Source organism: Chenopodium album, chromosome 17, assembly GCF_948465745.1.
Source record: "Chenopodium album chromosome 17, dcCheAlbu1.1, whole genome shotgun sequence".
Taxonomy (NCBI): domain Eukaryota; kingdom Viridiplantae; phylum Streptophyta; class Magnoliopsida; order Caryophyllales; family Amaranthaceae; genus Chenopodium; species Chenopodium album.
The window spans coordinates 37,817,840-37,960,793 of NC_137850.1; the positions used below are offsets into that span (position 1 = coordinate 37,817,840).

A 142,954-nucleotide genomic window follows, 5' to 3' on the forward strand; every position below is an offset into this window, starting at 1 on the left:
AACTGCTCCCGTATCTGAGTGTGCTAAGACCCAGCCCCCTCCTGGATGGTATAAATTGAACACAGATGCAGCAATCTCAACAGATGGTAATGCTGGTCTTAGCATGGTTGTTCGTGACAGTCAGGGAGATGTGTTGATGTCTGGTGGCAGGCCCCTTGTTGGTGAGAGTAATGCTTGCATTGCAGAAGCTGAAGCAATCCTCTTTGGCACCCAATATGCCTATGATGCTGGTTTCAGAAGACTTGATGTTTCATCAGATTGCCTGCATCTGATAAACCTCCTGCAGCTCAACTCGAGGGAAAATACTCCAACTCAACTGCTAATTAATGACATTCTGCGAGTTGCAAATTCATGTATTAGCTGTAGCTTTTCTTTTCAGCCTAGATCTTGTAATAGAGTGGCACACTCCATTGCAAAACTCTCCCTTTCCTTAACTGGGGAGCAGATTTGGATGGAGGAATGCCCACAAACTTCGTTACCCTTTGTCATTTCTGACAAAGAGACCATTTGATTAATGAATTTACCCTTGCGGTTTGTGTCAAAAAAAAAAGAGTGTATGTAGGTGAAAATCTATGTCATGTTTTCGTTGGGTCAATTTATCAAACTTAATTACGTAGTAATGATGTTTTAAGATGATGGCTAAGTTTGTTGATCTTAATGCACAAGAATAAGGTAATCTAAGTTCATTTAATTATGTTTGAATTTATGTTATGTCAACTTATTTAGTTATACTTGAATTTATTATATTTTCTGAAATGTATCCAAACTTATTTTATTTAAATTTTTTGAACTTATTTTTGTCTAAAATTATATAATCGTAACTAATTTTATCCGAAATCATTTTAAATTGAATTTTCAAAACTTATTTTTCTAGAACACAATTGAAATAAAATAAAACAAACAAACCATAAGAAAAACAGAATCATAACAAGCCAAAATCCCACACGATCCTCTCTTATTCACTAACAAATTCATAAAAATCACCAAAAACACCCCGTAACAACCACGAACTAATTCTCTCATTCGCATAATTCCAATCCTCTCCCTTTCTAACACCCCCCCCCCCTATTGCTTCCACTCCAAAACTTCCTTATTGTTTAATTTTCTTAATCTCAAACTTTGAATTCCATAATTTTGGCATTTTCAACAAGTTTATAAAATTGATTGATTGATTATTCAATTTTCAAAATTCAATAGCATTTGAATAATAATAGTCCATTCCGAAGGCGCCGGCGTAATGATGCTACTCGTAAATTTCCGGAGTTTGTCTTTTCGACAAATAACTTAAAATTCAGACTCCTACTCTTTCACGCTGTATTCCACCACTCCTCCACTTTTCTCTTCCTTCTTCTCTTCTCTTCTTCAGCCGCCATTTTTATGCTTTCTTCGTCTTCTAACCAACTTTTTTCAGGTATTTTTCTTGATTTTCTCGTCTTATTGTTCTCTTTTGGGATGTAGATCGATTTGTAGTTTTTTGATTTTGTGTTACTGATTTTGTTGGGATTTTTCGGTGGAAGTTCAATTCTAGGTTTTTTGTTGGAATTGATTGTGTTTTTGTAGATTGAATCTGTTTTAGTTCATGATTTGTTAGCTCTGTTAGATTTCTGCTTTATTATACTGGTTTTTGTTAGTATTTGCTCATTTTTTGCTTTTGAGATTGAAAAATTGGGGTGATTCAGTTAATTAGTTTGTGTTTTTATGTCATTGTATTGAATCGAGCTTTCGATTTTGTTTTGTAAGTTTCAAGTTTGTGGGAAGTGATTTGATTGCCATTTTGAGGTAGTAGCATTTTGTATAATTTTTTTTTTACCTCTTTGATTTGAAATTTTTTTCTATGAGAATATGATTGATTTTAGTGGCAAAATGGGTGATTGGGTTGTTCACCTAATACACTAGAGTTTAGCTGATTGTCCAATTCTTGCCCGATTTTCGTCTTTTGCTCATGATACTCTCTTTATGATGTAGCTGTGACTTTGAAAGGTTGCATGATTCACTTTTTGTGAAGTGGGGGGTTGAATATATTAATGTGAATGATCTGGAATGCGATTTTAATTGCAGACTAGGAAAGCATAGCACATGTGTTTCTTCCTGAAAAGAAGTGGGGTTTTGAGAAATTTGAGCAAGGAGGTTGATACTTGAGAAATGAAATTTGAACAGAAACAACAAAACTGGGTTTTTTCACCAGCATTCGTGTTCTTCGTTAGTGCTTTCTTGCTCTTTGGTTCGATTGCTTCACTTTATGCATGGCTTGTGTTCAGCCCTTTTGGCCGAACTCCTTATTTAGTGCCCTCCCTTGGCTGCCAAGTAGACAATGAGGGTTCTTGGTCTATTGGTGTTTTCTATGGTGCCTCCCCTTTCTCTCTCCAACCTATTGAAGATGTTAGTATTCTTGTAATTTTAATTAATTATTTATTTTTTTAATTTATTTTTAATAATTCTTGGATGTGTATTGAATATTGGCCTTCTGTGTTCAGAAAAATGTGTGGAAGAATGAGAGTGCAGCTTGGCCTCTGGCCAATCCAGTGATTACCTGTGCATCAGCTTCTGAGTCTGGCTATCCCAGTAACTTTGTTGCGGATCCTTTTCTCTATATCCAAGTAAGCAGTAGCATTAAGAATCCTGATATTTTCGGAATTTTGTTTTTGGGTCTGTTCTTATATTCTTAAAGCTATTTTTTTTTGAAAAAATTATTAGCTCTAATAGATTTTTCTTTGACTTGATTACAATAATTTGTTGTTTCACCAATCAGAATGTGTAAACTGTAAAGTTAGCTTCAGCATGTGAACTATTTGTTGGAGCAGATCCATGTGCAAGATTATACCTCTTTGATAACCTTTCTATATATTTGTGATCAACTGTTCACTGCTTTTATGCTTTGGGACTTTATATTTAAATTCCACCAATATATAATCATTACTTTTCAAGATGGTTACTCCATCGATTGGAATAGGTGTGGTAGAGGTGAAGAGGCTGGGAGAGGGGTAAGTTGGAGTCCACAAGATGGTGCTTCTTGGATGTAATGAACAAATAAGATGAATTTTAGGTATTTGAAATAGTTTAGTAAACATATTGAATAAGATTAAGGCCTTATTCAGTAAAGAGTGTTATGACCAAAGGTGAGCTGAATTAACCTATTTAGAGGGCTCTCTCCATCAATTCACTATTTTGAATGTCCCGGATTATGTACCTTGTTGGGCCGCACGCACACCAAACTCCACATTAGTATGATATTGTTTGCTTAGGGCCTAGCTCGTACATATTTGTTTTTGGACACCTTTTCAAAAGGTCTCATACTAATGGAGTGTGCATACAGTTTTAAAGATGTCTTCTTATCCTTATTCTTTCCATGTGGGACTTGGATTGCCTACCCCAACTATCGTCCTCTCAAGCCAATAACTAGATAAGTCATGGCCTCGCAGGCTCCCCATGATCGAAATCATCTTGCAGCGCCACTATCACCCACGGGACTCGCGACCATCCATATTGTCTGCATCCTTGTATCCTTATAAGTATGAGCACAATCCATTAGTATGAGGTCTTTTGGGAATGAGCCAAAAAAAATCCGTATGGGCTAGGTCCAAAGCGGACAATATCATATTAATGTAGAGTTGTGGTGTGCATGCAGCCCAACACTTTACGCACCTGCTTATTTTATATTATATCATTATATTTTGATTGGAACTTAAAGTGGAGTGCTCTTGACTATTATACAAAATCTTTGTGTTTTACAAAGCCATACCATGCATTTTTTAATTTGATTATTGTTCAAGGTGATTTCGATGTATGGTTCAAAGTTTTTATCATTACCTTTCATTTGGGTATTAGAGACTTTTGTTGATAAACTCTAATTCGCAAAGAATGATATTTTGTTGAACATTTATTATATTGTCATTGATGGACTCATTGTTTTGGCTCTTGTGAGCTATGCCCTCATTTTAGCCTTTCACACCTTTGGCGACCCTGCATGTGATTATATTAGGGATTGATATCAATGATCTAAGGATTTTTTGGAATTGGGAGGGAAGCTATAACCACTTGAGCTATCCCTAATCCTAACTCTCTGGTGTTTGATTAATATGATTCTATGATACTTTGTTTTGATATTAAATCATACTTTTAGTAAACTCTTATCTAGATTGAGGTGCGTGGAAGACCTTTTAACGTCTGGCTAAGGTTGTTGATCAGCAATCAGCATTTTTTTTTGTAGAACTGAGAAAGTTTAGGCTATGGGCTAGTTTAGTGTATAATTTGCGCGTGTAGTTGTGGAGTTTAAATAAAATTAACTTAAAGATGGAACAAAGGATATATATATTGCTCAATTCATTTTCAGTGTCTATTTTATGGATATTGGAAGTGCATATAGAATTATGCTAGAAGCCAATTTGCTTTTGAAAGTTTGGCATTTCAAGTGGCTGAGCTCTTGTTTTGTACTTTTGCATGGTGATTAGTTGCTTTGTATCAGAAAACTTCTTTCACAACTATCCAATCCTTGTCAATTTGTCGAGCTTTTTATGGTTTGCCACCCCTCATTTTTTTTAGACTCATTGGTTGATGATTACCTGCTGGATTAAATGAGATAATCTATTCTGAATATTTGTACTTTCAATCTTAAGATTGTAATGATGAAGTAGATACCACATAGTTATAAACCTGATAAATGCCTTTTTTCTAATTTGATTTAGATGCTTTGAGGATTAATCTTATACTTGAGAATGAATTGTTGGAAATGGTAACCACAACGGTTGCTCTGTGGGAAGGTCTGGAAAATCATGAGAAGATGAGTAACTGGTGATTCTCATTTGTTGTTACTATGTACAACATATACTGAATCGCACATAAATATTTTCCATAGTAAGCTGTAAGCAAGCCATTTACTTTTCCTCTCTCTTCGGGGAATTGTTCGCGGGGGGGGGGGGGGGGGGGGGGAGGGGGGGGTTGGTTGATTCAAGCCTTTTTAGAAAATTAGTTAGACATCTGATTAATTTTATGATGTTTTAAAGCTGATAAGTTATCTGATAATGACTATCATGTATATATGGTACCGAAATATAAGTAATTATCAAGTTGATTAACAAAAAAATAGGTGATCATTTCGGCTTTTAAACAACATAGCTAAAGCACAATTTATTGGCATATAAGGGAAGAAGATGGCAGTTTGATTAATAAACCAAAATTACATAGAGTAAAGGATATTCATGCGTTCAGGGGGTTTGATTCTCTCTCACATGACAATTTCAAAGCTAAAGAAAACCTTCATGGCCTGCTATTTATTGATGTATCCTAATTCTCACTAATTTCCCCTATTTACAGAGTTTTTCCTCTATAAGTAACTAGCTATCTTGTTCTTCAAGCCACTAATAACTAAAGTAACTAAATTGTAATGCTTCTAGTACTACTTAAAGTGCCCCCCTCCCCAAGATTTATGCTTAGCACCTTACAGTCCTGATATAAATTTATAAGTATCAATTACCCTAAACACACGAGCCTGTGAATTCTTAAGTGATATTCATACAACATTGAATGATAAAGTCCATTATATGTATCCAAAATGTGGCTTTTATTAATTTATGTATGATATTGAGGTTATAGTAGTATTAGGTAAATGTGATGCATGAATGCATATTCTTCCATCATTTTACTAAAAGAGGAGGTTAGACCTTGTAGAAAAGACTATGTACACAGCTGCTTGTCAAGTTGTCAGTGACAGGATAAAAGTTTTTCTATCAATCAGATGGAAATATACGGATATGGGCCTATAAAGGGCTCCAGTTTTCTTACTATCTAACTTTGACAGTTATACCTGAATCTGATTTCGTCTTTCTTTGTCTGGAAGTTTCTTTGAATATCCTGGCTAGAATAGCTTTCAACCCTAGAGGCGCCTCAGACTTTCTACCATTTAGTCATTTACCATTTCACATAAACATGATTTCATTTTTTCAAAGATGCTGCCTCTTTCTCTCGCTCTTGGTCTTGCTCCTGTGTGAGTTATAGAAGAGATTAGGCAGTTGTTATTAATGGAATTGTGAATTGTATTTGCTGTGTGTAAAATAAATAATGCAAGTAATGAAAGCAGCTTTTCTTTTAATATTTATTTTGATATAAATCTTCAATGACCTTAAGGCCAGCTTTTATTTTCCTATGATTTAATTCATTTGAATAACTATGTGCTTTGTTATATTATTTACTCCCAATGATATCATTAATATATTGCAAGTTCCTATCCTCATATGCACAATCATTTTGATGAAAGAGCTTGAATGACACTTCTAACATCTTTTAAATTTTTAATGCAGGATGGTGTGTTATACATGTTCTATGAAACCAAAAATTCAGTAACAATGCAAGGAGACATTGGTGTTTCAAGAAGCACTGATAAGGGAGTGACATGGGAACAGTTGGGTACAGCATTGGATGAAAATTGGCATCTTTCTTATCCATATGTTTTTGATTACAATGATCAAGTAAGTGTTTTCTTTTCATCCTGTTTATTAAATTTGTTAGCTGGTACTCTGTATCTCATTTTACTTTTTAGAGTAGCTTTTAGATCTTGCTTTATCTTCATTACCATTACACCCTCACTTCCCCTTCCCCCTCCCATATGGTGTATATATGAAGGAAATTTATGTTGGCAGTGGAATTTAAGAAGTAATTTAGAGTAGAAGTAACAACTCTACTGATAGGAAGGATGATAGTTCATGTAAATTAATCCAATTTAGGGTTGTTGGAATCTGCGAGGGGGCTAGGATTGTAAGATCCTACTACATTGAGGAAATGAACAATAAAATTGATACAAGTAATACAACATGTCATCATGAATAATACACTTGTTTTCCAAGTAAAAAGATTGGTAAAAACACCTACTTGTCGCACATAATATCGATACAGCATTGTTAAACCTCACTTTCCAAGCAACTTTATTCACCTCAGTACCATGTTCCCACCCTAATAGTCTAGTACTGATCTATTTCCTGGAGCATTTTTTCGTTTTATTTATTTATTTATTTATTAAATAAATTTGTAGAACATTTCATATTCTACTATCCAAATCGTGTTTAACTATTTTCATCTGGTTCCTATCAACTTCTTTCTGTTTCTGTTTCAATTGCATTTTCTATGAGCAAGCCTTCTGTTTCTTTTTGTGTTTGGTTTAATTCATTTTATTATATATTTTACTAGATTACCTTGACAACAGTCATCTTTAATTTGAAATCTCTGCTTTGCTTCTCATTGGTTATCTTTGTTGGTGAATCCTAGCTATATAACAAATGTTGCTTTTGTGTTTGAACATAGTTATATCGTATGTGCTTAAGAATGGTATTTTCGAAAATGTTGGTGTAATTTTTTGGGGAACCACTGTCTTGGTGAGCTGTACTTAACTAGCATATGAGCATATTGCTTGTATAGAGAAAGTGAGCCATCTCATTTCAGATATATAAATATGCTCGTGTTTCTGGTTTTATAAGTTTGAAGTGTTTCTTATTACTTTGATGGTAGTTATAAGGAGATTCTATATACCTAGTATTTAAATATGAACTTACCTTGGAAAGAAATAATAGCAATTCATATATAGTTCTTTTGGCAATAGAATAACTCTATAACACATTGTAATTTTGTTTCTCAGATATACATGATGCCGGAGAGTAGTGAGAATGGAGAACTTCGACTTTACCGAGCTATCAGCTTCCCTCTGCAGTGGAAACTGGAGAAAGTCCTTCTGAAGAAACCACTGGTTGATTCCTTTCTTATCAAACATGGTTCCAAGTATTGGATTTTTGGTTCAGATCATAGTGGTTTCGGTGCTGTAAAGAATGGGCGGCTCGAAATATGGTATAGCGATTCACCTCTCGGGCCATGGAAGCCCCACAAGAAAAACCCTATCCACAACCAAGAAAAGAGCTCTGGAGCTCGAAATGGAGGTAGACCTTTTGTATATGATGGTTTTCTCTATCGTGTTGGCCAAGATTGTGGAGAAACATATGGGAAGCGAATTCGCACTTTTAAGGTGGAAATACTTACCGAGGATGACTACAAAGAGGTTGAAGTACCTTCAGGCTTTAAGGAATCCAAAAAGGGCCGCAATGCCTGGAATGGGGTTCGACACCACCACCTTGATGCACAGCAGCTTGGTTCTGGGGAGTGGATTGCAGTTATGGATGGGGACCGTGTGCCTTCGGGTGACTCAGTTGATCGGTTTATTGTTGGCTGTACATCTGTTTTGGCTGTTGCTGCACTTGTTTTGCTGTTAGGTGTGCTTATGGGAGCAGTAAAGTGCTTCGTTCCTCTGAATTGGTGCCCAAATAACTTGAGGAAGAGAAGTGATGCTTTGTCAGGCTGGGAAAGACCAAACACTTTGTCTTCCAAATTTAGACAATTTTCTTTTCGCTTGAATAGAGTACATACATTTCTACGGGTCTGGATAAGACCCAACACCTTCACTGGAAAACTGGTTCTCCTTCTAGCTTTTATAACAGGTGTGGTGTTGATGTGCAATGGGGTCACATACATTTATGGTGGAAACGGCGCAGAGGAGCCTTACCTATTAAATGGTCATTATTCACAATTCACTATGTTGACAATGACATATGAGGCTCGGCTCTGGAATTTGAAGATGTACGTAAAACACTACTCAAGGTGTTCTTCAGTAAGGGAAATTGTTGTGGTCTGGAACAAAGGTAAAGCTCCTGAACCAAGTGAATTTGATTCTGCTGTACCTGTCAGAATTAGGGTAGAAAAATTGAACTCACTCAACAATCGGTTTAATATTGATCCTTTGATCAAGACTCGTGCTATTCTCGAGCTTGATGATGACATCATGATGACTTGTAATGACATAGAGCGTGGTTTTAAAGTATGGCGAGAGCACCCAGATCGGATTGTAGGATTCTATCCACGGCTTGCTGATGGGAACCCTCTTAAATATCGGGCCGAAAAGTATGCTAGAAAGCAGAAAGGATATAACATGATTTTAACAGGGGCAGCTTTCATGGACACCCAGCTTGCTTTTGGTAGGTATTGGAGTGAAGCCGCCAAGGCAGGAAGGCGAGTGGTGGATAAATTTTTTAATTGCGAAGATGTTCTGCTGAATTACTTGTATGCTAATGCAAGCTCATCTGCAACTGTTGAATATGTCAAGCCCGCTTGGGCAATTGATACTTCCAAGTTTTCCGGTGCTGCCATCAGTCGAAACACTGATGTGCATTACCAGAAAAGGAGTGATTGTCTCTCAATGTTTTCTGAGTGGTATGGAAGTTTGTCTAACAGAAAGTCTAAGTTTAACCAGAGAAAGGATGGCTGGGATGTATAGAGTCTGGATTAGTGTACGTCGGGTATGATATGTCCCTTTCTCCCCACATGATGAACAAAATGGAGGGGTAGAGAGGGAAAATTGAAAAAAGAAACCTTTTTTTTTTTATTTTTTTTTTGAGAGAATTCCCCTCACTGTGAATTTTTCGAGGGCTTTTTGGTAGCTTGATAACTTAGCAGGTAAGTGTACATGGATTGTCATTGTTTTGCAATCTTCTGCTTAATATATGTTTAATTTCGATTCATAAAATTTTACTGTATGTGTTTGCAAAACTCAGATTTCTGCGCTTTCTTTACGCTTAGTTGTTGACTTATTGCCTTATTGGTAAGCAATTTTGAAGTACAACATTTAATATTATGCGAGCATCACCATTGTTTGGTCTAGTCTCTAATGCTCGTCTTGATTTTATTGAATTCTCTCATTCCGTATATACGGAGAGTTGTTTACTTGAATAGTTGAGGAAAGAGAGGTTGTTATATACAGCCGGGTGTACCATACACCCATGGGTGTTTTGTTGTCAACCGTTCAAGAAGTGGTAACTGAGAGCAACTATATGTATGTGGTTCAACCGTTCAAGCATTGAGGAATAAGGATGTAGGCTTGAGCGATTTCTATTAAGTTATCTAGGAATGTGGTCAACGAATGTGACTTGATTAATTTCCACGAATTCTTAATTAAGGCGGACTTTCATCAAGTTATTATAAGACGTGTTAAAGCCACCCTAAAAATATTTAAAATTATTTTATATTACAAAAGTCACTATTTTATAACAAAAATTTATCCTTAAAAAATAGAATTTATAATGTATTATACTACATATTAATTATCCCTCAAAAAAAAAAAAAAAATACTACGTATTAATTATATTAGCTTTCAAAACATGTAGTTATTTAGAAATTACACATTAAAATACAATCAATATTATAAATATTAAAAATTACCCTTATGGTGTGTTTGGATTCTAGAATTTCGTTTGAAATTCCCGAATTGGGACAATTATAGTGTTCGGATGTCCAAGAATTTCAAATGAGGAATTTGCCAAATTATACAACTACCAAGTAATAACCCATGAAGGTAAGGATTTCAAATGACAAGGTAAACCATGTCATTTGAAATACTCAAATTCCATAATTCAAATGATGCATTTGAAATGAAATCTATCTTCCCAAACACAACCTTAATGAAATTAAAGTTATCGTAAAAATTGTTAAACTTACCCTTAAATTGATGAAAGCCTACCTTGTTAAAGTGAAGTAAGCCTTTTTTTTTTTTTTTTTTTTTTTTTTTTAAGGGAAAACGTAAGCTTACCTTACACAAGTCTTATTGATTAGTTTCCCTTCTTGGATTTATGTTTTTTAAAAGAAAACATTATTTTGACCACATAAAAACACATGACTAGAGTGCATTTAGGTGCATAGGGTCTATGTGCTTTGCAATTTTGCATACATATAGGAGGGCAGTTTGAGATTCTGTGGTACATTTTCTCTCTTTTAATAGTACAATAGAACATTTTTGTGTAATATTATGCATGTATAATTAATGTAGCATTAAAATATATGTTGTGTGAATAGTACTTTTTATGTACTATTATGCATGTAGTGGTATTTTTTACCACTATATTTTCCACCACCGTTTTTTTCTCAAATTCTCATTATTTACAAAAATGTCATCTTATTTGCAAGTAAAATTACGCCAATACTTTTCCCACATGACTACTCATTTAATTAAAAAAAGAAAAAAAGAAAAACAAAAGCCAGAGTGCTTATCTTTTAGATCCTATACTTAGGTTTAACTCGTTTAAGATGCTTAACAAAATAAAATAATACGAGTGCTTAAATCTTATATATATACCTTAGGGATTTAGGGTAATTTACTAGTTTTCTACAATCAAATAATCCATGGCTATTTCCAACGACGACAACGATAACAACCCAATTCTAATCCCAAACATGGGTGAGCCCTCAAAACCACTTATCAAGGTTTCGATCCCTAACTCTATCACGCTCACATCGAACAACTATCATTCATGGAAGACTCAAGTCGAAGCTTTGCTCATTGGGTACGACTTATACGACAAACATCTCGCTGGAACCATAACCATAGCAAAAGACACCACACTTCTGAACCCTGCTTATAAAACTTGGTTTCGCCAAGATAGGTTAATTTTTGGTGCACTTATTGGTACCATATCATCCAATCTCTTTCCTCTTGTTTCGCAAGCCAAAACTACTCATGAACTATGGAATGTGCTAGCCAAAACCTTTGATAATCCGACACAAACCCGACCTGATCATATTGTTGAAGTTATAGATTTAACTTCATCACCTCCTTCACCGTTGAAAAGAGGCAAAGAGGCAGAATTCAAGCCCAAGAGAATTGTGAGCATTCAATCTTTGCTTCTTTATATTTTTTTTTTATATTTCTGTTAATTTGATAGAATTTAAATTAATTTTATGGGAAAATTTTCATATACTCTAATACTAGCGTAGTTGTGTGCAAGCATCCGAAATAATTCTCATATTCTGCCATATTATATACTCGTATAATAGAAGTTATCAAAACTAACAGTTACTTTCTCTAATTTTAAATTGCACTCTTGTTTTTGTGAGGTTGCATATTTATTTCTTATTAACTTATTATTACCCTAAATGTACTTGAATCACATGGTCAAATTTGATAATTAAATGTTGTTATGTGTTTTTGCTCCTTTGCTTTTGTAAAAAAAAAAAAAAAAAAAAAAAAATGTTGTTATGTGTGACATATATACGATTATGTCTTTGATGTGTTTATTAACTTGTATGTGCTATATGTTTATTCTAGAGTAAGGCCTTTTTTCTTAAAAAAAAAGAAAAAAAAAAAAAAAAGAAAAGAATAAGAGCATCTCCAATAATGGAAAGCTACAATTGGTTGTAGCCCACCTTGTGACATCAATAATTAAAGCTCCTATATTTTCAAGCTACAATATACTACAATGGTTAGTAGCAATCACTTGTAGCTTGCTAGAAAAAAAAAAAAAAATTATTGATGTATATATATATATATATATATGTGTCCTGATCTAAATGGAAGATGCTTAAATTTAGAAAAACAAGCAATACTTCTTGTTTGAGCAGGGCTGCTCATATAAGCAACATTCAACAATTCAATCCAATGGTAAGCTACATGTTTATAATTTTAATTAATTTGCAAGCAGGTCCCTTCTCCATACCATTGGAGATGCTCTAAGACTCCGTTCACTTCACTTTAATTTTTATTTGTTAAACTGAAATTAGTTTTACTGAACTTTTTGCTGATTTCCTATTATTATTTCCATTTTTTTGTTGCAACTTTGGAATATTTTATCTCTCTCAAAAAATACCTCAAAGTTGCAACTAAAAAAATCGGAGGTAGTTTATTTCTTTTTTTTTTTAGTTATCGAATTTTAATGAACTGAACCTAGGGTCTGTTCACTTCAGTTTAATCAATTCAGTTTAGCTCATAATTTCATTCTCTCATAAAATATTCATTTAAACTCTATTCATTTTATTTCAGCTCCAATGATTTCAGTTGAGCTCATCAGTTTAGTAAATGTAAACAGACCCTTATCTTTACAGAACTGAAATTATTTTTACAAACTTGAAATCATTTTCACTTAATTAAACAGGACCTAAATAAGCATAATTATTTCCCAACAACATGTATGTCCTCTATATTTAGTTTTGCTATTATGTATTGTAATTTGTATAACAAACAAAAGATTTTATTTGGTTGACAGAAAATAGAAAGTGTTAGTGAAGGCAGCCAAATGACTAAGAAAGTGGATCGAATTAGCAATTTACAAGATGACATCCTGGTTCACTTGTTATCTTTTGTAGATATGAAGACAGCAGGAAGAAGTAGCCTGCTTTCGAAAAGGTGGAGGCTTGTTTGGACTCACCTTACTGATTTAAATTTCGACCCTGATTTATTCTTGTCAAAAAGAACAGACATTAATAATCATATAGACAGATATATTACATGGGTTAATGAGGTTGTTTCCAGGAATTGTGCCTCGAATTTGAACACATTCAGAATAAAGTTTCCCCTCTATGATACATATGTTGATCAAATTGATAATTGGTTGAAATTTGCCTTAAACAAAAAGGTTCGCGACTTAGAACTGAACTTATCAGATCTTTATGGCAATAATCATTATGGAACTAAATACATAATTCGTAGGGATTTTCGCCCAGTTTATATTGATAATGTTACTGCCCTCAGATCGCTTCACTTGCAAGCATTGGTTGTGGATGTACCCACGTTTGAAAATGTTCTAGCCTATTGTCTCAACCTTGAGCGCCTCACAGTGAGATCATGCTCGTTTTACTACACAATATCTACATTTAATCCTCTTCACAATAGTTCTAGGAATCAAAGACTTGTAATTTCCTCTCTCAAGTTGAAACACTTGGAGTTACATCATTGCAAACCCATTGAATCTTTGGAAATACTTGCTCCAAAACTTACTAGTTTTATATTTTTCCTGGGTTGTAAGAAGATTCAAGTGAAGTATACTAGTGTTCCATCACTTGTTAATGTCACCTTTGAAGCTCCACATTGCTATCACCTTTTGGAAAATTTGAGTCTTATACCAATCTTATCAAATCAACTCCAAATACTCTCAATTCATTGGAATCGGGTTAGCTGCTTTACCTAAAACTACCTCCGTTTCATATTATTTGCAAGTTTTTTGAACTTAAATCATCTTTGTGTTTGTTCTTCTAATTTTGTATGCAGGAAATAATTCGTATTACTTCAGATGTGTTTTATAATTCCCCTGCTAAAGACAACTTTCTCGGTTTGACCTCGTGCATTGAGGCATGCCCCTTGTTGCATACCTTCAAGTTGGTGGTACGTTTTTGGTGACGACTACTGTAGAATTCTCATATGGTCTTGTGGATGGTGCACACTTTTTATTTAAATTATACTTACAAATTTAAGCTGGTTTTGCAGTTGTGGCCTTCTAGACGACAAGCAGTGCCAATGGCAGCTCGAAGGGATGTTCCGATTTATCACGCAATGCAACAACACAATCAACTTAAGGTGTTAGAGCTTGTTGGATTCGATGGAAGTGCATCTCTTGCTGATTTTGCATTTTGTCTTACCGAAACTGCGCCCATGCTTAACAAGATTATTTGTGATCCTCATTGTCCTCAGTCAAGGGCGAATTTACATAAATGGTATGACATTGAATACAATCATAGAATACCTTATGCGAGAGGACAAGCGGAACTGCTTGCCAAGCAAATTCGAGGAGGCATTGATGTGGTGATTCTATGAGTGATCATTTTAAAAATTGTTTTTGTTAGACTTTAGTTTCTTGCTTTTATTAGACTTGTAACCGCTATTCATTTTTATCATACGGTTTTTTAATACGGAGTACTTAATAAGTTCAATAATACTACACGCAAATTAACAAGCTTGTGATTTTTTATTTATTTATTTTTAGCTAAGTTGATCACCTTGGTTGCTATTAGTGGACACTGTAGTAAAAGAGTTACTCTAATTTGGGAATTAGATAATTTCCCAACATTATTTAGGGAAAGGGCTTGTAAAAATCCGTTTTGAAATTGACCGTTTCAAAAAATTAGTACCAACATGAGTTAGGCCCCGTTCACTCCCCCTTATTTTTGCATAACTGAAATTATATTTACTAAAACAAAATTATGTTTGCTGAACTTAAATTATTTTTTTACAGAACTTAAATTTATTTTACTAAATTGAAATTAATTTTGCTGAACAGAAATTTTTTTTACTGATTTTTTTTATTATAATTCTTCTTTAAGAAAACTGAATTTTACTAAAATGAACTGAACTTAATTTTACTGAAGTATATTTTTCTCGCCAAAGTATTAAAAAACCGTATAATTATACTCAATTTCTCCGTATATTTTTCACTTTGTATAATTATACACCATTACTCCGTATTATAAATTTATCACAGCAAAAGAAAATAAAAACGACCCACTTTTGATTTCACTGATCCACATTCATTCATTCTCCCTCTCGGAGTCCTGCTCTCTAATCGTTCGCTACCTGCAATTTTGGCGATCATCCCCTAATCCAACAATTAGGTATTTCTTTTCGATTCTAATCAGGTTTTAATTCGATTCAGTTTTCGATTTTTATGATGAATTCTTCTTATCACGAAGGTTATGATTGGGGCTAAAATTGAACCACTTTTTATTTTCCGATTCAATTCTTCAAACAGCTCAATTGAATCGTTATTTTTGGATCGAATTGATGTTGTTCCTTGTTGTTTGATTATGTATTTGATTTTACTTTTCGTTTTTTTGGGGAAAAGTTTAATTCTAGGGTTTCACCTTCCTTATTCCTTAGAAATAGTTGATTAGTTTTTGTTAGTAAAGTTTTTGGAGTGTTTTTTAATATCTTTTTTTTTTGGGTCCATTTCTTGCTTTCAATCTTGTGTAGTGGGATTTGCGAATAATTATGTTCTGGGAAGTATTTTATTTAATAAGAAATTATAGTTTCATTGAAAGGTTCAGAGGATTGATGATTAATAAAAGCTATGATTTGCTCGTATGTACTTCGTGCTGCTTTATAATCATGATTGTGTTTTGCTGACTGTTTAAGCTTTTGCCCCGACTCAGCTGTTTTTGGCAATCTATTTGATTACATGGTTATATATTTATCGAGGGATTGAGAAGGGCGATATACAAGTATTTGATTACATGGTTATTGACAGAATGACAGTAAAATTGTAGTAGCACGAATTTCTTTTGTCTAGTTACAATTTATGTTTTCTGTACATTGATAAGTGTATCTCTCTGAATCGGCTTGGATGTCTTATTGAGCTGAGTGAACTTAACGAATGGTTGTAGTCCTTTTATCAGATCAAGAGCAAGTGGGTTTTTTAATGGATAAAGGTGTGCCTCCTACCTTATTTGTTAATGATGGCTCATTTATGGAGAAGTTTAAACAGCTTCACCAAGAAAAGGAAAAGGGTGCTGTAGTTGAGGACCGTGGACCAAAAACAAATTTACCTAGGGACTCAACTCCAATTACTGGTAGTAATAAAATTGGATCGGAAACTAAGCATAATACTCAGAGGAAAACTACTTCAGCTGCTTCAGGTGGCAAGCTTGCGTTTAGCTTGAAACAAAAATCAAAACTTGTGGTTCCTTCTGTAAAGTTAAGTGAAGATGACGACGAAGATGATGCTGGGACAGATAATGGATCAGATGGAGTTTCTGCAAAACGGCAGAAATTGGGTCAATCAGAAGCTTCTGTTGTGTCATCCAGAAAATTTGATGTTGGTAATGCCTGTTTGTATACACATATCTCAATCTTAGTTTATACTTAATTCAGTAATTGGGTGCCTTCTATTATTTTTCAATCTGTATGTGATGTTTATCCGTGGCTTTACTAGTATTTACTCTTCAGGCTTTATTGACCCTTACATGTCAAGTGTAGTTTCTCTTAAACTATGTGCATTGCTGCATGGACATTCTATTAATCTTCTGTAGTTGGCTTGACATATAATCAGCAGTTGACAGTAAAGGAGAACCAATAATTTCTGGCAAGTTGTCTATGTACTATAATATATGCACATAATACCCCGGGGAATGGTTGTCCTTGATATTCATAGTTCTAATCAATACATTATAGTACTGTCCAGTTGATATCTTCATATTTTTGTGGTTTTCCTCATAGGGTTCAGGTTTTACAAGAGTTAGTTAGCACATATTGTTACCAAATAAATACTTATCTATTATTGGTTTGAAAGAAGAGGTGACTTAAGGTCTGTGATGTTTTGTTTTTGCAACTAATTTGAGTTAGAAGTTCAAAGATTTTCATGCTTTGCCATGACTTGTGGAAGGTATAGGAATAGAGAGGGTGCATTCAGATAATGTATTGTTTCAACCATTTTTTTCCAACTTTAATATTGCTTTTAGGTCTATTACTTTTCCCCCTTTTTTGATGTGTTGTTCCCTAAGGAAGTCGTGGAAAAGCTTCTCTGTTTGTATAGTGAATACGTAGGACTATTCATTATCAAGTGTGTTGTCTCATGAATGCAGCTTACATCTTATGTCTCTTTCAACCATGGGGAAAGAGATGTTCATTGAACGATTTGGAAATGTGGCAGGCCTGCTACAAGAGTAATTTGCATTGCGTTGTTCATGCCCTTGGTATTAATCAGTTCTTTAAGTGACATGCAGCACCTCCTTCCCCAAGTGATCCTGCAGTGAAGAAAGCTGCTGACAGGCTAGCAAGTTTTGTGGCTAAGAAAGGAAGGCAAATTGAGGATATCACTCGTCAGAAAAATCCTGGAAATACTCCTTTTAGGTACGTAATCTGTCAACTCTTATCTGGTTGAAGCGACTCAAGCCATTCAAGTCTTTAATATAACTTAAGAGAACCCTTCTTGAGTGTGGTCTTTCTTTCTTACTGTTTCCCATCTTAGACATTAAAAAGTTATGCTACACTGGGCCCATTTATGTGTAGTGGACATAGGCAGTTGAATGCACACTCCTCTTAAAATAAGTTTTAAATCCAGGCTGTTCTCTTTGGGTAATGGATGATATTGTTAAATCAGTTACAATATTTATTTGAATAAATCTACACACAATTTTTGAGGCATTATCTTGCCATAGTAACAGTTATGTTTGAAGGCATTAGGGGTATGTGTACGTGTTATGTATGCATTTTGGTATTGTAGTCAGTGTGACAATATACATTCATAATGTTGTAATAGAATAATGTTGCATAGCAATGTAATTGATATCCAGAAGCTGTTGGTCCTTGATAAATTTTAAAAGGAAAGGTACGTTAAGGTCTTTGATTTATTTTTGATGTTTTGTATAATTTATAAGATTTTTGCTGTCTTTATTTGCGTTATGGGGCCTGTTGATGTCTAATTCCTGAATGTTAGCTTCTTTGGCTGAATTTAGATCGTGTATGGGAAGCTGTATATACTTTCCTGCATTGAGATGTGTGGGTTATTGGTTGTCTGGCTCGTACTATCCCTAATCATGTTTGCTTTTCAGATTTCTCTTTGATGAAGCCTGCACTGAATTCAAGTACTATGAGTATCGTATTCAGGAAGAGGAGAAAGCACTAGCTATGAGCAAGGACTTACAGACTACACAAAGTGGTTGGTTCCCAACATTTTTTATTTTATTTATTTTTGGGATAATTAAGAGCATCCTAGAATGTTTTTTTTGAGTGCATAAACTAAGTACTTTTTGGAATTGGGAAGCATAACATTACTATTTCTGATCAAGTAGGATAAGTTACTATTGTTTTTATCATTTTAGTTCTCATCTAGTCATCTGTATCAAATTTCCAATGATCTTTCTGTGCTGTTATGAACTTGAAGGCCTTTGCCTTAACTAGTGATATGTGAATGTGAGCTACACAGTTTGGCGAGGGCATAGGTTCGAGTACTTTGTTTCTGTTTGTGTTGCATAGATGTTTTCTTCAGCATATGCTCTGATATTACTCTGACTTTGGGACTTTCAGTGCTTTCTTTGGGGCACTTGAGTATCTTTGTTTAGAAATAAGTTTGGTCAACAGAGTAAATTGAAGTATGATCTTGTAGCTTAGAAGCGGACTTGGATAGAGAAGTGCATACTGAATATATTGTGCTTCAGGCTGTTTGGTGGGTTGGCCTGATGGAGGGATAGCCGGATAGGGTATGATATTTTTTGAGGGGAAGCTTAGTCATGCAAAGCAGCACTAACTTGAATATGATTTATTTTTGTAAACTTTTTTATTTAGTTTACCTGGAAAAAGATTTGGTATGATTTCATATTGAAGGCTTGTGGTTTTGCTGGGAAGAGGGTTCGTGATGTAGATTGTAGGGTCCATTTTTCACATCCCTGGAATGTCCTTTGATATTTACAATATTTAAATAAATAACCTCTTCAATTTCAGTGCAAGTTATAAGGTGGCATGTGCGTGGTATGCTTACTCATTGACTCTTGTGAAAGCTTTTAGTACGTCTTCTTTTTTTGACACCCACCTGTTATCCTTTTTCCCCTTATTGTTTGAACTTACTCCTTAAAGAACTCATAACTGAAGGAGATGAATTTGAGAAACTTTTGTTACATTGAAGAATTTTTTTTTCCTTAGACATCATGATAGGTATGCTTACATTTTATGTTGGTTATGTGTGATTGCCACTATTGTTTTGAATTTTGGACTTGGATATGAAATTAAAATGCTCCATGGGGTCACTGAAGATTTATGTTACATTTTTATTTAAGCTTCCCTAGTAACATCCTGTAAAAAAATTGAAAATGTTTTTTTTTGGCACTAATGACCAAATCAATTCTCTGCTCACTACCTATGGAAGGCTTTATGCCATGATGTTGCATTATTTGTAAATATGAGAAGATTTTGAATTTTCCATGGTGCTAGTATTTACCCCATGAAAATTGCATCTACAGGTGATAAGATTGCTTCAGCTCCTCGAATGGAAAGTAATCCGCAGTTAAATTATCACACACCTGCTTCTGCTTTGTATGACGTAAATGAAGCCAGTTCTTTTGAGGCTACATCTGCAAGAAGCGGTGAGAATTTGGCCCCTTTTGTTTTTCTGTATGTTTACTATGTTTTTAATAGAAAGTTTGGATGATTATTGCAGTAAGTTGTCTCCAATGATTGTGGTTTTTATGGAGCTACATGATATACTAGCCTTTCTGTGATGCTTTTGCTGGAAATTGTCTTTCCAATATACCCTCCTTTTTGTGGTATTGAATTTTTAAATTATCATGCCTTTTTCTTGTGTCGTGGTTTGGTAGTACCCTTTAATATTCTCGTCAAGTAGTGTCTTTTAATGGATGTATTTATCAAACTTTGTTATCCTTCCTTCCATCAATTACTGATTGTGTTGATTTTTCTTCCTTGTTTCTTGAAACATGCAGTTAGTTAAGGTCCTAGGGTGTACAGGGGTTTGTATCTAGCAATGCCTATGGTTTGATTTTTTCTCGAAATTGACATTATTATGTGCCTTGTCTTCTGTTGTATCCTGATGTGTGAATTTTCATACATGGAATGAATTCAGTTTGCTTATGTCTATGAATATTTCGCTTCTTGATTGAGGATTATAGTATTTATAAGATTTCTATTATGCAGGGGAATCAAGCTCATCAGTTTCTGGATCAGATCCTATAGCGATGATGGAGTATTACATGAAGAAAGCAGCAGCTGAAGAGAAGAAAAGACCACCTAAACAATCACGAGATGAGATGCCTCCTCCAGCTTCCCTTCAAGTTCAAGGTAAATTTTTGGCTGTCTTGAAGAAATTAAGAATTTACAGTTTATTATATTTTTTTTATTTAAATATTTTTTTAATGTATACTATGTATTTTATTATTTTTATATACCTTCTTTACTCCCTCCTAATGTCCACCTTTTTTCGTACACCCACTTACCTTGAGTAAATAGGAGTAAATATGATATTGGTTTTTTAACCCAAAAAAAAAAAAAAAAAAAAAAATAATCTATATGGTTTTAGAGATTAGTTTGATTACTACCTTTTCTTTTCTAGAAATTATTATTATTATTGTTATTGTTATTGTTATTATTATTTTTTTTAAAGAGAATTTTTTTTTTTGAAATAGCCTCACTCTCAAGTCTCAACGATGATCATATTGGTCTTCCTAGACTTGCTTATGGTAGCTTCAATACGTGGGGGTGGCTGTTCTTAATCTTAAGTTTCACTTTGATAGTTGATGCTTGAAATCTCTCCCTCTCTCTTTCTAGCTCCAGCCTGGTTGGGGTTTGGAAATTTGCAAAATTTGCCCTTTTCTGTGATATGTTAGGCTTAAGCAATTTTGGGATGCATCTTCAGTTGAATTCTGTTGCTAATCTTTGAATTTGCCATGGCAGCTGCTGGAAAGAGAGGGCATCACATGGGAGACTACATACCACCAGAAGAGCTAGAGGGTTTTTTGGCTAAATGTAATGATGCAGCTGCACAAAAAGCAGCCAAGGAGGCTGCTGACAAGGCAAAAATTCAAGCTGATAATGTTGGGCATAAGCTTTTGTCAAAAATGGGATGGAAAGAAGGTGTGTTTCCTACTCTATCACTTGCAATATGAAGTCCTGAGGATTATTTTGCTTGCAATTACATTTTACATACTAGTAATTTGATTAATATATTGATTTGAAATGGAATGTCTCATACGGCCAAATTTAAGTGACTGGTTGGTGGTTATGGGCGAGTCAGTGTACATCTGGACCATACCAGAGCTTGCCTTACACTTGATTTCACTCTGAGTGGTATTTGTTGTGTAGACACAATTCATCTGTGCTGACCAGCTTAAAGCTTATATGGTCATAGTCATATGCATGCTATACTTTCACTTATGCTGATCGTCTTTTTTCTGTGCATTTTATGGCTGAAGCATAACCAACATTCGTGCATGTTATTTAAAAGTTGGGACTTTTTTCTAGTAGTAGTAGAGTTTTCTTGGATTATAAATCTTGGGTAACGGAATTAAAGGGACCTTATATGTTAGGGAATGTTGAAGTATTGCATTTACAAACATGTGTCCCACTTTGTTAAGATGAGAGAGTTGAACTTTTTAAGACTCAGAGGTTACTCTACTTATTGCCGTATGGTTTTGGGATAAAACCTCTTTGGATTTGTAAAGTGGACACTCTCTCCTAGTGAAGGTTACCGCCTATGCCCGTATTTAATAGAGACGAATCTAACAAGATCCTACCCGACTATAATTTTCCTTAAAAGCTGTCTTGCTATTGTAGATACCTGATTATTAGTTTTGGACTTGATTACCAACAGAAAACTATTATAATTTGGTGATTAGTGTTCTTACCTTGATTTTTATGTTGCAGGTGAGGGCCTGGGCAGTTCAAGGAAAGGCATTGCTGATCCTATTGCAGCAGGTAATGTAAAGAAAGACCATCTTGGTGTTGGTGCCCAGCAACCTGGTGAGGTGACTCCTGAAGATGATATATACGAGCAGTACAAGAAGCGCATGATGCTAGGATATCGTCACAGACCAAATCCCCTGGTATTGCCCTCTCTATGTTCTGGTGATACTTCATTTATTCATTGTCTTTTGAAAGTCTTTTATCGTAGTATTACTGTGTCGAAGATTATATATGTTAATATTGTCGCTCATATTGTCTGTTTTCATCTTTGTAGAATAACCCGCGCAAAGCATATTACTGAGGAATCATAGCGACCAGCTGTTAAAGGAGATTTACTTCGATTTGGGTTGATTTTAATTTTTTAGCTATTGACAAAAGGCTGTAAAATACAGAGAGAACATGATAGATTTGCTGCAGTGCTTGTCATGTATACATTATACTAGGGTATAGTCTCGAGAGAAGTCTGCCCTAATTCCATTGTGTTTCCTTGAAGGGGGAAAAAAAAAGTATTTTTATCCTTTGTTCTCTATAAAAATTTCTTTTACTAATACATTTGAAAGTGTTTGAATTTACTGGGACTGGCTTGAAGTCTTGACCCCATAAAGGTTTGATTGGAATTCTTTGTTAGCAGGAACCAGTTAGGGTTTTAGGGGTTTCGATTTCAATTTCCAATTAATATACCAAATCAGCTTTCAAACCTTTCATGAAGTTTGTGTTGATAAAACAATGATTATTCTCTCCTTATTATAGTCCTATCTTTCTACTAAGGTCGCAACAAGCATTTTGTTGATTGGAGGTATCATTGCCTCCGGTCCTCCGTTTAAAGAACTCTTGAATCTTATTTATCATCAACTTATCAAATCAACCCATTTTTTGCCTCTGATAAACTACTTTAAATACCATCTTGCCTCTGTCAATTTTCTCTGTCAAGTAAAGGTCAGAAAAATTTCTGATCAACAGTTATTTGTCAATGATCGACAGTATGATACAGCAAACTCAATTTTTTCGGCTTTTGAAATTAAAAGAACTCTTACTTTTATCCAACCCTTGTTCGAAAAGAGTTCAGATTAATTGTGTAATAATAATAAAAAAAAAGTTTAAAGTAATGGACCCAAATTTTTACCCACCAGGAAAAGTAGAGCTAGGAAAAAATGTGATATGTTTAAGGTGGATAAATTGTGCATGAGCCATCTTGAAATTTCAAGTATTATGGTAGAAATCTATACATTTTATATCCTGTCTTAGAGCTCTTGAGCAATAACTGTGATTGCAAGTCATTAACATCACACGTTTATACATAATTAATTTCTCGAAGCTTAAATAACCAGTAAAAAACCCAAGTACTTAGCAGGGTCACACCGGCTTAACAATATGATTATGATTAAGATTAACTCTACCTTCCAGAAAACAAAGTCATAGTAATTTCATTATGAGTGCTTGAATGAGGGGTGCTTGAAACAGAATATTGCGGCATAATCCTTTCAAAGTAAAAGCCAGGTTCTTTAGGTTCAGGCAATTTGCTATCTCCACTTAACATGGCTGTAACAAAAGACATGATTGGCCTATCTTCTGGATGCTGTTGAACGCACAACAAGCCTAAGTGTATCGATCGTTGCATTTCATATTCGTATTTTGGGTTCCAGATTAATGGTTCCACAATGTCCAAAGTCTTGCTGTCTCTGAAAAGCATCCAAGTCTACAAAACATAGACAAAATCAAGTTAAGAATGGTTTTGAACTTATAAAGAAATGTTCCATCAATCAGTTCATTTAAGTAAAAACCAGTTTAATACATTAAAAACCATTTAAGCATAGTTTTTTTGGGCTGTAAAACCATAAAAAGTTCAGTACTGATTTTGATTGAAATGAGTAAAATTTCATTGGGAAGAGCTTCAAAGACTTGTTATAATTAGGTTGTACTTGAATATGATAAACTTGATTTGATAATTGCCGGTGTAAAATAATATTTCCAAAAAAGTTGTACAAAGCCAACAGTCCTGTCTTGATCCTAAAAATGCAAATGGGAAAGAATGCACATTTTGTATGACAAAAGCTTGAAAGACTGTATTCTGTATATTTCACTAGAAACGGTAAGAAAATAAGAAGCGAAAGATTGACTGATCTTACATGTCCAACAAGATTGTGTTGGTGATCCGAATGATTAAAACCTCTATTTCTCTTGCCAGAAAGAATCTCCAGTACCAAAACTCCAAAGCTGTAGACATCAGATTTCACTGAAAATACCCCATCAATAACGTATTCAGGAGGCATATAACCGCTGTCACAAGCAAATGGAAATATTAACAGATGATCAAGAAACCACTACTAGCTTAAAGTGAAATAGTGTAAAGTGAGTTAAGAGTTTTACTATGTTCCAACTACACTAGTAGTCATTGCTTCACAATCGTTTCCATCAAAACTTCTAGCAAGGCCAAAATCTGAAATTTTGGGGTTCATCTCAAAATCAAGTAATACATTGCTTGCCTTAAGATCTCGATGAACAATTCTCAATCTAGAGTCTTCGTGAAGATAAAGTAGACCACGAGCAATCCCCTTGATTATCTCAAAACGCTTTGTCCAATCCAATATGAATTTGCTCGTTTCACCTGCAAATAGACCACCACTTTAAGCATTTCTATACATTGTCCATTGCCAATGATGGCAGCAGTAAACTAAAATGATTTCAAACATGCCTAGGTTTCTTTACAATATATGTCAATGCTTTAATCTAAAGCCTTCAGTTCCAGGAAAAACACTGCCAGTTTTTGGTGTACAAACTAAATTATTCAACATGTAGTAGATGAAAACTTGTAATGAAGTAACAAAATAAGCATTGTTGTGAAGTCTAGAGAGATCCAAACCAAATATGAAGCGGTCCAAGCTTTTATTGGGCATGTATTCATAGATTAAAATCCTTTCTTCTGCTTCAACACAGCATCCGATAAGCCTCACAAGATTGCGATGCTGAAGCCTAGCAATAAATAAGGCCTCATTCTTAAATTCATTCAATCCTTGTCTTGATTTTTTTGAAAGCCTTTTCACTGCTATTTCTTCTCCAGTAACCAACAATCCCTGGGAAAATATTAGACGGGGCAATCAAAATCTGTACACTGAAATTAAAGTAAAACCTGTCTAATTCACACTATCTCAAGAAAACGAAGTAATTAAAGAAGATTTGTATTCCAGTCAATAAGGATGTTTGCCAAACAGATATTGATCATCCATTTTCCTCTTCATGTTAGTATTGGTGTCTGACATTACCTTTTTCTGTACACTTGTACATGTACCTGCACCTTCTTAAACAATTATAGAGCAAAGTAAATAACCGAACTTGATACCTTGTAGACAGGTCCAAAGCCGCCTTCTCCAAGCTTGCTTTTTTGTGAGAAGGAATTGGTAGCTTGCTCTACGACACTGAAGGCAAATATTGGCAGCTCAGACTTCTCTTTGTCTTTGTTGTTGTTGTTGTTGCTACTGTTGTTGTTGCTGTCTTTTTTAACTTTTCTTGTTTCAAAGAATCCTGTGGCCAAAAAAATAAGAAATTAATAAAACTATAAAAAGGAAAAAAAATAATCAAGGGTTTAAGCCTTCAGGAAAGTTTTTTATTTTTTATATTCTACATTGGCATCTACTTATTTTTAGAGAATATGTCAGAGCTTGCTTGTTATGCAACAAAGAATTAATTATCAGTTCAAAATCGCAGTACTGGATGAACTTTCTAAAATCGGTTGTGCTTTATATATGAAGAAACAGCAAAAATTTCACACTGACTTCGTTTCCTCTCCTCCATCCTTTTCTTCCGTAGAACAAAGATCATTGTGCCACATATAAGCAGGACAGCCAACAAACTGGAGCCTATTGCTATCCAAATTACTTTTTTCCGATCACCTACAAAAAGAACAACACAGTCACTTAAAAATTCTGAAATTTACAAGAGATTAACTATTGAAATTCTCAAAATGATACCAAATGTAATGTTTGCAAAAAAATATACGGTATCAGGAACACAGGCAAAATTCTTATCAGAAACAAAATACATATAATCCGTACTATTTAGTTTCAACTGAAAAAGAAAGAAAACAGGTTTAAGAAACAGAACTAGTAACAGGTTCTTACCAGAGTCAGAGGCCGCCCTTACGTAAAGATCTTGTCCAGGGCCATTGAGATCTTTTACATCCATCAAAGCACCAAACCAAAGCAAGCAGCCGCTTTCTTGATCTTTGAGGTTTAAAGATGCATAAGCTGTACAGGAGCAGTTCTGCAAGCATTTAAACTTGCATTCCTTCAGTGTCATTGTTGTATTATACCAAGCAGATCTTGTATCAGGCAGTTTGACATCAGAATACTTTATAAACCCATTGTTAATGCTGCAGTTTAATGGGCCACTACGAACACATCCATCCCTAAACTGCTCCCTATCATACCAATCAATGTGGGACTTTGGCACAAACCCTTTCAGACAGTGACATTGAACAGAAGTTACAAGACTACATATACCAAATTCGCCACAGACTGCATAATGGTCACACTTATCATTTGGTTTTGTATGATATGTTTCCCAAGTATTAGTAACATTATTCCAATTAAGACGCAAAATGTTGCCATTTATATCCAAAGTCCTCCTAGTAGGGACGTCACCCGTTTCATAGGTAAAGTACATCTCTTTGTCATTCAAGAAGAACTCAGCCCTGGTGTCATCTGGTAACAAAGGGGTCCCAGAGAACCAGTAACCATTCCATGGACCATCTCGGAACAGCTCAATAGAAGAATCTTTAAAAACAAATGGCTGAGGATATCCATGGGGATCCATCTGATATGTATAGCTCCCAGGAGAAGGATCCACACTACTTTTCCATGCTGTTAGAAACCGATCAAACCCGGTAACAACATCCCTTCCCAACTTCATTCCAGGCAGCATAGTATCACAAGGATAGTCAAAACTTTGCCATAAAAAATTATCAGGGCTGTCATCATTTCGATCTCTTACAACCAAATTTCCATCATCCAAAATCTGCGCAATTGGGTTCTTTACTGATTTTGTCGTATTAGTAGACCACAAGACTCCTCCTCCTGAACCATTGGAAAGTACGAGAACAGATCTGTTGGTAAGCTGAAGAACACCAGAAGAATCCGATATAGGTGCTTTTCGATTGGCAATCCAAACAACATTCGAAATTGGAATTTTCTTGAACCAAATTCCGAGATATCTCCTTCCATTAGTACCTGAAATAAATCCCAGCTCGAAATTTCCACCAGCAGACACTAATGTTTCAGAGATATTTCCATCTCGAATGGATTGACCAAGAGTAATTGTATCTACAGCAACACAAGTAATGATTAAAGACCCAAGAAACCAGATAAGAACTATACCATGTTTAGTGATCATCTCCCTTTAAATTTAAGTGTGAAACAATGTAAAGCTAATACAGCCTTATAGAACAATTAATTACATGCTTTAATTGATCCACTTAGTTATTCAACCCTTTGAAACTTTGACTGAATATGTTTATTATCAAGCTCATACATATTAAATTCACAAATTTAATCTTTGATAAGTCCTGAAATAATTATTTTTTTCTACAAACTTAAGCGCTTGAATGTTCATCACAACAGACATATATATATAAGATATAAAAGTCAACCGTTTCTTCTGTTACATAATATTTTTAAGCATAGCCATTGGTTGATCGTTGACCCAAAACTATCATATAAGTAGGACCCAAATATGTTTTATATTATGCCGTTCTTTATGCTTTAAAGAACCAATAATAAATAAATTAATAAATAATAGAGTATAAAACATATTCCTGGGCCTCAACCATTAGTTTAAGTTTTTGGTTGAGTTGGTCATTTAATACGGTATCTCTATAGGAGAGTGTAAATCTGGGCATCGAGATTTTATTTTCTTAATTTATTTCATTTTCAAATTCCTTTTCTCACTTCACACCTTCACTCTGGTCATCTAATAATCAAGCTAGACAAAGTCTTACGAAGTACATTCATTATTGTCATTATCTTTCAATGAAAAAGACAATGTAATAGGAAAAATAGCCTCAAAACGTAGACTGAATGATAAGACAATGTACTCCGTAATATGTATGCTCAAAAGTAGGAAGAACTTACAAGATCAGATGAAAACAGGAAGTTGAAAGAATAATATGAAACCGAGGGAGAATTTTTTAATTCCAAATTTGAAAGTATTGTAGATGAGTAGTTGCTTGTACATCATGCAAAATCTTGTTAACTGTAATACCTCTAGTGAAAAAAATTAGATGTGGAATCTAAAATCTGAATTAGGAAAATTATATTATAACTTTTGAAATAAAACAAAAGTATAAATGAATGATTAGTATATTGAAAGTAGATTAAGGGGTATGTCACTGTGTCCTTTAGACTTGATTAAGTCCATAGTATTTTTACACTTGATTGGACCTGATCAACCTCCTAATATATTACTCCGTCCATTTTAGGGTTAGTTATGTATAATTGTTACGAATATGAGAATAGTAAAAGAAGAACAATAACAAAGAACAACAAAAGTTTATGTGGTTCACCATGTAGGAAAGATAAATGTTTGATAGTAGGAACTATGCATACATATTACAGAATATAGGTGGTAGTTAAAACATAAGGCATATACTAACATTTTCTTTTATAAATCTATACTGCTGTTGGTAACTAATAAATTTCATTTAATTTTCTGTTTAAAAATTGTAATTTAGTCTAGAATCATGCCAAATTGCCAACGGATCTTTTTTACCATCACGCCTAATCACCAGTGCAATGTTCAAGAAATTGTTGTTTATAAGAACACGAACAGTAAGACTCAAGCTCAGTTCAATTAAATGTCCTAAAGATGAAATGTAGGTTGTTTAGTTTCAATAAGAAGGCTTATAGCTATAGTTAGTAAGGTTGAGACTTGGGCGTACATGTCCAAGTGTCTGACTCGACCATATTTTAGTAAATTCAATAAAATGAAAGGTCAAAGTGTCATATACATGTATGAGTGTGAAGAATATGACACGAGTATTGGTAATGAAGTATTCAAGTAAGGTACGCTGTAATCAATTTTTCACCAAGTATAACAAAATAAGAATTTAAACTAAGGAGATTATATGGAGGATGTGATGGTGTAACGCTAACATTCCACAAAAATTTGGAGATAGCCGTATGCCTAAGCAACACTTTCAGTGGACATGAAATGACCATTGGTGTGTGTCTGTGTCTTTGGGGGCTTGCATTTTGAGATAAGGAAAAATAAGTCTTACATGTCCAAATGAAATGATATAGAAGATTTCTATTCCATACAATAAGGATATTTGCCAAACATATATTGATCATCCAGTTTCCTCTTCATGTTAATATTGGTGTCTAACAATTTTTTTTGGTTGTACACTTGTATGTGGCTGCACCTTCTTAAACAATTATGGAACAAAGTAAATTACTGAACTTGATACCTTGTAGAGTTGTAGACAGGCCCAAAGCCGCCTTCTCCAAGCTTGCTTTTTTGTGAGAAGGAATTGGTAGCTTGCTCTACCACACTGAAGGCAAATATTGGCAGCTCAGACTTCTCTCTGTCTTTGTCGTTGTTGTTGTTGTTGCTGTCTTGCCTAACTTTTCTTGTTTTAAAGAATCCTGTGACCAAAAGATAAGAAATCAATAAAACAATGTAAGGGAAGAATAATCAAGTGTTCAAGCCTTCAAGGTGGAACTGGAAAGATAAGAAATCCGTACTATTTAGTTTCAACTGAAAAAGAAAGAAAACAGGTTTAAGAAACAGAACTAGTAACAGGTTCTTACCAGAGTCAGAGGCCGCCCTTACGTAAAGATCTTGTCCAGGGCCATTGAGATCTTTTATGTCCATTAAAGCACCAAACTAAAGCAAGCAGCCACTTCCTTGATCTTTGAGGTTTAAAGATGCATAAGCTGTACAAGAGCAGTTCTGCAAGCACTTGTTCTTGCATTCCTTCAAGGTCATGGTTATATTATACCAAGCAGATCTTGTGTCAGGCAGTTTGACATTAGAATACTTTATAAACCCATTGTTAATGCTGCAGTTTGATGGGCCACTGCGAACGCACCCATCCCTAAACTGCTCCCTTTCATACCAATCAGTGTGGGACTTTGGCACATAACCTTTTAGACACTGACATTGAACAGAAGTTACAAGATTACATATACCAAATGCACCACAGACTGCATAATGGTCACACTTATCATTTGGTTTTGTATGATATGTTTCCCAAGTATTAGTAACATTATTCCAAGGAAAAATTGCCGGGAATAATCCGACATTTGACTCATCCGCCCAAAATAATCCCACCTTTCGATTATTTTTAAATAATCCGACCTTTATACCAAATCCACTCCCAATGGTCCTAAGTGACCAGTGACCGGTTAAAAAGGTAATAATTATTTTTTTGGGTTAAAAGTACATGTGTCAACATACAATTTGTCTAAAATTTTAAATTAAACAAAAATTGAAAAAAAAAAAAACAACAGCGCCAGCCAGCCAACCACCACCTACACTAGCCCCAGCCACCACAGATACTCGTTGAATTGCAGCAACCAACAGATCGGAGCTTGCGTCCTTGCCGTCGCTATGGTGGGTAGTTTGGGCGGCCGAAATTGAGGAGAGGAAAGTGAGGGACTGCCTAAATCGTGGCGGGGGAATGCAAGGGAGGTCAAACTCGAGCCACTGAAATTAGGGGAAGGAGACCAGAATCAGAATAGGGGAAGGGGAGATTTGCCGATATCGAAACAGGGATTTTTGAGGGCGGGAACTAGGGTTTTCAGAATAGGGGAATGGGAAGGGGCCGGGAATTGGACGGAGAAGGGGTTTTCGAGGTTGGGGGCTGGTTCTATTGGGTTTTCATGGCGGTGGGATGGAAGTTGGTGGTTCAGAGGAAGGGGTGAGGAGGCGGGGAGGGGGTCTGGGTGGTCGACGCTGCGGGGAAGGGAAGTCCGGTATCTGGCCGGCGGGAACAGACGGCGGTGGTGAGGGTGGCTAGGGTTGGTGGGGGCTTTTTCAAAATAATTGATTAATTTTTTGAAATTTTTTTCTTAAAAAAATTAATCTTTTTTAATTTGTTTTTTTAAAAATTATCGACCAATCGCAAGCCGACACGTAGTAGGTAACTTGTTATAACAAATTAGTTAACCGGTTGGGACCATTGAGAGCGGATTAGGTATAAAGGTCGAATTATTTAAAAAGTGAACTGCTATTTGACGCCCGTAAATTACTCAAAACGCCCGCAAAATTACAACGAAATTACCACTCTACCCTTGAACCACTCTACCCTAAACCATTCTCTTCAACTCCCTTCAAACCAAAAAAACAAAAAACCACCACCACTTTCACCAACACCCAACCCCCTTACCACCACCACCACAAGCACCCAAAAACACCACCGGAGAACCGCCAAGATGCCGAGGACGAAGAACGTCGGACGGTCGAGGGAGGAAGACGGCGTGCCGGAGGAGCAGGTTCGGTTTTTTTTTAACGCTTGACCGAATCGCCCAAAATAGGCGGTTTACCCATGGTCAAACCGCTCAAGATATCCGGTTTGACCATGGTCAAACCGCCCAGTGAAAACGGTTGACCGTGGCCAAACCGGATTCCCTGGGCGGTTTGACCGTGGTCGAAACGGATTTCATGGGCGTTTTGACCATGGTCAAACCGCCCAGGATATCCGGTTTGGCCACGGTCAACCGTTTTCACTGGGCGGTTTGACCATGGTCAAACCGGATATCTTGAGCGGTTTGAGCACTGGAATTTAAATTATTATTTTTTTTTAATTTAAATTTATACTAATAATATATTTGTTTATTAATTGTTTAGATTAATTTTAATATTTGTTTAGTAAAAAAAAAATATTTATTTGAAGTTCACGTTTTATGTATAATTTTAAAAAATATTAATTATATATATTTGTTTAATTTAAGTTCACGTTTTATGTATAAGAAATTAAATAATATGTTCGTATATGTTTAGCTTTATTAATTATATGTTTAGGAAAAAAATGATATTGTATATGTTTGTTTTTTTATATGTGTAGCTTTATTAAATTTATGTTTAGAAATAAAATAATGTATTTGTGTATTTGAATTTTAAAATAATTAGGTGTATGTTTAGATAATCAACTAGTATAGTTTTATATTTTACGTTGAGTTTAATTAATATATTTGGTAAATTTTAGTTTATATATTAATAGCATTATATTTAGGAAATTAGATAAAAAAAAGTAATTGCATTTATATTTCTATATATATTAAATTTATTGAATCGTATACCAATTACATTTATTAATTAAATGACAGCCACGAAACATGAGGAGGTTAAACATCGAGTTCACACATGTCGAAGGATCAGGTCCTCGACATACACGATCTCGAGGTGTTGATGCTTCTGTTAGGAGGGAGAGGGCAGCTTCTCGAGCGGCGGATGATGACATGTACGATTATGATCCTGATCATGACTACATGGAGGATGCCTCGACTTCCGCAGGAGGCGAGCACGAGGAGGCGCCATCAGGGGTTTTCGTCATGCAAGGTAGAGGAGGGAGGTTTGTGGCTTCTAGTAGTGCGAGTACAAGCACTGGCCGTACTCGTAGGTCTCGTGCTGCTCGAGACGCGGATACTACTTGGCTTGTTCAGGAGGCGATGCCGGGGGGTCCAGTTGATGGGAGTCTTATTCCCAGCTACGCGGCTCATATTGCGTCACGTATTTGGGTCGGACAGGATCGTGAGCCGTTGAGGTGCCACTGTAGGATTCAGTGGTGCAAGTCGCTGCAGGAGTGGGAGACAGAGTTGAGTGCTGATTTACGTGAGCGCGTTAGTGTCACTGGACTACGACACTTGCCGTCTATCATGCATTCCCACATTGATTGGCCTCTGATCTCTGCGTTCGTTGAACGGTGGCAGCCGGATACGAACACTTTTCACCTCCCTTTTGGTGAGATGACCATCATGCTACACGACGTCGCTTACATTCTTGGGATCCCCGTTGACGGGGACTTGGTGGACATGGTCAGCGACAGTGCGTCTCTTCAGGCTGATTTTCAGGAGTTGCTGGGGTTGAGTAGGGATGAGCTGTTGGTGAAACCAAGAGCAGTTTGGGAAAACGGTGCTGTTGCGGTGACTACCATTTATGAGCGGTGCAAGTTGTTGGATCGGGTTCCCGACGTTCAGTTCATGGCTTTCTTTGTTACACTCTTCGGTAGCACCTTATTCGTTGACAAGAGTGGTAACCGCCTTCTTCCCTCCTGCATTTTGGAGTTGAAGAAGTCTACTGACGATCTTGACCGTTACTCTTGGGGGTCAGCTGCACTTGCTTTCCTTTATCGTCAGTTGGGTATCGCCTCCCGTGTTGAGTGTAAGGCCATTGGTGGTTGTCTCACGCTTCTCCAGGCATGGATATATGAGTACTTCCCATCCTTTCGGCCATGTCAGGGAGCTTTGGTGGTACAGCCTGGTGAGGCTCGTGCCTCGATGTGGGATACTAGAGCACAGTCCAGGGATGAGCACCGACTCGCATCATTTCGGGCCCGACTTGATCAGATGACTGATGCTGAGGTATGGTTATTGTTTTATTAAATGTGTAATATTGTTTAACGTGTTGTCATGTAACGTAACATTCTTATTGTTATTGCATATGCAGGTTAACTGGCGGCCCTACTCTCTCACCCCTGCGCAGGACGTCCCGAGGACCACTTACATGGGCTGTATACAGTGTCGGGACATCGTCGAGCCGTATAACCCAGACAGGGTCTTACGGCAACTTGGTCACGTGCAGGGGATACCGCTCCCTGGTTTTGTCCCTGACGAGGCGTATAGACCTGCTAATGTCCGGTCGTACAGCGTCACTTTTCGGGGTCAGGTCTTATGGAAGAAGTTCGGTCCTGGGAGCTGCTGTCTCGGCTTGCATGTCCATCCACCTCTACTAGATGAGATTCCCACATGCTCACCTGACTATTTGCCATGGTTTTTTACGTACTCCCATCCTCGGCTTATCTGCGATACTGCGGAACTAGCCCCTCCGGCAGTTCCAGAGAGGACGAACACTGATTACGTAAGTATTTTATGAAGTGCATCATTGTATTATTTTATTATTGTACAAAATATTATACGTTATGATTATTTGCTTTGTATTTTGCAGTGGATGGGTCGTTCCATGCATGTGATTCGGCGATTCATTGCAGACACGGGCGGTGAGGTCACCCCAACAGTGGTTGAGGCCCAGGAGCTTATTGCGGCGTGGGATGCAATGATGAGAATGTAATAGAATTTAATGTAATTTTTAATTATAACTAAAATTGTAATTAAAAACTAATTAAAACTGGAATTTAAATTGCGTTTTTAATTACAAGTAGAATTTCTATTAATATTATGCCATGTTGCTATCCTACTTGCATATCGTTGGTCCCAATCTTGGACGCTAAATTCACGAACGTCATACCAAAATCCGGCTATTGGGGGAACAGGGAAATTAGGAGACATTTGCAACCGCACGTAGTGATAGTTCCCCACCGTTAGTAGTGCAAGCTCCCTACTCGGGCCCGTGGAAGTGGACGGGGCACTCCACGGTAACACAGTGATGCATGGATACACACCTACACCATCAATGCCTGTACCGAATAGCATAATGACAGCGTTGAACAGATTTGCGATCGGGAACAAGTCTTGAAACACTGCCATCCAATGGTCGCCTGTGCACCTACCACCAGTCCACGTGATACGACGAACCTCATTTTCCAATTGATCACCGTAAATGTGAGAGTAGACGTTAGGATGCCTGGTTATCTCATTCGCAATCACAGTCCTGGCCAATATCCATTCCTCCTGGTTACCCCAAAAGAATTCTGCAACACAACGAAATCCGCAGTTGCCATCACCGATAGGGTCTACCCATCCTTCCAAATACGGCAACATGACATTTGGAAACCAATCGACGTACAAAAACTCGTCGATGTTCATCTGATTACCTGTAAATACATCATCAACGCATTAATTACAATTCGCCATTCATTACGTAATGTACAAAAATATTAATAATAATAACAATTTATACCAGGTGGCGTCCTCATGTTTACAGATTCATTTGATATTCCACGACCGGAGTTGGATGTAGAACGACCCCTGCTTCTACCACGACTTCGCCCACGACCACGACCACGACTACGACTGCTCGGAATGTGCTCGAAGACCACTGCTGGCCTTGTGGTCGACCCCTGGTTGTCTCGTTTATCTCAGGTTCTTCGTAATCTCCTTCTTCAGGGTGAAGCTCCGCAAACAACACTCGGTTCACACTCCGCACAAAACCGGGGTCGCGTTGTAGAACCTCATCAACTAGGGATCTAAATTGTGCAGTATCCTGTTCCGACTCATCAGCAAAAGTATGAATGCCTACACCATCCCCAATGACGAGAGTCTTCCAAAAAGGATGGACCTGATCCAAATATAAACCCGTGCCACCCTGAATCGAGGTATATATGGTACAAGCACATGGTAGGCCGTGTGTCATCAACAACGCACAACCACATCGCTCGTACACATCATCAGATAACTCTCTCATCCTGGTCACCTCATGCTTCAGAATTTTGAGACCGTGGAAGGACATATGGCCACTGAGATTGTGCAACGGCATGCCCCTATACTCCACTCCAATTCGTCGTCTGGAGTCCTCCAAATGATGACGAATTCCAATAAGCAGACCCTCTGTGGCGCGGTGCACACGACTGAATATTGAATCCAACGACCCTCTGGAACTACCGAGCCATTGTTTAAGCACAGAATGTTGGCTCTCCACCCTACACGTGTTAACGTTGCCAAAGTGCAACACCTGATTCGTCCATGCCAGGATAAACTTCTCCTTGTGTACAAGCCAAGTTTTTTCCACATAATCCACAACGGTACGCCATGATCTTCCCCAAGTATCCCTCATTTGACGCAACTCAAATTCATACTCAGCCTCAGTTGTTGCATTCATGAGTTTTGACCACCTCCCATTTCTAAATTTCTCAGCTAACACCATATCTTTCTTACACAAATGATATACCTTGGCCAACACATCTTTGTTGATATGCCATCTACATAACAAGTGAGCTATGTCTGGGAATACCTCTTTCACCGCCTTCAACAGTCCCAACTCTCGATCAGTTAGAATCGCAGTAGGAGTCACTTCAAAACCCATATACAGCTTCAATTTCTCCAACACCCACTTGTAACTCTCATAAGACTCTGTCTTCATTAAAGCATACCCGATCAAAAAGTTTTGGTTTGTCGGTGTGACCCCAACAATCTCGAAGAACGCCATGTTGTACCTGTTTGTCTTGTATGTGGAATCCATCCCTATGACATGTGGATAAGTCCGCAACATATTCGCCATCTCTGGATGTGCCATAAAGGCATGGGTGACAACACGTGTGTCGGGGTCAGCAGCTACCCAACTAACGTACTTGTGCTCGTTGGCCAAGTGAAGAAACTGGTTTACGACATCTCTCCCTTCACTATCATCAACCCTTAAACGACTTCTGAAATTATAGATGTGCCTCATGTTAGGGTTCTCATTGGGATACGCATCTTTCACAGCTGCCATTATGTTACTAGGTTTTGCACATGCTGAACTCATTTGTCGAACCAATTGCTTCGCAGCCGGACTTAAACCACTCACTTGTCTATGACCCTCTCGATAAACCATCATAGGGTGGTTGTGCATGCCATGCAAACCAGATACAGGAATTATTTGCCACCCAAGATCATCTACCACACATGTGATCTTGATCCGAAAAGGACATTTGATACCCTTTCTTTTTGTGTTTTTTCGTACAACATTCTCCATATCCCTGTCTTCGGCTGTATTTCTATGGGCACGATCGCACTTCAGATACTTGACCGGCCGACCATCTCGTTGTGTCTTATATGAAGACTTTGTAAGGAAAAAGCCGCAACCAATAGAGATGTTTTGAGCCCATTCAAAGGCCTCTTCAAAAGTTGGGAACATCGTTGACGTTATAAAGACTGCACTGTAGTCAACTCCATCACCCCCATAATCCGGCAATGACGCCTAAACAAAGAAATAACATGAAATTTAGCATAATAACCATGATAATAATGGAAATAAAAAACATAATAATCACAACAATGATCACAACTTAATTCTACTTATCATAAAAATAACAATAATAGTAGTAGAAATAATAACAATAATAATAGAAATAATAATAATAAAAATATTAGAAATAATAATAATAATAATAATAATAATAATAATAATAATAGTAATAATAATAATAATAGAAATAATAATAACAGAAATAATAATAATAATAATAATAGTAATTAAAGTAAAGAGTTTTTTAAAAAAAAAAATACAAAACCGCCCTAGAAAACCGGTTTGACCATGGTCAAAACGCCCAGGAAAAGCGGTTTGACCATGGTCAAAACGCCCAGAAAAAGCGGTTTGACCACGGTAAACCGGTTGTCCTAGGCGGTTTGACCATGGTCAAATCGCTTTTCCTGGGCGTTTTGACCATGGTCAAACCGGTTTTTTCGGGCGGTTTTGTACATTGTCGGCGAGAAAAATTAAAAATTTACCTCACCAAGTGGGTCCGGCGGGGTGGACACCCTGCTTTCCGCCTCCGACATGTAACCGGGTGGCGATAGTGGTGGTGCTGGTGGTGGTGGCGGTGGTGGTGGTGGTGGTGGTGGTGGTGGTAATAGTGGTGGTAGTGGTGTTGGGTGTTGGTGGTGCTGGCGGTGGTGTTGATGCTGGTAACCGTGGCGGTGTTCGGTGGTGGTAGAGTTTACTTTAGCTCGGTTTTGAGAGTTAGAGTTATGAAAGGGATGGAAGATAACAAATAGAGTTGAAGAGGGTAAGAAATAGAGTCAAGGTTAATATCGTAATTATTTTGTAATTTTGCGGGCGTTTTGAGTAATTTGTGGGCGTTAAATAACAACCCCCTTTAAAAATAATCGAAAGGTGGAATTATTTTGGGCGGATGAGCCAAAGGTCGGATTATTCCCGGCAATTTATATCCAATTAAGACGCAAAATGTTGCCATTTATATCCAAAGTCCTCGTAGTAGGGACATCACCCGTTTCATAGGTAAAGTACATCTCTTTGTCATTCAAGAAGAACTCAGCCCTGGTGTCATCTGGTAACAACGCGGTCCCAGAGAACCAGTAACCATTCCACGTACCATCTCGGAACAGCTCAATAGAAGAGTCTTTAAAAACAAATGGCTGTGGGTATCCATGAGGATCCATTTGATATGTATAGCTACCCGGAGAAGGATCCACACTACTTTTCCATACTGTCAGAAACCGATCAAAACCGGTAACAACATCCCTTCCCAACTTCATTCCAGGCAGCATAGTATCACAAGGATAGTCAAAACTTTGCCATAAAAAATTATCAGGGTTGTCATCATTTTTATCTCTTACAACAAAGTTTCCATCATCCAAAATCTGTGCAATTGGATTCTTTACTGACCTTGTTGTATTGGTAGACCACAAGACTCTTCCTCCTGAACCATTGGAAAGTGTAAGAACAGAGTTGTTGGTTTATACAAAACTTTATCATTAATTAGTTGAAATAAAGAAATTACAACAAGCCACAACTAGTACTACTTAAATACAACGGTATAATAATGCTTTTATACAAAGCTTCAGCATTTTGCCTTTAATTAATGTGATAGGCGAAAAACAATTCAATGTTATGATATTTATGATTAATGAACTACAAGCCTTAACTCTTTCAGAAAGAGTTACATTAGATTACTAAATTACTAAAAATAAGTTTAATCCAGTATTTCTACCTCCAATTTAGTTTAAATACAACCTCCAATCTAGTTTGATCCTCCAATTTAGTTTAAATACAACCTCCAATCTACTTTAAATACAATCTCCAATAGTAGATTAGTTTTAGTCTAAAAAACGGAAACTTAAAACAACCTCTTTTTTTTTTCCTTCCAGTGAGTCGTCCCACCTTCCAACTTCTTAGTCTCAGTCTCTATCAAGTCTTCATAGGTCGTCCCCTACCCCTAGTAGGAGGGGGTGGTGGCTGCTGTTGGAAAAAAAAAACATTAAAATTGGAGTAAATACAAAATGTGGGTACTCAACTTTGCTTTGTTGCATGTTGGGTACTAAACTTGGGTACCGCCGGAGAGATAACCTGTAACAACCGGTTACCAAGCATAGAAAGGCTAAAATATTTTTAAAAGCAAAAATCCTTTAGTTACAGGAATGTCAGAGCTAAATAAAGTAGCCGTTACACATTGAAGTTGCAGTCCATTAATATAACAATTTGAACTTGGGAATATTTTCAGCATATTTTGTTTTTTCACCCAAAAAATTAGATCAGGTTCTTCAAAAAGGCAAGTCCACTTCAGTAAATCTGCAAACAGGTAACAAAATTTTTGGTTGTACTTTTGACATAGGGAACAAGATGATAAATTAATTAAATAAGTTGACTGCAGATAATTCCATTTGAATTTCTCGACACTTTAAGAGAGCTCAAGGTGTGAAAATTCATGGTAGCTAAAGAAGATCGAAGCCAATTTGTGAAATTCTTTGTAAATAGTCTGCTCACCCCCCCCCCCCCCAAAAAAAAAAAAAAATTGTTATCATCTCTAGATTGCAGCATTTTTTTGTGATTGTAAAGTTTATCTCTCCAATCTTAATCTACATGTATCCATATATCTTAGACCTTCTGATCTTGTTATTTCAGTTTTCCAGATTGGTGATAGTTTTGATTCTTCATTCAATTGCTCAAATGCTCACCAGACTACTAGAATTACAGATTGGACAGAGGAGAGGAAAGATGAGGTGAGGAGAGGAGACGAGGATACGAGGATTTGATCTTAGCCAACAATATAGCTCTTCTCTATCAAACAACCAAAGATTACTTGCTATCCTTCAGCGAGTTTGCAGTTAAGCCACATTTAATTAATGGCGACCTCTGTTTCTTCTCTTTACTCTAGGTTTTTTTTTAAAGTAATGTTAGTGATGAATTACAAATGATGAAATACAATTGATGAAGTAGCTTTCCTTATTCGTTTAGCTAGCTCTGTTTGGAGAGAAGTGAAGCCTCGGTTGTTGTTCTTCAAATATTTTTTTTTTCAATTTAACTTGTTATTTACCTCTTGTAGCAAGTAAAATTACCGGAAAAGTAAACCTAGGCCGGTTACAGTACCCAACTTGCAACAAAGCAAAGTTGAGTACCCACTTTGCAACAATGGCCAAAGTTCAATACCCACTTTTTATATTTACTCTTAAAATTGTAGCCACCACCATAATAAGATCTGAACCCTTCAAAACTGAATTTCTATTTTTATTTCAGATGTTACACTTTAAAAAAAAAATTAACTATTTGACTTAAATTACTGCCCTTCGTTTCAAGTTAGTTGCAATTCTAAGACAAAATTTCATAATGGTTGATTAATGAATTAAAGAATGGGTAATTAAGCAAGGTAGGAGAGAGAAACTGTATGTGATTAATAAATTACCCAGCACCATCAACATCACCCACCCCACCACCGTCGGCCAGCAGTAGCCATCCCATCACCGACGGCCGGCAACAAGCATCCCACCACCGTCGTCCAACAACAGCCATTTCACCATCGTCGTCCAGCAGCAACCACCACACCACTGTCGGCCAATAACAACCACCCCGAAACACCCACCTCACACCCTGAAACCACCCTTTTTCAACCCAAACCACTCTGAAACCACCCTTTTTCAACTCGTACCGCCCTGAAACCACCCAATCTCAACCCAAACCACCGTAATATCACTCCCTCTCCACTTGAACAACCCCGAAATCACCCCTTCTTAGGTTAAACAACCCCGAAACCACTACCATTTAGCTCGAACCATTTTGTAACTACCCTTTCTCAACTCAAACCAACTCAAAACCACCCTAGAACAACCACTCGAAACCCGCTTGAACCATTTTGTTCGTTCTCAGATTCCTCCTCGACACCTTCAAATAGGTCATACGTTCTCTTTTCACCCAGATATGCATGACCTACGCTCTCAGATCTCCAATGGGTACAATTTCCAGTATGATACTCTAACATCTGCCGTGGTGGTCTTTTGAGACATATCTCTGTTTCTGTGGGTTGGATGTATACCCCAATGATGTAGAAAATATAGTTTCTGATTCAAGCTACATTTATATCTCCACGTGAGTTGCACGTGTCAGATCATCTCCTATCAGTCTGGCTGAACACAGTTTAATTTGGTCCAGACCGTACCAAACCGCCTTTTAGCGGTTTGGTTTGGTTTGGTTTACGGTTTGAAAAAGTGCGGTTTGGTCTATAAATTTCTCAAACAACAAAATTGCGGTTCGGTTTGGTTACAAAAATTTTTAAACCAAATAAAACCACAAACCGCATATATTTAATTTATTAAAAATAATAATTAACTATTATATTTTATAATAGATTAATTTAAAGTCATATATTTGTTTGGATATGTTGTGAATTTTTTAATAGACTCATTAAAGTTGTGTGTTTGGATATTAAACTAGTATTGTCTGTACTCGATTTTTATTAAAAAGGAATTAAATGGTCATTAAAAAAAATATCATAGTGAAACCGCAAACCGGACCAAACTAAACAGCAAAATTGCGATGCAGTTTGGTGCGGTCCGGAGAAAATTACGGTTCGGTTTGGTTTGCGAAATTGCCAAACCGTAATTTTGCTGTTTGGTCCGATTTGGAGTCCAAACCACATTAAACCGGACCGTGAACACTCCTACCTATCAGTGTCTTCGAAGGAGCTTGGCTTTGTTTCATGGCCTTGTCCTTCATTTTTTTTGTCCTTCATGATTTGTCTATTGATGATGGGCTTTAGCTAGCATTGGTTTTGTTAGAGGAAGAGGTCATAGTGCAGTGGCACTACCTGTGGCTTTCAGGGCCTAGACCTAGGGTCAAGCCTCACCCCTAACATTATGTTGGGGTTATCCCCTATCCATAACCGATCTTGTGCATTGTAATCGTGTACCTTCCTATTAAAAAAACACGTACTGGTTTTGTTGACTTGCCAACCACGTTCTCTAAAAGTCCACGAATTCTAAATTTCATGTAACAAATATGACAATTAGGATAGTAATTTTCAATTCTATGTCATTAGTCAAGGCATTATTCCTATCAGGAACCGACAAACCAACTCCGAGATCCAAATCCCGAGCCTGAAGCCTGTTAAGCTCCTATCGTCCAAATGAGAACCTACACAAAGAACAGAGATTAGATAACCCCGGGGTGGATCCAGGGATAACCACTTCGAAGATAAAGTTAGAAAGTGTTTATGAAGGTAAGAAGATAAGAAGAGAGAGAGAGAGAGAGAGAGAGAGAGAGAGAGAGAGAGAGAGAGAGAGTAATAAATGCTACCTTGATTATGGAATAAAACCTGATTATTTATAGCCCTTCCAAATGACAAGTGGCTGCATGACATGCAATCTATCTCGCACCAAGTGTCAAATTGCTGCTGCCACGTGCTGATCGCTGTCAAGCCGATATGTCTACCTTTTGTGTAAATGCCGATATGTCTAGTAGTTGCTGAGGATCCGTATCCGGTTAAGATATCGGCCTTCATATGTAATCAACCCGTTTTCCATATCTCCCCATATAACTAGCCCCCCAAGTGAGGACGTTGAATTGCAAATCGACGTTCTCACTTTATGTACCAAGATTTTAAATGTTATTGTTGTTTCTTGCACTTTGTCGGGCTCTTTTTCTTTTCTGATGAGTTGTAAAATTTAGGATGACTTCTTGTAACATTCAGTGAACATATTATTTGCAAATGTGTTGGTTGTATGAGTGGGAGCGGAAAAATTAAATAAATGGTAGCGAAAAAACTCCGTTTTCCCCCAAGTGACCTTGTTTGCCGACTGCAGACAATGTCTACTTTTTAAAAATAAATGGAAGCGAAAAACTCTGTTTTCCCCCCCAAGTGACCTTATTTGCCGACAGAAGACAAGGTCTACTTAATAAAAATAACTAGGTGCGAAATAAAAAACTCCGTTTCCCCCCCTAGTGACCTTGTTTGCCGACAGCAGACAAGGTCTACTTAATAAAACTAACTGGGAGCGAAAAAACTTCGTTTCCCCCCAAGTGACCTTGTTTGCCGACAGCAGACAAGGTCTACTTAATAAAAATAACTAGGAGCTAAAACTCTGTTCCCCCCCCCCCCAAGTGACCTTGTTTGCTGACAGCAGACAGGGTCTACTTAATAAAAATAACTAGGAGCGAAAAAAATCCATTCCCCCCCCCTCCAAGTGACCTTGTTTGCCGACAGCAGACAAGGTCTACTTATTCGTTAAATGTCGATTGCAAACTGGAAAACTAATCGTGTATGTGATAACCACTCAAATTGATGAGCGGGAAACTTGTGAGTTTGTCTGACACGTGTCATTAATCTAACATTTTAATTTTCAAATTGAAAAATAACCCCAACCGTTGAATTTCTGACGTTGTAGTCACATTAAACGTCACCTTTTTAAAACCCTCTTTTCACTCCATACTTCATTTATTTCTATTTCTATTTAAAAAAAAAAACAAAATTCTGAGCGATTTTTCGAGATATTCTTAGCATCCGCGTAGCAGCCGCCGTTCTTTGGAGCAGTTACCTGTGTTGGAACTACTGAATTTTTGAAGCACCACCGAGCTTTCGTCACGCTTTCACTGTGGGCGAGTAGTTTAAGGTATTAACAAACTCTCAATTTCAATTTGCATGTTTTCGACTATTTTTTCGATTTTATTTCTTAGGTTGATATATTAAATGTCCGGTAGTAGTATTGAGGAAGAACAACCTACCCTTAGCACTGTAAGGCGTCGCTTTATTAGGCCATCTTTGGGGAAAGATCTCGGTTGAAGTAAAGGGGGTACTTCTTCTCTATCTGATAATATTGACGACCCTTTTCAGCCGTTATCTGCGGAAGAACAACGAGAGGCTTTTTATCGTCATAAGATGGTGTTGCTTTCCATAGTGGATTTGAAGCCCTTGAGTTGGTATTTGTTTAACATATCCCGTGTGAGGTACTTTTGTTCAAGCCTTCATCATTTTTGTTGAGCGGCACCTATGGATCCTAGGCTATGCATGTCTTGACCTTTGGTTTGACTTCTAACTTCCCAAGACCGTGACCGAGCCACTTTAGGGGAGGAAAAAGGCATCTTTTCATTTTCTTTTATGTTCCTTTTATTTTGTTACATTCTTGTTTTCATTTGCATTCACCCTCTTGTTACCCCTTTGAGCTTATTTCCTTTTCTTGGTTACTAGCCTCATTTCAAGCCTTACGACCTTCACCCTTAGTTTTGTGAAGCAAATTTTGGTCGAATGTTGGTTTTGATGATGAAAGTGACTACATGTTGGTTTAAGTTCAAAGTGTATGACAAGATTGAGACTTGTGCTTAAGTTAGTTAGGGCTTGTTTGACATCATTTTTTGTTTTCAGTTTCCTGTTTTTTTTAAAACTAAAAACCAAAAACAGGAAACAAGAAAAAGGTGTTTTCACTTTTCTGTTGTCAGTTTTCAAAATCATCATGATTTTAATAAGTCTAAATAATTTTTAATTCATTATGTGACATATATAATATACTTTTAAAAAATAAAAAACCAAAAAACAGAAAACCACAGTGATGCCAAACGAACCCTTAGCAAATGCTTCAAGAAAAGAAAAGAAAAAAAAAAAACAAAAAGGTAGCATGAAAGCTGAGCCAAGAGACTTATATTGATAAGGTTCTTGCAAGGTTCAGTATGGAAAACTCTAAGAGAGGGTTCATTCCCATGTCACATGGCATTTCGCTTAGCAAGAGTCAGTGCCCAACGGAACCTGATGAGTTGAAGCGGATGAGTATCATACCTTACGCCTCGGCTATAGGTTCTATCATGTATGCCATGATATGCACTCGACCAGATGTTGCGTTTGTTCTGAGCTTATGTAGCAGATTCCAAGAAAATCTAGGTGAAGCACACTGGACTGCGGCTAAAAACATCCTCAAGTACTTGAGAAGGACTAAAGGAATGTTTTTGGTTTATGGAGGATTAGATGAGTTGGTTGTTAAAGTTTCCAGACCGACAGAGATGATTACCGCTCACAATCAGGGTACATCTTTTGTCTGAATGGAGGAGCAGTGAGCTGGAAGAGTTCAAAGCAAGGCACTGTAGCAGACTCTACGACAGAATCAAAATATTTAGCGGCGGTAGAAGCAGCTAAGGAAGCTGTTTGGATAAAGAAGTTCCTAACAGAGCTAGGCATCGTACCTAGTGTTTTGGAAGGAATTGAGTTGTTTTGTGATAATAATGGAGCTATTGCACAAGAAAAAGAACCAAGATCAAACGACAAATCCAAGCATGTAATGAGGAAATATTACCTCACTCGTGAGATTGTAGACAGGAATGATGTCAAGATCTGCAAAGTTCACACGGATGAGAATGTTGCTGATCCACTCACTAAACCTCTACCTCAACCCAAGCATGAACGTCACACTAGGGCTGTAGGGTTGAAGCAAATGTTAGAATGGCTTTAGATTGTTTTTGGTTTAGAGAAACTTGTTACAATTTAAAGACATGATTTTGGTATTTTATGTTTATATGGTATGAAATTTTTTCTCTTATTTAATTTTGGTTTAGTATTATATAAAATGTCCAATATATTTTGTTGAATTCAATGGGCTTGTCAAATGTGTGATTTGATGAATGAAACCTCATAAGTGAACTGAATTCATAAAATATCAAAGTTCCTAATCTGAGTCGTTAAATTGGACATAAACGACTTAATAAAAGGATTAGCATATAAGATTGATTGATAGCGCCGTTTCATGGGCTATGGAAACATGGAGATGTTTAGTCAATCATATGGATATGTATAGTTGATACATGATCGAACATACCTACTTAGAAGTTCTAAAACTTCGCGATTATATTAGTGGATTCCTTAGACATGAGTGGAACACTACTTAATTCAATGATTAGTGTAACTTTGATGTTGTCAAACGTCATGCCGTAAAAGGGGACTATAAAGGCAACACTCGGGTTGTGCTAAAAGTTGAGTGGGAGTTTTGGTTGCCACAAGATTGAATAGGTCCTCCTATGTTAGATAGGATGGGTATCTTGGCCTCTTGAAGAGTAAGAATTAAAAATGCATGGCCGTGCTCAAATGGATCATAAGATGATCATTTGCTTAGCAATTCAAACTCGGATTTCAAGAAATAATTTGAACGCCAGTATGGATCGCGTAGAGATGTGATCATACTATCAAATTAGACACTAAGAGACTTAAGGAATTTGAATATTGCATACTTGTCTCGGACAAGTGGGAGATTGAAGGAAATGTGTCCTTGAATCTAATGCAATTACTAAGTATAATTATGGATCATATTATGGAGATAGTAATTCGTTTATTTGGGTCGTTTATACGTCTTGCTAGAGAATGCTATAGAACTTTGGGTTAGTAAGTAACAAACCCGAAGCCCGCCTAAACGAATCCTACAAGGTCACACATTAGGATTGGATCAATAAAGAAACCCGAAGCCCAAAGTGGGCCTTAGGGTGACCGGCCAAGAAGGGAAAGGGGAGAGGAAAACCCTAACCTAATTAATGATAATGTGATTATATTAATTAGTGTTTTGGTGAAAATAAATCTACAGTATTCAATTTTCTGAAAACAACGTAAGTTTTTCCTCTCCATATTTTCTCTCTAAAACTGGTTCTCTACTCCAAGAAAGGTGAAAGGTTTTCCCGTCCAAGTAGCATTGGTGGATTGTTTATTCAAACCGGTGGACCGAATAGAGGAGTTGCATTTGAGGCTCTTTATCTCCGCTAGAGAAGAGGATTGCTAAGAGGATTCACGCTACAAAGGTTAATTCTAAACTATTATATGATCTTTATTTGTATAAGCATGAGATCCTGTTTTAGGTGCGTATGAATTAAATTCATGAAATTCCTCTTAGAATACCTAAAACCCTACACACTCTCCACTCATCTCTCCTGCTTCTAGTTTCTTCTCCATTGAAGTGTATTCCAAGTTTTTCATTGAAGCCGAGGTATGATCTTTAGCTTTTTTTATTTTATAATATATGGAATATCAATTTGACAATCTAGGGTTTGGTTTAATTTTACAACTATTTAATTGACAGTATAGACTAAACTGGGAGATGGAATTACTTCAATTTCTCACCCCTTTACCCTTTTGCTCGATGCACCCTAGGTGACAATTAGTGTGATGGTTTTGCAGAATTGGGTGGATTTCCAGAGACTCCTGCCAGTTAGGGAAGAAAAATCCCTCATTATTAGAGACAGATAGAGAGGTAATTAGCTTAGCAAACCTACACAAATGGCGATTGCTACTGGTTCATCTTCATTGTTGAAGGAAAATCCTAAGAAGAATGTCTTGGTTGCTATGCCCAAGAGTTCCGTCGACCACCGTCTTGCAAATACGGTTTGGTTCCTCTTTCTCTCTCCTCTTTTTTGATTGATTTTCACCTTCAACCCCACTTCCCATCTTTCTCCCGCCATTAAATGATCTTCCAACTATCAAACCATAATTTAACCCCAAAACCCATAATTAATTCATCTTCAATTAAGATTAAATCCCCTTAATTTCCCCATATTTCAGAATTAGGGATTGCTCTGTTTTTCAGTTAAACATGGAAAATGTGATTGCTAAGGAAGAAGAACTATCCCCTGTAACGCGGGTACAGGATCATCGATTTCATCCTATTCATCAGTATCAAGCTTCTCTGCTAGACCCATGGAAGGGCTCCATGAAATGGGCCCACCTCCATTTTTGATCAAGACTTTTGATAGGGTGGAAGTCCCTTCAACGGATACCATTGTTTCTTGGAGTAAAGCTTGTAATAGCTTCATTGTTTGGGATTCTATCAAGTTTTCTACTTTGCTTCTGCCTAAGTTTTTCAAGCATAACAATTTTTCTAGCTTTATTCGTGGGCTGAATACTTATGTAAGTAATAATTTTCTTTTGTTGGGGTTTTTGTTTGTTACCTACCATGTGTTTGTTGAAATGTTTGTGTGAAATTTTGTGATATTTGATCTGGGTTTCATTTCGAGGAAAGTTTTGTTGTTTGATTTTTTGATCTAGGGTTTGTGTAATTGATTTGGGTATGATACTATCATCAATATCATGTATTTGTGTAATTGATTTTGTGTTTTTTGATTTAATTTGATTTTAGGTTTGAGATTTGATGATTGTTATGATCCAATGGAAGATCATGATATCAAAGAAGCCTTAAATTGGCTTCCTCGTGAGATTGTTGACGCTCCTAATCAGTGTCTTTTGCATGCTATGGACCTTTCTATGAAGCACGAGTACCTTCCTGAAGATCTTCAGGTTCTCTTTCTATCTCGCTTGTTTAATAATCTGGTTTGTATTTTGTGATTTTTGGCTTCAAATGTGTTTTGATTTAGGGTTATTGCTTTAATTATTGTGGAAACAAGTATTTTGGATGAGTAATTACTTTTGTTGATGGTTTTATGAATTAGTGAATTGCAATCTCTGTTAAATCTGTAGATTGTGAAGTTGATTTTGCAAATGAAACGATTTTGTTGTTATAGAATGAGAAATTCGAATCAATATTTGCTTGAAATGGCTTGTAGGTTGTTATTTACTGATGGATTTATATAGCGATATTTGGGGAATTTTGGTTACAATCACTTTGATATGAAGCAATAATGTTGGTATTCTGGTTTTGAATTTGATTTTACGGGAAGATCTGGGATTTCTTCGAAAGCTGTGATCTTTATGGTGATTTTTAAGGTTGGAAATTCTAATTTCTTTGCAGAAAAATTTGGTGGTAAACTGGTAATATCTTGAATTCTAAAAATGTTCTTGTGAAACATTAAATACAATGGTGATACACTATACAAACTAGAGTTGTTGTCTCATGTGTTTGAAAGTAAAGAGGTCAGTACTAGTAGTTGATTTGTTTAAATATATAGATTTAGTCGAAACAATTAACTACCTATTTTTGATTTACTTTGTCAGGCTATCACTCTCTTGATGTTGGTGCATTATTGTAGTACTACTCACATAGAGTGGTTCCATTAGTTTTTCTTTTATCATCTTATTACCTTGTCTTCATTTGGATAGGGGAGGTTGGGTGGTTGTGGCTCATATTCTTTACTCTTTTTTTTAAATACCTTTCATTTCTGAGCTACATCAAGTGATTTGATGTCTTTTTACAGGTTCGTGCTTATGCGGTGAGTGTTTTGAAAGAGTTGACGATGATGGACTATCTTCTGCAGTTAGTCCCGGCCCTTCGTTTTGAGCACTCAGATAGATCACGCCTATCTCATTTCCTTGTGCAACGCTGTACTTTCTTGTCCTCTTTTTTCTTCAATGGATTTTGTTGTTATATTGATTGTTTGGTATTATGTTATACATGATATTTTGAAATTAAATATGTGAAATTGGAAAGTATTGTAGTGAGACAGACTTTTGGATAATTGCATTGTTGGTAAAAATAGTAAATGCCTCAGTAATACTTATGTTAGAAGCATTTACTTTGGTGCTTTTGGCTCTATTATTCATCTCTTGATCTGAACGTGTCAATTAATGATGCATTGCAAAATTCTTTTTGTTGTGGTTTTCATTAATATACCATATTTAAGCAATTTGATTGGTTTCAAATTTTCTATTATAAATCTGGAATGTGAATAATCTATGTAGGATCAGGTGAAGATGAGTTATAAAATCAACTCTTGGAAAGTGTTCTTATAGGACCTATCAATTTCGGTAGCTATAGCTTTGATCTTTCAGTCATAACTTCTCTGCCTTATTCTTAAACTTTCTGTATTTTAATCCTTGGTGGAAGGAACTGCCGTTTGGATTGAGGAGCATCTAGAAAATTTTCTATTTTTAATTTTATATGTATTTTGTGGTTTTAGAATCTGATATTTGGGAACTTGTGTTGGTTGTTTGTGGGAAATTAAAGGCAATCACTACCCTTTCAAAACTCAGAACATGTGTTACTGTTTGAAATCTACAATGTAATTCCCCGAAAATATCCCTCTTTTGTTTTTTTTTCAAAATTGCCCATGCTGTCTTGGTCTTTCAGTCGGCTACTTTTCCTCTACCTTTCCCGAATCCCCTCCCAGCCTTTCATCTCTTTGACTTCATTTCCATTTCCAAATTCCTACAACCACTAATAAATCTTTACTTGTCTCTCTCCTCTATTTCATTCCATGATTTCACCTTCATCTTAATCTTCCCTCAAATTCTTCAATACCAAACCAAATATCAGAAAATCGACGAATTGGGCAGCCTTAACCAATTATTATTATTATTATTTTTTTTTATTTTTTTATTTTTTATTTTTATTTTTTTTATTTCAGCACGATAGAAAAACATGCAAACTCAGAGAATCAAAGAAGATTATAGGTTTCAAAATTTTGCCTCTCTTCAAATTGTTTGTGATTAATCAGCGAAATTGAGGTTGGGTTTAATTCGTAATAAGAACTTTCAATTGAAGATTTGAAGAAGGATTATATTATCAATTGGAAATTCTCTCCGAGCAACTACAACGAAGAAGCAAGATAAAAAATGGGTATTTCTTATTTATTTTTTTACCATTTTAAATCTATATATACTCTAAATTATAGATTTTTGAATGATCGGTGTTGTTTAATTAGTCTTAATTTTCAATGATTTTATGACTTGGGTTTGATTGGATTGGATTCTTATGTATTTGATGTGGGTTTTGCTTTAATTTTCAATTAAGTATGTGGGTTGATTTGGATTCTTCAATATCGATAGATGATATGTTTGATGTTGTTGCTGTTATTTTATTTTATTTATTTATTTAAATTTTTTTTTTTGGGCAGAAGGTAGATCAATATATGAGGGTAAAGATGGGCATGGGCCGTGCCGGCACGCGGGCGGCACGGGCACAGCACGATTCCGGCAGAAGGTAGATCAATATATGAGGGCTAGGTTGCACTGATACGGATACGGGGACAAAAACGGGTACGGATACGGGGACGGGATACGGCAATTTTTTTTTTTCAAAATACGGGTACGGCTCGGATACGGAAAAAAAAATCAGCAAAATATAAATCCAATAAAAAAAAAAAATATTACCATACCCACTACCAACATTTTGAGACTCCATTCAACTGCACAATGTAAAAAAAAAAAAAAAAATTACCTACTGACATTCTCATTTAATGTCACTACAATTCACTATATTATCAACAACAAATAAAACAATTAAAAAAGAAAACAAAAGACTTACAGAAAGAAAGAAAGAAGAGAGTCGGAAAGAAAGAAAGAACTCAGAAAAGCAGGATGCCTCGCAGGTGGGTCTCCAGCGAAGAAGAAGGTGGGTCTCCGGCGCCGCCTTGAACCAGGCGTCGGTTGTTGCAGCCTCCATGTGAGTCTCCGGGTCGCCGCCGTCAATCAAATCGCACAGGGAAGGAGAAGATGAAGGAGTTCGAAGTTTTAGGGTTTGTGAGAATTGGGGGAAATCGAGTATGAGATAAGTTTTGTTCTGATTTGGGTTTTTTTTTTAAAAAAAATTGGGCTGGGCTTCTTGGGTACGGCGGAATTTTGGATTTCCTGTACCCGAAACGTATCCGATCAAGACCCTAGCCGTCCCCAAAATGACGTGCCGTACCACTTTTGATGGGGACGGATTGGGGACGTATCCTAGCCGTCCCCGTCGCGTACCCGTCTCCGAGACGTTTCGGGTACGGGAGACGGCAGCCCAGAGCCGTACCCGTGCATCACTGTATGAGGGTGTATGGGTCACAAATGCTAATTGCAATAATAATAAAAAAAAAAGTACAAGTCACAATTTAAGACAAAAAATATGAACAAATCAAAATTTGCTTAAATTTACTCCGCACAATTTTTTGGATTGATTTTTTTTTTTTTTTTTTTTTTTTTTTTTTTAATTTTGGGGTTTTGTAAAAAAAATTTGATCTTGCTTTTTTATTATAGTAATTTTATATATTTATTTTTTTAAATATTAATGAAGTTTACCCTGTATAATTGAAGTGATTTTTTTTTTTGGTAATTTGGAATTTTAGTACAAATTTTGTGTTTTGCTTTGATTTTGATAGCCTTTATTGATTGTCTTAATGGGTTTTATTTTAAGATTAGAGCTTGTTAAGCTATCCTTTCATCTTGTTCAATTATATTTTAATTTGGTTGCTGGTCCGAATATGAAATGGGGTGAAATAGTTGTTCTTCGTTGAACATCTTGTAGTTCTTTGTTGTGTTTGCTCTGTTCTTTAGCTTCATGCGTCATGCTCACCATCATCATCAATCCCAAAACTCAATAAAATCAATGGTGGAGGGGGAAAATGTTGAAACCGATGGCAAATTGCTGATTGGGGGTGGCGGATTGGTGGTAATTGGTGGCGTTGGCTGTGATTTGGTGCGCAATTGAGGAATTGGTGATGTGGGGTTGTTATTTATGGTGCATGGAGATGGAGCAGCAGCAGGGCGCCAGGGATGCTGGTTGCTATTGTTTGTGAGGGAGAAGGGAGTTGTGGTTGGGTAAGGTGGGGGATTCTGGCTTGTTGGTGGTTGTGTGGGAGTTTTTTGGTGGTGAGGGTTGGCTGCGGTGGTCGGGAATTGGTGAAATTGGGGCTGTAGAAGGGTGGGGGTGGAATAGAGACTTGTTGGTGGGTTGTGTGGGAGTTTTAGCCTGTTGGGTGGGGGGGGGAGGTTGGCAGCTGTAGTCGGGAAGGGAAAGGGGCGGTTCTGGTGGTGGGAGGATGGGACTGGAGTGGTGTAGTGGTGGTGGGGATGGAGAGAGGGGGTGGAGCAGTGGTGGTGTTTGGGGAAGGAGAGACAAAAGAACAAAAATTATTCAAGGAGCAGTAGGATTGTGGAGAAGAGTAGGGTTGGGGATTCGAGGGTTGGCGAGTAGGTAGGCTCGGGGTAGGGGAGGTGGGTTGGTCACCGGCGACTAATTCACATCTCATCTAACTTTCTCTCCTATTTCTCTTATCCATTTTCTTTTTTTTTTTTGGAAACTTTGATTTAATGTTTGATCTTAACCTTTTGATAGCGTTATTGATGTTAATTATTGATGTTAATTTTTTATAGCGTAATAGAAACTGGGTTTGTTGCAAGGTGATGATTCTGAATATTTATTGCAAGACGTTGTTCTTTATTATTGAAAATGTATCCGATCAAATAGGTCCGAGAACTATGGGATTGGAGGGAGTATTGATTTTAGGAATTTAGGAAGTAGAAGACAGTGATACATAAGAAAAATTGAGTGATATCGGGTCTTAAGATCAATGAAATTCAGCTCATGGATATTTGCAGTAGAAATTCATAAGCAAAATCGAGTTTGCGTGAAAACTGTATTGGTGATATGTACATTGATCATTCTTTCACATGATATAGGTTTCATTTTTGCAATCATGTTGATGAATGGGAAGGGGTTTAGGTGTCTACCATGGTTTGGTTAAGTGATTATAGCAATTTAGGAGAATATAGTATCTTATCTGGTTATGTAGAATGAATTACATTATTTGTTTCACGTGAAGTGAAAATATAGTACTTCAATATGGTAGTTTCATGATAGAGTAGTGAAAGTAGAATTTATGTGAGAAATATTATGAGAATATGGTTGCTGGGGGTGGGAAGAGAAATGAGATTTAGTGGGATAAACACAGCATGCGATTTCTTTTATGGTAAAATTACTAATTATATAAAAATGAATAGAAGTTTGCTGTATGTATTTTCAATTGAATTTTTGGGAAAATGAAATTGATTGAATTTTGTTGTTGACTTTTGTAGGAATGTCTCTATTTATGCAGTGTGACCTGAAATATATTATTCTTGAATGCCATTTATCTTCTTTGGAATATTGAACTAATACTTGTAATTAGTGATGTTATATACCAAAGATTGTATGAGTCCTTTAATTGAATTCTATTAACATATGCAGGTCAGGGGACAATTCTCACGCCTAATGAGTTTGTGTTACAAAGAGGCAGCTGAGGACGAAGAGAAGCCAATTCCGGCGAGGATTCGAATTCAGAGGACCCGAAATCCCAGGAATATATATTGGTATATAATTTTAGAATTTTCTGTCAGAGTAATGCCTTTTTATTGTATTTACTGTATAAATATGTTTATTGGGCTTTTAGATTTTGTTTTTTGGGTGTTTGAATTCTGTGTTTGGTAAGGGGCACACCTGCGGACCGTTGTGCCCGGTTGGGCGCTGAACGGAATAATATAGTGATAGGACTGCACATTTTGGGGTAATTGACGGGTTTAGCTTAATGGTTAATGGTTGTGTATAAGCTATTGGAATCAAGAAGGGGGTAATGGACAAATTAGTGGATTAGCTGACCTTTAATATGCATTAGTAGTTGTTCTAGGCATTGCCATGATAGCTATGGGCAATGAAAAGAGTCTTGCCACACCAATTGACTACTTAATGAATTTTTTGAAAAATGGGAACCAGAACATGAAACAGACAGTTCTTATGGTGCTATCTCTTCTATGCAAATCAAATCCAGTTAGAGCTAATGTCATAGAAATCTTGACCTATCCTCTTATTTTTCTTATTTGGTTTAACGGTACCTTTAGGAGGCTTGTCAAGATTTGACTAATATAATATTGATGTAACTGCTGTGACATCTTTGGCTCTAGGTATTACATCAGAGCTTGAGGACTTTGCATTTTGTCAGTTTATTGTTAATCAAATAGAGTTTAGGAAAAGGAGTATTGATCTATATGGTTCTATTATTATATTTTTCCACAGACTACAACTGCTTTAAGGTAATATTGTGGTTATGAACCTCAAGAGCTATTGTTTTAAATTAGCGTGCCTAAATTTTTTTTATTTTTATTTTTTAATGAATTTTTCATTTAAGCAGTCCTGCAGTGTTTTTTTTAAGTGATTAGGCTAAAGAGAAATGCTCTTTGGTTATTAAAATTTTAACTGACATTTTTTTTAGTAATCATAAATCAATGTTAGTGAAGCTCACTTTCTATTGGTACTCATCAGAAAACGGGCATAATATAACTCAAATTAGACATGCATAAATATGTGTATAGAAGCTATACACCATCGACAATGGATGAGATAGAGTGGAATAGTTCAAAAGAGCAAATATTGGACCAAAAAACAGTAAATTTAGGGACAATGGCTGAGTAGCATACCTTTCTGCCAAGCTAATTTATGGGACAAAAAAAAAAACCCTTTGATTGTGTTATTTGGGTGTATCTTCAATTTGATGACCCAATTGCTTGATCTTATCCGATTTGGTTTATTTAAGTTGATTTATTAAATGGGGTTTGTTTGATGTTTGAGGTACCCATTTTTTTATTTTTTTGGATTGAATTTTAGTTTAAAATTGATCAGATTTATGTGGGTTTGGGAATTTTGGATTCGGTTGTGATGATTTATTGATAATTTATCATGCTTTATGGGGTTTTGGAAGTTTGAGAAGCTAATCTGTTGACTGAATTGAGGAGTAAGAGGCTGATTGTGTGTTTAAAGGTGAACAATTGTTCTACTTTATAGAAAAATATTCTATTTGTTTGTAATTTGGATTTACTAGAAAATATATGTAAACCAAAAAAACTCAACCGTTTGGTAGAATCGTCATAGAAATGAGGGAGGGGAGTGGGAGAGAGAGAGAGAGAGAGAGAGAGAGAGAGAGATGGGGGGGAAGAGGAGGGAGAGGTGGAAAAAGAGAATAAAGGGCAGGCTAGGAGAGGAGAGGAAGGGGCACACCGAGAGAAGAGAGGGATTAGGACTTAGGAGCGAGATATAGAGTGAGAAAAAGGGCTCGGGAGTGAGGAGCCGGAAAAAGAGAGAGTGAGAAAGAAAGAGGAATTGGGAGAAAAAGCAAGTGAAATAAAGAGAGAATGAGAAAGAGGGCCACAAGAGAGCAATAAGGATCGAAAGAGGAAGAAATAGAGCAATAAGGGAAAGTGGGGATAGGATTTACTTTATTCTTTTATAATACTCCCTCCGTTTCATAATTAGAAGCATGTTTTCCTTTTTTGGGTGTTCATTGACCGAGTAACCCCAATAATACTAACTGAGTTATATTATGCTAATTTTTTTATCAACACCAATAGAAAATGAGCTTCACTCTACTACTATAATTTTTTTAGCTTAGATAGATCATGTTTATTTTATTCATCATAACCTAAATCTAATTTCTATAAAATTGTAAGAAAATCTCTAATTTACTTTAATTGTGGCTTTATAATGTTTTGGATTGATGCAAAGTCACGGCATTAAGTGAGAGTTTGTTTTCATTGAATTTATAGATTTTATTACTCAAGCTCCCTGAATACATATAATCATATATGGTAATGAGTTTATTTTCATTGAATTCTAATTTTTCAATATGTTTGGCAAGAAAGTGGTGGTGTTTATTTGCTTATTTTATTTGATGTTGCAGGTTGATGATCATGTTAGTCTAAAACAATATTGAGGATTTGAAGTCCGTGAAGGATATCGACCATATGAATATTGCTTGATCTCAGAATTTGAAATTGGAACCAATTAAGCAAGATGAATTGTGACGTGTAACAGAGGATAGTGCTTTTTTACGTAGTATAATTAATCAAAAGTAGCTTTTATTTCAACAAAGAATATGCGGTACAAGAAGCAGCCTTCGATAATGTATACAATTTTTTAAGGATGAACAAATTATTTAGGCATGAGCAAACTATACAGAGGTGAACAAACTGTTTTAGGGTAATGTAATTTGAATATGATTTTTAGGAGTGAGAAATTCTTTGGAGGTGAACAAATTATTTAAAGATGAGAAAATTCTATACAGGTAAGCAATTTATTTAGGAGGTAAATTGTATATGATTTTTAGAGGTGGACAAACTATTTTGAAGTGAGGTAATTGTATATGACATTTAGAGGGTGAGAAAACTCTTAAAGGGTGAGTAATTTTTATAAAGGTGAGATAATTGTATATAATATTAATGTACTTATAGACAATATGAATAATATCTCTATACTTAATTAGAAAACGCTTTATTATTCTTACATTTTCCATCAAACGTCAAATTATAACCTAACAAAACAATAACAATTATTTCTACTCTTAACGATAAAAACAACAATTAGTATTATTCACTTACGCTACCACATTATCGACATTTAATATTAGTTTATTGGGCTATCGCGCGCATCGCACGCGGTGGCTCAACTAGTTTTATCCAAAAGGCGGTAATTGATTAAATAGTTAAATGAGAATAGTTAGAGGTTTGAAAAATTATAATATTTTAAATTTATAAATTATATAGTATAAAATGAAATCCAAAACAAGTAAAAAAGGAAAAAAATTATAAACAAGAAAAAGAAGTAGTCCATAAAGAGAGAAAAAAAAAAATGTATGAGTGAAGAGTTGAACCTAGGACAAGAGGAGAAAAAAAAGCCTTAGTCAAGGCCCAACAACCACTAGACCATCTTATAATTTTGTGATACATGTTGTTTATGTATTGTAGATAACCTTATTCACTGTATCTTTTTATGCTAATGAATATCATTTTTTTCTGAAAATGGGGGGGGGGGGGGGGGGGACAGCTGTCCCCATGTTTCTATAGTGGCTCCGCCACTGCTTCCAATCGGAAGTGAGCTGCTTGCTCCTCAAAACCAATGTAGCCAAAGCAATTTTTCACCATTGGGTTGGCTAGGTTGTGGTTTGGTGGTCTTGAGGAGAGAGAAAGTAATTGGAGAAAAAAGGGGGAAGAAGAAAGGAAGGGTGTCGGCACGTGACATTCAAACACCCTCTTATGGTATGTGACTATGGGTTAGTTAGTTACGAGTGCACTAACAATCGCCGGCAAACACAATAAACTAGAGAAGCCGCTTCGAATGCCCACAAATCAGCCCCAAAATTGCAAACTTTTCACATCTACCGGTCGTTGGTTTCGGTGGTTTCGACTGGTGGTTGCATAGAGGAATTGGTTTCGGTTGGTGGGCTGGGTAAGGGAGGTGGTTTTGGCGGTGGGTCTGCCGGAGAGATCGAGGGTGGCCATTGATTTTTTTCTTTTTCTTTTTTTTTTTTTTTTTTTATTTTTCAATAATTTGTTTTTATTATTTTAAAATTTTTTTTGGATTAGACCAATCACGCGATGACACGTGTGAAAATAATCCCAAGTCACAAATGGTAACTGACAGGGTAAAGTCGTATCCCCAAATCAAAAGTAATTCCTAAATCCTCTAACTAATGTAGATAGGGAAGTAGGGTCGAATCCACAGAGAAACGGATCTTTCTATTCCTAATTAACTAATACAATCTAGATTATGAGGTAACCAATATTTATATTTGAATAATAAACTAAACTACAAAGATTAAGAATAAGGAGAGAATAATATATAAAAGGATCTAGGGCATAGGTTCACCAATAAATAATATTCCAGGGTAGAATATAATAATCATTCATCAATGCATATATTAATCAGATTATAAAGGGCTTTCGCTACGTATTATAATCACACAATTAATTTACCGGTATTAAATCTCATCTTTCGAATCTCGACCTAACCATTTATAAATTAACCTGTCTATTGAAACTAGACCTAAACATCAATTCTCATCTGTCGAATCTCGAATCAATATTGTCAAACTCATGCATAAAAGATCAGGCCTAGTCTAGTCACAGAGCATTAAATCAATCAATAGGAAATTAAACTAGCATTGATAATTAACAACAATAAATTACCCCTTCATATTATTTATGGGTCCCTATAAACCCTAGAAAGAAAACTACTCACACATAATAGAAACTAAACTAATCAAAGCAATAAAGCAAGACATGATTAAAGGAACAAAATAACAACTAAGATTAAGGGAAGAGAAATAGTTACCAAAGGAAATCTGTATTCATGAAAATAATTAAGAACATGAGTTAAGAGAGAAATTAAGAGAGAGAAAAATCCTAAGTAGAGAGAGAAAATCTAAGAAAGAAGGTCAACTAAAATTACGTACAAATCTCGTACTTAAACATCCTTCAAAACAAAAATTAAAATTAAACTAATCAGGTCTGAGAAAAACACGCGCCCGATCGAGCTTATGCTCACCCGATCGGGCGCGCCTCTTCCTTGAGGGTCCTTATGCGCGCAGCCGCCCGATCGGGCGTATGCTTGCCCGATCGGGCCTGGTCTTCTTCTTTGAGGCTCGGATTTCGATTGGGCTAAATTCCTCGGCCCAATCTAAGTTTCCTCATCGGGTCTTGATTAAACAATCCAATAGCCTCAGTACCTCATACCGAGCCCTTAATCATCGGCTCTCACCGATCCTGGGCTTCAAAAGTGGCCGTGTCCTTCTAGCTTCCGTAGTTGATCCATAAAACCCGGGAAAATGCTCCAAAAGTGCAATTTCCTGTAAAATACAACTAAAACTACGAAAACACTAGAAAACACAAATTAGTAATAAAAGTGGCTCGAAAGAGCCAAAAACACTACTAATTAAGACCAAGGGACGGGGGTAAATTACTATATAAAATGGACACATCAGTAACCTGTCTAGCCGGTTTCAAGTTACTTGGGACCATTGGGAGCAGATTGTATACAAAGGTCGGATTATTTAAAAATCATCGAAAGGTGGGATTATTTTGGGCGGATGAGCCAAAGATGGGATTATTCCGGGCAATTTTTCCATTAAAATATATATTATGAATTTAAGTATGATTCAATTTTGTTTAGTACACATAAGTCTTGTCTGATTTTACTCCGTTCTTTGTATGTATATATGAACTAATCAAAATTTAACCGTGTTTTTACACTAATATATCAATCAATCAAAGCCTTAATCCCATACAATTTACTTCAAAAAATTTCATTAATTGTTAAACTCCGAAATAAACAAATACTCCGAAATAAACACTATGGAGTACCATGCATTATTTATTTTGAAAATTTTACCAAATACTAGCTTATGTACGTTACTGCGTTACATGCTGTCATGCTAGTTGTACACTTAATTCCTTAGCACATCAAACATTTGAACTACACTTGTACAGTTAATTGATAACACAATATATATCTATGAATAACAATCTAAGGTTTAAAAAATTTATTTTTGAAGGATATTAGACCACATTATGTCGAGTTTTGAACAATACTAGTATGATTTTGGTAAAATGTTGTACTTAAGAAAACAGTGAAGATTAGAACGAAGACGTACCACAACAACAGTAATCAAAAGAGAAGAAGTTTTTTAAAAAGAAATTCTCTATCACAAAACAATATGGAGTACATCACATTTCATTAATTTACTCAAATGCAGTTTATTTCAATGTGAAGCTGGGCAGAATTTTTTGTGAAGGGGTTTTTTTTTTTTTTTTTTTTTTTTTTTTTTTTTTTTGATTAAAGAATTTTTTGTGAAGTTTATTAGAAACCTGTCGTAGAAAATTAGAAATCACAAATCAATACATTAGAGAAATGTTTCTAAGAAAAATAATGTAGTAAATGAAGCCTTTTATATTATGAAAATATATATGGTTTGCCCATTATTCTCTAACACTAAAGAGTTGGTAGTTACTTATTCTACAAAAGCTTCAATGATAGATGGCATTCCAGGGTTACTGAGTAGTCTGTAACGAGGAAATCCTGCAGTTTGTAGCAAAGATTTGTATTCAGGCTCTGTCCTTTCCTTACCCCCGCCAGTATGCGCGATCATTATTAAGTCTGATGCAAGTAATATGCCTTCCATTGACTCTTCCCCCTCTTTGTGAAGTATTAATTCAAACAGTATCAGCTTTCCTGTCTTTTCTGGTATTGCTTTTCGACAGTTCTTCAGGATCTTTACACAATCTTCATCGTTCCAATCATGCAGAATTGACTGCACCACCAGAATGACAGAATAGAGATTTTTAAACATACTTGATAATGAACCTATTCATAAATACATCCAATTACATGTTTTGAGATTATCCGAATTTATACAGATGAGCATACCTCAATCAGTAGATGCTCACCTGTCAGGTACACTGAACATCTGCTGATTCTGCTACCAAACAAATAAAAAAAGGCAGCAATTTGGGTGATTCACAAGCGCCATTTCAACAGCAATTAATAGAATGAACAACAAACTTTGAGATTTATTTAATTTAGTTTGTAGAAGTCTGTAATTTTGTATTGGTGTCATAAAGTGAAACTGATGTAGAACAGCTACTACTTTGGATCAAAATGACAAATATATTGCATTGGAAGCAGGACCGTGAGCCTTCTTGAACACTATACAATCCTCAAATTATAGAAAAAATAAATATTGATATACAAATATGGAGTAGTTTTAGTTAATTACCTTCAAGATTGCAACATCAGCATCAGGAATGGCCTCAAACATATCACCTTCAACATGAGCAACTCCATCATACTTGGGAGCAATGGCAATAACATGAGGCAGATCAAAGTTGATGCCTTTGATGTTAGGAAAGGCCTTCACAACCTCATTGACAGCTGCACCAATTCCCCCTCCTACATCTACAACTGATTTAACATCTGCAAATACATCTTTATACACTGACGTGATAGCCCTAAACCCAATCTTTGCTGTACATGCCAACCCATCATGGAACACCCTATTAACTTCTTGATCTCTAGATAAAAATTCCCAAATATGATGTCCATGAGCCATCTCAAACGCTATTCCACCCTCTTTGATGGCAGAGCTGAGATGGTGCATCGCGGCTAATAATTGAGGATGATTCTGCATAAGAATCATAGGAGCATAGCTTATCTCATCATCATGTCGTAACAGTAGCCTAGAGGCTGGTGTTAACCAATAAAGGGTGTCATCTTAACTATGTTCGGTGGGGTTAACATTAACTGTGGTGAAGATGTCTCTACGAACCAAAATCTGCATGACACGTTTCAGGCACCTGAAGTTGGGAGGGTGGGATTTAAAATGGGCACAAATTTCAGATACACTGATTGGATGGCCATGGGCATGGATGATGTCAGCAATGCCAAGCTCCACAATACATTTAAGTGCCATGGAATCCACAAATGCAAAAGTAATTCTGACTAATGTCTCTAGAGGTCCTTCGCCTACAACAGGATTATGCTCCTGGGACATATTATCCTACCGTCTGAAAGGAATTATAAATACCTTATTTCGTTTTCACAAAACTCAATATCCATCAACTAAATTCATACTTTCATAAAACTCAAAATTCACAGCAAAATTTGTTTTCAAGTTCGAAGCACACAAGTTACTTCCTCTTTAACAAAATTTACGTAGTATTTAAGATAAGCACAGAAGTTACTAGTTAGCTTAAATGTGCCAATATATAACATTTTACAAGACGTAACCTATTAATTAGTGAAGACTTTCAAACTTTCATTTAATTCTAATATCTGTACTAATTTTGTGTAGACCGTCCAGTAACTACACCTGACAGGCTGACATAATCAGGTTTTTGATTTCTTTCCAAGATAATGCAAACTGAAGAACCTCGTTTTGAGTTCATTTATTCTTCTATCTAGAATTGAGAGTTTCAGTGATCTCTAAAAACACTTAAAACATATTCACAGGTTTCATGGGTGACACACCACTGAACTTAGCAAGCAATCTGAGGTTAAAATATGTTTTCTACTTAGTAAACAAACCATGAAACCAGAGTGGTACGGAACTAACCAGGGTAGTAAATACTTCGTATATTGTTACAATAAACCTGCTTCACTTCCCCTTCTGCTGTAAACATGGGTGTAGGCATGCAGCTCCTGTAAATATCTCCAACAATGCTATAATGCTATCACTAGTGATTGAACTCGCTAGAAATATGAGAATTAATTCACTCCAAGTACAACACACAGAAGAGCCCGTCAGCCTTTTGCTCCCCAATCTCCATACATCTGTCAACACAAAACTACTTCAACAATGTTTGCCACACCGCAAAAATAACTGGATACAAAGATAGCAGAAACCTTCCATATCAATTCTCGAGGGCTAATCCTCAAAAACCTATATGTCATGACTTCATTAATCAAAAATTCTACTTATGATTATCTTTAAGCAAAATTAATGTTCACATAATCAGCTAATCTATAGGAGGCTATGGGTCACTGAAGAGTTGCCAAGAAGAATTTGGTTATAAAGCACTGAAATTCTCAGTACAACCTTGGACCATGTTAGCATGTAAAAGTAGAGCAAAATGACAAAAATGAAGTCTTGAATTGGAAGACAGTGCTCATTATATTTAATCCCACTTGACTTGACGTAGGCCAGCCAAGGAAACTCACACTCCAAAGGCTAGGAAGATGGACTACATTCACTACAAGAAAAAAGAAAAAGCAAGCCGAGGCAAGCTAAAAATATACTTCGTAATTTTTCTTTTTTTGAATGTCTGCAAGAAAGGGTCTGCATTTCAACTTAAATGACACAGAATTAAAGCTTGTGTTCCCTATATGTGTCAAAACTATCTGCTTATGTAAAATTACAAATAAATTATGTTACTGGTTAACATATCTTTACCTTAAATCAGTAACCGGCACAATATCAGCCAATAAGAGAAGATCTCCTTATAATCCAATATTAATGTTGTTGTAGATATTTCAAATTAAGTGCCATCTTACTAAACAACAAGAAGGTAACAATATTGGCAAGTGCTACCAGTAATCCTTGCATGTGCATTTTCCATCCTTGAAGCAATGAAATCTTCGGGTATCTCTGACAGTTATCTCCCTTCCGGTGACTGCAGAAATAAGCTTAATAGCATTATGACAATCACCACATATTCTTAGGTTCTTTCCTACAAGTATAGGATCTCCGTCTTTAGTTGACAGAAGCCCAAATGCAACTGCTAGTTTTTCGCTGTGATGAACCAACATCCTCTCCTTTTCTGCATCTCCTGCTCCATCATCCTTCACCAATGCCCATCGTAGATCTGGCACATAACCAGCAAGCTTTATCTTTAATAGTATCTCCTCTAAGTAATCATATATTTCTCTTATCATAGGGTGTGAAGCATCTTCAGCAACAAAAGTGTGAATCTTTTTGTCTATTTCAATCCAACTACAACCTGGTTTCTTTCTAAGATTTTTATCTCGCATAAGCTTCCTGACCTTTGCATAATCCTCCCATCTTTCAGCATCAGCATACATGTTTGCTAGCATGACATATGGAGTAGAATTTGAAGGATCCATCAGAAGGTATTGATTGGCTGCCTTAATAGCTAAGTTGATGTTGCCATATTTCCTGGAGGCCCCAAGCAAAGCTGCCCAGCCAATAGAACCTGGGTTATACGGCATTGACTCAATCAGCTGCTCAGCTTCACATAGTTTCCCAGCCCGACCCAGCATGTCAATCATGCAAGAGTAATGCTCTGCTTCAGGAACAATCCCATATTTCTCCTTCATCATGTCAAAATATTTCTGGCCTTCCTCCACTTTCCCTGTGTGTGCACATGCTGAAAGAACAGATATGAAGGTTATATTCGTGGGTGTATAATCAGTTTCAAGCATCCAAATGAAAAGCTGCAATGCATCGCTTCCAAACCCATGCTGAGCATAACCATCAATTATGGTGTTTATAGAGACAACATTATGCTCTGGCATCTTATCAAACAACCGCCTTGCATCTTGTAGATTTCCACATTTCGCATACATTGCTACCAAAGCATTATTTACAGCTATTCGATTTGATGGTATGTCAGACTTCAAAGCTAATGAGTGAATCTGTTTTCCATGTGAAGGGGAACGCGAGGTTGAGCATGCGCTAATGACACAAACAAAGCTGCAATCATCTGGGTGATGACCAATTCGCAGCATGTCTCTAAAACACGCAACAGCCTCTTCAGATAATTCATCAAACTGAGAATATCCAGAGATAATAGTGTTCCACAGAACCAAATCAGGCTCTGGGATTTCCTCAAATATTCTCCTGCATTCTGACATACTTCCCCCACATTTAGAATACAAGTCAATCAGCCCACTCCCAACATGTGGGTTCGAACAAAAACCCATTTTGATCAGCTGAGCATGAAACTGAAGACCGCCAAACCGATCCTCTAAGCTCGTAAATGCAGTCAGTACACTAGCTAAAGTATACATATCAACATACATATTCCTCTTCACCATCTCCTGAAACATCTCAAGAGCTTTCTTTCCTTCCTTATGCTGTCCATACGCAACGATCATAGCATTCCACGAAACCTCGTCTTCCCTCCCACTCATCTCACAAAACACCCTCTTAGCCTCCTCCAAAAACCCATTTTTACTATAACAACTAACAAGAGAATTATTAACAGACGCATAAAAAACATCATACCCTCCTTTAACAACCAAACAATGCAACCCTCTAATCAATAAAACATCATTACACGAAGCCGAAATCATGGAAGATAAACTAAACCCATCCATATCAACACCCATCTCCCTAATCCTATCAAAAAGTCTAAAAGCAGACCATGTATCCCCTCGTTCAGCATAGGCAGCAATAAGGGTATTAAAAGACACAATATCTGGTTCAGGAATTTCGTCGAACAGTTGGTGGGCAATCCGAGTTTGACCCTCTTTAACATATGCAGCAATAATGGCATTGTAGGAGAAGACATTTGGGTATGGTGTTGCGTCGAAAACGTTGCGCGCTGCAGAAATGCGTCGGCATTTTGAGTACAGAATGATGAAGTGGTTGGAAAGATAGATTGAAGGTGGGATTATAGATTTTATGTAAAGGGTATGAAGAGATTTGCCTGTTAATAGATTTCTTTTAGCAATGCATGATTTCAGAAGTTGGCAAAAGTTGTAGAGATTATTCCATGAACTTTGGTTCATCAGTTCATCTAGAATTGAATTTTGATTGATTTTGATGATAATAATAGTTGTAGTTAAGGTCAAGTTTTTTAGAACCAACCTAGAGAAGACTAGCATGTGTACGTTTTGAAATTGAGTTGCTTTTGTAAACTCTCAAAGTCAACAAACATTGACTCATTGAGCTATCAAGATTACAAAGTGTTAGACATGATCACGAGACGGGTTAATAAAGTTGGTCGGTTTTAGGGTTTCAAGCCAAAAACATTCGAGCTGAGCCTAAGTTCGGGCCATAATTTTATGTTTAAAGTTTAAACATGTTATTTTATGTCAAAAAAGCACGATTTTCAATCTATTTTAGTTTGATTAAAAGAATAACTAAAATAATAAATTTCAAGATGCCCAAAAGTGAAAAAAAAAAAATAAGGATAATTGAAGTCGGGTCGACTCGAGCACTAACTTTGGCCCCAATAACTATTTCTCGGACTAAGCAATTTTCGAGCTAAGGGAGGGAAGGGAAAGTGAGTACTCGTAATACATTTTTCCTTATGTGAATAAGGCATATAGCGAAATAGAAGAGAAAGGAAATTCCCTTTTAATAAATCAATCCTCTCCTTCGTAAGAGAGATTTATGAAAATATTCGATCAAACTTCTAAGTCACGTATTTGAGCCAAAAAAATATATACTTCCTCCGTTTCTATTTAGTTGACGCATTTGATTAAGGCACATACTAGGTTAGGTCCCGTGCCATGCACAGTATATTTTAATATTTATTATCAACTTTGCATTATATTTAATTAAAATAAAATGAGCCTTTTAATCCTTTGTTCTTATAGAAATTACAATCATTTTGTTATATACTCGTATTGACACTTTGTTCAATCCTTTGTTCTTATAGAAATATGTAGTAGAATGAGTTTCCTCAAAAAGAAATTAAGAATACTCGTACTAAATAGTAGAAGAAGAAGATGATACAAATACCAAGTAAATTTTTGTGTGCCTAATTCAGTAGTTCTTGTCAAGCAAATGAATGGAGATTATATCTTTTTAGAAAAATATTCTCAAAAGATTGCGTTTTTTTTAAGTACTTATATGTTGTCAAAACACATACCTTAGATAGTGGCATATCCATCTCTAGAATGCAAAAGATCATTAATCCATCATTTTATACACGTAACTATGACAATTATTATTATGTAATAATTTCCTAAAATAAATGTTTTATAGGAGCTTTTTTTTAAAAAAAATAAAAAAATTAAAGGCACACCAGAAATTAACACGTGTCATTGAATACCTATTCATCTAGTGATCTGATCTATGTATGTATATATATATATATATGAACCAAGGCTAAAATAAGAACTAGGAACTAATCTAGGCCCTTAAATCATGTTAATCGGACGGCTCACATGCTTCCCGTGTCATAAATGGCATTTTCGTAATATTTGAATGTTACAAACTGATTCCCAGCTTCATTTCTAAAAAGTAAATAAAAAGTTAGTAAAAGTAAATGAAATCAGTCGTAAAGTAAATAAAATTGCCTTAAAAGTTAAAAAACTGGAAACAAAAAGTTTGAAAATCCGCGAAATTACGAAAATGCCATTAATGAAAGCGGGTGAGATGTGAGCCGTCAGATGGAGCACGATTGAAGGCTAAGATTGGTTCCTAGTTCCTATTATTCACCTTGGTTCTCACATGATCTCAATTATATATATATATATATATATATATGTTTCTTTCAAATTAGAGGTTATTTAATTTATTTATTCTTCACAAGATTAGAAAATAAATACATATGATGTTAAAAAAAAACCGTAACATCCGAGGCAACATCCGGATCAAACACTAGCTATACAAATAGTTGAATTATCAAATTAAAGAAGTAAAAAGTACAAATTAGCAATCCGGGGCACACACTAGTTTACATTATTAAAAGATGGAATAGTTCATATAAGTTCATAGCCCTAGTTTGTATAGTAATATTTTCATTCGAGGGATTGATATTTTGAGTGTATAATTTTGTGTCATTAGAAAAAATAACGTTTAAAGTTATTTAGTGGTTGTGACTCAAAAATTTTAGATTAATACTTTTTATAATGGTTAGGTAAGATGTTTTTGGAAAAATTGAGCTAAAAATAAAAGGTATAAAGAATATTGCATGATTTAACTGACATTTCTTAAGTTAATACAAATTTTCTTATCTTTGTTAAATCTTTTTTTTTTTGACAAGATCTTTGTTAAATCTAAAATTGCATAATTTATTTATTTCACTTTCTCTAAGGTATATATAGACAATATAGTCATCATCTCTATTTAAAATAAAATATAGACATCAATCAATTAACCTATACTAAGCTAAAAGCGAACCTAAGATGACATTTGTCACGATGTCATTAATAATTTTCCCTCCTTTTTGCACTTTCTTTTTTTTTTTTTACCAAATTTTAATGACTCCCATTTTATAAGCTACAATAATACTTATTTCTATTTTGACAACATATCTAATCCAATCATACTCAATTAATCAATATTTTTTTTAACATATATTCTATATACTATTAATCTTTTAGTTACAAGTATACAAACATAGATTAAAAATAAGGTATTAAATATTAAGGAGTATCAATTTTTTCCTCCAAGCTCCAACTAATATTAATCATTTGACATTAATCGTTATGCAATGTGATTATTAAAATTAAAATAAAAACCGCTACTACTCACTATAAATACATTTAAAAAAAGTTGATTATGGAATACTAATTATCCTAAAGTAATATAAATCAACTAAATTTTCATTTAATGCCGGTCAAAGTGTGTCAACAAAAATATAAGGACAAATGTATATGAGTTCGTATACGGGTACTAACCTTTTATTTTTTTTCCCTTTTTTTTTGAAGACATATACGGGTACTAACCTAAGCTTATATTTTCGTTTTCTTATATAAAACCCAATAGTTTCTAAATTTCTATTAATAAATTATTTTTTATAACATTCAAAACAATAACCTTTACGCATTTGGTATAAATTAAAATTCAAGTTATTTTGTCACATATATTTTTTTTTGATAAATTGTTAAATTAACAACCATTCTTTATTCCCCTCAAAAATAAAAATAAAAAATAATTAAAAACCATTCTTTATAATTTTTTTTGTAAAGTTTAATTATAACCGTGCATGGCACGGGACTTAACCTAGTGATAGTATATAACCCAACTACTACTTGTTTGTTATCAAAAGTGAGTCAACTATAAATTTAAGTATAATATTACTTACTATTAAGTATTACTTGTTAAAAAAAATTGCATAATTTATATTAATTGACCTTTCTTATCTTTGTTAAGTCTTTTTTTTTTTGAAGGGTACCTTTGTTAAGTCTAAGATTGTTATTTTTAAGGGTGTAATCCCCCGTATTTTTAAATATGTTATAAATGAAATTTAATTTTATTTATAATATTTATTTGTATTTTTCCGTAATTTATTTTCAAAAGATTCAAATTATTAATTTGGGTCGGAAATTATTTTGGTACTAATTATTTTATGAACCTTCATTCTACCATTTATGTCAATACAACTAAAGCCTAGTCCATTTCATTCATTTAACCCATTAACCTTATGAGACCCAATAAATCTACTTACCCTACAATATTCTCTCCTATAAATACCTCATTAATCCCCAAAATTTTCCCCACACAAAAGGTTAGTCTTACTTTCTTTTCTCTTTATTTTATTTATTTTTCCTTTATTTACCTTTTCTTTTCTCTTTCCTTTTTTTTTTCTTTTCTATTCTTCCTCTCCTTCTTTTCCCCTTATTTCTATTTCTATTTGCATAATTATATAAGTATTGTTTTGGGTTTTTGATTTAATTGTTTGAAATTGATATAATTAGTATCAAATCTATATTTTGATGGTAAAAGGTTATAATTTTAGATTATATACATATTTTAATTTTTAGATTTCCGTTCGTTAATATTAATCCCGTTTTAATCCCGACCAAGTTCTGAACTCATCCGATTTTGATTAAAAAAAAAAAAGTAGTGTTTTCCATGTGAAAACAATGTTTTAAGAAAGATTCACTACCTTTGGTAGTGAGCACCACTCTCTCGTGGCCTAATTCAGCCTCTAAATATGATTTTCGACCAGTTTTTGATTTTTAACGAAGTTTTTTTTTATGCTTTAAATTTTATCCTTGAGTTTAAAGGGTAAGAAATAATTTAATGTTTCTATGGATAATTTAAGTATAAAGATTTATTTTGATGAAGTTTTAAAGGCTTTTTGATTGGTTTAAAATGCTGGAATTTTATTTAAAGTAGTATAATTGTGATTTTGATAAAAGGGTGTAAGAACCCATTAAAAAGGGAGATTATTAGGGGTTTTTTTTAATTAATTTTCAGATTTTTATTAGACTTTAAACTTGCTGTAATTTCAGGTATAAGACTGTATTTTAAGGTTTTTATGAAGAAAATTTAAAGAACTATGTATAAGCCTTTAATTTTAACTAAAGGGAAGGTTTTAAAGTTTTGTTTGATTTGGATTTTGAAAGTTTTAAAGTAAGTTAGTATTGCTGTAAATTTGATTGATTGGGTATTGATTGAGATGTTATTGTTTGGTTTAGGAGTGGAGTTTATTGAAGGTGATTTCTAGATAGTAAAGTGGCATACCAACTCGTCTATTCAAGGTACGTACGAGTTACGAAACCTTGCCTTTAGATGCATGTTTAAGGATGTATCGAGAACTTAGTATCATGTATAGGGACGACTGGGTTAAATTGTTTGGTTATACATTGTGAATTTCATTTGATGTGCACTATTCCTTATTACAAATATTGGTTATGCTCTAATTATGCAAGGTGCACTTAGAGGCAAAGGTATGTGATTGGTGAAATGATTTATTTATTACTCATTCTTGATTAATGAAATAGGATGAGTAAAGGAAAGATTCAAGTCTTATAAGACAAGGTTAAGAATTTGGGGTGCCTTATGCACTCAAGGTGTTTATACACCGAGGTAGTAAAGGAATAAATAATAAATGTTGTTTTGTCACTAATAAATCAAGAATTGAAATCGGAAACTTGCCTTGCTTGATTTAATTGTGTTTGGAATGTTTGTATTGTTATGCATATGAGTCATCACCAAGTTTAAACCTGTAAATCACGTAAAGTGCAAGATGGATGAGCAATAAAACTCTGGATTGGTGCACATCTGGACTAATGACAATCAGGGGTTGGGTACATGGGGTATTAGCCGTGTACTTTTCTCGAGGCCGTATGATCTACGAGTCTCTTATTTCAAATATTTTTCTTAAAACTAGGAGTTAGATGAGATCTCATACTAACTACGGTCACGGAGTCGCGCCTGTGGTCGTTGGATGTTTATTGATGTTTCCGAAAGGAGGCATGGGGTTTTTCTTTATTGATGTTCCAAATGGGACATGGGTTGGACAACCTTGTCTATTGCTAAATCCAATGAATAAATTGAAATGAGTTAGCTACTATTAACTAGTGAAGTCTTAATAAATTGGTTAGTTGAGTCATGTGTTGAGTTTATTATTTAATGATGCTTATGTTTGATTATTAGTAGCATGTTGCGTAATTCTTAATTTATTTCGCAGCTTGAATGTACTCAGCTTTGCTGATTGCGTGCTTTTGTGTGTGTCTTTCTTTGGTCATGGCCTTCGCCTTTCAATGACCCTGTGATGATCCAATTTTTACACTTGTAATATTGGGGAGCAGATTAACTACATGTTCTTACACATTCAGCATTCGCATCAAGGTTGTGGGATTTTGAGTGGAGTGTTGGTTACTTTTCACTACTTATTTTGCTACTTACTTTTGAATTCATTAAACTCAATTTCATTTTATACTATTTTACTAATTTGAGTTTTGAATAAGGGCCTTAAAGGTTCCAAGTTGTAAGATTTAATTTGGTTTTGGTTATTGGTTTTGAAACTTATTTATATTTGATTTAGGTTTTCCGATGCTTTTTCTGATATAGCCTTAACGTTTGAACACGTGGCGGTAGCATGCCAGTAATTCCCTTGGATATTGTTCAGGGTATTTACAGGTTTTAAGAGAGAATTATTGGGGTGTTACAAAGGGCATATTCGTTAAATCAAATATTGTTTTTTTAAAGGGAAGATTGCATAATTATATATCATCGTAATATATATGTTAGGACAATCATGGTATATTTAGTAATACTTGGTGATTATTGTTGTTTCCTTAATTTTAGGAGATAATAAATTGATGGTGGGAATATTTATATATTTGACATTATTATATCATTGTCATATAATTTCTCCATAGACTGTAAGTTTTTTTTTATATTTTTTATTTAGATATATGCAAAATATTTGTTTCTTTAAATATTTTTTTTTTTTAAAAAAAAATATACTAAGGACACACCAGGAGATGACATGTGTCATGACTGCTGTGTCTTTTAGTATATAACTAGTGTGTCACCCTGGCGTTGCCTCGGGATGTTACTTTGAGTAATTTCTTGGAAAAATTGCTCCCATTAATCTGAACTTTGCCTCGTCCACCGAAAATAATCCCAACTTTCGTTTATTATCTATTGCACCCAACTTTTGGGGTATTAATTTTCGTTGCACCCAACAGGTCATCTAACCTGATGTAGTAGGTTACCTAGCCACGTGTCAACGTATGATTGGCTTGATTTTTTTTTTTAAAAAAAAAAACCAAAAAATAAAAAAAAAAATAAAAACCCCACAAACCACCCATACCCAGCGGCTGCCACCACACCCCCACCCCCACCCCCACCCCGCCGGGAAATCACCCCCATCCCCGAAAAACCCCTCCCCTGCTGCCGGAAACCACCGCCCAGCTTTCCCCCTCCCTCGAAACCCACCCCTTCCCTTCCCCCACCCCGAAAACCCCTCCCCCACCCCCGAAATCCCCTCCCCCACCCATGAAAACCCCCTCCCCTGCTGCCGAAAACCACCGCCCAGCTTTCCCCCTCCCTCGAAACCCACCCTTTCCCTTCCCCCACCCCCGAAATCCCCTCCCCCACCCACGAAAACCCCTCCTCCACCCCTTCCCTTCCCCCCACTATAGTTTCCCAAATCATGAGCAAGGAGGCCACAAAATTGGCCAAAAATGGCAGAAATTGGTCGATTTAGGGCTAACTCCAACCATTCAGCCCGAAATCGGCCAATTTCGACCGTTTTCACCCATTTCTATGGCCGTTTTCAGGGAGAAATGGGGGTGCGTTTCTGGTGGTTTTTGGGCGTTTCCGGGGGTGGTTCCGGCGTCGAGGTGGGCCAGGGGTTGCGACGCCGAGGTGGGCCAGGGATTCCGGCGTGGAGGTTGGGGCTGAGAGAAGCTAAGGGAGGTGGCGGTGGTGGACGGTGGCTGAGAGAAGCTAAGGGGAGGTGGCTGTTGGGGTTTTTTTTTTTTTTTAATTATGTTATTAATTTTTTTTTTCTATTTTTTTCAACCAATTACATGTTGACACGTGTGCAAAAAAAAAAAAAAATCAGAAATGTTTACCTAATTTACCGGTTGCAGGTCATTTGGGTGCAATGGAAATTAATACCCCCTAAAGTTGGGTGCAATAGATAATAAACGAAAGTTGGGATTATTTTCGGCGGACGAGGCAAAGTTCAGATTAATGGGAGCAATTTTTCCTAATTTCTTTTGTTTTTTTTTTAATAAAGTGTTTGAAGTATTACTAATTTGGAATGTAATGTTGAATATTGAAGAGTATATAAAGAATAATATGTGTCTCTTTGTTTTTGAGTTTGGATCGATACAATTTTGTATTTTGCATTTAATTAAATACATTTATGTGGAAGAATAGAACATAAATAATTGGTAGTTAAGATGGTAAGGCATGTGGTGTTTCCTCCAAAGGAAACGTGTCAACTAAACAAAAACTTCCTAAAAAGGAATGTGTGTCAACTAAAAAGAAACGGAGGTAGTATATAAATTTGAAACTAACAAAAGTTAACACACTTTCCATTTCACAAGATAACAATAACATCGTATAATTTCCAAGAAAACTTATTTTATGGAAATTCAAATTTAATAAAATCTATCTTGAATGAAGATTAAAGAAGAGAATGATATTTGTTGACGTTACATTCACTAAGAGAGGAAAAGGAAATGACATTTAAAATTGCCCATTCAATTAAATCATAAGCCAAAGCCACCAAGGATGCCGCCAAGCTGATCAACATTTTTGTCTTCTTAAGAGTTTCATCTAACAGTGGTCTTACAGTTCCTTCCTATAAGTCTCTCTTTTCATATAACCAATAGGATAGCCTAAGGGTTGTTTGCAAGGCTGCTATGTAATTAGAATCACCGGACTGAAAACTTAGTTGTAAAGTAGAGACAACCAACTGGATCAAGACAAAGTAGCATCTTGAGTTATCCTTCTGACATCGACTCAAATTAATTGATTTTCTGTTGCCTGGTAAATGTTTGTCTTGATTTTGCAACACTCTTATGCCACTTCTACTTATAGGCATTATGTGTAGCCGACTCTATTGGCAAGCATCTTAATGGGGTTTCGACAAGCAGAGCTGATATGATTATTTCAGTATGTCTTTTGGTTGAGATCTTCCTTAACTTTTATGTCTATTAACAGCAATTTTATTCTTCACTTGCTGCTGCAATACATGTCTAGTTCCTGCGTATCTTTCCTTTGATAGTAAATATAGTTATTTGTTATGGTACGTTGATTAATGGTTAGAATAACTACCCCTGTTATTTGCAACATTTTCTTTCGGGTGTCAAACTTTGGAAATTTTGACTATAGCTCTCAAATGTACTTGTAATATAGTAATCAAACTAGTTAAAGAATTTGTTATGGTACGTTGATTAATGGTTAGAAATTTTGACTATAGCTCTCAAATCTTAATGTAGTAATATACATAGTTAAAGAATTGGTAATCAAAGTTGAGCATTAAAAACCGTGAAAAGGCAAGCAAACTAGTAATTAAGCGGAGGAAGTATTTGTTTTATCCAATAATCACCATGATGGTGTTAGTTTGTTACTTGGTTTTCTTTGGCAGTTGGTAACGATGTAATAAATCAAGAAAAGATTCATTAAAAAAAAATTGGACAGTGAAATTAAGACAAGGGGTACCTCATTAAACGTTGGACCACAGGTCTATATTTCCATCAAGTGTTAAATATCCTGGATTTTGTTTGGCTATAGCGGTTCCAGAATGTTCTGTGAAAATATCACGATGAGTTCCTTAAAAAGCTTTCGATTGGTACCATGAACCTCAAGACTTTCTACTTGAAAATTATTGGAATCTGTACCCCTAGGCCCTAGGGTAGTGTTTAACATACGTTACTTTCACAGTTGGATTAATACAATTTAGTTCACTGTATAGTTGTTGAAAAATGCTTCAGTGAAGGGCTGTGAAGCATTAATTTAGGGAAGAACTCTGTTTTATCTTCTAAAAAACAGGGTGTAAAGCATAAATAACAACTGTTACTAGTTTGTTGGCAGATCACAATTTTATGCTGGTGCCACTTATTATAGGAATTGAATGTTTTTTAGATGTGTATTTTTTTTTCTTTCCGGGTATCTTAATCTGACCAAAGATAATATCAGTTTGTTTGGCTAACTTAGAAAGCTATTAGTTGATGACTTGATGATTATTTAGAAACTTTATCAAAGAATTTCATTGTGACTTGGTTAGGGACAGGCATGATAAAAGTAGGATTTATGTAGAAGACTGAGTGTTTCACACATAATGGCGTAGAAAGTTGATAGCACTACACATTTTTTTTTTTTTTTTTTTTTTTTGAAGGATGATAGCACCACACATTAGGCAGTTGAATGTTTTCATTTTATTGAGTGCAATGGATGAACTATTTATGCTTTCATCGTTTGTTTACAGGTTCTTAAAAAGCAAGCGGGACTGAAAATGCAAGACTATGTAATCATTCTCTTCACTACTACCCTTGTGCTTCATGCTGCAGCTCTAAAGTGTCTTAGTCTCATATTTAGTCTTTCATCTTTTTAAATTCTTTTTCATGTTCACTCTCTTTTTTTTTTAAAAAAAAATAAGGTTGGGGTAAGGCTAAATATATCTTCAACCAACCATAGCTCAGTCAGGATCCATACTGCATCCATAAAATTCTCAATTATAAATTATACTTCGTATGATATAGTTGGATGATGAATGGTGGGTTGCAGGATAATATTGTTAAGATGATGTCAATCAGAATGGAGAATATAATATCCTGTTATATAATTATAAAAAATTATCTTATAATTATCTTGTCAATGGTGCATTATGTTTCAAGAACATGCAGTGTCCCAAAACATAATTCATTGCATATTGTGAAAAGATATTGTGCCTACTTCAATTTGCATTTATGTTAATCTGATCAATTAGTGATGTTGGACATGAGTATATGCCCAGGTATTAGACTCGATTATATTAGGGAAACTATGCATGTTTTTATTTGTATACAGGAAATGTCCAGTGTTTATATCCATATCAGAGTGTCGAGTATCAAACATTGGTACTAGTGGTTTAATGTAGAGCCATGATAAATAGTTCTACATCACTGTTCATTGGCTTCAGCAACTTTTTTTAAGAGTATAAGTTCTATATTAACTGATTACTTAGTATTAGGGTCTTCTTCAATTGGTTAGTTCAATGGAGAATTTTGTTCCATGCATTGAACAACTGTCAGCAGCGTCTTTGAATTGGTCTATCTGCTTTTTTGATGGAGTAGAATGGATAGTAAAGAAAGGAAAAGTTTTCTTTCATTAGGTAGGAATCTGTAGGAAAGGAATATTCAGAAAATCTATTTCAATACAAATTAAACCGAACAACCTAAAGCACTGTTTCCCTTCGTTTCCTTTATGATCATCTCCAAATGCCAAAAAGCTCTAGGTTATCAGCAATATGTATATTTGAAAAGATTACAATGTGTCTTTAGTTTTCTGGATTCTTGCAAGGGAGTGTAGGACTTCTTAGATCCTCTCCTCCATTAGGAAATGTAGCCTAAAAGCCTATACGTCCGTTGAGCAGCTGATCTTCAAGTCAGAAGCATTTCCGGAAGCACCATGCTCATACTATATGTACACAAGACTCGAACTATATTTACACAAGACTCATGAACTACCGAAGAGACTTGTTAAAAGTTTTATATTTTTTAACAAATAGTATCAATCCCATTGTATGATTAGAAAACCACTAGACTAACAAGGATCAGAGAAAAGTCAAAAACAGGGTGTTAGTCAAATAAATAACCCATTTTAACTCATACTGTTAAAAAACTGTTTTATGCTTGCTCATCAGTGACAGTGGATACAGAACAATGGGCACATGATGTCCAATTTAATTGTTTCTAAATTTGTACAAGCCATTGTTCCGTTTTAAAGAACATACATGATGCTAATATATTAGCTTCATGTACCTGATGATTAATGTATTACTGATTTTACTATGTGCTGGTTGTGGAACTCATTTCCAAGCTAGAGTCTGGTACTCTGGTTACTCTGGATATAGTTTTGTTATAATTCATTTTTGTTTTTTTTAACTGTTGTAAGTTCATGGTAATTGTAACTTGTTCATCTCTGTATGTGCTATATGCTAATGTAACTTCTTTTTTGTAGAGTGTTTTTCTTAATGTTGTTAGTGGAGTATCTCTCACTGAAACTGCAGGAGATCTTGCTGTGGCAGCGACAATTTGCAGCAGGCATGTTTTCTTTTTCGGAAATTTCATGAAATGCCCCTGAGTAATTTTTTTATTCACCAAATACCCATCAAAACTTTCAAATTCACCATATACCCTTCAATTTAATAAAATTGTCACCATATGCCCAAATGACTAACGGATGTCAGCTCCGTTTGTCATTAGGGTTTAGTACGCCACGTGGTAGTATCTTATTGGTTGTCTTTTCAATTAATTAAATTAAATTTAAAACAATTATTTATTTAACTTTTTTATAAAAAAAAATAACAACCCCAACCCCAACCCCACCCAAACCACCAGCACAATACCACCACCACCAACCTGCCTTGAACCACCAAGCCTGCAACTCAGCCCAGCTACCTCGCGCCGGCGACTCTGCCCAGCCATCTAGTGCCGGCGACTCTACCCTGCCACCTCGCGTCGGCGACGTTGCCCAACCACCCTTCCCCCGATTTGCAAATCTCCCTCGGAAATCCCTCCCTTTCCTTGACCACCGTCGACATCCAAATCCCCTCCTCGCGTCAGCGATATCGCCCCTCCCCGTGCCACCAAACCCAAATGTCCCTCCCCCTGCCATCTCCAACCGATGAACCACCACGTCGAATCCCAAAATCAAAAACCCCAAAAACTAAAACCTAGGTTTCGATTTTGGGGTTTTAATGTTTCGAGGTGGTGGTTTTCGACTTAGCTGGGTAGCAGCGTGGGGGAGAGGGTTGGGCTGCCGCCGGCGAAGGGGTTTCAAGGGGAAATGTGGTCTGGCACGGGGAAGGCGATTAGGACGCCAGCGATTGGGGAGCAAGGGGAGGGTTTTTCCGCAAAAAAAAAAATATAATGCTTTTAAGGACGGGACATGGTGGTTTAGGGTAAGGACAGGGACGCCGGCGAGTGGGGGAAAAGGTGCGGACACCGGCGCGTTGAAGGGCGGGGGTCATCGACGAATTTCGTGCGCCGATGCAACTGTTCAGGGTGGCGGGGATAGGGTCGGGTGGTGGTTGGGGTTGGGTTGTGGTTGGGGTTGGGTTGTGGTGGGTGGGGTTTTTATTTATTTTAATTTTTATTTTTTGGTAATTTTTTTTAAAATTAAAATAATTTTAAAAATAACCTATAAGAAGCTGCCACGTGGCAGATTTTAACTTTCATTGACTAACGGAGTTAACGTCCGTTAGTAATTTGGGCATATGGTGACATTTTTGTTTAATTGAAGGGTATATGGTGAATTTGAAAGTTTTGATGGGTATTTGGTGAATAAAAAAATTACTCAGGGGCATTTGGTGAAATTTCCGTTTCTTTTTTTTGTTGGCTCATTTGTCTTACCAAATTTTCTGGCATTTAGAGAGAAAACTATGTTGCTAGGTTTGGTATGACCGCAGTAGTGTACTTATACCTGATTCTAAGCTCTTATCCAACCATTTCTCTTGGCTCTCCACTACACTTTTAGAGACTTGTGTTGTCCAGCCTTTTCATATTCTTTCTAGAGTCTTTTTTTTATTTCTTGTCATCTTGGTGAGGAGTCTTGGTTTTTGGTTGGTGATATATGCCTTACTCGTGAGTTCTTTAAAGTGTATATTGCTCAAAAAACTATAACTATCCTTTTCTTGTAATCAAATTCGAAGTAACATATCTACATTTGCCTTCTTCAGTCTTCTGGAGTTCCCTCTACCAAATAATGTAGCATTTATTGGAGAAATTGGCCTTGGTGGTGAACTCCGAATGGTAAGTATGAGGCTCTTGCCAAATTATTTTTTTGCCAATATAAATATGCAACTGAAGTAAATTTCCAACAATTTATTAAAAATGCTTGCCCTATTGAGGAAGTAACATAATCTCACATAATCTATTTCTCTATGACCAATTGACCACTGATTTTTCTAAGCCTGTATATAATGCTCCATAAATTGTCTGTTGTTTATTCACACCCCCTTCTTAACTTAGAATGTTATGTTAGTCTATATTTTGACCGAAAACTTCTTTGCAGGTTTCGAGAATTGAAAAAAGGGTTAATACTTTGGCTAAACTTGGATATTGTTGAAACTAAAGAGAAAGATAAAAACTGATAATTCGATATATTCACACAATGAAATCAACTTACATAATGCATTTAAATAGAATGAAAAACCTAACTAATGGGTCCTATAATTTAGGATCATTATCCCACTAACATAGTAACATTACTCCACTACGTACATAACCAAAAACACTAAAAACAATATTCCTAAAAATACTCCAACTAAGTTTGAATTAATCAACCAACACACCCCCTTGATTCAAACTTACTGAACTCGACTACGGACTACCAAGATACAAATTACATAACCGCAACCATGAACAGGCAAACACGACTTGAACACAACAAATAAAAACTCTCGACTTTGACTTGAACACGACCTTGAACTCGACACAAACATTCATAGCCCCACGACAAACATGGCTTTAACTACGACATTTGACTTCTTGCATAGTCATGACCTCTTCGACTTTCTTCATCACGACCACGACTTGGACCTCGACTTGGATGATGCTATTCCCACGAACGCGATGCACATATTCATCTCTTTGCTACAGAAACTACGACCACAACCACACAACTACATACACTCGACATTTCCATATCACCATGGACTTCATTACTGCCAACACTAAGCAACCACGACCCAAACATGAACACAATACTTGGATTTGAAGATGATTTACATCATGACCACTGCTTCTACTTCTGTTGCCACCACGACCTCCACCTTTTTCATAACCATGACCACCTCGACGATAACTACTACCAATTGCATACCCAGGACTGCAACAACTAATACAAAAAGACCCATCGACACATTAAATGCACCCATTTCTACAATGACTAAACACACAAAAAATAAAATTCATTATGAAAGAAAAAACTCACTATGTTTTACACTCAAACCTCACGACTCTTTTACTCACAACAAACACGACTGATATTTTTAGTTTAACTTCAGATTTTTTTTTTTCATCATCTCTTTCCCTTCCCGGATCTAACCTGAAGCTCTTGATACCATGTTGAAACTAAAGAGAGAGATAAAAACTGATAATTCGATATGTTCACACAATGAAATCAACTTACATAATGCATTTAAATAGAATGAAAAACCTAACTAATGGGTCCTATAATTTAGGATCATTATCCCACTAACATAGTAACATTACTCCACTACGTACATAACCAAAAACACTAAAAACAATATTCCTAAAAATACTCCAACTAAGTTTGAATTAATCAACCAACAGATATAAAACATGCATTGTTTCAAAGTCGGGTGAAAAAGCCATAACAACTCTCGGCTTTGAAGGGTTACAGGCAGTGGGATGCAAGAACATGAAAGAAGTCATTGATAAAGTATTCAGTACTTGAGAAGAGAAAACCATAAACTTTTCTCATTTTTTTGGCATCTTATAAGCATATGTAACATTGATATTATGTTGTATTGTTGTGTAAGAATATGATGGAATGTAAATATGACATAGATAGATTATTAGATGCACTCATGTATATACGATTTTACCTCTATTTTAAGGACGAAGTTCACTAGAGTCGGTTCATTCATGTACTGAACAAGCACATGGTTGAAATGCACATGTGCAATTTTGTCGACTGATAATGCTAATATAAAATATTGGAGCCCTATGGGTAGTTTTACATCTGAACTTTGTCAATAGCTTTGCCTTCTCTATTGTCTATTTCAATTATTGAATGACAAGAGACTCAGTTGATTTCGCGTTTTTGTGGTACATAAAAAAGGTGCTGTAGAATTTTGAACTTTTGTGATGATACAGAACTTTGGTGACATTTTGGAGGGTTTGCAGTAATTTCAGATACTTGTGGAATTGTGATGGAACTTTTGGTGGTACTCCTTATTAACAAGATTTTTAATTGATTAGCATTCTTGATTCTACACACTGAAAAGCTTAAGGAAATAAAAAACTGTAGAAATATACCCTTAGTATATCAGGGTGTATAAGCCTTTTTTGTTTTTTGTCTGTTTGTGTAATACACTCTGTAAATCAGAGTTTTCTAGCTGTCTTGTTTTTGTTCTTTTAGCTTGGTGTGCTGTCACACTATGAATGGTGTAATGTTGGTATAAATATGAATGTGAGAATCCTCCTAGGGCAGGACCAAGGAAATATTTCTCGCTGCGTCGTTATTTTCACTGAATGATGAAATAAAGATTGAATCTTTCTTCATGGTATCAGAGCTCACCAGGTTGTGGGACTGAAAAAAAAAACGAAAAATTTAATCTTTCTTGAAAATTAAACAATCCAAGCCAAAACAAACACAAAATGGGTGACAAACCAGTAATACCTTATAGTGATCCTTACTACTTAGGTAGTTCTGATCATTCGACTAATGTTCTGGGTAGCATAATCTTTAATGGAAGCAACTACCTCAACTGGAGCAGAGGTGTAAAGATGGCTCTAAGGGCCAAGAACAAACTTGGATTCATCGATGGAAAGGTAAGAAAACCTTCTGCTAGTTATGAAGATTTTAGCAAATGGATTAGGAATGATTATATGATAAGATGCTGGTTGTTTGCTTCTGTTACACCTAAGATAGCAGAACAAATGTTAATATGTGAATCTTCTAAAGAATTTTGGGATGAATTACTGGAGAGATATGGTGAAACAAATGCACCACAATTGTATTTGTTAAAGAAGGAAGTGAATGGTTTGCAGCAAAATGAAATGAGTGTAGGAGATTACTATGGAAAACTTAGAAGCTATTGGGATGAGATAAGTAATCGTGAAGGATATCCTGAGTGTAGTTGTGGAGCCATGACAAAGTGCACTTGTAGTGTTCTAAAGAAACTGGTGGAAAGGGATGCAAAGAACAAGGTAATAGATTTCTTGATGGGTTTAAACGGAGTCTATGAAAATATGAAAGGAAATATCCTTACTATGGATCCTCTGCCATCTATAAACAAGGCATACCACATGATTCAGCAAATTGAGAAACAGAAGGAGATTTCCAGCACAATGGAGTCAGGAGTGGAGTCTAGTGCAATGGTAGCAAGTAAACCCTTCAATGGAAGTTCTCAGCACAACAATCACAATGGTAAGGGTAAAGGATTTCAGAAGAGAGAAACTAAAGAAGAGAAGCAAAGGAAGTATTTTTGTGAACATTGCAAGATGAGAGGGCATGTGAAAGAAGGATGCTTCAAACTACATGGGTATCCAGATTGGTTCAAGAATCCCAGCAAAGGAAAGGGTACAGCAAGTCATGCTGCAAATGTAAGTGCAGCAAAAGAAGAAGAAATGCAAGATTCTCCCTTGGATGAAGGTGAAGGTTCAAAGGAGATGATCAGTGCAGTTGTGCGGCAAGTTCTTAAGGCAATGAATGGAAAGCAACAAGATGTATCTAGTTCCTCTCATTTGAGCAATTTTGCAGGTATAATCTCTTCCTATAATGCTTGCTCTTATTATGAAATTTTTGGAAAAAAATCCTGGATTATAGATTCAGGAGCTTCAGATCACATGGCATGTAGTAAAGATCTTTTTAGTGAGATAAGGAGTTTAAAGAAGCTTGTATCTGTAGGACTTCCAGATGGAACCATAAAATCTGTGAAGGAAATGGGGACTGTAATCTTGAACCCTGGTATAACTTTGAGGAATGTATTGCACATACCTGAATTTAGACATAATCTGCTATCTGTGAGCAGACTAATGGAGCAAGCAAAGCTGAAAGTGATATTCACTAATAGTGAGTGTACTTTTCAGGACCCTTCTAGTGGGAAGGCTGTTGGAACAAGAAGAAAGATAGGTGGTCTTTACAAGCTATTGACTGAAGAAGAAAATGGAGAATGCAGAAGAGGAGAATTACAAAAGGATAAAGGAGTTTTGGTGGAATGTAATAATTCTGTTTTGAACTGTAATACAGAACAACAATTGAACTTGATGCATCAAAGATTAGGACATGGATCCTTATCTAAGATCAAAAATTTGCCATTTTGTGATTGTAAAAGTTTGAATGATTTCTTTTGTGATACCTGTTGTTTGGCAAATCATCATAAATTTCCTTTTCCTATTAGTCATTCAATGGTAGAAAATGTGTTTGATTTATTACATATAGATTTGTGGGGAGCTTATAGAGTTCCAGCTTTGACAGGTGGAAGATATTTCTTGATAATTCTTGATGAACACTCAAGAGTTACCTGGACTCACTTGCTTCATAGTAAGGAGCAAGTGAAAGATATTCTAAGTGCTTTATTTGCCTATGTAGAAAATCACTTCAAGACATCTGTGAAAGTTGTTAGAAGTGACAATGGAACAGAGATATTGCAAGCAGAATGTTCTTCTATATTTGCAAAGAAAGGAATTGTACACCAGAGAAGTGTAGCAGGAAACCCCCAGCAAAATAGGAGAGTTGAAAGAAAGCATAGACACCTCATAGAAACAGCTAGAGCTATGAGGATACATGCTGGTTTGCCAAAGAAATTTTGGGCAGAATGTGTGCTTGCTGCAACTCATATCATTAACATGCTTCCTACTGCTATATTGAAGTGGAAAACACCATTTGAAAGACTTATGAAAAGAAAACCGGATTACGGCCATTTGAGGGTGATCGGGTGTCTTTGTTATGCAAGTAATTCACACTAAAAAGGTGATAAATTTGCATCAAAGGGAACCAGGTGTATCTTGCTGGGATATCCTAGCAATCAGAAGGGATATAGAGTGTATGATTTGGAAACTAACAAAATATTTGTTTGCAGGAATGTAATATTCAAAGAAAGAATTTTTCCTTTCAAACAAAACATCACTGAATATAATCAAAATCCAGTAAGTGTGCCTATTTCTCTCAGCAATGATGAAGAAGAGAATGGAAGAATTCAAGGAGATCAGAACGAGGTTGATGCACCTCAAATTGAAACTGAAGAACAAGAGATTGAGCCTGATGATATTCTCCATCAAGAGCAGCAAGAAGGAGAGAATGTTCAATTACCTGAAGTAATAACTCAAGTGATGGGTAATGATGAACCGAAGAGATCAAACAGAAACAGGAGAATTCCAGAAAAAATCAAGGAATTCTTAATGGATGAGAAAAAGGCAAGAAAAGGAGAAGGAAAGGCAGAAAATATGACTGGAGCCAATTTAGTGATGGCCAGTCTTGAAAATCATGAATATTATGATGAAGGATATGTAGCATCCTTGAACAATGGGATGAGTGTGAAAGAGCCAACAAGTTATAATGAAGCTTGTAAGGATTCTAAATGGGTGGATGCAATGCAAGAAGAGATTGAAACTCTAGAAAAGAATGATACATGGCAAATATCCTTTCTTCCAGAGGGTAGAGCTGCAATAGACACAAAGTGGGTGTATAAGATGAAATTCAATCCAGATGGGACTATTCAGAGATTAAAGGCGAGGCTTGTTGCTAGAGGGGACAAGCAAGTGAAGGGGAAGGATTACAAATCAACTTTTTCCCCGGTAGCAAAGTTTGCTACTGTAAGATTATTGATTGCTCTTGCAACCTTGAGAAACTGGAATTTGCACCAGTTGGATATAAATAATGCCTTTCTTCATGGGCACTTAGAAGAAGAAGTTTATTTGAAGATTCCTGCTGGATATCACACTTCACAAGAAGGAAATGTTTGCAAGCTGAAGAAAAGCCTATATGGGTTGAAACAAGCTTCAAGGCAATGGAATTTGGAGTTGAAAGGATTTCTTCTACAACATAATTTCAAACAATGTGTTAGAGACAATTCAGTCTTTTATTTACAAAAGGACCGATGACAAAATTTGTATCATTTTGGTGTATGTTGATGATCTCTTGATCACGGGAGATGATGAATCTATGATAGAGCATATTAAGAAGAGATTGAATGAAATTTTCACTACAAAAGATCTGGGACATCTCAGATACTTTCTTGGCATAGAAGTTGCCAAAAGCAGTCAAGGAACCATGATTAACCAGAGAAAATATGCCACAAACATTGTTATGGATTGTGGTATGAGAGATTGTACTACAACAAGCTTTCCCTTTCCGAAAGGGATTAAACTATCTACAAATGAAGGTGAACTGATGGAAGATCCAGAGAGTTATCGAAGACTAATTGGAAGACTACTCTACTTGAATCTCTCTAGGCCAGATCTTTCATACTCTGTCCAGCAACTCAGTCAGTATTTGAGTTGCCCCAGGAAACCTCACATGCAGGCTGCTCTACATGTGGTAAAATATTTGAAGGGAACTCTTGACCTTGGATTGTTCTATCCAAGCAGAGGTGATGAAGTTTTGACAGCTTTCTCTAATGCAGACTGAGGAAGCTGTGCTTACAATGGGAGATCCTTAACAGGATTCTTTGTCTTTCTGGGATCATGTATAATATCATGGAAGACTAAGAAACAGAAGGTTGTGTCCAAATCTTCATGTGAAGCTGAGCTCAGAAGCATGTCTCAAACTACAAGTGAAGTAGCTTGGGTAGCTGGAGTCTTTGAAGATCTAGAGCAGCACATTGAACAACCTGTCACACTTTTCTATGACAACAAATCTCCATAGTACATTGATCATAACTCTGCTTTTCATGAGCGAACCAAGCATCTTAAGGTGGATTGTTATTACATTCGTGAAAACATTAAAGCGGGGCTAATAACTACAGCTCATGTGAAGTCTTCTCTTCAACTTGCAGACATCATGACTAAATCGTTGCCTAGCAACCAGCACTGGTTTATTGCTTCCAAGTTGGGACTTGGTATGTTATCTCAAGTCCAACTTGAGGGGGGAGTGTAGAAATATACCCTTAGTATATCAGGGTGTATAAGCCTTTTTAGTTTTTTGTCTGTTTGTGTAATACACTCTGTAAATAAGAGTTTTCTAGCTGTCTTGTTTTTGTTCTTTTAGCTTGGTGTGCTGTCACACTATGAATGGTGTAATGTTGGTATAAATATGAATGTGAGAATCCTCCTAGGGCAGGACCAAGGAAATATTTCTGGCTGCGCTGTTATTTTCACCGAATGATGAAATAAAGATTGAATCTTTCTTCAAAAACGTAAAAAATGAAATGTAAAATTTTGTCCATTTGGATAGCCTAATTAAGCTTTATTAGTTTCCGGTATCTATAGTGTGCGCTCAACTTATTGGCAAGGAAGATTGGGGCATATGAGAACGTGGGAGCTTTATTATGGTGATGGGGAAAGGGATGTCTGGAAAATGGTTTGGAGTTTAGGAGGACCCCCAAAGCTGCACCATTTTGTGTGGCGTGCCTGCAAAGGATCGTTGGGTACTTTGGATGTTTTGTATAGACGTCACATTCGCAACTCAAGTGTGTGTACCATCTGTGGGGCTGAAAGAGAAACCATAATCCATTCTCTTTTCTACTGCAAGCATGCCCTGAATATTTGGAATTATAGTGAGTTCGGTGCTCTGATTGCTGAAGCCCCCCACGAGTCTTTTGCAGATCTATTTTGCTGGTTGGTGAGCAAGGTCGAGAAACCTCAGCTTCGTGTTATTATGTGTTTAGCCTGGGCTTCATGGCATTGCCGCAACAAGGTTATTTTCGATGGAGATAATGATGTTAATGGTGTTCAGGTGGCCATGGGTTTTGTTAAGTTCTGTGAGGATTATGATGTGTATAATGTGAAGGTTGGTGGTCGTGTGTGTGTGGCAGGGTCTGCTACTCGGCTGCTCCTTCAAATACAGCATGGAAACCACCTGAGCAACAGTTTGTGAAGGTTAATGTGGATGCTTATGTGCCTGGTAATGCGGGGGTGAGTCTTGGTGTGGTTATCAGGGATGAGAATGGGGCTTTGTTATGCGTGGATGTGCGAAAGACGGGGTGTAACGGGGTGGAAGTTGCGAGCAGGTTGGGCTATGCTTATGTAGTTCTTGAGTGTGATGCTTTGAATGTCGTTCGTGCTGTTGCTGAGAATCAACAAGGAGCTGCTCTTATTTTTACTTTCTATGAAGATATTAGGCGTATTAGTGTGGTGTTTTCTTCTTTTAAGTGTTGTCATGTAAGGCGTGTGGGAACTACCGTTGCCCATTTAGTTGTTAGATGGGAGTTTGAGATTAATTCTGAACGTGTTTGTATGAATTGTTCCCCCAAAGTTTTCAATCTTTGGCGGAACTTGATTTGATTTAATAAATTTTCCCGTTTGCCTTAAAAAAAAGTCTCCGGATTTCAAAAAAAAATGGAATGTAAAATTTCAATGCTTGCTCGACATGACACGTGCAAGGAGAGAAGGGGTATCATCTATGGAGTACTCCCTCCGTTTCTAAATACTTGTTCCATTTTTCCATGCGCGGAGTTTTAGGAGAAATTGGAGAAAGTAATAAAATGTGGAGGTGGTGGGGTTGGTGGAAGAATAAAAAATTGTAAAAAACTAAAAGTATTTTTTGCCACAGCAGTGTATTGTAATGAAATTTTGTGTAGAACTGAAAGGGTCATTTGTGAACAACTGCCCATTTTTTTTATTTGTTTAGATCTACCCGCAAGTTTGGAAAAATTTGGGTAGCACTACCCACTAATGTTTTTCATCCAATTAAAATGTTATTTTGGCCCAATTTTTCACTTTTTTCAATTACAATGGCCAATTAATACTAAAATAAGCAAAAAAAAAACCCAATTCAATTAAACCCCAAACCTTATAAATCAAAATCCCCAAATAATACTAAACTCATGAACCCTAAAATGAATTCTAATTAAAACCTTAATTAGGTTAATTAAGGTAAATTAAAACCTTTATAAATTGGGAGAGTTAATTGGGTTGGAAAAATGAAAAAAGTGGGCTCTGATAACGTCTTAATTGGACGAAAAATGTTAATAGGTAGTGCTACCCAAATGTTTTCAAATTTGTGAGTAGTTCTAAAAAAAAAAAAAAAAAAAAAAAGGTAGTTGTTCACAAATGACCCTATCTTTAGGGTAGTTCTACACAAAATTTCTGTATTGTAATTTTGGGTTACAAGTTTATCTCCTCCATAAACAATGGCAAACTTGTAAATAACTTGTTTTAAAATTATCTATGTGCCACTTGTATTCTTTTTACACTGGTGTCGAGATTTAAACATTAAAACTGAGCTGAACTGCACTGTTTATGAGAGAAGGAAAATAGGAACTGAATTGAACTGAATTGAATAACTTAATTGAAATTAAGCTGAAGAAAATAGGGCCTTAAGGCCTGTTCACATTTACTTAATTTCAGTTCAGCTTCAATCAGTTCAGTTCAGCTCCAATCAGTTCAGCTCAGTTCAGCTCCTAATTTTCCTCTCTCATAAAATATTCATTTCAGCTTTGTTCAGTTCAGTTCAGCTCCAATCAGTTTAGTTCAGTTCAGTTTAGCTCCAATCAGTTCAGTCCAGTTTAGTTCAACTTAGTTCAATAAATGTGAATAGGCCGTTAATCCACATTTATATTTAAATACTTATAAGTATTAGAGTAATAAAAAAAAAGTTATTGTTGTCATTGCATTCTAATTTAATCACAATTTAAAAAAATAAAAATAAATTAGAAAGCCTTTAAAAAAAATATAAAAAATATAAAGTCTTTTAAATCATCTAACATAAAAAAGAAATTATTCAAAATATTACTTAGAGCAAATCCAAGTCATACACTAGTTTTTCATTATATATAGAATAATCATTTTTATTGATTTATTTATAGTTTTGCTATACTTTGTTTATCGAAGAGGGAGCCCCGGTTAATCTTCAAGATATCTTGATGACAAGATTATAAATTTCGTTAACATTTGAAAAAAAAAAATAAAAAATCTTCATCATCTTCCACCTCCATGGTCCATCCTTAATTTCTTCCTCCTTTCTTGTGATTCTAGTCTGTGTTACATTACAATTTGAACTATTCTTGCTACTTCGGATTTGACAAACACCTATTTACATTTTACTATTACTTATGTTCAATTCACATGATCTGATCTAATCTGATCTAATTTGATTTGGTAGTGTGATGAGCTCTTTGTACACCGTCAAATAAGATTAAGATCGATGTTACTCTAACTTAGCTAGAAGTGTCAATTGCGGCCAGTACATGAACCATTTTTGCTTAATTTGAGACCTAGTCAAATGTCATATGAAGAATAAAGTAATGAAGCTTGAAAGTAATCTTTTTTGACAATATTTTTTTAGGCAGATCAATTGAAATCCAGTCCTATCTCTTGAGCAATCAACCGTAGATCTGTAATGGCTGTAGTTAATCACAACTCACAACATTATACATGATTAAAATTCTTTTTTTTTTTTGACAAATACATGATTAAAATTCTTGAAGCTTAGATAATAATTTATAAACCAAAGAATTTAGCAGAGTCATCCCAGTTTAACAATATGATCATCATATAATTATACTATGTTAATCGGACACGGCTAATATCACGATATGTCCGTGCCGACATGACACTTCACGGACACGGACACATGACACGCGTCCGATCCTTCAATGTGCACTCAGACACTTCCATTAAGTGAGGAGAGGAAAATGAGAAGAAACATGAAAGAAAAATATATCTTGTTCGAAAACCGCTATTAATATAGAGAAGATGGAGATAAGAAGATTGTCATTTATTAGGAGAATTTACCGAGGAAAGAATTAAAATAAAAAAAATAGGGGTAGACGTATAATTCATTTATATAAATTTAAGTGACGTATTGACATGTCCCCGTACCCGTGTCCAAATATCGAACAGAGTCCCCATGTCCTAAAATTTTGGAACTTGCCGGATCGGACACTTGAACATGTGTCTGTGTCCGACACCCGTTCCGGAGACCATGTAACATAGTAAGTATATAAATATATTAATCTACCTTCCAGATATCAAAGTCATAGTAATTTCATTATTTGAACTTGAATGGGCGTTGCTTGAAAGAGAATTATGTGGCATATTCCTTTCAAAATAAAAGCCAGGTTCTTTAGGTTCTGGCAATTGGCTATCTCCACTTAACATGGCGGTTACGAAAGACATACTAGGCCTATCTTCTGGATTCTGTTGAACGCACAGAAAGCCTAAGTATATCGATCGATGCATTTCGTATTCGTAGTTTGGGTTCCGAATTGATGGTTCTACAACGTCCAAAGTCTTCTTGTCTCTGAAAAGCATCCATGTCTACATAACATAGACAAAATCAAGTTAGTTGGTCTGTTCAACTTACTCAAATATGTTTCAGCAATTAGTTTATTTAAGTGAAAGTATTTTAGATCAGTTAAAAAGCAACATTGTTCTACTTGGTCTACCACATTTAAGGAGACCAAATTTTAGTTGAGATAGAACACAATAGATTGAATTGTTTTAAGGGAAAGTGCAGCACTGATTATAGCTGAAATGAGTAAACTTCTTTGAAAAGATCTTCGAAAATATATCTTCAACTTATATGGAGGATAAATGATGTAGACGTAATTTTCTCCCTTTGGTATCACCCTGAGACTTTAACCAACTTACTTACCAAACTTTAACCATGTTAAAGAATGTTTCGATAATTGCCTGTAAAATATGATTTATCAAATATAATAACTTGCACAAATTCTACATTCCTGTGTCAATCCTAAACAGGTTGTTAAAGTTGTTGCATGCTTGAAAGAAGATATGGTTCATAAGATACAGTCTGAAATTAGAAAACAAAGAGTTGAAAGTTGCAACCAGAGAAAGGTACGACTGATCTTACATGTCCAAGAAGGTTGTGTTGGTGATCTGAATGTTTGAACCCTCTATTTTTCTTGCCAGAAATAATCTCCAGTACCAATACTCCAAAGCTGTAGACGTCAGATTTTACTGAAAATACCCCATCAATCGTGTATTCAGGAGGCATATAACCGCTGTCACAAAATAACATACAAAGTATGTAATTAGTCATCAACATAAGAATAAGATACAAAAAGTCAAGGAGTGTAAAGTGATGTAGGAAAATTACTATGTTCCTGTTGATCTTAAGTTTTGATGATGACTCAAGGAACCTAAGCAAACCCATAAGGGCTTTAACATTTGTCTATTAGCTTTGATGTGTTGACAGGTTTTATATGCAACGATATTCTAGAGTCAGAGTGGAGCATGGAACAAGGTCAAAGGAAGAGCTTTGGATGAGCATAAAAGACAATCAGAAGCCAAGTTTCTTGAGTGAGGAACTGAAGCTCCAGAGTCGAAGCTTCACTAAGTTTCAAGAAGACTATTGTAACTTTATTGTTTATTGTAGACTTCTTGTATATATGTTAAGTACTTTGATTATTGATAGGATTTTAAGTGGATTTAATTTCAGTTTATAAAGATTTTATTTTCCTTGTTTAAAAAGATTCTATTTTATTTTTGGAAAATTATCTTTTAAACTATTCTATTTTGTTAAAGATTTTCTGTTTTAATTATCCTAATATTTTGGAAAATCTGACTTGGTAAAATCTCCTTTGAAAACTCTTTTTAAACGGATTTTTATTTGGTCAAGGAGGTTGAGAAATTTAAGGAAGCAGTAAACCACTTCCTCAAGAATACTTCAGCTTGTTGCCCAAGCCTCCACGAACCGCATTTCCTAGTTTCATGGGAGTTGTGGTGAAGTGGATGTCAAGGCAGACGTGGGAGCTTTTCAACTGATTTCCTCTAGTATAAATAGAATTAGTTTTCTATTTTAAAGTGTACACTTGAGCATTACAATCTTCTAAGCTTTTCGAAAAGAGTCAAAATCCACTTAAGTCCTTGAGTGTCTTTGTACTTAGCATCTTAGAGTTTTAATTCGAGTTGTATTGGGAGGAGTTTGGGTAAACTCTAGAGTGTGTAGATTGCTTAGAGTGAAGCAAAGAGAAAGAGAGAGATTTGAGAGCTCAACTGATTGAGGGATCAGTTGAGGGGGAACTTAAGTTCGTAGAGGAACTTGAGTTTAGAGTCTTAATTTGTAATAGGTTGTTTGCCCTATTATTATTAAGAATTGAGTTCAAAATCCCTTGTGGTCGTGGTTTTTCTTCTTGATTAGGGCCAAGAAGTTTTCCACGTAAAATCTCTCTTGCACTTTAAAGTTTTTGTTTGAGTTTCTTTAAGAATTTCGCAAAAATTACCCCAGTTCCTTCTCAATACAATTCACCCCTCCCTCTTGTATTGTTCATTCGAGTCAACAGTTCCGACTACCCTGACAGTCATTGCCTCGTGTTCATTCCCATCAAAACTTCTAGCCAAGCCAAAATCTGAAATTTTGGGGTTCATCTCAGAATCAAGTAATACATTGCTTGCCTTAAGATCTCGATGGACTATTCTCAATCTAGAGTCTTCATGAAGATAAAGCAGACCTCGAGCAATCCCCTTAATTACATCAAAACGCTTTGTCCAATCCAATGTAGAATTGTTCGTTTCATCTGCAAATACATCAGAATTATAAGCTTTTCTATTAATCGTGTGTTGCCAGTGATGGGTGCAGTAAATTTGGATGATTTCAATCATTTCATAGTGATTTAAATGCAAAGAATGCCTAGTTTTTTGTATTAATGATTGTCAATGCTCTAATCTAAAGCTTCAGTTTCAGGACAAACACCGTAAATTTTACTGAACTTATTAGTTATTCTGCATGTAAAAAAAAAAATAAAAAAAAAGGAAAGAAAAAAGTTTCAATGAAAGTGATAAAATAAGCATGGATGTGAAGTCTAGAGAATATCAAACCAAATATGAAGTGGTCCAAGCTTCTATTGGGCATGTATTCATAGATTAAAATCCTTTCTTCTGCTTCAACACAGCATCCAATAAGTCTCACAAGATTGCGATGCTGAAGCCTAGCAATAAATAAAGCCTCATTCTTAAATTCATTTATTCCTTGTCTTGAATCTTTTGAAAGCCTTTTCACTGCTATCTCTTCCCCATTGTTCAGCAATCCCTGGGAATTATTAGACGTGGCAATCAGAACTGTACACCAATTTAGAAGTAAAACCTGTCTAATTCACATTTATTTAATAAAAATATATGAAATATCATAAAAAATATCGTCCTTTCAATAAGGATGTTCACCAAACAATATAACAGATATCAGTTGCCCAACTTGATTCCTAACAGCATTGGAGTCTCTGACAGTAATACTTGTATTTACTTACATTGGCCAGTGCCTCTGTAAACAATCAAGTAGTAAAGCAAATGACTGAATCTGATACCTTGTAGACAGACCCAAAGCCTCCTTCTCCAAGCTTGTTGCTGGGTGAAAAGTAATTGGTAGCTTTCTCTACCACACCGAAGGCAAATATTGGCAACTCCGACTCCTTTTTGTTGCTACGGTTTTCTTGTTCACTTTCCCTTGTTTCAATGTTTCCTGTGACCACAGATAAGAAATCAAAAAAAAAAAAAAAAAAATGGTAGAATAATTATGAGATTGACCAAAGCACAATTTTTTTCCTACAGTGGAACCAGCATGTTTCAGACTTAGAAAGTTATACTGCTACTACATAATAAATTTTCAGTTAAAACCACAGGATGTTGAACTTTCAAACATCAGTTGAGATTCAGATAAAAAGAAAACAGCATAAGTTTTTTACTGACTTCTTTTCCTCCCCTCGTTCCTTTTTTGCCTTCGAAAAAAGATAATAGCGCCACATATAAGAAAGACAGCTGATAAACTGGAACCTACTGCTATCCAGATTCGTCTTTTTCCACCAACTACAGAAATGACAGTTCAAAACAGGAAAAAAAAGTTCGGACCAGAAACAAAAAAATTATAAGAATGTTAATTTTTTAACATAGAAAATCAAAACTGAAGATATAAAAAAAGTTTAAGGAACAGCATCAGCAATAAATCCTTACTAGAGTTGGAGGACACCCTTACGTAAAGGTCTTGTCCAGGGCCATTTATAGCTCTCAAATCCATTAAAGTATCAAACCAAAGCAAGCAACCACTTCCTCGACCTATGACATTTAAATTTGCATAAGCTGTACAGGAGCAATTCTGCAAGCATCTGTGCTTGCATTCATCTAGGTTCATGGTCGTATTATACCAGGAATATCTCGTGTCAGGCAATTTGACATTGGAATATTTCGTGAACCCATTGTTAATGCTGCAGTTTAATAGGCCGTTATGAACGCACCCACCTGACCAAACCCCATTGTTCCAATCTTTGGGTGACTGGCACAAACCCTTTCAGACACTGACATTGAATAGAATTTGCAAGGTTACAAATACCAAATAAGCCACAGGATGCATAAGTGTCACATCTATTATTTGGCTTATTATAAAGTGGTTCCCAATCACCTGTATTATTATTCCAATTAAGACGTTGAATACTTCCACCAATATTCAAAGTCCTCCTAGTTGGGATGTCATCAGACATTGTATAGGTATAATACATCTCCTTGTTACTAAAAACAAAGCTGGCCAAAGTATCGTCTGGTAACATAGAGGTTCCAGAGAACCAAACACCATTCCAAGGGCCATCCCGGAACAGCTCAACAGAACCATTTCTAAAAACAAAAGGCTGTGGATATCCATGAGGATCAATTTTATATGTATAGCTACCCAGAGAAGGATCCTCACTACTTGTCCATGATGTCAGAAACCGATCAAACCCAGTAACAAGATCCCTTCCCAACTTCATTCCTGGCAGCATGGTATCACTAGGATAGTCAAAACTTTGCCATAAGATATTATCAGGGTTGTCATCATCTTGATCTCTTATAACAAGGTTTCCATTATCCAAAATCTTCGCAATTGGATTCTTTACTGATCTTGTTGTATTGGTAGACCACATGACTCCTCCAGAACCATTGAAAAGTTTAAGAACAGAGTTGTTGGTAACCTGAAGCACACCAGAAAAATCAAGAATGGGGGTTTCTCGATTGGCAACCCAAACAACCGTTGGACTTGGGATTTTCTTGAACCAAATTCCGACGTATCTCTTCTCATTAGTGCCTGGGAAGAATCCCAGCTCAAAATCTCCACCAGCAGACACTAAAGTCTCCGAAGAATTATCTCGAATAGATTGACCTAGAGTGATTGTATCTAAAGCTATGCAAGTAATGATCAGAGACAAAAATGACCATAAAAGAGCTATACCATACAAAGTTGTCATCTTGCTTTCAGAAGAAAATTGAATGAACAATGTGCAAGTAAAGCTAACACAACCAAACAAGAGATCCAATTATTTAGTTCAGACCTTCTGAAAGGAAGATTGCACTGCTTCTGAGAGAACAAATCAATTATAAAGCTCATATATAATTCAAAATTTTGCAACGTCATTAATTGAAAACTTGAAAAGTCATCCAAATTTTCTGTGGCTAAAATTTGCTTTTTTTTTTTTTTTTTTTTTTTCTCAAACATAACTGCTTTGAGGGTCATCCCACTAGACAGATTGATACCATAGTCAACAGCTGCTTCATAGAATTTAACCTTGCTCTATGATTTAGACTTTTTAGTTATTAAGATAAAGTCCCATATAATTATATTTCAACCTTTTGTTACTGTAACTCTGTAAGTTTTTCTTCAATTCTCTTCTCTACCTTTGATTGGTCAATTGATTCTAGAATGTTCAGATTTTTGTAGCATATTTTTCTGCTGTTATGAAAATTGAATGTAGAATATGTTCAATCTTTACCCAAAGCATCCATATTCCATACAATAACAATGACACGACCGTTTCCTTAAGTTCAAAATTGAGTATGACTAACTCAAACTAGTTATATTCAAGATACTGAAAATCAACATTGTAAATGCTGCTAGTCATAATACATCTATTTACGGATTAAAAATATAGAAGTTTGATTTCAGAAAGCAATTTACAGCAGTAATTTTACAGTTTCTGTAGAAACCATAAGGATACAGGATTGATCAATATGTGCACTTTATCTAGCAGACAGTAAACTAATAGTAATTTTATCATTGGAATGAGATTGTGTGCCGCTTGAGTTTAGTTCTTTGGGCAAATACCTTTGAATGAAGAAGCCAGGCTCTTTAGGTACAGGCAATTTTGTATCACCACTTAACATGACAGAAACTTGTGACATGCTAGGTCTGTCTTCTGGATGTTGCTGAACGCACAGCAAGCCTATCTGAATCACCATTTGCATTTCCGATGAATAGCTCATATTCCAAATTGATGGATCAACAATATCCAAAGTAGTGCCTTCTAAGAAATGCATCCACGCCTAGACAACATATATCAGTCAGATTACTCAGCCATTATACCAAACTAGGGAGACAATAAAAGTATGCAATCTTAAATTCCCTCTATTTCATGATAATGATTACACTTTCCATAAATATGTATTTCAACTTTCAAGTGAATAGTTACACTTTTGCTTAATCCATTTTAGGTAAAATGACCCACCTCAGTCATTTATTTTCAATACTTTTTCCCACTTAAACTTACAACATTCCAATCAACCTATTTTTTTTATTCTTCCTTTTACTTATAATATTTCACTCAACCTACTAATTTATTTCTTTCATATTCTTACAGCACTCCACTCAACTTACTTTTTTTTTTTTTTTCCCTTCTTACAACATTCCATATTTCCCATATTCTCTCATATTTTCCAATCATATCTCATTGGGTGTGAAAATCTCAAATGTAACCACTACAAAAGAAACTGAGGGAGTAAATATTGCCACCAATTGCGGGCTATTTGCATCTACAAAACTATAAAGCTTCATGGTGACTGCTTTTTTAACTTCAATATTTTTGGCAAAACTAAGGCAAAAACCATGCCAATGCATCTTGGTCATCACACCTAATGACTTATGCAATGGTCAAGTAATTGTTGTTTAAACTCATTTCCCGTGAAATATCCTAAAGATGGCATGAGGGTTGCTTATCTTCAATAAGAAAAGGGCTGTAATCACAACTACACCAAGAGCAACAGAGAGAGGAAACAAAGAACTTTTCTGATGACATGATGATTTAATTCAGCATACCACATTACCACCAAAACCAGGGGATAGCCAAAACCCTAAGCAATAATTGCATGACCTTGGTCGGCATTTTAAGAAAGGAAGATTAATCTTACATGTCCAAGCAAGCTGTGATGGTGATCTGAATGGTTGAATCCTCTGTTCTTTTTGCCACATACAATCTCAAGCACTATTACTCCAAAGCTGAAGACATCAGATTTTACTGAAAATAGGCCATCAATTGTATATTCAGGAGGCATGTAACCGCTGTAACAAAACAATAAACGTTAGCATAAGGACCTGAAATGAGAGGGTAAGTACAAATGAGGAGAGGATATTACTATGTCCCAACCACCCTCTTTGTCCGTGCCTCATCTTCGCCTCCAATAAAACTTCTTGCCATGCCAAAGTCAGAAATCTTGGGGTTCATCTCATCATCAAGTAAGACATTGCTTGCCTTAAGATCTCTGTGAACTATTCTCAATCTTGAATCTTGATGAAGATAAAGTAGGCCACGAGCAATCCCCTTGACTATCTCAAAACGTTTTGGCCAATCCAATAAGCCACTGCTTGTTTGATCTGGTGATATTCAGTAACAATAATTCCTTTGTTATGGACATACACTATTACCAAATTTATTGAATGACACAAACATAAGAATTCAATGGACCAGAGTTCCATCCTATTGGTTCCTAATTTCAAACTCTTTGGGGAGGGGAGATGCCGTCCCCTCCCCCCTCCACCCTCTCTTCCGTGTAAGCATAATTGACTAACTGTTAACAAAAGAACATGCTAGTATATATTAGATCATAGATGTCAAGGCCAAGAAGAATTTTACCAAATAAGAACCGGTCCAAGCTATTATTGGCCATGTATTCGTAAATCAATATCCGTTCTTCTGCTTTAACACAACATCCTATAAGTCTAACAAGGTTGCGATGCTGAAGCTTTGCAATAAATAGAGCCTCATTCTTAAACTCATCCAGTCCTTGGTTTGAATCCTTGGAAAGCCTTTTCACAGCTATTTCTTGCCCATCATTCAGCACTCCCTAAATTTATAAATAAATAAAAAAAAAAAAAAAAAAAAAAAAAAAAAAGGAAATCAAAATATTTAGTGTCAAAAATATACAAAGCAAAAGAAAAAAAAAATCCTATCCAATTCAATCCAAACCATCTTTTATTAAAGAAAATATAGATAAGAATTCAAGGAGAAAATTTTAGCCATGCAGCAAAATAAGAAATATGCTTTAGAGTTTGGATGATACAACCACCTTGAATAAGTGACTCACAAGAGCTTCATTCATTGGCTTACAAACATCAGATCCTTTACAAGTTGTTGACTGGTTGAGAGTAGTAGAAGTCTCTGATATGGTCTAATAATATACCTAATGACATAATAAGACATGCACAAACTAGAGCTTAAGGAATGTTAATCTTATTTTCTGTAAGTTATATACATGGGTTAACCTCTTGAAGTTCAGCAGAAATCTTTCCCAAGAAACTGAAAATTACAGTAATAATTGGTATATTACTTCTACAATTCTACATTGAAGTATCAAATATCAAAGTCAATCCCTCTGAAATATACTCAAAAGGCCAAGAGCATTAAACTTTAGGTTACCACCCATCATGAACCCTCAGAATCTGTACTTGAAAGGGAAGAGAGGAGTGCTGACATGAGTGGGTCTAATGTATATCATAATGATAATTTGTGCAATGCTAATATTTCTGACAATTGCAATGCCAATATTTCTAACAATTGATATCTTCTTCAACAATAAGTTTTGTTATTAGCAAGTTAATAAAAATTTAAAACTACTACCTTATAGACACATCCAAAGCCTCCCTCTCCAACCTTCTTGGTATGTGAAAAGTAATCGGTAGCTTGAGTTATTATATCGAAAGGAAACATGGGCAGCTCATTTTCTTCCTCATGCTTTTCAATGCCATTTTCTTCTTTCCTAGCTAGATCTTTCACTGTGAACAAAGAAAAACCACTTTTACAAAATAGTACATTGATGCAGGGCTAGACGGTCCTCAATGGCTCATATACACCCCATATCAATTTTTATAATTTCAGCAAACATCATGAGATGGAGAATATCCCAAGTTATGATTAAAATGGTTACAGGACCACAGAATATTAAGCTCTATAATTGCTATAGTAGTATGGGACTAAGGATTAAAAACAGAACAAGAAAAGAGTACAACTCCTATCAGTTACCATCACAGTTCAGCCTCTGTTTCCTCCGACGGAAAATGATCACAGCACAACATAAGATCAGAATCATTAGCAAACTGGAGCCTACTGCAATCCAGATCCATAATTTCTTATTGCCACCTACATACACAACACACCAAAGTAAGTTCTTCAGTTCCAAATTGACTAGGAAAACAAATGACTTACATCAAATGAAAAAAAGAAAATTTTAAGACATCTTTCAAAGCAATATGAGTAAGATAACACCAACTGCATTAGCACAATTTTCTTATCAGTAACTAATATATAGAATATAAATTATTAGCATCTAGCACCATCTCATAAATTAATAGAATCAAAAAAACAAAAAAATATGATACTCCTTCCTTACCTATTATATAACAGTAACATTTTCAGGATGATTGCTGAATCCCAAAAGAAGAAAAAAAAAAGGGGGATGCTACAATCATGCAAATAACAAACAATTTCTCAAGGGATACACAAGACAGCCAGACAGAAGTACCTCGGAGGATAAGTCCATAACAATATGTTGCGAAGAGGTGATTTTGTTCCTATTAAAGCCAGATACCATAACATCCACCATTACAGATATTATCCGTTGGTTTCTTTCAGGAATTATTAAATAAAGTATAAGCACATTCTCCAACTGAAATATTAACAAGAACCAGCAATCAGGTTCTCACCTGACCCAGATGATGCCACCCGTACATAAAGATCTTGCCCAGCACCAGAGAGAACTCGCACATCAATCAAATCATTAAACCAAAGCAAGCAGCCCCTTCCTCCATCAGTGACAACCAAATTTGCATATGCAACACAAGAGCAATTTATCAAGCACTTATTCTTGCATTCCTCAAGAGTTATGGTTGTATTGTACCAAGAGGATCTTGTGTCAGGCAATTTGACATTGGAGTACTTTACAAAATCATTGCTGATGCTACAATTTAAAGGGGTATTCAGAACACACCCATCTGACCAATTCTTCCCATCCCAATCTTTCGGAGATTTAGGCACAAATCCTTTTACACACTGACATTGAGGAGAATCCATTAGATTACAAATACCAAATGAGCCACAAACTGCATATGCATCACAACCATCTATGGGTTTCGATAAATATGTGGCCCATCCTTGTGTACGATTGTTCCACTCAACTCGCTGCATAGTCCCATATGGGTTTAAAAATCTATTGGAGACAAATGAAAAATTGATAAGCTTATAGACATAGTATAATTCCTTGTCATTAAAAACAAACTGGTATATTTCTGAAGGATCTGAGTCTAACAAGTTGTTCCCAGAAAACCAATAGCCATTCCATGGACCATCTCGGAATTGCTTAACAGAATCTCTGTACAGGAATAGTTGTGGATATCCTTGGGGATCAAACCGATAGGTATAGTTCCCTGGGGAAGGATCGTCACTGCTTTTCCAGGATGTTAAATACCTATCTAAACCAGTAACAAGGTCCCTTCCTATCTTCATTCCAGGCAGCTGGGAATCACAAGGATGATCAAAACTTTGCCACAAGAAGTTATCTGGATTGTTGTCATTCTGATCTCTGACAACAAAGTTTCCTGAGTCGAGAAGTTGTGCAATTGGATTCAGCACTGATCTTGAGGAATTGGTAGACCACATTACACTTCCAGTATTGTTCACAAGTACAAGAAGAGAATCGTTGGTGACCCGGAAAATACCAGAAGAATTAAGAAGTGGACTTTCTCGATTTGCAACCCAAACAACAGTCTGATCTGGAACATTTTTGAACCAGATTCCAATGTATTTTCTCTCAGTACTGCCTGGGGTGAAGAATCCCAGCTCAAAGGTTCCATCAGAAGACACCAAGGTCTCCCCATCTCTAATGGATTGAGTTGTGGTTAACATGTCTTGAGCTACAGAGGTAGAAACTACAAATACGAATACTGACAAAAGAACGTATGCAGTTGCTTTCATGATAGTTGATACAAGCCAAGACGACTAGAACAACCCACTTAACTCAAGAACATAGTGACGATTGAAAAGTAGGAAAGAAAGCCCAATGCAATTGAAACAAATCTAAAACGTATATTCCAGCGAAAAATAAGAGCTTACCCCAGATAAAAATCAGTTGGGTTCTCATAATCAATTATTCATTCAACATCAGACAAGAATGATAGATGATACTATATAATCTAATAATCCCAGTGTGCAAAGAATAACCAAAAAGTCAGCAACTTCATGTCAAAATCAGTTCATTCAACAACAGAAGTGCATATTTACTATAAAAAAATTATCCTAGTGTGCAAATGAACTAAATCCAATACTGTAACTTCTGAAAAAAGTTAGTCTATTTTGACAATTTGACATAATCAAGATTTTCCAACAACAAACAAACTCTTAGATGTTTACACTGGTATCCCCCCTTCCCCCAAGAAAGGACAAGAGGTTTTCGGAAATTGACTAGTCAACCATCGTGAGAGAGATAAAGAGAATAAAAAAATCTCCAAAAATGCAACAGTATCAAGTTTTTTTTCCCCCTCTTCTCTAAACTATGTACTGCATTTGTGAGGAACTTTCCTATGACTAAGAGCCTATGAAGATTGCCAATAAAAAGAGTTATCCAAACATTTCCCATATCCTTAAATGTCATCAAGATTCTAGGTATGAGTCAAAAAAAGGTTTGACCCAACATTATATGTCATATTCATCAGTGCGTCAATATTGACTAGATTTTCAGAGCCACTTTTTTTGAACAAGTCTTCATAAACCCATTTAAGTATATCCAAAATAGAGTATTCATATGTATACTATGTCAAGATTGTCAGCATCATCAGAAAAATAGCAAAGAAAGAAGCATACCAAAACTTACAAGAGATATATGAGACTAAAATTATGAAATCCTAAAGGTGCACGAAAATAAGTAATGGTTACAAAACATGTAGAATTTGACTTATTTCTATGACTGAATAAAATATGACGATTGAAACCACAACATATAATGTTTATAGATGACGTATTCACTAAAATCAAATTTTCAAGCTGATAAAGCTAGCATTACTAAAGTTACAGGACTATTAATTCTTTAATATATATATGCAAAAACAGCTTGGATTAGAATTTGGTCTGAATGAATAAATGTTAGGAAAAACATTGAACCTTAATTCAGAGACAGATAAATGAGATAGAAATTAAGGCAATCAGACCAAATAATCTTGTTATTAACTATTAAACATCATCATTGATCACATCACTTTTACATCAAGTGCAGACTAAACTGATTATTTTACAGTGAAGCATTGAAACATTTGAAAGTAATGTAAACCAAAACTAGGTGTACGTAAATAAATTGGCTTAAATTTCCAATGGGGAAGAACTTTCCTGGTTCCTGTGCAATGAAACTCCAAAAGCCCTATTTCCTCTCCTTAAAACAGTTAACTGTAAGCACATTCTTCTCTAGTTCATCCTCTCTGCAAGATACGCAAAAGGAATTTTATTAAAAACCATCGTTTTCACCATAAAAATGATTTCAGAGCTAGTCCTCCAGAAATCCATCTAGGATAGGACAACAAAATAAAAATGCATAGTGTTACAAAAAGTAAATAAATAAGCAGCAATACCTGATGTCTCCAATAAGTTTTCCACCTAGGACGACTTCTTGTAAGGAGCATTCCTGTAACAATGGAAAAAATGTTTCTGAAACCTGAATGTATGATACCATAGGTTTTTTTTTTTTTTTTTCCCAATATTTTTTCAAGAAACAAAGAACTTACTTCAGCAGTAGGAATCTCAGTAGTTTCTTAATCAGTGATACGAGGAACGTGGGACGTTAGGGCGAATCCCGTCCTGAGTCGTTCGTTCCGAATCGCGGAACGATCGCGTCCCAAATCGCAGCGGTTCGCGTCTCAGATCGGTGGTCATGGCGTTTCCTTTTTCTTCTTCAAGTGTTGCAAAATTAAGGCACTTGTCACAGGTTTTTCATCAAAATAAGTTAGGGCTTTTATTTGAATGATGAAATCGAGTGTTCTGCTGTGCTTGATTTTGATTTTTGTTATATTTTTCAAATTTTCAGATTCAAGGAAGGTATGAAAAGGAATTGGTCGGGGAGTTCAAAGGTTGAAGACGGTTTACAGTACAAAACGCACAACTGTTGCAGTACTCTTTATTGGAGTGGGGGCCATCATCTATTTTTTATTAATTTATTTTTCATTTATATATATTTTTTTAAAAGGTGTGTGGTGTGGTTGGCTGGTTGCACATGGGAAACTAGCAAAGATTGAAATTTTCAACCAATATTGAATTTTTTTTAGTATCAGTGCACTGGTTTTACAAGTTACTAGAATAAAGTACTTCGTATTAAAGTATTACTTGTATTTTGATTACAAGAAATTAAATTTTAAATGTGTTGGTGCAGCCCTCCTAAGTGTATTACTTGCATAATTTATACGAGGGTCTATAACAAAGGATGATTCTCGTCAAAAATAATAATAACAAAGGATGATTAAAATACTTCTCATCAAAATAAAAATTTTAAAAAATAACTAAAATTTTAAAATACTAACCTATAACTAAATAATAATTATACTATGAATGATCGATAAAAAGGATATATATGATCGTACTATGCGTGATTAAAATGAACTAATTAATCATACTATGAATGATCGATCGAAAAAGGATATGATCATATATACTATCAACATTTGATCAAAAAGATAAATGACTACACATGGAATGACACCTATATAATAGTATCAAACTATGAATGATCGATAAAAAAGAATTGATTGTACTATGACTAATCGATAAAAAGGATATGATCGTACTATGCGTGGTTGATAAAAATGAACTAATTATACTATGATTGATCGATCGAAAAAGGATATGATCATATATAATATCGACATTTGATCAAAAAGATATATGACTATACATAGAATGACACCTACATAATAGTATCATATACTATGAATGATCGTTAAAAATAAAAGAATTGATCGTAGTTCGTACTATGACTAATCGATAAAAAGTATATGATCGTAGAAAGTATAGTGTTATACAATGAATGATCGATAAAAAGGAATTCATCGTATTACGAAACATCGATAAAAGGTATATTATCGTATATAGTATGAGTGGTCGATCAAAAAGGATATATGAACATGCATAGTATGTCACATACATATTAGGGTTATATTGATATATATACTATGAGTGTTTGGTAAAAAGAAATTGATCATACTACGACAGATCGATAAAAGGTATATAATCGTATATACTATGAGTGGTCGATCAAAAAGGATATATGAACATACATTTTAGGGTTATATTGATATATATACTATGAATGATCGGTAAAAACAAATTGATCATACTACGACAGATCGATAAAAGGTATATGATCGTATATACTATGAGTGGTCGATCAAAAAGGATATATGAACATACATTTTAGGGTTATATTGATATATATACTATGAATGATCGGTAAAAACAAATTGATCATACTACGACAGATCGATAAAAGGTATATGATCGTATATACTATGAGTGGTCGATCAAAAAGGATATATGAACATACATAGTATGTCACATACATTTTAGGGTTATATTGATATATATACTATGAATGATCGGTAAAAACAAATTGATCATACTACGACAGATCGATAAAAGGTATATGATCGTATATACTATGAGTGGTCGATCAAAAAGTATATATGAACATACATATTAGGGTTATATTGATATATATACTATGAATGATCGGTAAAAAGAATTGATCATTACTACGACAGATCGATAAAAGGCATATGATCGTATATACTATGAGTGGTCGATCAAAAAAGATATATGAACATACATATTAGGGTTATATTGATATATATACTATGAATGATCGGTAAAAAGGAATTGATCATACTACGACAGATCGATAAAAGGCATATGATCGTATATACTATGAGTGGTCGATCAAAAAGGATATATGAACATACATAGTATGTCACATACATTTTAGGGTTATATTGTTATATATACTATGAATGATCGGTAAAATGGAATTGATCATACTACGATTGATCGATAAAAAGTATGTAATCGTATAAAAAGGAATTGATCGATAAAAAGGAATTGATCGATATGGAGTACTATGAATGATCGATAAAAAGGAATTGATCATACTACGATTGATCGATAAAAAGTATGTATAATCGTATAAAAAGGAATTGATCGTCTAAAAAGGAATTGATCGATAAAAAGGAATTGATCGATACGGAGTACTATAAATGATCGATAAAAAGGAATTGATCATACTACGATTGATCTATAAAAAGTATACGTGGTTATATATACGGAGTATTGTATTATACGGAGTATTATTTTATAATATCAGTTTATAATATTAGTGGGAAAAAGGATCAAAAGGAAATAAAGGAGGTAATGAAGAGACGTATTCATTATTTCAATTTTCAATTTTCAATTTACAGAAAGCTTGAAGCTCAAACGACATGCCCATTCAACTACTCTACAAGTCTATCATCTATATATTCAATGTCTATTACTCTGTTTCAGTATACAAAACTACAAAACACATCTCCATTAATCAAAACAAATTCAAGCACCCAAAAATGCCTTTTGGCAAAAACAAATCCAAGCAAAGAAAGCCCACTGAAACTTCACAAAGAAACCAAACACAAAATCAACCTTCAACAGAAGAGTTCGATGATTTGGAAAATGAAAATCAACCTACAGAAGCTGAACCAAATCATGGAGTGCCCACTACTGACAATAAGCAAAAACCTCTATTAGATGAAATTATTCCAATAGTGGGAGGAGAGAAAGGGAAAAATGCAGGAGGAACGAAGAAATGGTCTTGCAAGCATTGCAAAAAATCATACAGCAGCTCATACACAAGAATACATCAACATTTTTTTGGTAGTGTTGGGAAAAAAGCAGAGATTGCTCGATGTACTGTGGTGATGGCGAATAGAGAATTGCTTCAAAGCATACGAAAGAAAGTTGAGGAGGCTGAGCAAGCAGGTATTTCCCCATCAGTATCCAAATCGAGTATAAAAAATAAACTTCCAGGAACTAGTAACACTCCTATAGCAGATGCATTTGGTATTGTTGAGCGTAATGATGTCGACAAATCGATTGTTCGTTTTCTTTGTGCTAATGGGATTCCATTCAATGTATTAAGAAGTCCAGAATTTTCTACTATGGTAAAGGCCTTGATCCATGCTCCAAAGGACTACAAGCCTCCATCGGCTGACAGAGCAAGGACATCCTTACTAGACGAAGTTAAGCGAGATGTCGAGAAAGAATTGGCCCCAATTAAAGACACTTGGACCACACAAGGAACTTCAATCGTTTCCGATGGATGGACGAATGTGAAGCGTGAACCACTAATCAACGTGGTTGCATCCAATAGCCGCGGTTCTATGTTTCTATATGCGGATGACTTCACAGGGGTGGAGAAAACGGGGAAGGCTATAGCAGATTACTTACTTGATGCAATAGAAGAAGTCGGGCCGTCAAATGTTCTGCAAGTAGTAACTGACAATGCTGCAAACTGCAAGGCTGCTGGAAGAGAAATAGAAAAGGTACACAAGCACATTTTTTGGTCCCCTTGTGTCGTGCATACACTTAATCTAATCTGTAAGGATATTGCTACTGCTTTTCCATGGGTTAGTAACACGTACATTAAAGGGAAAAACATTGTGAAGTATTTTTTGAATCATACTCATGCTCATGCTATCTTTAAATCACAATCTGGACTTGGGTTATTGAAAGTAGCAAAAACAAGGTTCGCATCTCATTATTTGTTGTTGAAAAGAATATCCCAATGTAGGGAATCATTAGCTGCTACAGTAGCTATGAGGGCTTGGAAAGATTGGGTCAATTCAGGGGATGAGAAAACAAGAGAAATGGGAAAAGAAATTGCTGCCACTGTAGGGGACGAAGACTTTTGGGATGAGGTTGAAAATATTCTGGCTATCACTAAGCCAATTTACTTGATGATTAAATTTGCTGATGGTGAAGGACAAAAAATGGGAGAGGTGTATGAAAAAATGGATTGTATGATTGGAGATGTTGGAGACGTAATGAAAGATAATAAACATAGAGATGATATGAACAAAATGAATGAAATCTTGGTATCACGTTGGGAAAAAATGAACATTCCCATGCATTGTTTAGGATTTGCATTAAACCCTTTTTTTTATGACTCAAACTATTTGCAAACTCCGGCTCCGGGAGGGGAGGCTAGGCGAGCACCGAATTTTGATAAGGAAGTTGTTGATGGAGTTTTAACAGCATTTGATAAAATAGGGGAAACTGAAGAAGAAAAAAGAATGTTACGCCAACAACTAGCTAAGTTCCAAGCCAAAGAAGGTATATTTGGGTCACTTGCTGCAAAAATAGATGCGGTAACAATGTCTCCTGTTTCTTGGTGGTCCACTTATGGAGCGGAGACTCCTGAATTAGCTGAGATTGCAATCAAAGTTCTGTCACAGCCCATTAGTAGCTCGTCTGCGGAGAGGGTGTGGAGCACTTATGCGTTCATTCACAATACAAAGAGAAATCGGTTGAATTCCGTTCGAGCTGACAAGTTGGTTTTTATTCATTGTAATGTTAGATTAATTTCCCGTTTCACAAGCAGCTATAAAGAAGGCCCTTATAGAAAATGGGATATTAATCCAGAGGATTCATTCATAGAGAGTTCACCACTTGCACTTGAGGATATGAGATGGAGAGATGATTTACAGGAAGCTAATGCCACACCTATGACATTTGCATGTAAGAGGCAAAGATATGGAGATTGAAACCTAAAAATATTTTGATGATGTAAGTTAGAGTTGAGACTTGAGAGTTAAGCATGTGTTAAGCATTTTTAGCTTTGTTTTTTCAGTTTTTATGTAATCAGATTTTGAGATCGAAATGCATTAATGGTTATTAATATTTTAATTTTATTTAAATACAATTTATCTTTGTTTTTTCATTTTTTTATTTTAAAAATATATATTAAACTAAACACCAAACGTTCCCGATTCACTCAAGGTAGCGTTTCCCGTTTCCGTTTCCGTCCCACGTTTCGTATCGAATTTCGTTCCTTGTATCCTTGTTCTTAATATCCATGGTTGAACTCGCTGAAGACTAAATTGAAATTCTATGTTTGCTTTTATGTTGAATTATACCACCCTACCGCCCAACTAGCAATGATACAGATTCATAATTGGAGCTTGATTGAGTTTTGCCAGAAACTGATTCCAGTGGCAAATTCCTTGCCACAAAGAAGCCAGGTTCTTTAGGATCAGGTAATCTAGAGTCACCGCTTAACATGACAGTAACGACTGACATGCTTGGCCTATCATCTGGATGTTGCTGAGCACATAGCAAGCCAATGTGAATCATTCTTTGCAATTGGGGTGCATAACTTGAGTTCCTAATCAACGGATCAACTACATCCAAAGCTGTATCTTCTTTGAAAAGCATCCATGCCTATACAATTTACACACACTAGTCAGGTAATTAACAGACCCCTTTAATAAATTATACTAATTTCAAGTACAACCCCCTATTAGTCTATATATCAATGACATCATGCTACAGCTTAGCTTGGTGAAAGAAAGACTAGTCTTACATGTCCAAGAAGATTATGATGGTGGTCTGGATGATTAAACCCTCTATTTTTCTTGCCACTCACTATCTCGAGAATTAATACTCCAAAGCTGAAGACATCAGATTTCACTGAAAATAATCCGTCGATAGTGTATTCAGGAGGCATGTAGCCACTGCAAAAAATTAGCAAAATATCAGGAAACTGTCAAGACTCAAGAGAGATGCAAAAGAACAAATGAGATTAGAATATTACTATGTTCCAACTACTCGCTTTGTTTGTGCCTCATCTTCGTTTCCAATGAAAGATCTAGCCAGACCAAAATCAGAAATTTTGGGATTCATCTGAGAATCTAGTAAAATATTGCTCGCTTTGAGGTCTCGATGAACAATTCTCAGTCTAGAATCTTGATGAAGATATAGAAGTCCACGAGCAATCCCCATAATGATCTCTAAGCGCTTTGGCCAATCTAGTAAGTCAATGCTTGTTGGATCTGCCCATAAAGTATGACTGTAAGCTTCTGTTACTAAGGATGTGTAAGTGTCTAACTATCCAAATAATATAACTTGGATTAAATTTTCCATTGAAGAACTCCACTCTAGACAAGTCATTTTATTTTTATACAAGTAGTTCACATCACTATGTTGTAAAATTTATTTCATTATCCTGGAAACAAATTAAACTAAAAAATATAGTCAATAATTAATGTGTGCACTAGTTACATAACAGGAAACAGAAATGTAAACATGAAATCTAAAGTAAGCCATACCATAGATATAGCAATCCAAACTTTTCTTGGGCATATATTCATAGATAAGCAACCGCTCATCTGCTTCAATGCAACATCCCATAAGTTTCACAAGATTTCGATGCTGAAGCTTTGCAATGAATATAACCTCATTTTTGAATTCGTCCAGTCCTTGTCTTGAATCTTTAGAGAGCCTTTTCACAGCTATTTCTTGTCCATCGCTCAGCACTCCCTAAAAATTATTAAGAGACAAATTTTTATAATAATAATAATAAAATAAATTAAAAGAAAAAACTCTTAGAGCAAACATGATTGTTTCTGTTGTAATAATGCTAATAAAGTGACAATAATGCCTTTGAAACACAGAAAACCCTACTACAGCTTTCAGATTGTCATAGCATATTGACTTCATCTCTAGACTTGAGCATTCTCTCAAACAATGGAACTGTGAATTACTAGCCATAAAATACTTTCGGAATCAGTTTTCTTATGGACAAAACCCAGAAGCAAGAACAGGATGGCCAATCCTCTACTCTTGCTGGACATGCAAGTAAATAACTGCTCGTTGCAAGTATTAAGTCAAACTCCAATCAACATATTCAGATTTTAAACTGTTCATCTTCAATTCCAAGAAAAGAAAAAAGTACTATGAGCAAGAATCACATGAATTTTCCACTTTACTCCATTATCTGCATCATTGTTTAAAAAGTTTTACCCAATGCATCTTTAGTGAGGTTCTGAAAGACGGTAACAACAGCACCAATGAAAGTTAATGGAAGCCTTGAAAGAAAATAAATAATTAGAGATAAAATTAACCTTGTATACAGGTCCAAAGCCACCCTCTCCAAGTTTGTTAGAAAAGGAAAAATGGTCTGTAGCTTTGGCAATCACATCAAAAGCATATATTGGCAGCTCAGATTCTCCTTCACTGTTGTTATTTATGGTGAATGTTCTACTAGAAGTGCATTTTTCTGCAATATCATAGCATACCAATAAACAAAAAACACGTTCATAATATAGAGACAGAGTATCTCCAAACTTTGGGGTGCAATGAACTACATGCCAGAAGATAGAGTTATCTTCTAATCCCCAAATAATGATAAACCATAGTTTAGAAAGGAATAATAGCAGTTGAAACACGAAACAGAAATCAGCATACCTGCTCTCTTCCGCCTCCTTCTCCACACAATAAAAATTGCAACTCCACAGAGAGACATAAAAGCAAAAATACTGGAAATCACAGCAATCCATACCCGTTTTTTCCTATTCCCTCCTATACATACATAAAATGATAAAAGGTTTGAGTTAATTCTTAAATAGCTCAAGTTCAGCCAGACACACACAAAAAAAAAAAAAAAAAAAAAAAAAAAAAAAAAAAAAAAAAAATTGTGTCCATGAAAGCCATATTAATCTTGTGAAGGTTAGTAAATTTAGGAATTCAACAGATTTTGTCGGCTTAGAGATAGTCAAGTAGCAATTAAATGTTGATAGTATGCTAATAAAAAAAAAAATAAAAAAAAAAACACAAAAGAGGTTCTTACCCAACTCTGAAGATGGCACCTTTACATAAAGATCTTGTCCTGAACCAGGTATAACTTTCACGTCAATCACGGTATCAATCCACAACAAGCAGCCAATTCCTCCATTGGTTACATCTATATTAGCATAAGCCACGCAAGAGCAGTTTTGCAAGCATTTGCCCCTGCACTCATCAAGAGTCATTGTCATGTTATACCAGGAATATCTTGTATCAGGCAGCTTAACATTGGCATACTTAATGAATCCGTCACTGACACTGCAATTCAACGAAGCACTACGAACACACCCATCACTCCAACTCCCTGCATTCCAATTTGTGGAGGACTTGGGCACAAATCCTTTCATGCATTGACATTGAGGAGATTTTACAAGGTTACAACTACTAAATGCACCACACACCCCATAAGTATCACAATTATCAATTGGTTTTGAGTAAAATGTTGCCCACCCTTGTGTATGATTATTCCATTCTTGACGTTGAATATTTCCATAAGGGTTTACAATTCTGTTAGTGATGATTGAGATGTTGATGAGCTCATAGACATACGACACCTCCCTGTTATTGAAAACAAATTTATATACCTGAGTAGAATCAGTTGGCAACCTGGCAGTACCGGCAAACCAAACACCATTCCATGGACCATCACGAAACTGCACAACGCCGTCTTTCATAAGGAACGGTTGTGGGTATCCTTGAGGATTAATCCGATATGTATAGCTACCTGGGGAAGGATCATCACTGCTTTTCCAGGAAGTAAGGAACCTGTCAAACCCAGTAACAAGGTCTCTTCCCAACTTCATTCCCGGTAATTGGGAATCGCAGGGATAATCAAAACTCTGCCACAAGACATTATCAAGATTACCATCTTTCTGGTCTCTGACAACAAGATTTCCTGAATCCAAAAGCTGTGCAACTGGATTCAATCCTGATCTCGATGAATTAGTAGACCAAACAAATCCTCCCACGCCATTTGCAAGTACCAAAACAGATTTATTGTTGAACTGAAGAACACCAGAAGAATCAAGAAGCGGAAAGTTTCGATTGGCAACCCAAACAACAGTCTGAACTGGGATTTTCTTAAACCAGATTCCGACATATCTTCTTGAGCTACTGCCACTACCAGGACTGAAATCCTAACTCGAAGTTCCCATTTGCAGAAACAAGGACCTTACCATCTTGGAGAGACTGGTTTACAGTAATAGTATCCTGAGCAGTAGAGGCAGTTAAGATGAAATTCAGGAGTAGCCAGAAAAGAAGAAAAAAGCCATATGAGGCGGCTGTCATCTTGCACATTGTTGATTGCAGGACACAATGAAATTGATTCATTCAAAAGAAAAAGGGGAAAAACTTTACTCAAATAGCACACAACTTAATTCAAATAGCACGTAAAACTCACGAAAACTTGTAGACAAACACATTGAAGCTAAAAAGCAGTCTCAAAAAGACTATATCAACGCTCTCCAATAATACAAGGCCTAACACTTCTATCTATTTTGGCAAATAAAACATCACAATCACTTACCAAAGTCAGCATAACAATTGCAAATAATTGAGATTTTTCAACCATGTTAGACCCACTGCTGGCCACTTTTATCAGATATTTTCGCATAGAATTTCATAATTTTGCATGTTGTGAAATGTGGACATTTTCTCCAAGATAGAGGAAGATAAAGCCAAACACAAGTCAATGATTTGGTCAAATTTACTTACATATTCAACAATCAAATTTTGTAAGTCCAATTAAAACTAATGACAAACTTTGACTCTCCATTATAAGCGTATAATTATTGAAAGAGGTGAAAAGAACTTGTAACCCAACCTTCAGTGTATGACCCTTTTTTGTACTGCAAAACCTTCAATAAAGATCTACTAGTTAAAACGAGTGCAAGGTTAAACACCGAAAATGAAAATTAATCCTGTTCTGCTCAATTATCATGTAGTTGAGGAAGAGGATGAGCTATAAATGAAAATTGATTAACATGCTATGATCTGTCAAGTGGGATTCAAAGCACATTTATATTTTATTTGGCCAGTCAACCATTGTGTACTACTCTAGTATTTTAGTACATTTAAGATGGGTGTATTGTGCTGTAATAGTGTAATCCATAAATACACAAGACTACAAGATTAGGTACTTGCATTTATGACCCCTGTTAATTTTACAAGGCAGTATCTTAATGTTACCAAGAAAGATATAGTCGATCAGACAACATGTCTAAAATTGTTTTGATAAAGATAGATGTTGCCCAAGAAAAATCTTCTCCCATAAAAAAAGGGTGATTATAAAATGCATCTATAGTTATATTAGGCATTGTATACAAAAATTCAATGGATATGAAAGAGAAAGACTAACTACCCAAGTGAACAAGACATCCCAAGGTATTAAACAAACATGCATTTTAGTTATGACGACTTAAAGAAGGAATAAAAACACACACATGGCCCAAGTTAACAGGCAGCAAAATCTTCAGCAAACTGTAGTATTTGGTGCTATGCTTAAATAGGGGAGAGGGAACTAGGAGAATCACTCTTCTTTTTCATCCTTGTTCAAATTTCACAAGGGGTGCAATGTACAACACTAAAGCAAGTTACTGTGACATATATTGATTGATTGGTTGGTCAAATTTTAATATTAGATGCTATAAACGTCAAATTCTCCTATCTTAGCACTACACCATGTACGGGGTACTACATAGTCTGTAAAGCTTAATTGGCTACATCCGAAAAGAATCTAACAAGAGCAGCGGGCTTTATTAAACTTAACAGATTCAAAGCCACACCAACACTGCTAGGTACACTCATCTCGCTTCATACGTATGTAAGCACCCTACAACTCTAAACATGCAAAATAGTACACCTATAAATTAAATAACCCCACTAATCCTCAAATGTAATTTGCTTTCAGTTCTCTCTAAAATACTCCCTCTCTAGTCTCTAAATACATACTACTCCCTCCGCCCCCAAAAGAACGACCCATTTGGGTTGATTACGCGGGTATTAAGAAAGTTAAATTAAAAGAATTAAAAGTATATTGAAAATATAAATTTACATGGGCTTTGTAAAAAAATACAGAGAGAAAGTAATAAAATTACATAGAAAATCAAATTTTTATATGGGAAAGCTAATTTTGCACAAATATTGTTGCAAATTGGTGGGTGTTTAAATGCAAATGAGTCATTCTTGTTGGGACTAAAATTAGGCCAAATGGGTTGTTCTTTCGGGGACGGAGGGAGTAATATAGTAATATTATATACTACCTCCGTTAATTATTTTGTGCAACAAAGAGGTATTATTTGTGAGACATAAAATATTCCTTTGTTGCACATAATAATTAATGGAGGTAGTATATACACTTTCGTAGTTGATAACTAACTTAGACATCGAGGGAGTTTCTTCGGTAAACCCCCCCGAAAATAGTTGACATTTGTTATTCCTGGCAGGGCACAGCATCCAGATTCCAGGTAAACAAACCATATCTTGCAGTAAGCAAAAGAAAATCAAGCCAAATTATCAATAAATGCTAGGCTGTAGTATATATCTATATCAGTATATCACAGATCACAAGATAACAAATCCATCTCAGACCCTTATAAGAATATTGAGCACTTGTGAGATTTTGTGTATCAGTATAAATTTTAAACAACCAGCAAGATAAAAAAAATAAATAAAAAAATGGATCCCATGATTGGAAAATTGACTTTTTTTCGTCGGAAGATAAAATTAAGGTGCTGTTTTTAATACTTTTGTCAAACCAAGGTATAAATCGTTAAAAAGTGATCTGATAAGGTATTTGCTCACAAACTCGACCAAAAACAAACAAAAAAAAATTCGAGCATGACTTGGGTATTGTATTGTATTATATAAGCTCAAATGCTCAATTAGAGCACCTATAAATGATTACTTGTATATTGAAATCTACATTTTTCTAAACTCTCCAACACATGACAAATTCAACAAACATTGTCTCTATTTCTCTCGACTTCACTTCTTAGCCAAAATTTACCTATATTTATAGATAATTGCTTAATTGAATGGTTGAATTGTGTTTAGGAATTAAAAATATGAGCTTAACGACGCAACCAAAAATGAAAATCTTAAATTTAATTTGAATAAGTTTTAGACCAACCTTAAAATAAGCTTAAACCTTATCCCAAGCTCTAATTTTCCAATACAAAAAACCCTAATAATGATATTTTATGCATGATTTGGTGGTATTTTAAACCAAATATTAATCAAAAAAAATTAAAATTTGTGGAAACAAGAATTAAAGCAAAATTCACAGTAAAAAATATCATAGTAAACAGAGAAAGGATAAAGAATAATTACCTAAGAAGAGACGACAAGATGATCATGATAAAATTAATTGGACATGCTTCTTCAATTTGGCATCAAATTTCTAAATGAATTTTTAAATTGACGTATTCCGAATAATCTATATAACGAAGTACCTTACCAGCCTTACCACGTATCTTATCAACCCAATTAGGCCCTGTTCTTTTGAGCTTCTGGACAGAGCAAAGTAGATTTCAGCAGAGCAGAGCCGACTACCACTACCACTACTATTATTATTATTTTTTTTTTAAACACACTACTATTATTATTATAAAATATTATTATTATTATTAGTATTTATTTATTTATTATTATTATTATTATTATTAAATATTAATTATTATTATTATTACTACTAATATTATCGCATTATTATTATAATAATTAAATTTTTAAAGTTAAATATTAATTATTATTATTATATTAATTATAATATAATTATTAAATATTATTTAATTATTATTATTATTAAAAATTAATAATTAGTATTATTTTTAAATACTAGTTATTATCTTAATATTAACTGTTATATAAAAATCAATTATTATAATTATAATTAATATTATTAGTTATAAGTATTATTATTACTATTAGTATAATTACTATTATTATTACTATTATTATTATTATTAAATATCAATAATTAATTATTGTTATTATTATTATTAAGTAATAATTATTATTAATTATTAATTATTAATTATTATTATTAAATATTAATTATTATTATTAAATATTAAATATTAATTATTTATTATTATTATTAAATATTAATTATTATTATAATAATTCAATATTAAGTATTAATTATTTATTTTTTTATTTTTTTAAAAAAAATTCGTATTAATAATTTTTTATAATAAAATTTAAATATTAATCATGTTTTTGTTGATCCATGTTTATCTTTATTCCATGATCATCAATGTTTTTGTTTTGAATCAGTTTATATTTATTCCTAAGATATATATGTATGATTTAAGAGAGTAGTTATTATTATTATTATTTAATTTAAAAAAGCAGTTTTAATTTAATTATAAAAAAAAAGCAGTTTTTTCCTCAAAAAAAAAGTTATACTACAAAGACTATGTGGAATCATGGATGACTATGCTATATCAACAATTTTTATTTATTTTCTTTTTTTACAATTGTCAACAAAGTAAACATGGATAATTTTTTAAAAAAAATCCAAATAACTTCTTTTTTTTTAAGTAACAAACAACTAAACGTGAGTTGTGGGGAGTTTTTTTTTTTAATTTTTATATAACTAAAAAACCAAATAACTTTTTTTTTTAAAAAAAAATTATTTGAAGATAAAAACCAACTGAAAATATAACTTTTTTATTTAAAATTAATTTCGAATTAGTCATAAAATTTTTATTTAGCAATAGTAATAAGTAGTTAATAATAATTAATAAATGTAATCATTGTTTTGTTAGATGCAAATATAATTGTTGTTACTAATTAGGGAGTAGTAAATTTGGTTTAGGCATTGGCTTTAATTTGTTAATATTTAGGATTATGTTATTTAAAAAAAATGATTTGAATAGTATATTGCTTAATAGTAAAATTATTAGTAATAATACTTGAAATAATAATAATTATTGTTAGAATTATGAATATAATAATTTGAAATTTTATTATTATATTAAATAGCGACAAGGTGGAAAATCGATTACGGTGAATGATGTGTTGACTGGCTCGGGGCCGTGACACACTTGAGCTCGAAACATCGATGCCTATGTTAGGAGAGAAAGGGATGTTGCACGATTGGGAAAGTCTGTTGTTGATGGTGCTTCTGATGATGCTTCTGATGATGTATTTGTTCCTTTTGACGACGAGCCTGATCACGGACGAGCTAGTGCGTCTGAGGAGATGGAGGAGTTTGAGGGTAATTTTGATCAGAGTGGTGGGCATGATGACACATCAAGTGTAGTGGTAGGTAGAAGGGCTAGAGATGGTAGGTTTGTCGCTTCTGACACTGGTAGCACCACTAGTAGACGACGTACTAATAAACGTCAAAGACAAGTTGATGATGATTCTTGGATAGTGAAGGAGGACATGCCCGGTGGGCCCCTTGATGGTAGTGTTATTCCTAGTTTCGGAGGCCATGTTGCTCGTATGATATGGGATGGAAAGGAGAGAAACTTGCTAAGGTGTCAGAATAGGGAAAGAGCATGTTACCAGCTTCAGTCATGGTTTGTGGCGCTTTCATCCGAGCAGGTTGCAGTGGTTGAGGGTACAGGCTTGTCACAATTGCCTCGGTGTATGTTTGGACACCTTGATATACCTCTTATTTGTGCATTTGTGGAGCGGTGTCAACCTGACACTAACACATTAACCTTTTGGAGAGATGACTATTACTCTACATGATATCTGGCACATTTTGCGCATCCCAATGGATGGGCGTATAGTTTCTGCTCAGGCTACTAGTGAGGAGTTGCGCATACATGCTATGCAGTTTCTTGGAGTGGATAGAGATACACTTTTGGCACCTCCTACACCGCACTATTGTAGTGGTGCGATTTCCATTGATTCCATTATCAACATTTGCTCAAAGCGTAGTCCTGAAACGCAACTTATGGGTTACATGTTACTATTGTTTGGTTCTACGTTATTTGTAGACAAGAGTGCTAGTAGGGTACAACTAGCTGACATCCTCGAGCTCATTCATGGTGTGGATGATATTTCAGATTATGCATGGGGAGTCGCCACTTTGGCGAACTTATATCGCCAGTTAGGGATTGCGAGCAGGAGTATGTGCTCAGGCATTGCTGGTTGTTTAACATTACTACAGGCTTGGATATATGAGCATTTCCCACCGTTTCGGCCTCATAGGGAGCGGTTAGTTTGTGCATCTCATGGGGCTCGTGCCTCTACTTGGAGTGTTAAGAAGGAGGGCTTTTCTGATGCTCGATTGAGATCTTTTCGTCATCGGTTAGACGAGTTTGATTCGAACATGGTAAATATAACACTTTCTACATATTTTCATTAAACAACGGTTAATGCGACTTTATTAATGTTTTTACCTCATTCCTTGCAGGTGGTTTGGCTACCCTATGGTCCAAAGCCAGCCTCAGATGTTCCTAGGACTGTATTTACTGGATGGCTTCGTTATCGAGATGTCATTGAACCATACATGCCCGATCGTGTCTTACGACATTTGGTTATGTACAGACAATTCCTATGCCTATTAACCGTCCAGATTTCTCGTACAGGTCTGCAGATTCGAAATTGTATGAAGTTAAGTGGAATGTCTCGAGTGTTGACAATGCTTGGACCTTGTATCCTAGAGGTTTTCGGTTGATTCTTGCAGAGTTCCAGCGCGCTCAGTGTTCCTCTGATGTTGTGGATGGTTATTATGATTGGTTCACTTACGTGGAACATATCTTTGTTGTTCCAGAAGTGGATGCGGTGTTTCCTGCAGTTCCTGATGGGATACTCCCAGTTTATGTAAGTTAATATTATTTTACTTTAATTTTAATTTATCATATATCTCAAGTTTTGGTACTTATTAATATCTCATTTGCAGTGGATGGAACGGATTGCTCAGGCCATTGAGGGTTGCATCGACTGCCATCCACGTGTTGCTGATGTGCTGAAAGAATGGGATGAGTATGCTGGATGATTATGTTTTATTGATGCACTTTATATTTTGTACCGGACGATTTGCTACTATTTTATGTTTTAGATTTGTTATGTAATTGATGGACTTGACTATGTCACTATAACTTTTAGATACTTTTATGTGCTAGTTTTTATTTGTTTATTTATTTTTTGTCTAAATTGGTAAGCAACTTCTACAAATAAGCATATAACATAAGCAATTTCTTAACGTTAAGCATATAATAAACTACATTAAAAATGTAAGAAATTGATTAAAGTGAATTCCAATGTATCCTCCTCCTAAGATGATGAAGTAGATGCTGCTATTAGTTGATCCCAATGTGCCCTCCTTTCTTGATAAAGTTGCTCCCAACCAATCACACTTTGATCTCTATACATAAACCATGGATCAACAATAGGAGGTACTGGATAGTTTGGCGATAGATCAAGTCGAACATAATGGCGACCAATGTGTGCAATGGCAATCTCAATTCGAGGTCGATCTACAGTAGACGGGGCTCGCAATGGTAGAACTATCATACACGGATACAACTCTCTTCGTGGGCCAACTCCGTAAACCATAACTACACAATTCCAAAAATTTGCAATTGGGTACAAATCATCAGGCAAGTCCATGTAATGGTTCGCGCCACAATGTCCACCGTTCCAGGTGATAAGATCAATTGTTTGATCCAAGCCTCCGTGATACAAATGTATGTACTCTGGTCGATTGGCCTTAACCTCGTTCACAATTAAATATCGAGCTTGTATCCAATTGTCTTGCCCACCTAATAAAAATTAAACAACAAAATTTTAAGTAAAATCATTGGAATATAATGTGACACTTACTTTATGCAAAGTCTTACCTAAGAAAAAGTCTGCAACCACTACTACAAAAACATGAATATAGAACGCCTAAAACAAGCCATATAGAACGCCTCAGAGGCGTTCTTCTGAGGGGGTGCCCTACAAGTTCTACAGAACGCCTCTTTGAGGAGTTCTATATCTAACATAATACAGAACGCCTATATGAGAAAGGCGCTTCATATTCTAGGTATAAAGTAAATAAAAAACAAGGAAAAGAGAGCCGTCATCTCAAGATAAGCGCTCTATAAGTGCATAAATAGAGAACGCCTACCTGTAGGCGTCGTTTGAAGTGCGCCTACGTTAAAAGCATGTTGTGAATATGCTTGACACTCATAGGAAGTGGGAATTGACATATGATTAGGGACACGATTAGGGACAAGGAAAGTAGGGAGCCGCCAACAAGTTTTTAAGGAACTTGTAAACCGTTCACGGATCATAAAAGGCAACCACGATAAAGGGACAACAAAGGCAACAACGATTGACCCGTGAAGGTTACACCCCATTCATAATCCATGAGATTACTAACTCCATATGGTTCGGAACCACGAAAGGAGGATCGGGGATGATGGTACGAAGTGAGTCATGGAGTCACATTCGCCCGTATTGGCCTCTACTCGATTCTTATAGTGAAAAGTGATTCCTGCGATCTCAAAGGCATACAAACAAAATATTCAATTTGCTCCAAACTATTATTAAGCTAAATTGGTTGAATATTAATGCAACACATAATTCTAAAATATTTGTGATCACTTAAATTAACAACAAGATTAAAAAGGAACCTAAACCGGTTGTCCAAATTATCTTATTAGGCGTGATTTTCAATTACATATTCCCTTTAAACATGCAATATGGTGATCAATAAAAATAATAATAGAATAAACATTAATATTGGAAGCAATTTAATCACAATTCCAACAACATAAAATCGTTAGAAAAAATAATAGAAATAAAAGGAACATGATTCTTACTTTGATTCTGTTTGTTTGCAACTACAAAATAATAAACGAGTTAGTAACTTCAAGGAAATAATAAAACAATAATTAAATTAAATCAAATAATGTACAGTTGATTTGGGGCCAAACCCTCAAACAGTTCTACCTTTCACGCCTTGGCTTAAGGATGGAACCACGAGTAAAGTATGGACTCCTTTGAGCACTTGAAGAAGGAATTTTTAAATAAGAAGGGTAGGCTAGTGTTTAGGCTAAAGCATAGAAGAGAGAAAAATAAATCAGAGAGTTAATTCGTTGATGCCCCGTACATACATCAGAAATGAGGGGGTATTTATAGGGAAAATGTGCTAAGAGAGCACACGGAACCCTAAAATGATAAAAACCCTAAATAGTATCCCGTGACACGGAAAACTGTACCGTGACACGGGAAGTCCCACCGTCAGACGGCAATCTTTCCCGTGACACAGTACATTTTTAGCGTGATGCGGGAAATTTTCAGAAAACGGGAAAGAAAACGCGTTAAGGGTTTACGGGGAAAAGACACGGAATGTCCCGTGTCACGGCAGACTTCCCGTGTCACGGGAAATCCCACCATCAGACGGGAAGGATTCCCGTGACACGGTGGCTGTCTACCGTGGCGCGGGAATTTCCAGCCCACTTTTCCGTCTAAATACATTTTTAACCCTAATTTTATTCGGCATTTTAAGTGCCGATTGATAATTTCGGGCCTTTTCTGACTTATTATTATTTGGGCTAAATTAAGAAAATAATTAAATAAAAATAAACAAAAGGTTTGGGCCAAAAATAAAATAAAAAAGGGTTTGGACTAAAATTAAATAATAAGTTTTGGCTGAAATAAAAAACTATGCTTTTACCAAACATCGAGACTAATCCATGGACTGTTCAAAAATATGAATTTAATTAAATACGATTTTTTAAGTACTCTCGGGATTAAATACTAAACCCGACCAATAGTGGCGGTGAAAGGTTGTTCATCATCGGGTTTGGTTTTGGGGAGACATTTTTAGGTGTCTACACTACCACAGATAGGCGCTCTCTTTTCCTTACTTTTTTTTTAAAAAAAATTATATTATTATTATTATTATTATTATTATTATATAATTAAATAATAATAATAATATTATGCATAAAAAAAATACCATAACAATAACATTTTATTTATCAAAAAAAATAAATTAAAATACATGTATTTCAATTACAATAACTGAATTCGTTGAGGAAAAAAAATACATTACAAGTTCTCTAATACTACTGATTGATGCAGTACATTACATGTTAAAATACATGTATTTCAATTACAATAACTGAATAGATCCATAAATAAGAAGTAAAAGTGTATAATCACCACGATCCAAACCACCACCACCACCACCACAACCCACTGCCCCACCACAACCGTACCCCAAACCACCACCAACACCACGACCCACACCGCCACCTACACATCACACTACCCACACAACCTGCAGCACCCACGACACACACCGCCACCTACACCTCACACTACCCCCATCAGCCCCCACGACCCACACCACCACCTGCAGCACCCACAACACACGAAACCCGCCACACCACACCACCTATAACTTAACCAATTTAAACAAAATTAACACAAGCAATTATCTCTAAAATAACAAAAAAATAAAATCAGATCTAAATAACAACAAATTCAGTATAATCAGAATTTGAATTAAAAACAAAAATTAAGAAAAACTAAATTTATATTGTAACCTATATTAAAATCAAATCAAAAATTGAAAATCTTGACCGATTAAATACTCGGAACGACATCTCATGGCTTGGTGGTGGACACTCGTGGCTGAAAGTTCGCTCGGTGGTTGATACTCAACAGCTCGTGTCTCAATGGTGTGAGTGAAAAGCTTGTGAGGTGGTGGACTTATGGGCGTCTGAAGCTTAACCAATCAAAGCGACGAAAACTCTCGCAAAATTTCCACGGCGAAACCTCCGACGGTGCTTGGGGATTTGAGGAGAGAGAAAGAGAGGAACAGGGTAGAAGAGGAGTTTTGATCTAAAAGAGAAAAGGCAAAGGAGTGAGAGGAATGAGAAAGAGAAGAAGATGGGGAGGGGCGGCTCTCATTTGATATGTTTTAGGGTTAAGGGGTTGTGGGTATATGTATATGACGTGTTCAATTAGTTGTTTTTTTTTTCTTTTTTTTTTGAATACTTACATAACGCTTAACAAAAAGAGGCGATCTATATTGTATGGTGTAAATTTGGATAATACTTGTAGAACGGTTAACTAAAACAGGCACTCTATAGGTTTCAAGATACAAAACGCTTATCTTACATAGGCGATCTGTATAATTCTAGAGATCGCATATTGTAGACACTCATTTGTGTCTCCCCAAAACCAAACCCAGTGATGAGTACCTTTCGCGTCGAATCATAATCGAATGAAGTGAAAGTGTGGAAAGTCTAGTGTTGCGGATAGTTTTAATTTCTTTTCTCTTCTTTCTGTTTTTGAAAACTTATTTTTAAGAAAACAGCCAATCCAGTTTGGTTGGTCCATGATATGGGTCCAATAGTAGTGTAGTTGGATGGGGCTTGACAAGAGCTTTCCAACGATATATTATAAGCCCAATTCCGATGAATATTGAGGAAGTTATGGCCAATTTACCAAACTGGGCCCGGTTTGAGCCTTATATGCGGTCCAATGATCTAGGGGAGGGGCTAATATAGATTTATCATTCCTAATGCAACTAGGAATGATTTTATTCTTCTAGATTCTTCTAGAAGGCTCTCTTCATTCCTAATTCAATTAGCATTGATAAATTGACTTTTGTTGACTTTTCAGAGTTTTAATTAAAATCAAAAAGCATTTTTGAGGGAAATACGATTTTATCCTCCTATACGGCAATTTTTATCTGATTTTAAGAAAACGCGTAATTTTCCATATCAACGCCAAACGCCAGCTGTAGCACCTGGCGCTACGCTTGGCGCCTGTGTTGGCGCCTGGCGCCAACAGCCAGCGTTGGCGCTGGTTCAGTTTTATGAGCGCCAGAACTCTGTTTTGATATATTATCTTTTTGGCCGATTTTCTCTATAGATAACGTCGTAAAAACTCCATTTTGATTCACCTACAACCGGTTTTCATTCGCAATCATCAATTATCTCATTCTCTTCTATAATAATTCACCAACTCTCATCAATATTCTCTTGATTAGATCTAGAAACGCCTAGCCATTGTCGAAGTTGCCTTCGCCCTAGACGTGAAAGGTTTAATTTCTGAGGGTTTGGTCCCAAATCTCTATTTCAATTATTTAATTTGATGTTTGATATTATTATTTTCCTTGAAGTTACTAGCGTGTGTATTTTGTTATTAGAAAGAGGTACGAGGCATCAAAGTAAGTACTTTAATGGTTTAATTGATATTATGATATAGAAATTATGCTTAGATTGTTATTATGATTCCTATGATGCTTCCTATGTTCTTCCTAATATTTATGATTGTTAGTATCATGTTAGGGTTAAATATTTGATTTTTATTGTTTAGTGACATGCTAGGGTTTGTTATTAATCTTGTTAGTATCATGCCTAGGATCTTGCTATGCTTTAACACAGGGTCGTCCTGTTAAATTTCGGGGCCCTATTCTAAACTATAAAATGGGGCCCTAACAGAAAAAAATTATAATACTTAAATATTATATCAAAAATAATATCATATTACAAGGATATATATATATATATATATATATATATATATATATATATATATATATATATATATATATATATATATATATATATATATATATATATATATATATATATATATATATATATATATATATTTATATATATACTTTATAAAAGAAATCTTATGTATTTAGACTATTATTTGAATAATAAACAATTTAACAGCATCTGATACAACTTCATACTAATCTAAACCTTAAAGCTAAGTTATTTAAAAAGAGCTTTTCTTCTAACACTTTTGGAAGCAAATTCATCAACCAAGTCTTCATATTGTATCGTCTCCAAAAGATCGTTTTCAATCGCTATTAATGCTAATCCATTAAGCCTTTCTTGTAGCATAGTAGATCGCAAGTACGTTTTCAGCAGCTTCAATTTAGAAAATCTTCTTTCTGCAGAAGCAACAGTCACAGGTATAGTTAATAGAATTCTATACGCAATAGTTGTATTAGGAAAACAGTCTAAACCTTTCAAAAACTTTAATATATCAATGGGTCTTTCTTTTTCATCCGGCAATATATCTCTTAATAGCTTTAGCTCCACAAACAAATCATTCCCACTAATATCAGATTGCTCATTATACTTCAAAGCAAGTTCCAGATGACTGCAACATGACTTCAACATTTCCTCATCCAATGATTGCAACCTGTGAGAGCTAAACATAAAACCAAATATACGTTCGTACTCTTGATATTGCTCAAATATATTGTTTAGAGAAACAACAGCTTGGTCAACAAGATAAAGAAAATAATTAATTCTAAAAGAATCCTCTCCAGATAACTCCACTGATGGAGTATTGCTATCATCCACCTGCTTTTTTCTCCTAATTATACGTCTTTGAGGGAATATTGGATCAACATCCAATTCAATAGCAATTAGCTTAGCAATATCCATTGCCTTGTGAAAACCAGTTTCCCTGTACTCTTTGAAAAATGAAATCAGTCCTTTTATTTTTCCCATAGCAACATCAATAAACATATCATTTGATTGCAATATTTTACTAACATTATTTATCACAGATAAAATATCAAACCAAATGACTATTGCCATCAAGAATTCAAAATCACCAAGCTCATTAGTTTCTAAGGATTTAGCTTCACTTTGAATTTTTGAATCAAGATCTTTTTCTGACAATTCAAGTAAAGCCTCTCTAAAATCAGCCAATTGATATTTGATAGCTTTGACACTTTCTACGTGGCTCTCCCATCGAGTGGATGACAAGGGTTTTGGTGTCAAACCTTTTACATTATCTTTCAAAATGTCCCATCGTTTTGTAGAATTGGCAAAGATTGTGTAAATGCGTTGAATAACTCCAAAAAAATCTCTTGCTTTAGAGCATGAGTTAGCCATATCACACAATGCCAAATTTAAACTATGACAACCACAAGGAGTATCAAAGGCTCTCGAGTTTAAGTCTAAAAATCTTTTTTGCACACCTTGATGTTTTCCTTTCATATTTGATCCATTATCATAACCTTGTCCCCTCACATCAAATATGTCAAGATCAAGATTTTTCAACTCATTTTGCAAAACATTAAAAAAGTCCTTGGCCAGTTGTATCATTCACATTTAAAAATCCTAAAAAGGATTCTTCAATGCTAACAGAGTTTGAAGACACATCCACATATCTAATTATCAAATACATTTGCTCTTGGTGACTAATATCGGGTGTACGATCAAGTATAATTGAGAAATACTTTGCTTGTTTGATTTTTTTAATGATTTCTGTTTTGATGGCAGATGCAAGCAAAAGTATTAGCTCATTTTGGATTCTATGTCCAAGATAATGAACGTGAATTTCATCATTTGTAATACGCCTAACATGTTCTTGGATAATGGGATCAAACTCTGCTAGCATTTCAATTAAACCCAAAAAATTGCCATTGTTATCTTGATACAATTTTTCATTAGTACCACGAAAGGCCAAAGTATGTTTAGCAAGGAATTTTACTATAGATATAATTCTTTTCAAAACCTTTTTCCAATGCTCCTTTTCTTTCTCAATCAAATTTTGAACAGTTTTATCAATAGTTTCATTTTTTTGGAGCCTTAGACGCAACTCATACCAAGTGGTCATATTCTTAACATGTTCCATGCCCGTCTCATGCTCCCTAAGCCTCTCACCAACATGTGCCCAATCACCAAAGCCCTCGTTTGTTAATAGGCCTCTACCAATCCCTTTTTTAAAGACTTTACAACAAAAACAAAATACTCTATCAAGTTCTTTAGAATAGACAAGTCAATCTCTATCACATTTTTCCCCATTTGATAAAACTCTAGTATACAAATTAGCCGTAAAGCGTCTAGAGAATTTATCTTTAGGGCCCTTCACAATTGAAAAATCTCTTTTAAGACCTTTTGTCACTATTATATCTATCATTCTAGAATCAAGAGCATCCCAATTTCTAGGATCAAATATGTCAAACAAAAAGTCAGATTCATTTGCTTCTTCTACATTGTCATTAGCATTATCTTGCAAATCATCATTTTCATTATCAAGAACATTATTGAAACCATCATCATGACCAACTTCAGGAACAAGATTATCGATGGGCTCATCACTAACATTCTCAGGTTCATAATTTTCATTCTCCATATTAACAGTTTCAACATTAACATCCTCAACAATTGGATTTTCAGAATAGCCTTGGGGCTCTTTTATCAGAAATTTATCAAGACCCCCTCTTAGAGATTGAGTTAATTCCTCTAATTTTTTCTTTTTCTTCCGCTTCACATATCCAGAATTATACTTTCTTGTTATAGGAGGCATAATTAGAAGTATGATAATTATTCAGTAATCAGACAAGTTATAAATTTAATTAACAAAAAAAAAGAGCTGAAACTCTGAAAGGATAGAAACAACCTAAAAAGTCCAGCAGACCACCGAGACCAGCAATATCGATCAAAAACCACAGTCAAACCCAGGCACCCTGCGCTGAAATTGCTATTTGTTGCTTGACAACAGAAATCGAACAATTTGTATATTTCAATCTGTAAAAAAAAACATACAGTATTGTTAATTTTACTTCAATTCTACAAATTCCTCAAAAATTTGAAATTTAATTAGATCATATATATTAATCAAATAATCATATATATTTATAAATTGCATACCTTGGTTAGAAATCCATTAATCCAACTATCCCAAATCGGCAAATCGGCAAATCCCAGCAATTAAGGCTATCGACAAGTCGACAAATCCACAACCAAAATTCCAAAACATAAAATTCGTATTTTTTTTTCTCCCAAAAATAATTTTGAGTAGGAGTTGTAGAAAATTCTGAAATTGTTTGGAAATTTATAAATGGTAAAAAAATTAGCCGTTTGAATGTTTGATAATAAACGAAAATCAAGAGAAGTAATGGTAAGGATTGAAAACTTAATTCTCCCATTGAAAATTGAAAGAGGAAAGTGAGATAATTACTAACTATTTTTGGGTAAAATAAGAAAATTAATGGAAATTTCATATTCAAAGTAATGAAATTAAATTGGAGATTGGAATTTGGAAAGTTTGATATTGAAAATAGAAGGTAGATTGATGGAAAGTAGATTGGAATTTGGAAAGTAGATTGGAATTTGGAAAGTTGGAATGCTTGAGTGCATGCGGAGATAACAATGGCTGACTTGTGACTTTAGTTTTTTTTTTTTTTTTTTCTTTTTTTTTTAGGGTGGGCTTTAAGTGAAAATAGGACCCATAAAATCGGGGGCCTTGTTCAGTTGGTCTGTTTGCACAGGGAAAGGGTCGGCCCTGCTTTAACATGATTATTATTATTATTAATTATGATTGTTATTATGATGATTATTATTATGATTATTATTATGATTATTATTATGATTATTCTTTGTGATTTATGATTATAATTGTTATAATGATGATTATTTTTAATTATGATTATTATTATGATTATTATTACGTTGCTTGATTATATTATTGTTATTGCTTGATCACACCTTTTATGCATATTTAAAGGGAATTTGGTACTTGTAATCACGCTTAATAAGATGTTTAATAATCTTGTTTAGGGTTAATGTGATTATAATTCAAGTGATCGCCAATAATAGTTTTATTTGTGCATTAATATTCAACAAACACAGATAAACAGGTTTAGGGTTAAACCTATTGATTGCATGTTAGTCAGAAAGCGCACATGAATACGATCAGAATAAAGTAGAGGCCTATTATTAGGGCAGGTTCAATCTCTTTTAGGTTGGATTTGTACCTTCATCCCCGAACCCTATTTGGTTCAAGACCTTATGGAGTTGACGATCTCTTGGATCGTTAAGGGGTGTAACCTTCACCCTGTGAACGGTTTACAAGTTCCTAAAACTTGTTGGCGACTCTTTTGCTCTATCTTCTTCCCTTTGGACGCCACCGTACTTTAGTGTATGATCACAGTGGGGTTCAAGCTCAGGGGATTAACGCTTGAAATTATTCCCCACACCTATGTAACTTGACAGTTGTGTATTGTGTGTTACTTATTATCTATTTTGTGATAGTGAACACATCGAAATCCACAATTTCCGTCACCCATTACATTGTTCCAATCCTCCACAAATGGTTTGATGATATCGGGAAGCCCATAAAGGTAAGGAAAATTTGAAATGTCTCTTCCTCCCGATGAATAACGAATTATTATTTTTGTAGTTAACATAAACATCAAAGTATAGTAAAATAAACAAAAAATTACAAAAACATAGAGTACACTTACCTCGACCTCCACTACGACCACCATCACCGCGTCCCCCATTACGACCACGACGCCCACGAGTACCACGTGTATACTCCCATGCACTATGGTTACGTCGTGTACTATTTGATTATGGTCTCCCTCTAGTGGTTGTGTTCCTAGGCGGCTCATTAACATCAAATTGATCGGAATGGAGATGTTCATCTATTAGGCGAGATACAGAACACATGATTGCCGGGTCACTTCTACTCACCTCACGCACAAGAATCTAAAAAAATCGACTGTCCTGTGACTGATGATCGGGGTCATCCAATGGAGTCGGAACACAACCATCCTCACCAATCACTAGTGTCCTATAAAAGGGTTGCACTTGGTCTAAGTAGAAGTATGTCCCCGAATCAATGGCACAACGTATATCACATGCACAAGGAATCTGATGAGTCGTCTTATAAACACATCCACACCGAACATTCACCTCATGACTTAACTCTCTCATTCTTTTCTTCTCATTCACCAACAACAACATACAATGGCGAGAGGTACGTCCATTAAGATGTTGTAATGGCATAACATCATATATCCGCCCATGACTGCGTCGACTGCGCTCAAGTGATTGCTTAATCTGTGTGACCTGATCTTCAATTGCCTTGTTTACCTTGGCCCATACAGAATCGAGAGAACCAGTTGAAGTTTTCAACCACCCCTTTAAAGATTGCACTTTCCACTCTACAATTGGTGACATTGCCGAAGTGAAGCACACCATTATTGGTCCAAAATTTCACAAATTTCTCCTTATGATTGTTTAACCAAGTGTCCTTCACATAAGAAATCACAGCAATAAATGCTACATAAGATTCCTCCATTTGCCGAACCGCTCTATTATAATCATCCAATGTGGTGGCATTGAGAATTGGATTCCACCTTGTCAACCTGAAAATTTTGCCTTGATCTTTATTATTCGTTATTTTCTTAACTCTATGCTCTACATCGTTGTTAATATGTCATGTGCATAGTAAATGAGCAGTGCCAGGAAATATTTCCCGAATAGGCGACATCAAACCCAACTCACAATCGGTTATAATGGCCGTAGGCGATACATCACTACCAACCAGCTAGCAACTTTAACTTATCTATCACTCATGCATAGCTCACAGCGCTCTCATCCTTCATAAAAGCATACCCGATCAAGAAATTCATGTTGCAAGGAGTAACACCAACGAGCTCCAAAAAAGGCATTTTGTATTTGTTTGTCTTGTAAATTGAATCAATGCCAATGACCCACGGATACGTGCGTAAGAGCGCTAGAGACGTAGGATGTGCCATAAATACATGAGTCAAAACGTTCGTATTCGGGTCAACCAAGCTTCAATGTGTATACTGTGACTCGATACCAAGTTCAAGGAAATATGTAACAACAGCTCGACCATCAGCATCTTCAAGTCTCAACCGATCCCTAAAGTTGTAAATATGTCTACGATTGGGATGATCATCAGGAAACTGATTCCGCACAGCCGCTAAGATATTTTGTGGCTTCACTTTTGCATCAGTCAGGTCACGAACAAGTTGCTTCGCACCCGGACTAAGCTTGCTCATTTGCCGATTGCCTTCTTCATAGACAATTAGCTCATGGTTGTGTTTTCCATATGCATCGGGACCCAAGACAATCTGCCATCCTTCATCATTAGAAACTTTATTACCCTTGATCAAAAACTTGCAACCGCAATGTTGAGTTTTTGTGTTCGGTCGTTGAGCAACACTAAGATCTCTATTTTTCCCTCTATCTCTTGCACCACGATTGCATCTCAAATACAACCATCCGTTATGGTTGTAAGAAATCACAAGTTGAAATTTGAGTGTTTGTGCAATGTCTTTCGCCCATTGTGACAACTCTCGATACGTTGGAAATAATTGATCGGTCTGAAAATGTGGGTAATAATTTACCCCATCACCGCCAAAATCTTCAATAGGATCCTATTAGAAAGAAAAATACAAAGTTAATTAAAATTAAATTTAACTACAAATTAAATTAAATTCAATTGAAAACAAAAATAAAATTAATTTTTTTTTTTTTTTTTGCAAATTTAAACTACTAATTTTTTTTATTAAGCCATAAATTTACTAATTAAATTAAGTGTATTTTGTTATTTTTAATAATTATCAAAAATTAATTAACATAAATTACACGGATTGCTTTACAAAAAAAAAAAGTTCCCGGTCGCATGCTGTATGCGACTATACCATGGTGTAGTCGCATATAGCATGCGACTACATATAGCATGCGACTATACCACGGTGTAGTCGCATATAGCATGCAACTACACCGTGGTATAGTCACATATAACATGCGACCGGGCACAACGGAAATTGAAAAAAAAAAAAGTCCGACATATACCTGACTTGACGACGTCGACGGTTCATTGTCCCCACCAAGTGCCTCCGATATGAACGTCGACCGTCGTCGACTCATTTTATATCTCGTGGGTGGTCAAGGTAAAGTCGTGGTGTATGATGGTCAAGGTGGAGTTGTGGTGGTGGACCAGGCAAGGTGGAGTCGTGGTGGTGGACCAGTCAAGGTGGAGTCGTGGTGGTGGACCAGTCAAGGTGAGTGATGGTATGGGTGGTGGAGCTAATGGTGAAGGTGGAGCAAAGACAAAATTAGTAATGGTTGGATTGTTATGTAATTTTTAAAATTGTAAGGGGCATGAAAGTCATTTAATACTATAACTTGAGTAATTTCATTGTGGCAAATAGCAATTCACTTTTTAAATGGGGTGATCTCATTTTCTTTCTCTCCTAATAAAATCATATTCCCCCACCCTATTTTAAGTGAGGTGATCCCATTTTCTCTCTCCCCTGTCTTTAAGGACCTGTTCTCATTGACTGAACTCAGCTGAACTGAACTGAACTGAATATTTTATAAGAGAAGGAAATTAGGAGCTGAACTAAACTGAGCTGAACTGAATTTCAACGTATGAGACCTGACCCTAATTACTTCCCATTATACCAACTAATCTTTGCCCCCTTCACCTTACCACAAAAAAAAAAAAAAAAAAAAAAAAAAAATGGATAGATAAAATTAGGGGGTGGTCGAGGTAGCAATGGCCACCCATGTGAATGATAAAATCTATTAACTGTTAAGTATAATATGGTAAACTTGGCAAAGTTGGTTTACTTTGGGTTTAAATAGTTTAGAATTCTTTTGTTGAGTTGTGTTCGACCCGCAAAGAACATTTACATTAATTTCTTTTGATTTAAACAAAACATTAATCCCTTTTTTTTCTTGTGTTCTTATCTTTCTTTCATTTTCAATTTTCGTTGCGAATTGCATATAATCTTTCTATTTTTCCCTTTATGTAATATTCTAACTTTTAAAATATACGATTAAAAAGTACATCAAGAATTTATAACTATTGTCCCGTTTATATAAATTTTCTGGTTCCGCCACTATTTAAAGATACTTCAATTTGTAAAATAATTTTACTTTAATAGAAATAAACTTTATACAACAAAAGTAAGTTCAATCCAGTCAGAAAATTCAAATAAAAAAAAAAATATTAGACAATCAGTAAAAATTTATTACAATTTAGTATGGAGTATAAATTATTTAAGTTTGACATTTTTTTTTTTGAAGAGATGACAAAAATAATTTTAATTCATTAAAAACAAATTGAAATCAATAGGACCTAACTATCTTTAGATAAGAGATCTACCACGCACTTTTGCTCTCACAAACAATACTTTTTATCTATCACTATCAAACTTTGAAAGAGAAATGAGTACTCCCTTCATTCCATTAGCATTTTTTGTACCATTCATTTGAACAACTTTGTTTAATACTACCTCCATTTTTTATTAGTTTTGAATTTAGCACTATTCACACATGTTTTGTGATTTATTTGTAAGGAAAAATTTAGTCAAGTGGGATCTTGTTAAATTCGTCATAGTGTAATATTTTCATAATATCAACTTTTTATAATTTTTGATTATCGGTAATTAAAGATATTAATGATTTAATTTGTGCATTGATAAACGTGACTAAAAAAACGTGTCAACTAAAAAGAAACGGAGGAAGTACATAAGTAGGGCTGTGCACTGGTCCAAAATCGGAACCGGGTTCCGGTCCAGACTTGTTTATTCCGGTCAAGTTCGATTTTGGACCGGAATGGACCGGTTACATTATTTTTTATTTTTCTTTTTCATTTTAGTATCTTAATACATTTATACATTTTTAATGTCTTGTTTTTGTTTGCGTGCTTTCCTATTTTGCACCTAAAATTTATAAATTACAAGTTTTGTACCTAAATTTTTTAGAAATTTAAACATAAAATTTAAAATTTTCACCCAAAAAATTACAAAAATACACTTTCCGGTCCAGACTGAAATATTTCGATTTTTAATCGGACCAGACTGGAATCCCCAATTTGTGAGGACCGAAGACCGGACCAAAATCAATCGGTTCGGGTCGGTCCGGTCCTGGTCGGTTTTCTGGTCCAGGTCCATTTCTGCACACCCCTATACATAAGTAAAAATATAAATTTATAAGTACTTGTGAGAATCGTGTCAATAAATAGATTATTAATTTTTAATTGTTGTAATTTATACTCCATACTTAATAATAATTAAGATATTATTGGTCAATGTTTGCACGCATAAGCAAATGTACTCAATAGAAATAGAGCATTTATTACACAACCGAATGGAGTAATTTAAAAGAAATAGAGGAAATATATTCATACGTTAACGGGGCGTTTAGATCGTGGGAATGGGAATTTAGGGATTAAAAGGTGGGAATGGGATTGGGAATAAATTGATGGGAATACATGAAAATATGTCAATACCTTGTTTGGATAGTGGGTGGGAATAAATAACAATTTTACAAAAATACCCTTATTAAGATTATTATTTCATCCTTTTCATTAATGGCAAAAATGTCATTTTCCTCTATTCTCATTCCCATCCATTTATTACCTACCCTCCCTAGGTAATAAAATGGTGGGAATTCACTCATAAATAATCTCATTCCCAAACCCCATTTTATTCTCATTCCCACCAAACAAACAAGGCCTATGTTTTCAATTGGGATTAAAATTCCCAATCCCACCCTCAATTCCCACTTGCCAAACACCCCCTAAGTGCCTTGATAAGTGGTTGTTCCGCACTCCGTATTTGGAACAAGAAGTTTGGGAACGAACAAACATAGGTTATATATACAACATACCAGTGTATAAGGATTCGAAACCCAGACCTCTAGAATCTGAGGTAAGCAACTTATCAAGTGAGGGTGTTTAGGGGTAGGAATTCCTTACCCTACCCTCTACTCCCAATTGTCACATACAAGCCTATGCAAAAAATGCTCATTAGTAATTACATAAGAACAGAAGCCTATGTACGTAGTACAATTAAGACAATGTAATGTAACAATGCTAATTAGCTTAAGCTATTGGTTGAATTCGTCCTTTAACATGGTATCAAGAGTTAGCGTGACACAAAGGTTACGGGTTGGAGTCTCATCGACCTCGTATATAAACCGATCTTGGGCTTCAACCAGTCAACTTAAGCTTTTGGTTGAATTGATCCTTTTAACATATAGTATATCAAAGAATTGTCCACGTCTATCCAGTTAATTAAAGAACTATGACTTGACTTTCCAAATTATGTATATATGTGAATGGTAATTTTTTAAAACCAATTAAAGTAATGTCAATTTCATATGCATGATAATCCAGTTCATTCTCCATTACATTTGCAATTTAAAAATGTTCAGAGATTCTCTAATCCCATTTTTGTACAACAAAGTTATAGCCACTTCCTGAATGCAATGTATCTAAACTGGTTTTTAGTCCGTCTTTTGCACTCTTTAATAATTTTTTAGGTTCATCTTCAGTGTGTACTTACTGAAACTTGTAATTTTTTTAGCAATTGCTAATTATTTTCTCAAATGGAAAATTATAATGAGAGGTTGAAAGTTATTTTCTAAGAACTTGCCAGAATATGCAGGGACAAAAATACTACAAGTTGCTTCTGAAGTCAAATATTAAGCAATCATTTGTTCAAGCTAACTAGTTATTTAACTATAATTCTAATACTGTAATAACTAAAAAGGTAGCACATAAATTCTTGAGTAATATATAAACCTTAAGCTTGATATTAATTAGCAAACGAAATAGGAGGCACTGAGGCAGGACTTTGAAGGAGATGATCCGAGTTTACCTTAGGGGCTTCGTAGCTGTTCTAGCTCTTGCAGTGCTTGTACATTCACAGCAGGATCACACAGGTTTTGTTACAGTATGTTTTTGTATGAATCATAATTTATAATAGTGTATGAGTGTATGCATAAGTGGTAAGTCTAACACAATATCCTGCTTTTTATTTCCGTTCTTGGTGATTATTATCAGGATTTATAAGCATTGATTGTGGAAAAGATACAGGTTACACAGATGAATCGACAACCTTAGATTATGCACCAGATGAACTATATATTGATACTGGCATAAATGTCGACGTATCTCCACCCTACAGAGTACCAACCCTGCAGCAGCAGCTTCAGAATGTCAGAAGCTTTCCTAAGGGATCAAAGAATTGTTATACCCTTGGACCATCTCAAGGAAAAGGCGCTAACTATTTGGTCAGAGCTATTTTTATGTATGGAAATTATGATTTCCTTGATAATCCTCCCACATTTGAGCTGCACCTTGGGGTTGATGTTTGGGACACAATAAAATTAGACAACTCGTCTCATATTGTGATGAAGGAAATGATACACTCACCATCTACAGATTTCTTATATGTTTGTCTTGCTAACATTGGTTCCGGAACTCCTTTTATATCAGCATTGGAACTCAGGCAGCTAAATGACTCGATCTATAAAAGGGAATCCGGATCTCTTGAACTTCTCTATCGATATTATTCTCACAAAACATCTGTGGATAGCATAAGGTGAGTTTATCACAAAGTTTTCAATGTTATTGTTTTTAATTCTTGGTATAATCTGGCTTTAATATTACATGTAGAAGTAACATAGTTCATTATTAGTACCTCAATATATCATAACAAGATCAGTTTACCTCCTGTATTATTAATTGAATCATCATATTCAATTTTCACCACATTTCAGGTACAATGATGATATATTTGATCGAATCTGGGAACCAATGTACTTGATTAATGGAAGCCAAATCAGTACTGAATTTGATGTTATTTCTACCCTCGATGTGTTTCAATTGCCATCATCAGTAATGAAAGCAGCAATCATACCAGTAAATGTTAGTGAACCTATTCACTTCCCCTACACACCCACTACAAATAAGAGCTTGGAATTTTATATCTACCTTCATTTGGCTGAGCTTTCGACACTCAGTGCTAATCAAGTCAGGGAGTTCAATATTACTGTCAACGGCCTGCATCTTTATGGACCGTATGTCCCACTGTACTTGACAGCTGATACCGTATACAACAACAAAGCGCTTACTGGCTCGCAGCTTGATGTTTATATCCAGAGCACAGAGAGATCCACCCTTCCTCCAATTCTAAATGCTGTAGAGATTTTTAGCATTAAGAAGCTTTCGCAACTTTCAACCAATCAACTTGATGGTAATTTCTTGCTCATTTTTGTCACGTAACATAACTTATTTTCTTGACTATTAGCTCATTCACTTCATCATCAGTTATTCATCTTGAGTTTTGTCAGAGTAATTTATTTTCTTAACTATTAGTTGATGCTATGCGAAACATCAAGCTGTCTTATAACCTGACAAAGGATTGGCAAGGTGATCCGTGTGTACCAAAGGCTTACCGGTGGACTGGAATAAACTGCAGCTATGACACTTCTAGTTCCCCTAGAATAATATCTCTGTAAGCTTCTGAATTTTTACTGAAAATAAGTATAAAGTATATTAATAACTAATGTTTCTAAAATAGAAATCAGACCACTAAATAGTTAATCTTTTACACTTTGTGGTCAGGAATTTGAGTTCAGAAGGACTTACTGGTGACATCGCAACTTCAATTTCAAATCTTACTGCCATACAAGTCCTGTAATGTTTCGACTAACATTTAAGTTTTATTCCTAGTGTTTCGGAACTGCATTGGCAAAATATCAGTTGTTCTATTGCTCTCTTATATCAATGTATGACTTGGTATTTGTTTCAGGAATTTGTCAAATAATAAACTAAGTGGAAACATACCTGAGTTCCTCTCAGAATTGCCTTTACTGAGAATCTTGTAAACCCCCCTTGTCTTTCATTGTTTCAATGATTTTCAAACAGTTCAATATAAGTACACTTATTTCAGAATTATTTCCAGGAATCTTTCAGGAAATAGCTTCAATGGATCAGTTCCCGAACTTCTGCTAGAAAGATCCAGAAAAGGATCACTTTCCTTGAGGTAATCTTCTATAAATGAAAACAGGATATTGTTTTCTTTTCTAGTTAACTTACTGTATTACTTCATTTCCTGAAAAAGGAAATTCAATTTTAGCAACTTAATCAACTAACACAACTTTGTTACCCTGTCAATGAAAGTGTGGAGAATAACCCAGCTCTTTGCTCGAGCACATCATGTACTTCACAGAAGAAAAAAGAAAGCCTTCATTGCACCGGTAGCAGCCTGTGTCGCTCTCTTTGTCCTACTTACAGCTGGGTTATTTTCATTTTTGGTCTACACAAGAAGAAAGAAGCAAAGTATGAAACTAATACATTCTAATGTTGATCTTTCTCTTATAAATTGGTTAGCTACAACACTGTTCTCAAAAATATCATAGCTGGATCATTTCATGCAGAAGCATCAATATAGAAGCTAAGAAACCTCTAACTACAACCAACATACAAGAATCCAGTTATAGTCAAGGGAAGGGTGGATTAGCGCGATTTACTTACTCTGAGATAATAAATCTGACAAGAGGCTTCCGAAGAGAACTAGGAAAAGGTGGATTTGGAGTTGTTTACTATGGCTGCTTGAAAGATGGGGTGGAAGTTGCTGTCAAGATGCTCTCTCCTTCAATTAATGCTTCAGAACAATATAGTACTGAGGTTAATTGTGATCAAAACTGCACTACTAAAGCTACATTTTATCCTGACACATATAAAATTGACAGAGGATTTTTCAATTTGAGTGACAGGTTGAACTCTTGATGTCCATTCGCCATAAGAACTTGGTCTCTCTAATCGGCTACTGTGAGGAAGGAGCCCATTTAGCCCTCATATATGAGTACATGGCTAAGGGAAACTTGCAAACCGTTCTCTCAGGTATATAAAACTACTCAACAATTGTTCTTACTCCTGTACTATTTGTTTCTGAACAGAAAAATTCATTGTTTTTCAATAAAACAACTAATGTTAAAACTGGTGGGACAAATGCAGCATCAGAATTTTTGAGTTGGAAAGACAGGCTACAGATAGCAATCGATTCTGCACAAGGTTAGCGATCTAAGTAACAGCTATCCTGATTTAGTTTTATAAATATAAGCTCGTATTTTTATCAGATGATAATAACAATTACTTTGTATGTTGGATTGTATTGCAGGACTAGACTACTTGCACAATGGTTGCAGGCCACCTATAGTCCATAGAGACGTTAAGACTCCAAACATTCTACTAAACAAAAATCTCCAGGCAAAGATAGCTGATTTCGGTCTGTCCAAAATTTTTCCTGATGAAAATAAATCTTACATATCAACAAGAGTCATTGGTACAACAGGCTATCTCGATCCCCAGTAAGTCCATACAGTATACATCACATTATTACCAAGAACTGAATGCATTTTACCTAATAATATGACTTATGTATGTTCATTTTGTGTAGGTATCACATTACACAACAGCTGAATGAGAAAAGTGATGTATACAGTTTCGGCGTAGTCCTATTGGAGTTGATCACAGGTAAAACAGCAATCATGAAAAAAGATGATGAACAAACTAGTTTGGTTAGGTGGGTTAGTCCATTACTTGAAAGAGGAGACATTTGGAGCATCGTCGACAAAAGACTGCAAAATGTGCACAACCCCAATTCCCTTTGGAGGGTCACAGACATAGCTCTGGCATGTGTTAAGCTGACTGCAGTGGAAAGGCCAACAATGAGTCACATTGTTACAGAACTGAAAGAGTGCTTAGAAATGGAGCTGAATGAAGGAAACTTGATAATAGAATATGATAAAAATTCAATTGAGATGAGCCCGGCTATTACTTACACAGCAATGGCTCCTGCAGCTCGTTAACATAGCCCAAACAAGGTTACATCCTAAAACTAATTGACAAAATTATAAATTTGCTTTTACTTTATAGATGTGACACTACTCATCAAGTAATTTGTGGCTATTTTTTTACATAATAAATTGTGCTTCTTTTGTTTTTTTTTTTTTTTTTTTTAATTGCAAAGTTTGGAATTTTACACTTATTCAACATTCTTTTGATCGTTCTTGTGATTTATACTAAGAAAATATTATCATATGGGATCACTTAGATTAGCTCCGAAATGCACCTTCATAATATCAACTAAAAACTCTTTTGTTTCATGCTTCCACTATTTTTAACCAATTAACCAATAATATCTTAGTTACAAAGAAGTAAAAAATTATAAATCAAGTTGATTTTTCGAAAGTTTATTATAAATCAAGACAAGTCTAACAAAACCCTGTTTGTCTATTATAATATATAATGTTGGAAATTTTGTGAAAAACTACCTATTATACTCCAGAATTTGCGAGAAACTACCTATTAAAAAAAAAATGTTATAATTGACTACCTAATTTTCGAAAAATGTTGTAATTTACTACCTTACGCCGGATTATGAGGAGTTTGACCAAAGTTCTCCGGTGTTGACTTGGTCACGTGACCATCACGTGACACTTAATGACCCTTTTCTTTCACCGAGTGTCACGTGACCAAGTCAACGCCGGAGAATTTTGGTCAAACTCATTCATAATCCGGCGTAAAGGTAGTAAATTACAACATTTTTAAAAAAATTAGGTAGTCAATTACAACATTTTTTTTAATAGGTAGTTTCTCGCAAATTCTGGATTATAATAGGTAGTTTTTCACAAAATTTCCTAGTTTGGTTGCATAAGAAGTGAAAAGAATTTAAAAATGAAGGGATTGTTTGGTTGACAATAAAAAGTGTAAACGAGGGAATTGCACATTTATGGGAAGTGCGGCTTCCTACTAAATATGGGAAGTTAATTACCCAACCCCCTTGGTAAGTCAAAATTCTCATAATTTGCAACTTCGTTCATGCCAACCAAACAAGTTTTTGCAATTCTTAGGAATTTGATGTAGGTATATTTACTTCCCATAAAATACAAATTCCTATGGGAAGTAAATTCCCATAGCAACCAAACACCAGTAGAGGTTATATAGCATGTGAAGGATCTACACTGAAATGTTTCATTTAAAAGACATAGCTCCTGGCATGTTTTTTATTTATTTTTTTTTTTTTTTGAAGAAGAAGAAATAGATGATGCATGTAAAGGGGTGTACATAGTTCATGTTCAAGGTCAAGTTCATTTAACTTAGCCGAGTACACAGTTCATGTTCAAGCTGAATCGAGCCGAGTACTACATAATTCATGTTCAAGTTCATTTAACTTAGCCGAATGCGAGCACAATCCTGAGCTTTAAAGCGAGCTCAAAAATCTGTTCAAACTCGTCTCATTTATTACACTACATGTGCACGAACGATTCATGAACGACTCGTTTATTAAACGAGTTGATAAATGAGCTTTTCATGAACGAGCTTACTAGTAATTAATGAGCTTCTCTAATAAACGAGCTTTGTACTTTTGACATTTGTAAACCTCAAATTAAGAAAAACAATTAAGTCCTAACTATGAACCTCGAGTAGTTTGCAAACATAAACGAGTTATTAATTAACTTATCCAGCATATATATGTTCGTAGTCAAGCTCATTTATTAAACGAGCTTTAATTTTTATTCACTCTTAGCTCATTTATCAAATAAATGAACTAGAACAAGCTTCAACAGAACTCGAACCCGAATAGTTTATTGATCTACTTGGATCATATACACCTACTATAAGGATGTATTGTTAGCACTCTGTAACTTCAATTTTTCTTCTCTCATGGGTATAAAAATTTCTCATGACAACATATTCTCCAAGGGGAAATTTCCTGTTTCTCATGGTGAGAAACGAAATTTGTTTCTCATCGGGGTATTTTCGTGAATAAATTAACAATATTTTCATTATTGTGGGTTGTACAGTTGAATAAAATTGTTGGTTTATTTACGAAAATACCGTGTGAGAAATAAACCAAGAGAAACTGGGCATCCTCTCCAAGCCAATTATTAATTTTCAATTAAAGTAGCATGAATAATTTTTTATTCAAATCAGTAAAGCTTTAGTAGTTCAGTTTTGCAAAACTACTTTTAAAAAGTTTGATTTAAAGAAAACACTAGAGATTGTGTGTGGATTACAGGATATTGAATAGAAGAAGAGTAAAAGATAACTTCCCTATACCTGTTTAGTTTGATTGAATTGGTATAAAGTAGAGACTAAACTCAGCACTGAAAACATTAGACTCAGTAGTAAATGCACAATTGCAGCTGGAAAGGTGGAGTATTTGGGTCTGCTATTGCTATCTGGCCAACTGTACTGTGTCCTCTACAAACAAGGAGTTAAAGAATTTCTTAGGACTTTCTGGTTGATACAACGAGTTTGTTCAAATTTTTTGCAATAATTAGCAAGGCATTGACAAATCCTCTTAAAAAAGGAGCTTTTGTTTGGAGTGATGAGTCTAAGGACGTAGGACGGCTCTTTTGAGTCTCTCAAATTATTAGGCTTAACCACGTCGTGGTGTGATTATAATAATTAAACGGATTATTTAGAAAATGTCGTGGTGTAACAACAGATCATTTCCCTAAAGTCGAATTTGTCCCACACAAGTACACACGGACTCATAGCAACTGACCTCCAATTTTAAGCAACTCCAACTCTTCGATTAGATTGAAAACACCTTCGAACAATGCTCAATAATGCATGAAAACTAATTTTAAGAGATGATATATTATCACTTTTTCTGTGTTTTAAAAGAACTAAAAGAGATGTATATATAGTATTTGAGTGTGAACTATATACAACAAATCTGGTCATAAATGAGAGTGAACCAGGTACAATGAATCTAGTCACGAATGAGAGTGAACAAGGTATGACGAATTTGGTCACCAATTAGACCAAAAATGGTTAACATCCAAATCCCCCAATTAAGTTATCGAAAACAATTGACTAATTGAGCATATTTCAAGGAATATAATCTAACTTAATTTAGAAACCGTCAAAAATAT

The 142,954-nt window shown here is 35.3% G+C and overlaps 8 protein-coding genes, 5 long non-coding RNA genes and 6 pseudogenes across 20 annotated transcripts; 9 read left to right on the forward strand and 10 right to left on the reverse strand.

Moving 5' to 3' along the window:
- The first annotated feature begins 1,218 nt into the window (after positions 1 to 1,218).
- On the forward strand, positions 1,219 to 9,594 carry LOC145589634 (glucosamine inositolphosphorylceramide transferase 1-like). Its single transcript, XM_081646296.1, has 5 exons — positions 1,219 to 1,411; positions 2,059 to 2,379; positions 2,475 to 2,597; positions 6,294 to 6,461; positions 7,622 to 9,594. The coding sequence occupies exons 2-5, from the start codon at positions 2,143 to 2,145 to the stop codon at positions 9,302 to 9,304; spliced, it is 2,211 nt and encodes a 736-aa protein (XP_081502422.1). The 5' UTR covers positions 1,219 to 1,411; positions 2,059 to 2,142; the 3' UTR covers positions 9,305 to 9,594.
- Positions 9,595 to 15,253: 5,659 nt separating this feature from the next.
- Positions 15,254 to 22,758, forward strand: LOC145589635 (SURP and G-patch domain-containing protein 1-like protein). Of its 2 annotated transcripts, none has more exons than XM_081646297.1 (9): positions 15,254 to 15,396; positions 16,177 to 16,599; positions 17,503 to 17,629; positions 18,331 to 18,437; positions 19,735 to 19,857; positions 20,423 to 20,566; positions 21,179 to 21,358; positions 22,148 to 22,326; positions 22,461 to 22,758. In XM_081646297.1, exons 2-9 carry the CDS (start codon positions 16,200 to 16,202, stop codon positions 22,485 to 22,487), a joined length of 1,287 nt encoding a protein of 428 aa, XP_081502423.1. In that variant the 5' UTR covers positions 15,254 to 15,396; positions 16,177 to 16,199; the 3' UTR covers positions 22,488 to 22,758. The 2 variants fall into 2 exon arrangements, with proteins under 2 accessions (XP_081502423.1, XP_081502424.1); XM_081646298.1 differs by having other exon boundaries at positions 15,256 to 15,396; positions 16,165 to 16,599.
- Positions 22,759 to 23,405: 647 nt separating this feature from the next.
- On the reverse strand, positions 23,406 to 30,049 carry LOC145588916 (G-type lectin S-receptor-like serine/threonine-protein kinase At4g27290). The gene is made up of 9 exons (XM_081645505.1): positions 29,986 to 30,049; positions 29,643 to 29,820; positions 26,302 to 27,575; positions 25,957 to 26,073; positions 25,524 to 25,675; positions 25,047 to 25,257; positions 24,554 to 24,791; positions 24,313 to 24,463; positions 23,406 to 23,882 (listed from the first exon to the last, which is right to left on the reverse strand). Exons 1-9 carry the CDS (start codon positions 30,047 to 30,049, stop codon positions 23,580 to 23,582), a joined length of 2,688 nt encoding a protein of 895 aa, XP_081501631.1. The 3' UTR covers positions 23,406 to 23,579.
- A 4,397-nt stretch (positions 30,050 to 34,446) lies between these two features.
- On the reverse strand, positions 34,447 to 35,288 carry LOC145587901 (uncharacterized). Its single transcript, XM_081644563.1, has 2 exons — positions 35,255 to 35,288; positions 34,447 to 35,168 (listed from the first exon to the last, which is right to left on the reverse strand). The coding sequence occupies exons 1-2, from the start codon at positions 35,268 to 35,270 to the stop codon at positions 34,543 to 34,545; spliced, it is 642 nt and encodes a 213-aa protein (XP_081500689.1). The 5' UTR covers positions 35,271 to 35,288; the 3' UTR covers positions 34,447 to 34,542.
- Positions 35,289 to 47,124: 11,836 nt separating this feature from the next.
- On the forward strand, positions 47,125 to 48,137 carry LOC145589636 (uncharacterized). The gene is made up of 3 exons (XR_014101772.1): positions 47,125 to 47,229; positions 47,421 to 47,624; positions 47,827 to 48,137. It is a non-coding gene; the product is annotated as an uncharacterized LOC145589636 (long non-coding RNA).
- A 2,213-nt stretch (positions 48,138 to 50,350) lies between these two features.
- LOC145587902 (uncharacterized) lies at positions 50,351 to 56,990 on the forward strand. Of its 4 annotated transcripts, none has more exons than XR_014101481.1 (4): positions 50,351 to 50,748; positions 51,026 to 51,167; positions 54,112 to 54,233; positions 56,591 to 56,990. It is a non-coding gene; the product is annotated as an uncharacterized LOC145587902 (long non-coding RNA). The 4 variants fall into 4 exon arrangements; XR_014101479.1 differs by having other exon boundaries at positions 51,026 to 51,111; XR_014101482.1 differs by having other exon boundaries at positions 51,029 to 51,167.
- Positions 56,991 to 60,529: 3,539 nt separating this feature from the next.
- On the reverse strand, positions 60,530 to 62,332 carry LOC145587903 (desmethylxanthohumol 6'-O-methyltransferase-like; annotated as a pseudogene).
- A 550-nt stretch (positions 62,333 to 62,882) lies between these two features.
- LOC145587905 (pentatricopeptide repeat-containing protein At3g49710 pseudogene) lies at positions 62,883 to 65,953 on the reverse strand (annotated as a pseudogene). Its single transcript, XR_014101483.1, has 2 exons — positions 63,632 to 65,953; positions 62,883 to 63,012 (listed from the first exon to the last, which is right to left on the reverse strand). The product of XR_014101483.1 is annotated as a pentatricopeptide repeat-containing protein At3g49710 pseudogene (transcript).
- An 8,387-nt stretch (positions 65,954 to 74,340) lies between these two features.
- LOC145587906 (uncharacterized) lies at positions 74,341 to 77,595 on the forward strand. Its single transcript, XR_014101484.1, has 3 exons — positions 74,341 to 74,464; positions 75,780 to 75,818; positions 77,513 to 77,595. It is a non-coding gene; the product is annotated as an uncharacterized LOC145587906 (long non-coding RNA).
- A 9,166-nt stretch (positions 77,596 to 86,761) lies between these two features.
- On the forward strand, positions 86,762 to 87,687 carry LOC145588918 (uncharacterized). The gene is made up of 2 exons (XM_081645506.1): positions 86,762 to 87,164; positions 87,251 to 87,687. The coding sequence occupies exons 1-2, from the start codon at positions 86,762 to 86,764 to the stop codon at positions 87,685 to 87,687; spliced, it is 840 nt and encodes a 279-aa protein (XP_081501632.1).
- A 2,673-nt stretch (positions 87,688 to 90,360) lies between these two features.
- On the reverse strand, positions 90,361 to 96,079 carry LOC145588919 (G-type lectin S-receptor-like serine/threonine-protein kinase At4g27290; annotated as a pseudogene). Its single transcript, XR_014101624.1, has 7 exons — positions 94,259 to 96,079; positions 94,051 to 94,177; positions 93,669 to 93,823; positions 93,187 to 93,397; positions 92,639 to 92,885; positions 91,220 to 91,370; positions 90,361 to 90,663 (listed from the first exon to the last, which is right to left on the reverse strand). The product of XR_014101624.1 is annotated as a G-type lectin S-receptor-like serine/threonine-protein kinase At4g27290 (transcript).
- Positions 96,080 to 96,198: 119 nt separating this feature from the next.
- Positions 96,199 to 101,579, reverse strand: LOC145589637 (G-type lectin S-receptor-like serine/threonine-protein kinase At4g27290). Its single transcript, XM_081646299.1, has 7 exons — positions 100,295 to 101,579; positions 99,615 to 99,731; positions 99,213 to 99,367; positions 98,229 to 98,439; positions 97,732 to 97,969; positions 97,507 to 97,657; positions 96,199 to 96,645 (listed from the first exon to the last, which is right to left on the reverse strand). The coding sequence occupies exons 1-7, from the start codon at positions 101,559 to 101,561 to the stop codon at positions 96,343 to 96,345; spliced, it is 2,442 nt and encodes an 813-aa protein (XP_081502425.1). The 5' UTR covers positions 101,562 to 101,579; the 3' UTR covers positions 96,199 to 96,342.
- A 1,196-nt stretch (positions 101,580 to 102,775) lies between these two features.
- On the reverse strand, positions 102,776 to 103,485 carry LOC145587908 (uncharacterized). Its single transcript, XR_014101486.1, has 3 exons — positions 103,358 to 103,485; positions 103,205 to 103,257; positions 102,776 to 103,054 (listed from the first exon to the last, which is right to left on the reverse strand). It is a non-coding gene; the product is annotated as an uncharacterized LOC145587908 (long non-coding RNA).
- Positions 103,379 to 104,000, forward strand: LOC145587907 (uncharacterized). Its single transcript, XR_014101485.1, has 2 exons — positions 103,379 to 103,557; positions 103,657 to 104,000. It is a non-coding gene; the product is annotated as an uncharacterized LOC145587907 (long non-coding RNA).
- A 1,833-nt stretch (positions 104,001 to 105,833) lies between these two features.
- LOC145589638 (G-type lectin S-receptor-like serine/threonine-protein kinase At4g27290) lies at positions 105,834 to 112,935 on the reverse strand (annotated as a pseudogene). The gene is made up of 7 exons (XR_014101773.1): positions 111,493 to 112,935; positions 111,111 to 111,224; positions 110,768 to 110,922; positions 109,973 to 110,183; positions 109,459 to 109,696; positions 109,228 to 109,378; positions 105,834 to 109,085 (listed from the first exon to the last, which is right to left on the reverse strand). The product of XR_014101773.1 is annotated as a G-type lectin S-receptor-like serine/threonine-protein kinase At4g27290 (transcript).
- On the forward strand, positions 106,214 to 108,409 carry LOC145588920 (putative transcriptional regulator tpeD). The gene has a single exon (XM_081645508.1). It carries the CDS (start codon positions 106,214 to 106,216, stop codon positions 108,407 to 108,409), a length of 2,196 nt encoding a protein of 731 aa, XP_081501634.1.
- Positions 112,936 to 119,726: 6,791 nt separating the features above from the next.
- Positions 119,727 to 127,748, reverse strand: LOC145588921 (uncharacterized; annotated as a pseudogene).
- Positions 127,749 to 131,031: 3,283 nt separating this feature from the next.
- On the reverse strand, positions 131,032 to 132,133 carry LOC145588922 (uncharacterized). The gene is made up of 2 exons (XM_081645509.1): positions 132,059 to 132,133; positions 131,032 to 131,637 (listed from the first exon to the last, which is right to left on the reverse strand). The coding sequence occupies exons 1-2, from the start codon at positions 132,131 to 132,133 to the stop codon at positions 131,032 to 131,034; spliced, it is 681 nt and encodes a 226-aa protein (XP_081501635.1).
- A 3,728-nt stretch (positions 132,134 to 135,861) lies between these two features.
- LOC145588923 (putative LRR receptor-like serine/threonine-protein kinase At1g05700) lies at positions 135,862 to 140,010 on the forward strand (annotated as a pseudogene).
- The last annotated feature ends 2,944 nt before the right edge of the window (positions 140,011 to 142,954 follow it).

Excerpts from the sequence above, each read along its gene's own strand:
- LOC145588916 (XM_081645505.1), bottom strand. The coding sequence starts at position 30,049 with ATGGACATAAAAGATCTCAATGGCCCTGGACAAGATCTTTACGTAAGG. Across the intron at positions 25,258-25,523 it reads GCTTTGGACCTGTCTACAAG|GGATTGTTGGTTACTGGAGA; the intron begins GTATCAAGTTCG and ends ATATTTTCCCAG. Across the intron at positions 24,464-24,553 it reads ACTAGTGTAGTTGGAACATA|CGGTTATATGCCTCCTGAAT; the intron begins GTAAAACTCTTA and ends TGCTTGTGACAG.
- LOC145588920 (XM_081645508.1), top strand. The coding sequence starts at position 106,214 with ATGCCTTTTGGCAAAAACAAATCCAAGCAAAGAAAGCCCACTGAAACT.
- LOC145589635 (XM_081646297.1), top strand. The coding sequence starts at position 16,200 with ATGGATAAAGGTGTGCCTCCTACCTTATTTGTTAATGATGGCTCATTT. Across the intron at positions 17,630-18,330 it reads CCTGGAAATACTCCTTTTAG|ATTTCTCTTTGATGAAGCCT; the intron begins GTACGTAATCTG and ends TTTGCTTTTCAG. Across the intron at positions 22,327-22,460 it reads GTCACAGACCAAATCCCCTG|AATAACCCGCGCAAAGCATA; the intron begins GTATTGCCCTCT and ends TCATCTTTGTAG.
- LOC145588922 (XM_081645509.1), bottom strand. The coding sequence starts at position 132,133 with ATGAGTCGACGACGGTCGACGTTCATATCGGAGGCACTTGGTGGGGAC. Across the intron at positions 131,638-132,058 it reads CGTCGACGTCGTCAAGTCAG|GATCCTATTGAAGATTTTGG; the intron begins GTATATGTCGGA and ends TCTTTCTAATAG.
- LOC145588918 (XM_081645506.1), top strand. The coding sequence starts at position 86,762 with ATGGTTTGGAGTTTAGGAGGACCCCCAAAGCTGCACCATTTTGTGTGG. Across the intron at positions 87,165-87,250 it reads CATGGGTTTTGTTAAGTTCT|CATGGAAACCACCTGAGCAA; the intron begins GTGAGGATTATG and ends CTTCAAATACAG.
- LOC145589637 (XM_081646299.1), bottom strand. The coding sequence starts at position 101,561 with ATGAAAGCAACTGCATACGTTCTTTTGTCAGTATTCGTATTTGTAGTT. Across the intron at positions 99,732-100,294 it reads GGTGGCATCATCTGGGTCAG|GTGGCAATAAGAAATTATGG; the intron begins GTGAGAACCTGA and ends TTGTGTATGTAG. Across the intron at positions 97,658-97,731 it reads AAGAGGGTGGTTGGGACATA|CGGTTACATGCCTCCTGAAT; the intron begins GTAATATCCTCT and ends GTTTTGTTACAG.
- LOC145589634 (XM_081646296.1), top strand. The coding sequence starts at position 2,143 with ATGAAATTTGAACAGAAACAACAAAACTGGGTTTTTTCACCAGCATTC. Across the intron at positions 2,380-2,474 it reads CTCTCCAACCTATTGAAGAT|AAAAATGTGTGGAAGAATGA; the intron begins GTTAGTATTCTT and ends TTCTGTGTTCAG. Across the intron at positions 6,462-7,621 it reads TTTTTGATTACAATGATCAA|ATATACATGATGCCGGAGAG; the intron begins GTAAGTGTTTTC and ends TTTGTTTCTCAG.